Source organism: Gossypium arboreum, chromosome 12 (genome assembly GCF_025698485.1).
Source record: "Gossypium arboreum isolate Shixiya-1 chromosome 12, ASM2569848v2, whole genome shotgun sequence".
NCBI lineage: Eukaryota > Viridiplantae > Streptophyta > Magnoliopsida > Malvales > Malvaceae > Gossypium > Gossypium arboreum.
The window spans coordinates 53,182,793-53,326,971 of NC_069081.1; positions in this window are offsets into that span (position 1 = coordinate 53,182,793).

The window sequence follows — 144,179 nt, forward strand, 5'->3', positions numbered from 1 at the left end:
AAACTATCAAATCAAGCTCCAATTTCATGAAGGTAAAATTTTGAACTCTAATTAGAAATTGCTCGTGCTTTGATGCCGGTCCTGTTTAATATCGTGCACTGATTTGATTGATTAAGTATAAATTTTGAGCATTATTGATGTAGTTTCTGTTTATAGAAAAGAATAGTAGAAAAGGGTTACGAAAAACCACACATCTTAGGAACTATGAAAGCTTATTTTATCAGTTAATAGAAGTTCTTGGATCGAAATTGGAGGCTCTTCAAAACGACTAGACTTGGAAGACTAGATACTGCAAGTCTTACCATATGATTGGCAATCATGTTTTGGGATCTAGGAACATCGTGAATGCAAACCTTCCATTCACGATTAAGGATTCCATGAATCAAACGTAACTCCACCATTCTGTTATTGGCAAAACCACCAGCCGACAATGATTCCACTTGAAATGCATTATCACATTTAACCTCAATCTATCGCAATCCTTTCCCCATGCAACATGCAAACCCTCTAGCACAACTCTCGCTTCCACCTTGAAAATATTATCCTTGCCCATTCCTATAGAAAAACCTCATACCTAGTCTGTGAAAATAAAATAAAATAAAAATAAAATAAAAAACACAGATTTTATGTGGAAACCCTTTCGGGAAAAAATCACTGGTAGAGGAGAAGAAAATTCACTATGTCGAATTCGAATTGTTATAAGAGGAATAGACTATGTCTATTTATAGGCTTGTAAAGCCATATTCTAGTAAGACTGAAACACCTTATTCTAATCAATATCAAATAGATAGAATTTTAATAAGGTTTAAAAAAACCTTATTCTAAAATAAAATAAAAAGAAGTGTAATTCTATATAGATTCTTTTTTTATTTTATTTTACCACTATTTTTTATTTAAATAAGGACTCGGGTCACTTAATTCTAACAATCTCCACCTTGATACAAATTCTTAATGAACAAGTTCTTCATCGTGAACTCTCAACGAACAAGTTCTCTACCTCTTCAATAAAACCCCTTAAGGGTTTAACTTCAACAATGAACACCAACCAAGTCTAAGTAATGCACTTAGTCATCATATCTGCAGGATTTTCATGAGAACTAATTTTGCTCACAACAATATCACCAATAGCAATAATATCACGAACAAAATGATACCGAACATCAATGTGTTTTGTTCTCTCATGAAACATTTGATTTTTTGTAAGAAAGATGGCACTCTGACTGTCACAAAATACTGTGCTGATTTGAAAGTCTTCATTGAGCTCACTAAAGAGTCCCTTCAACCAAATAGCTTCTTTACAAGCCTCAGTACTCAGCTTCAGTGGTAGATAAAACGACTGTAGTTTGCAAAGTGGCTTTCTAACTAATTGCACAACCTCCGATTGTAAAGACATAACCTGTGAGAGATCTTCTTCTATCAAGGTCTCCAGCAAAATCAGCATCAACATACCCAATTACTCCATCTCTAGTTCTTCCAAACTGTAAGCAAACATCAGTAGTTCCTCGAAAGTATCTTAAAATCCACTGAACTACTTTCCAATGTTCTTTGCCGGGATTCACCATATATCTGCTAACTGCACTAACTGCATATGATAAATCTGGACGTGAACAAACCATAGCATACATGAGAGATCCCACTGCACTAGAGTATGGAACATGTGACATGTACTCAATCTCATCATCTGATTGTGGAGACAAAGTCGATGAAAGTCTGAAATGGGCTGCTAATAGAGTACTAACAGGCTTAGCACTCTGCATATTGAACCTGAAAAGAACTTTCTCAATGTACCCCTTCTGACTTAGGTACAATTTACTTGCGTTTCTATCTCTAAGAATCTCCATACCAAGTATCTTCTTTGCTGGTCCCAAATCTTTCATCTCAAATTCTTCACTTAGTTGGGCTTTGACCTTTCTTATCTCTCATTTATCTTTTGCTGTTATCAACATGTCATCAATATAAAGAAATAGATACACAAAAGAACCATCATTGTTTTTCTTAAAATAAACACAACTGTCAAAACTACTTCTTTTAAAATCATGAGAAGTCATAAAGGAATCAAACCTCTTGTACCACTTCCTTGGTGACTGCTTCAAACCGTAAAGGGACTTTTTCAGCAAGCAAACATAGTCCTCTTTTTCTGCGACTGTAAAGCCCTCTGGTTGTTGCATGTAAATATCTTCTTCAAGTTCTCCATGCAAAAATGTAGTTTTTACATCTAATTGCTCAAGCTCCAAATCATGCATGGCCACAATACCAAGCAAAGCTCGAACCGAACAATGCTTCACAACTGGGGAGAACACATCTGTGAAGTTCACTCTTGGAATTTGACTGTAACCCTTTGCAACAAGACTTACTTTATATCTAGGTCCTTCGAGTCCCTTCTTTCTTTTTAAACACCCATTTACAACGAACAGTCTTCTTACCTTTAGGAAGTTTCACAAGATCCCATGTTTTGTTTTTGTGAAGTGATTCTATCTCCTCTTGCATAGCAAACATCCATTTTTTGAGTCTTCACAGCTAACCGCCTCAAAATAATTAGATGGCTCTTGGTTTGCATCTATATCTTCAGCCACATTTAAAGCATAAGCAACTAAATCAGCTTCGGCATACTTCTTTGGAGATTTAATTTCTCTTCTAGTTCTGTTTTTGGCTATAGGGTATTGTGGTGAATAAGCAACTCTATTCTCAATTTTTGTAATGGCTTGAGGAGTTGACTCTGTATTAATCTGATGCTCCACCTGCTTTTTATTTTCTTTATTGGAAGAGTCTTTAAGAGATAAGTTAGGTAGCATAGCAGTTTCATCAAAAACAACATCTTTGCTAATCACAACTTTTCTATTTTCAGGAAACCATAACTTATACCCTTTTGTACCAGCTTTATAACCAAGAAAAATGCATTTAATGGATCTCGGTTCCAATTTTCCATTATCAACATGAGCATTTGCAAGACACCAAAAAATCTATAATCAGAATAATTAGCAGGATTACCAAACCATACCTCTTGTGGAGTCTTTTTCTCAATGGCAACGGGTGGAGATCGGTTGATAAAAAAACATGCAGTAGAGGCTTCTTCTGCCCAAAACGACTTTGGTAAGTTGGAATTTGACAACATACATCGAACCTTCTCCATGATTGTTCTGTTCATTCATTCTGCACGTCATTTTGCTGTAGAGTATGGCGAACTGTCAAGTGTCTCACGATCCCTTCTGACTTCCACAATCTATTAAACTCATCAGAATAGAACTTTAAGCCATTGTCTGTGCGGAGGTATTTTATTTGTTTTACCGTCTGTTTTTCAATCATAATTTTCCAAGACTTAAATGCGGAAAACACATCGATTTTCTGCTTCAGGAAGAATGCCCAAACATTTTTGGAAAAATCATCAATAAAGGTTAGCATATAATTAGCTCCACCTCTCGAAGGCACTCTGGATGGCCCCCACAGATCAGAATGAATATACTCCAACGTTCCCTTCGTGTTATGGATTCCTCTGGTGAATCGAACTCTCTTTTGCTTCCCAAAAACACAGTGCTCACAGAAATTTAGTTTGCAAATTCCTTGCCCATCAAAAACCCCTCTTTTGCTCAATTCTACCATGTCATTCTCACTCATATGCCCTAGGCGCATATGCCAACGTTTAGTAATATCATCATTTGACAAGGAAGAGGGAGCGACAGCTGCATCACCAGTAACAGTAGAACACTATAAAACATATAACTTGATAGTCTTTCTTTGCCCTTTCATCACAACAAGGGAACCTTTGCAAATCTTTAAAACCTCACTTTCAGCTGTGTATCTGTACCCTTTTGAATCAAGAGTACTCAATGATATTAAATTTCTCTTCAATTCTGGAACATGTCGCACGTCACTATGTTTTCTGACAACTCCATCAAACATCTTAACTTTAATTGTTCCAACATCTGTGATTTTACACGAAGCATTATTTCCCATCAAAATAACACTTTCAGACACTGTTTCGTAAGTTGTAAACCAATCTCGATTGGGACTCATGTGGAAGGTGCAGCCTGAATCAAGTATCCACTCTTCACTTACTTTAGAATTATTGACAGAGGTGACTAGAAGTTCACCATCGCTGTAGTCTTCTACAACATCAGCTTCACTGAAATTTTCTGGTTGTTTTCCCCTTTGATTCGCAGCCTCCCTTTTAATCTTGTTCTGTAGCTTATAGCACTCAGATTTAATGTGCCATTTCTTCTTGCAGAAGTTACAAGTTTTACCTCTATTTGAAGACTTTAATCTACCCTTAGATTTACTTTTAGGATTCCGTTCCTGTGTCCTTCCACGATTATCATCAGCATTCCGATCTTGTCTCCCATGAACAATGAGACCCTCTCCCTGAGAGTCGGGTTTAACCACAAGATGTTTCATCTTATCATACGAGGTTAAAGAATTATAAACCTTATTAACTATGAGAGACTCGCGGCTATATAGAATTGTGTCTCTAAAGGTTGAATAAGACGGGGGCAACGAACAAAGTAAAATCAGCCCTAAATCTTCCTTATCATATTGAATCTCCATGGCCTCCAAGTTTGAGAGAATTTCTTTAAACACTGTTAAGTGTTCATGTACAGACGCACCTTCCTCCAAACGATGAGCATAAAGACGCTGCTTCATATGTAACTTGCTTGTTAGAGTTTTGAACATACATATTTGTTCTAGCCTCTTCCATAATGCAGCGGCGGTCTTTTCTTTCATCACATCCTGTAAAATTTCATTGGACAAATGCAGATGTGATTGTGTTAACGCCTTTCAATCCTTACGCTTCTTCTCTTCATCTATAAATGTTGAAGACATATTATCTATCCCTAGCAGGGCATCCTCCAGATCCATCTGCACAAGAACTGCTTGCATCTTAATCTGCCGCAACGCAAATCTGGTGTTGCGATCCAACAGCGAAATTTCATACTTCAAAGACGCCATTATCGTGATCGAGATAAACAACCTGGAAGCTCGAATACCAATTTGTGAAAATAAAATAAAATAAAAAACACACAGATTTTACGTAGAAACCCTTTCGGGAAAAAACCACGGGCAGAGGAGAAGAAAATTTACTATATCGAATTCGAATTGTTACAAGAGGAATAGACTATGTCTGTTTATAGGCTTGTAAAGCCATATTCTAGTTTCTAATCAATATCAAATAGATAGAATTTAATAAGGTTTAAAAAAACCTTATTCTAAAATAAAATAAAAGAAGTGTAATTCTATATAGATTCTTCTTTTATTTTATTTTACCACTGTATTTTATTTAAATAAGGATTCGGGTCACTTAATTCTAACATAGTTCATATCTGCATCTCTAAAAGCACCCCCGATTGTTGCCTGTTAGTTAGTTAATTATACTACCCCATCAATGTTAAGTTTGAATCATCTACTCTCTTGTGGGGACCAATGAGGCATCGTCACCATAGGAATTGGCTGTAATACCAATAGCCTAGATATATCATAATCCCTTGCCTATGATAATCCTGTATCCAACATATCCTGCATACTAATATTGCCATCAGAGAAAACATAGCAGTTGCAATTCTTCCATGATAACTAACATAAAATTGTAAACAGAGTTTTTCAACCGACATGTTCTCTACTCAAATATACCACTCGTTGAAAGGCATAGAAAAGAAAAGGCTACACAGTTGGGTAGAAACCACTGATTTCCAAACCACTATAGATGAGGGACAATCTTGTATTGTGTGTACCCCAGATTCCAACTCATTACCACATATTGGGTAGTGACTTTCGTTAGACATATGCCTTCTAGTCTGTTCCTTATTAGTTAGCAACCTATTCTGCCACAATAACCAAACAAATACTTTGACCCTTTGCGATGTCTTAGCATTCCAAATCAGCTTCCAAATATTAGAAGATCCATCCTCTTAAAAATGATGCATATTTCTATAATTTTTAGAATTAGAGAAAGAATCCTTAATCATCTGCTTTCAAGATAACTGAACAAGCCTTACATTAGTAGATGGTGGCAATACAACAATAATAAACTCTATAATGTGATCAGGGACAAGTCTCCTTAACCTAAACCAATCCCAACCACCACTAACATCAACCATATCACAAACACGAAGCATATCATCTCGTTGACCAACATCGCAAAAGAAATTCTTAAGGGGACTGACTTGATGAATCCAAACATCGTTCCCAAAATATGTAAAATGACTGTCCTTTATAAACCAAAAAAAACTTCCTACAACATCATGCCATACCTTCTCTAATGATCACCAAATGAAGGAGCAATTACTCATCTTGATATTGTTCGACAATGTCCCATGAATATTGTACTTATTATTTACAGCAGTCCTCCCAAGATACCAACATCGACTTTCTTACATTTGGCTTAGAACCCCAAATGAAACTTCGTGCAAGCTTTTTTATTTCATTGCACATCTATAAAGGAACCCCAACAATAGACATGAAGTAATTAGGGATAGCAAACAACACTGACCTTACCAGAGTTATTCAACCTGCCAGTGATAGCTTCCTCGCATCCCATCCATTAGCTTGCTCCAAACCTTGTTGACAATGAAATCAAACGTACTAGTCATCAATAGCTTGTGAATCATCGACATACCAAGATAAAATCCAAATTCTTCCACCCTTACAAACCCATATCATTGCATATATTAGAAGCAATAGTCTCCGGAGTATTAGGAAAGAAAAAAATCAATGACTAACTTCTTGGCCAAAAGAATGAAAAAATATATTAAGAGAATATGTTGCTTGCTCCCTATTTGCTTCATAAAATAGAAAGAGATCATCCGTAAAGAAGAGTTGAGATAATGTCTGGCCTCTTCTTGACAAAAGAAAAACATTAGTCAACTCCCTCGAGCAACAGTTTCCTCAATAAGATAACCTAACCTCTTGAAGCAAAGTACAAATAAATAGGGTAATAACGAATCTCCTTTCCCAATCCCCTGCGAAGGTATGAAAGCTTCTGTTACCTCTCCATTCTAAAGCACCTGAAGCAAACTAAAGATACATAGTGTAAAATCACCAAAATCAGCAAAGGAAGAAAACCAACGTCCGACAACGTATCTTCTAAAAATCCCACCTTACTCTATTGTACACTTTCTCAAGATCAATTTTCAAAGCCATTCCATATATACTTCCTTTGAAATTATTCATAGAATGAATAGCTTATTGCACCACTATAATGTTATTCGCAATATTCCTACTAGTAATAAAGCTAGGTTGATTTTGTTGAGTCAACTTAACCATTAATGAGCGTATCGTATTAACAATAGTTTTTTGACGATTTTATACAAAACAAATGTAACACCCCTAACCCGTATCCATCGCCGAAATAGGGTTAAGTGGCATTAAAAAACATATCAAAACACTTCGCATTCATTTCACAAACATCATAGCATCATAGTCAAACATCAACATAAGTCCCTTTCTTAGGACAATGAGACCTTAAACATGCATTAGGAAGAGATCAGGACTAAATCGAACATGTTCACAACATTCAACACTTAGGAAATTTTTCTATTCTATTAAGGTCACACACCTGTGTGACCAGATCGTGTGCCTTTGTAATGCCCCCATGCCCGAAACCATCACCGGAATCAAGCTTGAGATGTTACTAAACTTATCTTACCTTTTAAACAACTCTAAACCACTTATTTTAATTTTCAGAATAAACTATTTTTCTGCGTCATGGTTGCTTAAAAATTCATTTCTAAAGTTTCAAAACTCAAAATTAAGATCCATAAATTTTTCCTAAAACTAGAATCATATATATATCTACTAATTTTTTTCTAGAATTTTTTACTTAGCCAATTAGTACAGTTTATTAGTTAAAGTTACCCTTGTTTCAGAATTCGACTGCACTGACCTCTACTTACTACGAACCACTTTTCTCCCTGTAAAACATTTATATGACTATACCATTTGTTTATATTAAAACTAGATTCAATAAGGATTCTAACCATATAAAGTACACCACCTAATTATTTTTGAAAAATTTATGGCGAATTTCCAAAGTTGGAACAGGGGATCCAGAAATCGCTCTGGCCTTATTTCACTAAAACTCATATATCTTATAAAATACAAAACCTTTACCTATTTTGCTTATTCCATATGAAAATTAGACACAATGAGATTTAATTTCATATATTATTCACCATCAAAACATGTCTCTACAATTTCTTGTGATTTTTCAAACTCCTGTTATTTCTGATACTTGAATCTGTTTTTAAGTTACTTTCACATTTTTCTTAGTTTTCATGTGATAGTTACTACTTAATCATACATACTATTAAATATGTATATCATCAGCCATTCTATCAGCCATTCTATTAAACATGTATTTACACATCATTCATTGATCATATCATATCAAAAGAAACCAAGTTCCTATACATGCCATACATAAAACGAAACGTCTAACTATACCAATGTGATTTCTTCGATAGTGTGATCGGTTTTCGACGTTTCCTTCGATCCCCGAGTGGCTTGATAAAAACTATAAGAAAAATAAAATAAAGAGAGTAAGCGCTAAGCTTAGTAAGCTTACAAGCAAATAAATTACAACATTCAACATAATGAATAATTATACATAATGTCACCAAGTCTCATAAACTTTCTTTACTTCTCATTTTCTACCTTCTTCTTTACTCACTTACCTTCTTTCTTACCTGACCTTTCACTATTCATAAATATAATCTACCTTCCCTTTTGCTGATAATTCACTGTAATTTAACGTGTACAATGACCCGTTGAACCACTCGGAATACTAAGGATACTAGGTCGTTCGCTCATCAATATCTCGCCAATGCCATGTCATCGACATGGACTTACATGAATTATTCTGTCTCCAATGCCATATATATATCTAATATGGGCTTACATGGCTCATTCCTGTCTCCAAAGCCATATATCCGATATGGACTTACATGGCTCATTTCGTCTGTCCGTCTGTCAACCCCAATATCCTAACATTCCTAAGGTTCAAATGGGGCTTCCTAATGCTTTTTCTCTGTCACTTCGCCTTTGATTCGACTTTAAATATTCTCAAAAAAATAAGTATATTAATGCTAGAAATTGACAATAATAATGTAAAATAAAAGAATATTGCATTTATTTATTGTAAACTTACCTCGACATTTAAATGTGACTAAACTTTACAATTTAGTCCTTTACTTTTTCTTTTCCCCGATCTACTCCCGAATTTCGTTCTTCTTGATCTATAATAGCAAATTTAACTTATTTCATATTCACATTTATCAAAACAGTCCTTGACCCAAACTTTGGAAAAATTACATTTTTGCCCCTAAACTTTCACATATTTGCACTTTTTCCCCAAGGCTCGTAATTTAAACTTCATCCTATTTTCTTATTTTTTATGACATGCTGATCATTTTTCCCTTCTATGACAACATCAAATTCACACTTTAACATGTACTTATGACCATTAGATATTTTTACCGATTAAGCCTTTTTACTCGTTTTCACTTAAAACCGAGTAGCATAAGTTGTCTAACATAATTTAAAATCTCATATTCTATCATAAAACATCAAAATAAACACTTTTCACCTATGGGTATTTTTCCAAATATGAACCCTAACTTAAATTATTGCTAGCATAAGCTTTATCGAGCTATCGGGACTCCGAAAACGTAAAGAACATTAAAAACGGGGCTTGGAATCACTTACTATGGAGCTTGAAAGCTTGAAACAAACCCTAGCTATGGAGAACCCTTGAAATTTCGTGCTAATGAAGAAGATGATGAATTTTGTGTTATTTTTCCCTTTTTATTTCATTTAATATCTAAATGACCAAAATGCCCTTCCTTATTAAACTTTCAAAAATTCCATCCATGTCTTATTTTGTCCATGAACTTAGAAATTGGTCAAATTGTTATTTAAACCCTCCTAATTAATATTCCAAAGCAATTTCATACTAAAAACTTCTAGAATGCAAGTTTTGCAAATTATTCGATATAGTCCCTAACCTCAACTTAAGCACTTTATGCATAGAATTTCATCACGAAATTTTCACACAATCATGCAATCATATCATGAACTTCAAAATAATAATAAAATAAATTTTTCTACCTCAGATTTGTGGTTTCACAACCACTGTTCCGTTTAGGCCCTATTTCGGGATGTTACAGCCTTACACGGGTATCAGACACACCCATGTGAACCAGCCGTGCCAAATCAGGGTAACCATACTGACTTTCACCTACGGCCAATAGGCACACCCGTGTGCTAAGGCCATGTGATATTTAGCTAGCTACTGACTTTAGCCCACGGCCATATGACACGTCCGTGTGTCAAGGCCGTGTGATTCTTGATAGAATACTATTTTTCTTACACGGCCACAAGGCACGCCCGTGTCCCATGATCGTGTGGCACAATGCAGGCTTGGTTTAAGCCATCTTACCACCCATTATGGGTCAACCTACAACAAGGAAACAAACATGTATGTACAACCCAATCAACCATTCTTTATTCTAAAACATACATCATTCATTATCATACCAAGAACTCATCAAACTTACCTTTTTCTTTATCCAATTAAGACATACCATAGATGCAAATTAACATCACATATCATAAACCATTATCAAATATGAGTTCAAACACAAATTAGCCAAATCTCAGGGCTAATTATATACATCAGAAAACATACTTCACAACTACTAGCCTATACATGCCATACTTCCAATATTTACATTTTCAAAAGTGCCAAAATGAGATCGATAGTGTGGTGACGATCCTCGACTATCCCCGAGCCTTCAGTAGCTACAATAACTGTAAAACAGTCAGTAATCACACAGAGTAAGCTTTCAAAATCTTAGTAAGCTCGTACTCAAAACATTCATAGTATATAAACATAAAATGATAACCTATGAGTATTTGCACAATTTCAATCCATATAACTATATCAACTCAATGATTCATATACATAACATCATCTACCACTTAGGCATTATACATACCTGAAGCTTCCCGTACTTATTCACTTTTGTACTTACCTTATGATGAATTTTATAAGACTTTCCATAAGTTATTCGTGTTTTACACATCAGCACACTTAGTGCTATAAGGTTAGCCCAAGCTAAATATTTCCGCACACTTAGTGCCATCTCGAATAACCAAGACTAAGTCGGTATCGTACACTTAGTGCCTCAAGTAGCCGAAGCTAGTTAAATCTCACACTTAGTGCCAAAGCTTCCGATTCATCACCATATTATCCAATTCAATTATATACAACTCATATAGAATAAAGGCATCAAAACTTACTTAACATCACATTTTAAGTACGAACTTACCTCGTACTCAGAATTTTTTGACTCAGACTATCTACTCGATAACCTTCGACTTTCCTCGATATAAGTCCGAATTCCTCCTTTCTTAATCTATAGGTTTTCAAAATTAACCCTTTTATTCATCAATAAATACAATTTTATCTACAAACACATGTTTAGGGCATTTTACAATTTAACCTTCATATTTTCATATTTTGACACTTTAGTCCCTAATTCACAAAATCACAAAATACATATAATTTGCATATACTTTTGCTTGGCCAAATTCTCCTAGTACTCATACTAGTCCACGCATTTCTTTTATTTCACATTTTAGTCCCTCAAAAAAATATTTTCACAAATTAGCCCAAATTTGCTCAAATCCAACTAAAATCCAAAGACAAAACATGTAAACTCAACATCAAGCTTTCATATTTCACCATTTAACAACACAAAACTCATCAAGTCATCCATGACACATTTTTAAATCATCAACAAAAATAAAAAATTGAGACGTGGGCTTTATAGTACACTTAACAACGATCACAAAAACATAGAAATTATAAAAAACCGAAGCAAAAACATACCCGATTTAAGCTTCCAACTAGCCGAACCCTAGAACTCTTGATCTTTTCTGTTTTTCTTCAATTTTTGGTACAAACAAGACATATAATGCCTACTTTCATGTTTTGTTATAACATATATTACTTTATTAAACATTTGACCATTATAACCTTTATTAAACCATTATAATTTCACCTAACACATGTCCTTTTATGTCCATTCAAACTTCCAATGGTCAAATAACCACATAAGGACCTTTACTCTAGAAAGCCAACTCAAATAAGCACTTAAACATCTAGCACACAACTTTTATATTTTATGCGATTAGGTCCTTTTTGCAAATTAAGCACATAAATAGTTAAATTTTCGCACAAAACTTTCACACATATCAATTTACGTATCATAGACACAGAAAATAATATTAAAATATTTTTTAGACTCAGATTTGTGGTCCTGAAACCACTATTTCGACTAGGGTCAAAATCGGACTGTTACAACAACACATAAGCTGATCGGTCAAAACTGTGTAATTCTTTCAAGACTAGCAACCTTGGGAATAGAACCAAAATTGTCCTTTTAACATTCGGGCCTAAATGACATCTTTCCAAAACCTGTCTAACAAAAGAACACACCAAACCACCCACCACATCCCACTACGATTAATAAAATTTCACATGGAAATTGTCAACCCCTAGAGCCTTCAAAGAAGCCATACTAAAAATTGCTTGCCGAATTTCATCATCCGGTGCCACTACCTGCATTACTTCCTTCTCACCATCAGATAGCATAGGAAAATTTCCTTTGGAAAAAAGTACCCCATCAACTTCATCCTTCCTAGTATAAAGATTTTTAGAAAACCCCACCACATGCTGCTTCAAGTCTTCTTCACCAAAGCACCACTCACCCCCTTCTATTATAAAGCCCTCAATTCATTTCTACGCCTTCTCATCGAAATTCGGCTATGAAAAAAATCTTGCGTCTCTATCTCTATTTGTTAACCATTCTAATCTATGCTTTTGAAAATACAATAATTCCTCATGCATTAAGACCTTTTTAACCTCCTTCCTTAGTTCCAGCTCACGTTCTCGTAGTCTTGTTGAAAATCTAAGTTCAGTAATGTTCTGTACCCGACTCAACTTATCCATCAACTTTAGCTTACGAGCAAAAATGTTACCAAAATCCCTTTTATTCCAAATCTCAACAACTCCCTAAAATTGCCTCAACGTTGTACTTACACCCTCATCATTAATCCAATTCTCCCTTACCAGTATTTTAAATTCAAGATGAAGCAGCCAATTAGCTAAGAAATAAAACAGTTGGCGTCCTCTTTTGCGCTACTAGCAAAATGACACCAGCAAAGGTCTATAGGCTGACTTGAGATGATGAAGATTACGTACAAAACAATTTGGTGCAAAAAAATCCCAAGCCGAGTTACACAGCACCCTATCCAATCTCTGAGATAAATTACCCTTACTCCCAGTAAATTGTGGCCCACTAGAACCTAAATCACGTAACCCATTATGGAATAAAAAGAACTGAAACCATTTGCAACCATGATGCATATTCTCTGTACCCCCACACGTTCAGATCCATTTAAAACAGAGTTAAAATCATAGACAACAATCCACAACTCATTAATCATAACAACAAAGGAGTTCAGCACAGACCATAGAGCACGCTTCGAAGATGATTGTGGACTTGCATAAACAACAAAACATAAAAAACTTGCCTCGCCATTGCCATCACAAACCTTCAAGTGCACCACTTGTGGATGACAATCCAAAATGTCCACTAAAAAAGACTTACTCCATATGATCTATATCCCCTTGGCAAATCCATTTGCTTCAACTCAAAACAAATTAGGTAATCCGATTTAGATATAATCCCATTTTCCCGAGATCCATTAATCCGAGTTTCGAAAAAGCATAGAATATCAGGTTTAAATTCCCTCTTATATTCAGACACAAATTTGTGGAACCGGGGATGACCAACTCTTTGATAATTCTATACAAGAAATTTTGTATCCATAAATTTAAGAATTTTAACAGAAACCATACCTGCAAAAAACATGTAGTTTGATGTAATGTGATGCATTAAGTCTAATTTTCTATAATTATATACATATTTCAATTTAATTTTAATTGAACTCTTATAGGTTGTTGACAATGTTGCAGACAACAGATCATTTTTAAAAAAGAATTAATTGCATAACCTTATGATTAATATATTTGTAATAGTTATTCTTTCAAAATATATGTATACCTGCTAGATGATAGTTTGGTGTAAAGATAGTTCTATGAAATCGATACTTAATATCATCACATAATAGCTCATGCTTGCTGCTATACGTGGGTCTGATGTTCATTGGTAGATGGTCTCTTTTTCTTCACTTACAGTTCATCTACCCTTTGATGAGTCTCAAGTGTTGCATTGGGGTCTTGATCTGGGCAAGGGATTGAGAGATTCATCTGTTAGCTGGTTTTATTTTTTAGATAATGTTTGGTTGTGGGGAAAGGAACCAGTTTATCGATTTGTTTTATTGTTTATTTATTTTGGTTGGTGAGTAGCATTGGGACATATACTTTGATTTTTCCACAAAGTTCTTTCTCCCCTGCTTTTAATACTAGCTGAAATATGGTATTCAAAACTTACCTCAAGTGAAGATTGACATGGTCAATTTGGTAGTGTAGGAGGATCAGTACTATCTATGAATCATCTTGTAACTTAGCTCAATGTTTTCATTTTCATTACTCTTTCTGCACTTTCTAGAGCAGTATTTTCATCACTTTTCTCTGCAATTTCTAGAATATGTGGTTACGCTCTTGATGTAGTAGTTTTATCAGTATTCTTTTCATACAATGGGAGAAATTCCTTCACTAGATCATCAAGATTAATCATTTCATTATGTTTCTATAACGCGGGGTTTGTGCAAGTGTACACAGTCGTTATCAAGTAATAAGTAAGTATAAGAGTTATTGTCTCCATAGGAACTGTATATGTTAATCAGCATTTTTGTAAAATTAATATTAACAATTTGTTAAAAAAAACACAATAATTTTGATTGGTTGATGTTAAGTAAAATAATTATTTAGATGCAAAATGATCCCTAATGCAAATTAATCCTAACTGTAATGTATGCAATAAAATGTAGATATGGATTTAGTAGCAAATTCACAAGCTTCAACAATAATAACATGAATAGGATAAAATAATCACATCAATTGACTTAATTCATTTTCATCATGTTTAATAATGTTCCGGAAAATATTCCATGGAAACTCGATCTTTCATGAACTTGAAACCAATATTAAGTAATTTCAGAATCTTCTACTTAGAAAAACAAGCATATTACCATGATTATATTTAACTAAGCGTTTCTTACAATTCATTTGAAGTAAAAGGAACTGGGTCGGTTTGAAACAATCTAATTGCATAAACGTAAAAGCTATGCAAGGTAATAGAGCTCGTTCAAGTTATTACGAACCTTAATTTATTCTGGATCGGATAAAAATTAAGCATGTACATTTAGATTATTTTGTCCATTAATCACCATCTAGTTCAAATTAAACAACTAATTCTAATGTATTCAATCACATTTTAATGAATGAAATACATGCATGATTTTAATTGAAAGCATAAACGATTGAGGCACATAAGATCATGAACATGAATCAAAAGAACTTCATCAAATTGATATAATCATTCTAGCTAAACAAAATTAAGCTACCATTGTTGATGGAAAAACTACAAAAAAAAATTGCAAACATGATTAATAAAAGTAAAACAAAGATAAGGAAGATTAAACTCTGCTTGATTTGACGGTCCTTTGGAAATCGATCGTAGTGGCTTCCTCCAATCCTTGTGTTTGCTCCTTCGCAAAGTGCTCCTCAAGCTGGCCGGCCAAGAGAGTTTCTCAAGGGATTGCTAGCTAAGGGAAAGGGAAAATAGGAAGTATTATGCGTGAAAAGGAGAGGAAAATGAAATGAGAGAAGAGAATATGAAGTGAAGAATCAGAGATGCTGGATGAGGGATGTAAAGGGTAGTATTTATAGTGGATGGATGGTTAAGAGGTTTACTAAAAATAGCTTTAAAATCCCTTAGGTTTCTCTTTCCCATGGCCGGCCATAAATTTTGGAGATGATTCATGCATAAAATCATGCTTGAATCAAGCAAGGTGGTGAACGGTTTCAAGAGTGAAAGTGGTGTGCTAATTTTTTTTATTGATTTTCAAGTGTAGGGACCTCTAAAAAGGTTATTTTGGGCTATTCATATGCCCTTGCTGAATTGGGCTTCTCTCCCTCTTTTTTGGATGGTTTTGTAACCCAATTAGTTTTTAAACTTGTCCTTCATTTAAACCATCTTTAATTGGATCAATGTGAGATCTTCATGACCCAAATTGCATGTTTTTGCCGTCCAACTAGAGTAGGAATAGTCTCATGTCCATGTAAAATTTAAAATGAGCTTCATACTTTATTAACTCTATGGCCCACTACCCATTAAAATAGAGGAAATTTATATGTATCATGAATTAATTAAATTATGCATAAATTTAATACATAAAAGCATAAAATTGTATACTTTATTAAATCATCCCTATTATCATAATATGAGTAAAATTCACCCAATTAACTATCATATTCTCGAGATTACAACTATAAAAACTAAATATAAAAACAATAAATCCAAAAATTTTGGGAGGCATATGAACAATAGTTGGAAGACTACAATGGTCAGACAACACATCTTGTGGTCATCAGTAATCACTTGAAGGAGTACGATTAATTATGTAAACTACAGAAATTATGGTTTCACCCCATAAGTAAGATGGAACATGTACTTCAATTTAAAAGGATTGCGTGACCTCCAAGAGCTTTCTATTTTTTCGTTCTACAATGTTGTTTTGCTATGATGAGTAAAGTCATGCCGTTTGATGAATCATGCCAACAGAGCCCATGAATTATTTTAGTTCTTGGTTCTGATATTCCCCTCCATTATATGATCTAAAAACCTTTATTGACATACCAAATTAAGCTAAAATCATCTAATGAAAAAGGTGAAGTATAGAACTTAAATCACTTTTCTTTTTCATTAGATAAATCCAAGTCATCTTAGCACAATCATCAACAAAAGAAATATACCATTTCATTCTATTAAGAGTTGAAATGGGTGTTGACCCTCAAGCATCGGAGTGAACCAAGGAAAATGACATGCTTGTTTTATTTTCACTTAAAGGAAAGTGAGCATGATGACCTTTTGTAAGGGCACAAGTTTTACAAGCAAAATTTGAAACACTAAAACCGACAAATAATGAAGGAAATAATCTTTTCAAATAGAAGAAAGATGGATGTCCCAAACATTTATGCCATAACCAGATCTTTTCTTCTACTTTTTTTCTTATCAACTGAATTCTCTTGTACCACATGAGCCTGCCCTTTGCTAAAATATTGAAACCATTTTCCAGATAGTATAATCCTCCCTTTTCTCTACCACTACCAATCTTCACCTTGGTGCAAAGGTCCAGAAAAATACAGTAAGTGGGAAAAAGTACAAGAAACATTATGAGATTTGGTTAATTTTTGTACTAAAATAAGGTTACAATTTAGTGATGGAACAAATAAAACATTTTTATATCAAAAGGAGATAATGAGACAGTACCAATACCAACAATTGGAGAAGAAACTCCATTAAAATTAGTGACAGTATTCATAAAACAATTAGATAATTGACTAAATTTTTGTCTATCACAAGTCATATGATCTGTTACATCTGAATCAACTATCCAATCACTATTACTAGTAAGGGTTGTACCTGATTGAGCAGCAAATCCAAAACTTGTGGCTAGATTAACCTTTGGATTGATGTTCTCTTCTTGGTTATTAGAGGATGCTTGAGCTACCTTCTTACTTTTTGGGTCCCAATCTGGATATCTATGTAACTAAAAGCATGTATCCACTGTATAACCTGTGCCATTACAATGCGTACATTTATGATCTTTTTTTAAAGAGGTCTTTTTGGTGATCATTGTAGCTCATTCTCCAATTGTCCCTCCAAGCATGGCTCCTTGTTGATTAGCTTCTGCACAGCCTACAACATACACACTTTGGATATTTGGGAGTGTTTTAGTAGTAAGTACTCAACCTCTTACCCCATCCAATTAAGAATCCAATCTAGCCAAAAAAATACACACCTTGTGTATTAACATTTTTAGTATATTTTGTGATGTCAGTTGCACACTCCATAGTACAATCATCAAAATCATCAATTTGTTGCCAAATATTTTGTAGTTTTCCAAGATAATAATACCATTTTTCCAAATAAACATCACTTCACAATGAAGTTGATATGCTTTTAAAGCATCTTGCTCGACATAATATGTTTGTTTTATAGTATCCCATATTTCTTTTGCCATGCCCAAGTGAAGGAATAATGATCTAATGTCATTTGTCATTGCATCAAGAAGCCATGATTTGACCAAGCAATTTTCTTTTTGACACGTTTCGTACTCATCTAAGAGTTCATCTTTTGGTGGCACTTTTGTACCTGAAATTAAACCCCAATGCTTTCTTCCACGAAACTTATTTTGGGCATTTAGATACCCCTCAATATAATTGGTTCCATCAAGGCATCTTAAGGTGATTAGAGAATTTTCTTGTATAAGGAAAACATTTGTAGGGTTGTTGTTTTTCTCATGAGAACCACTGCCACCCTTAGAATCAAACATAGTGAGCGTGGTATAAGCAAAAAGCTTAAAACGGAAACGTTAAAAAGAAATAATAGTTGTTTCTGTTTCAATTACAAAAGCAATTGAAGGAGGCTCTGGCACCATCTAAATCAACACTATTATGAAAGAATTTTTGTATATTTTCAACAATAGAAGAGTTATAGTATATATAACCAATAAACATGAAGCTTTATAGGGAAAGAGTTGAAGAATTCCTATAATCAAGGATTGACTCAATCCTAAATAAATAAATAAATAAAATCTCATCAAATTATAAGTAAGGATTGACTCCATCCTAAAGAAAGAAAAATAATAAAATCTCATCAAATTTGTCTCAATAAACTACTTGATTTCTATCACATACCTCTTTTCAGCAATAATTCTTTCATTGGTATCCTACTCAGTTTCACAAACCAAAGGAAACATTGAAATTTAGATAGGACTTTCATTTTCCATATGTTTCTTAATGGGTATCCATGTCTAAACCAACTATTGAACATAAGAGATAAGATAGTTTTTTTCACGGAAAAACAACCAAAGAATCATGTTTCTACACAAGTGAGTTGAATTTATAGGGCACCACAATCAACATCCACTATACTCAATTCTATTAATTTATTGATTTCCCTAACAAACAACCTTTTGGAGGAAAATTAATCATGATTGAGAGAGGAACTTATAACTCACCAACTATAGGGTGAATTTATATAATCATGCATATTAACCTACCATTTTATCGAGGCTTCAAAATTCTTTTAGTTACAACCCAAACCTATTCAATGTTAATGCATGAGGATAAAAAGTGAATTTATAAAAAATTAATGAAGGCTTCAGGAAATGTAATCATGCCACTATCTTTAAGGTTATATTCACTCCATCTATATTTTGATGTTCAAAAGAGCAATTGACAAATAAACCTCGAGGATACAATAAAGCCCAATAACTGTCGACTTTTTGCACTAACAAAAATAGGCCACATCAATTTCTATAAATAACTTCTATAGTAATTCTTTATAGAGTAATCTAGGAATATTAGAAAATAGAGGTGTAACACCCCACACCCGACCTAGACGTTATGGTTGGATTATGGAGATTACGATGCTTAAGAAAAAAGAAACAAATGCTTGATTTGAAGAAAACTAATTTCAATGGAATGAAAGTTCTATCGATTCACTTATAAAAAAACATATTAACTCTCTCCAAAATTCAAAGCTTACTTATGTTTCAAAATCCAAAACTAATTTATGTAACACAATCGCATACTAAAACATTATAGAGAAACTTACAATTAAGTTTGCAACGAAAAAACCTTTAAACTTATTGTTTGTAAAACAACAATCCAATTATAGTTGTCTTGGGTTAAATGTATTTAAGATAAAGTCGTTTGCGTAATAAAAACCAAAATAGTGCTTGTGGTCTAAGCAAACATAGAGTGTCAAAAAATAATCAAAACCCAAGAAAAAGTCCCAAAATGTCCAAAATAATAGTTAAAAAGTCCACAGTGCTTAAACCATAACAAAATATGAAACCCAAGCTCCAGTATCGCCATCCAATCCTAATTTAGAGAATTACTTAAAACCAAACAAACAAGGACGCGAGCTTAAAGCACAATGTGTGTTGTGGCCCACATTCTCAGTGCATATTAAAAAAAACATATAATAGAATATCAAATAGCTTATCTTTTCAAATATTTCATATCAAATTAGAAATTCTTACGGATCATGACTTTTCATATCGTAGCAAAACATGTCAAACGTATCATAACATATCCTATCAAATAGAATCATAATCATAATTATAACATATCATATCCTACCCCCATTCGCTACAGACCATCTTCGTCTAGCCAATCTTACAATATAGGACCACAGGGGCCTATCCATCCAATCACACTAATACGTGGTGGTGTGCCACTCACATATATTTGCAACTGAGCTACCATACATATAATTTCCGATCTAGCTGCCATATTTGCTATATGAACTGCCATATACACTTCCTCTATCATAACGTAACCCACCCCAAACATATGCATATCATACTCATAAACATAAAATGTATATACATATAGCATATATCACTTGGTAAGCTTACATACATAATTCATATTGATCATAACATGGCATATAGTTTAATTATAGCTTGTCCTACATATCATAACTTTTAAACCTACTCATACGAACTTACGTACTAAAACTTATGATTTTTTGGCCTCTTACGATGTCTTCGGACCCAAATTTTGAGTCCTTTAAATGACCCCTAATTGGGCCAAAAAATTGGCAAAAAGGGCCCACACAGCTCAATAGCCAACCCGTGTGGCCCACACAACCTACTACACGGTCTACAAAAATCCCACATGCTCGTGTGACACATACGATCTACAAAAGCACACATAGTTGTATGCACCACATGACCGTGTGGCAATAGACATTCAGTCACACGGCCTGCACCCACGATCGTGTGATGCTGGGTAGTTTCGAAAAATAACCTAGTTTTGCGATAAATCGAGTTTTTTTAACCAGTTTTTGTGTTGCATTCACACACCTAATCACATAGTCAACTAACTTTACTGTCGGGAACTTAGGAACTTACAATTATTCAAGACCTGCACTAATTAAACGCAATAAAATCATCCGAAATTCATGTCGATTAACCAAAAATTTCAAATCCTAAATAGCGATTCAATTACTCACCCTTTCAAAACTATTTTCAAAACTGAACCTACTCTGTTGGAAGGTCTTGATTCACCACCCTTTCACCTAAAAAAAACCACAGAATTACTACTCATCATACCATTTTGGAAAAATACCAAAACGTCATCACCTTATTAAAAAAACTAAAAGCAAGATATCAAGAGAAAAGAAAATATCTAAAGGATACTTACCCCACGAACGAACTATTAACCAAGAAATAACACCCCCACAAATGCAGCAAAATTTGATTGGAAGAAATCAAGAATCAATGAAGCAGGAAGCAAGCAAAATAAATAATAAAAAAAAGGAGGGAAAAAAGAAATAACAAGAAGAAAGAAAGTAAACTTACAAAAGAGTGGGAGGGTTGGACAGTTACTTTTAGGAGCAAATATAGAATATCTTTTTCTTTTTATTAAATCCAAAACAAATAAAAATTATAATAAGATATTTGCTAAAATCCTTTCCCAAAAATTCTATTAGATATAAGTGGAGTTTGAAAATAACTCAACCACTAACGCAGGTCAAGAAACGAAAACAATTCCCACAACGTAGCCCTCGAGATTCGAACAAAGGACCTTAGAGTAACAAAATGCTCAACCATTGAACCACTAGGCTCATCATTGTCACAACCCAACAAGGAAACTAATTTATGCCCTAAAGCTCAAGCTTAACTCAAAACCAAAATTAACAGAGAAACTTAATACAAGGGAATCAAACACGAGACTTAAAGAAAACATCCAAGGCACTTAACCAACACACCAAATCAAATTACTTGACAACCAAACACATTATAAAAAATCAAAAATTTGGGGCGTTAGAACTCTACCCTCTTAAAAAAAATTTTCGTCCTCGGAATTTACCTGATTCAAAGAGATAAGGATACTGCTAATGAATCAAATCCTCAGGCTCCCAAGTGGCTTCTTTGGAACCATGATTCTACTATAATACTTTAACTAGAAGAATGATCTTTCTTCTAAAAAATTTAACCACATGATCCAAAATTTATATCCACTCCTCCTCAAAGGACAAATCTGGCCTCAACTCAATCTCTTCCACTGGAACTACATGCGATGGATCAGATCAATAAGGTCTCAACATAAACACGTGAAAGATGTTATGGATGCAATACAACTCCAAAGGCAACTCAATCTGATAAGCAACAAGCCCAACACGCCTCAAAAATTTATACCTCCCAATGAAACAAGGGCTTAACTTGCCCTTATGACCAAACCTGAGAACCTTTTTCCATGAAGATAGCTTAAGAAAGACATGGTCCCCTACCTCATACTCAATCTCTCGCCTCTTAAGGTCCGCATAAGACTTTTGTCTATCAAAAATAACTATAATTCGATCTCGAACCAAATGGACTTTGTCCTCAGTCTCAGCCACCAGCCCAAGACCCAAAATTTTACTTTCTCCTAATTCAATCTAACAAAGTGGAGTGCGAAATTTCCTACCATGTAAAGCCTCATAGGGCACCATCTAAACACTAGACTGAAAATTGTTATTATAAGCGCATTTAGCCATAAAGAAAAACTCCTCCTAGCTACCCTGAAAATCAATTACACAACTCCGAAGCATCTCTAAAATCTAAATTACCCTATCTGATTGATCATTAGTCTGAGGATGAAATGCCATACTAAAGTCAAGTCAAGTACCTAAAGCCTCATGTAACTTTTGGCAAAAAAGAGAGGTAAATGAGGATCCCGATCTAAAATAATAGATACAGGAACCCACAAAGTTTGACAATCTTAGAAACATAAAGCTTTGCCAACTTCTGTAAAGAATAATTAGTCCTAACCAGGATGAAATGAGTAGACATAGTTAATCGATCCACAACAACCCAAATCAAGTTCTTCTTAGTAGGTGTCAAAGGTAACCTAATAACGAAATCCATGGTTACCAGTTCCCATTTCCATAACGGAATCTTAACAAGTTGAGGTAGTCTAGAAGGAAGTTGAAGCTCATCTTTAACCTGCTAGCATGTCAAACAATGAGACGCAAATTTAGTCACCTCATGCCTCAGCCCAAGCCACTAATACAAATCACAGAGATTGCAATACATCTTATTACCTCTGGGATGTATAGCATAAGAGCTACTATGCCCTTCCCACAAAATAGACTATCTCAAATCCATATACTTAGCACACAGATATGACCCTGAAAACATAGAATCCCATCATTATTAAACCAAAATTTGAAGTCTTACCCTTGTCCATCTGCTAAACCTGGCTAATTAGAGACTCATCCAAAAGTTGTTCACTCTTAATCTCATCTAACCAAGATGGCTTAACCTTTAGCTCAGCTGGAATTCCACCATTATCGAATAAACTTAGGCAAGCAAACATCGCCCTCAAATTAGACATAGATCTTTGACTAAAAGCATTGGCTACCACATTGGCCTTATTAGGATGGTACTCAATCAAAAAATCATGATCCTTAAGCAACTCGATTTAGTGATGTTGTCTAAGATTCAACTCTTTCTAAGTGAGGAGGTACTTCAGACTCTGATGATCAGTGTAGATGATGCATCTCTCACCATACAAGTAATGCCTCTAAATATTAAGTGCAAATACAACTGTAGCAAGCTCGAGGTCATGAGTCAGATGATTACCCTCGTGTTGCTTAAGTTTTCTAGACACGTAAGCAACCACTTTACCTTTCTACATCAAAACACACCCCAAACCAGTATGTGAAGCATTACTATAAACCACGAACTCTTTCCCAAGCTCAGGCTGAATCAAAATAGTTGCTTGAGTAAAAATCAACTTGAACTTCTCAAAGCTTAATTGTTGCTCAATAGCCCACACAAATGGAGTATTCTTGCATAGCAGCTTAGTCAAAGGTTCTGCTATCAAAGAAAACCCCTCAACAAACCTTCAATAGTGTCCCACCAAACCCAAAAGTCTCTGAAGCTCAGCCACATTTCGAGGTTGCTTTCAGTCCAAAATAACCTCTATCTTCTTAGGCTCCAATCGGATACCCTTGGCAGAAACCATGTGCCCAACGAACATAACCTCACCTAACCAGAACTTACATTTACTTAACTTGGCTTCTTTTTCCCGAAGAATTTGAAGAACCATACAAAAATGCTCATCATGTTACTCCTCAGACTTAGAATATATTAGAATGTCATCAATAAAATCAAAGATGAATTTATCCAAATATGGCTGAGAAACCCTATTCATGATCCACGAACGTTGCCAGAACATTTGTCAATCCTAAGGGCATAACAAGAAACTCATAATGTGCATAACGAGTCCTAAAGGCAGTCTTATGCACATCGACTTCCTTTACCTTCAACTAATGATACCTAAAATGAAAATCAATTTTTGAAAACACAGAAGCCCCACGGAACTGATTGAATAGATCATCAATCCTTAAAAGTGGGTACTTATCTTGTATCATCAATTTGTTCAACTGATGATAATCCACACACATCCTTATCGATCCATCATTATTCTTAACAAAAAGAATTGGTGCTTCTCATGGGTACACACTAAGCCGAATAAAACCTATGTCTAAAAGCTCTTGAAGTTGCAACTTAAGTTCCTTTAGCACATTTGGCACCATTCGATATGGAACGATGGACACCGGAGCAGAACCTAGTAGTAATTCAATGCCGAACTTGACTTATCTATCTGAAGGTAATCTCAGTAACTCATCGGGAAAGACATCCGAAAAGCCCCTCACCGTACAAATTACCCTATAGTCGAACTCACACTACTTATGTTATGCACACATGGAAAATATGCTTCACAACCTTTACAAATTAGCTTTTTACCAACTAAAGTAGAAATCAAACTACATAAATAATCTCGACGCTTCTCAACCATCACAACCTCCTCATCCTCATCAACCTTAAAGGTCACTCTTTTAGTCTTACAGTCCAACCCTGCTCGATGCTCCACCAACTAATCTATACCCAAGATCAAGTCGAACTCTCCAAATGGCAACTCCAATAAATTCATAGGGAATACATACCCCTGAACCTCAAGTGGACACCTCTTAAATTAACCTAGAGGACTAATCACAGAAAGTTAACAACTAGTGTCCTTCGCCACAATCCCCATATTTCCCACTACAGTACTAGATATATAGCAGTGCATAGAACCACAATCAATTAAACCAAAATAAGGCAAAGTATGGATAACGAACGTACTGACTATTACATCCGCCGTATCTCTATCCTCACAATCCCTTACCGTATAAACCAAAGCTGGCTACCTAGCCTCAGCTTTACCCACACCTCTATCCGGTACTCTTTGACCATAACCACCACCATTACCCCCATGTATCTGACCACGAACCCTAGTAGGTTGTGACCAACCCTCTGAGGTGAAACCTAACCCTGAATAGGAACCCACCCAAGCTCAACCATAAGGGGACATCACTAATCTTTTTCCCAACTATCCCACACTTAAAGCTTCCCCCAGTCCTCCTCCAACACTCACTTGGATGGCACATATTACAATACCCACATATCAAAACTTGCTCAACTCTGGTAGCTGGTTCTGCCTATGGAGGTCTATCAAATCTAGCCCGTTTAATGGCCTGCTGAGATGAACTAGAAGGACCTAAAACCCTCTTATTTTTATTTTGATTTTCTCTTACTCCCTCTTCTTGCGCTCGTTGCGTTTAACCTCTTCAAAAATCATGGCCTTATCCACCAAGGCCGTAAAAACCCACTCCCTCAGAGCAGCTGTCAAGACCTTGAGATCATACCTCAAGCCCTCCTCAAAACGCACGTTCTTCTCATAGTCATTAGCAACCAAACCTCTATCATACCTAATCAACCACAAAATTTAGCCTCATACTCGGCAATAAATTTGTCACTTTAAGTTAGCTCCATAAACTTGCGTTTATGGGCCTTAATATAACTTGCCCCAACGTACTTGCTCTGGAAGGCACCTCGGAAATAATCCTACATCAATTGTTCAGGTTGAGTGTCTTCCTCCACTATCAACCACCACTGATATGTTTTGTCACAAAGCAAAGATACTGCCCCTTCAGTTTCTGCACATGAGTATAGTCAGGGTCATTTATAATCCTTTCTATGGCCTGTAACCAATATTAAGCCACAGTCAAAGTGACCCCAGAAACACCCCTAAGTAATTAAGCTCCATTAGACTGGAGTCGTTCAGTAATTGACATTTGATTCCCTGATCCAGAATGGGTCCTAGCGACCCTTTCTAGAACATTCAACATTGACTGGGATAGTGCGTCGTCCCTAGCAGTCTGAGCTACAGACTCAATCTTGGTAGTCAAAGTTCCTACAGTCTCACTCGTAACCATTCGGGGCATACTACCAATTGAAGAAGACTCAACTTGAGCCACTCGACGGCGACCACTGCTTCCATATGTACCACGTCCACAAGAACCACAATGCTTATTATATTATTTACAATTTTCAAGAATTTTATGGAATCAGTTTAAGTCTTAAACCTTAATCTTAAAAGTTTTATCAAAATTCTTATCAATGTATAGAAAATGTTTTACTACACTACAGACTCTAAAGGTCATTCGTTATACTAGAGTATTGCATAAAAAATATTTCCAAAACATAACTAAAGTTTAGAGTTCTTACTTGGATCGGTGCCAAAGTCTCAGTTTCATTTATCAAACATTCGAAGATCATAAAAATTTAGTTTAAAACAGAGTTTATTCTTGAAAATAATTTGGACACAAAATTACACAGTCGAGTTTTGCAACCTGACTCTGGTACCACCAAATATAACACTCCAGACTCGGCCTAGACGTTATTGTCTGATTATGGAGATTACAACGCTTAAGCAAAAAAAGACAAATGCTTGATTTGAAAAAAAACCAATTTCGACGGAAAGAAAGTTTTATCAATTCACTTTTTTTAAAAAAACATATTAAGTCTCTCCAAAATTCAAAGCTTATTTGGGTTTCAAAATCCAAAAACATTTTAGAGAAGCTTAAAATTAAGTTTGTAACAGAAAAATCTTTAAACTTATTGTTTGTAAAACCACAGTCCAATTTTAGTTGTCTTGGGTTATGTGTACTTAAGATAAATTCGTTTGCGTAATAAAAATAGTCCTGATGGTCTAATAAATCATAGAGTGTCCAAACATAATCAAAACCCAAAGAAAAGTCCCAACATGTCCAAAATAATAGTTAAAAAGTCCATAGTGTTTAAACCATAACAAAATATGAAACCTGAGCTCCAGTGTTGGCGTCCAATCCTAATTTGAAGGATTACCTAAAACCAAACAAACAAAGACGTGACCTTAAAGCTGAGTGTGTGTTGTGGCCCAAATTCTCAGTGTATATTAAAATAACATATAATAGAATACCACATAGGTTATCTTTTCAAAATGTCCAAAATAACAGTTAAAAAGTCCATAGTGTTTATGTAACACCCTTTATCAGTATTCAAAGCCGGAACAGGATACGAGGCATTACCAGACTCACATCACAGGCAAACATACAATTCCGACTCATAAATTTGCATCCAAATTAAAATCATTGGCATTCAATCATAAAGTCCCTAATACGAGCCTTCAAGGCCCCAAACATGCTTTAGAAGTGGTGCGAGACTAAACAGACAACTTAGGAAATTTTACAAAACTTAGAAAGTTTTTGTTATGAACAGGGGTCACACGCCCGTGTGATTTGGGACATATACCCGTGTGAGCAAGCCGTGTGCTCACACACACCCGTATCCCTTTTGTAATGCATGAACAAATTGAGGTCACACGACCAAGTCACGTGCCTGTGTACTAGGTCGTATGGTTAATTTAATTTTCATAAAATAGATGCAGACTTTACATGGCCGGGACACACGCCCGTGCCTGAGGCCGTTTCCCTCACACGGCTGAGACACATGCCCGTGTGCTTAATTCTGAGCATTCTATTTCTTAAAATTAAATTGCAGCGGACACACAGCCAAAACACATGCCCATATAGACACATGCCCGTGTGTCTATTCGTGTGGACAAAATAAAGGCTACTTACCAAGCCATTTGCCACCCTCATTTACACTACACTTACACTTACACCAATTCAATGGCACAATTCATAGCATACTTAGGCAACCAAAGAATCCACAATCATGGTTAGATCATATCATTTCATTGTCAACATTGAACATACTTACAACATCATATTCCACCAAATGAAATCATACCAATCTCACAACTTCAAGTATCAACACCCACACCTTCTACGAGAAAAGTTTTGTATGAGTCTTCTAACATATCAAAATACTATTCCATAACAAAATCAAAGAGCCACATTCAACCATTTACCAAGAATTGAAAAACCATATCACCAATAAGGCATTAGCACATACATGCATATATATAACATATAAACTTACAACTAATTCAACCATAATGAGCCAAGTTACATGGCCAAAGGTGACATCAAACCATTGACAATTACAAGCCAATACATTTGGCCAAATTCATAATGACACATATAAAAAAATGACCAAGTCCCTATACATGCCATATACTCAAAATGCTAAATTTCATCAAGACTTAGAATGACAGTTTTGGTAGTGTGAGGTGAATCTCTGACGATCCCCAATCCGAGTTAGCTTGGCGACACTATGAAACATGGAAAACAAAACGGAGTAAGCTATATATCTTAGTAAGCTTTTATGAAAGAAATAATCTAACCTTACCATACAATAACATGCAAGTAATACATCATAAAGAAGTGTAATTTACCATATTCCCATGATCATAATTCATTCCATCACAACTTACCTCGAGATCATCATTTCGTGAATTTAATAAATCATAAGTTTTATGCACATACTTGTACCACTCATATGGTTTCATACTTATTCTCATCTTTGTCATACCCAATGAACCACTCGAAATAGTAAATTCAGGTACTCGGGAAGTACTCGGGAAGTACTCGGGAAGCCTTGCACATAAAGTGCCACATATGTAGCCATTGCTACCTTTATCTCTTATCACAATATGCTCGCTCTCGAGCCATTAACGGGTCTGCTCACACAAGCTGTCAGTCGAGACGTAGCTACAGGGTGCTGCTCACACAAGCTGTCAAGTAACCACAACATATGCCAGTATACTCAGCCACTGGCAAGACGTACGGGACTAGCACCTAGATCACATAACATAAAACCCTAGTGACATGTCACTTGTATCCTAATCTATTCTTAAGGTTCGATTGGGATTTCTCACTTGCCAAATTGTTGTCAAATATTTCATAAAGTCGATTTTCAAAATTCATGTAATTTTAAGAAATTAAAAATGCATTTAAAGTAAAGCTTATTTAACATACATACTTACATCAATTACAAAAATGACTATTAGTTCAATTTAGTCCACAACCTTATTCTTTCCCCAATCTAAACTTGAACTTCATTTTTCTTGATCTATAATATCAAATTTAACTTATTTAATCATCACATTATTCAATCCAACCCAATGACACACCATGGCAAAGTTTACATTTTTGCCCCTAAACTTTTGACATTTTACATTTTATTCCTTAGGCTCATAAAATGATTTTCAACCGATTTGTTCATTACCCAAGCCTAGCCGAACCTTTTTCATTCTCATGACAGCCCACATTTTCCATTTATTCACATTTTACAACCTTTTACAAATAGGTCTCTTTCTGACATTTTCATCAAAAATCACCTTGTAAATGTTGTTTAACTAGCAACAAACATGCATTTTCTACCATTAAACATCAAAATACATGTACATACAACATGGGTAAAATTTTAGACTTTGATTTTCTTTCAAATTAGTCCTTGAAATAGTTAAATCAAGTTACAATGATATGAAAAATGTAAAAATCATTAAAAATGGGACAAAGGCGGACTTACAATCAAGCTTGGAAGCTTGGCCAAACCTTAACTACGGTTTCCTCTTCAAATTCAGCTAAGAAGGAACTAAATTGAGAAGATGGACACTTTTATTTAGTTATTTTTGTCTTTATTTATTAGATTACCAAAATGCCCTTCACTTAAACTTTGAATTTTTTTCCTAGCCATGTCCATTTTTGTCCATACTATAGTATAATGGTCTAATTACCATTTAAGGACCTCTAATTTAGAATTTCATAACAATTTACTATCTTTAGCCTATAGAAATCAAATTTTGCACCTATTGCAATTTAGTCCTTCTAGTCAAATTGAGCACTCAATCGATAGAATTTCTTTATGAAATTTTCACGCAATTATTCTATCATGTTGTAGACCTTAAAGAAGCAATAAAATAAATATTTCTACTTCAGATTTATGGTTTCAAAACCATTGTTCCGATTTGACCCAAAAACGGGCTGTTACAACTCTCCCCTTTAGGGATTTTCGTCCCTGAAAATCTTACCAGAAAAGAGGTTAAGGCACTATTTTCTCATAGCTTCCTTAGGTTTCCACGTAGCCTCTTTGACCCCATATTGTTGCCACAAAACTTTCACTAGGGCTATGTTTTTATTTTTCAACTGTTTGACCTCTTGAGCTAAAATCTTGATCGGTTCTTCACCATAAGTCACATCGGGTTCAATATCAACCTCTGTTAGTGAAATTATGTGTGAAGGATCTGATCGATAACAGTGAAACATTGATACATGAAACACATTGTGGATCCTTTCTAACTCTGGTGGTAAAGCTAACCGATATGCCACCGGTCCTATTCTTTCTATAACCTCATACAGACCAATAAAAAGAGGACTCAGTTTACCCTTGCGACTAAATCTAAGAATTTTCTTCCACGGAGACACGTTCAGAAATACCTTATCACCAACTTGAAATTCAATTTCCTTTTGTTTTAGATCCGCGTACAATTTCTATCTATCCGAAGCTATTTTCAAACAATCACAAATTACTTTACTTTTTTTCGGTTTCTCTAACCAAATCAACCCCGCAATCTGTCTCTCACTAAGATCGGTCCAGTTCAACAGAGTTCGACACTTGCAGCCATACAATGCCTCATACGATGCCATCATTATACTCGATTGATAACTATTGTTATAAGCAAATTCAAGTAATGGTAGATATTTTTTCCAACTACCTTCAAACTCTAAAACACAACAGAGAAGCATATCTTCGATAATTTGAATCACTCTCTCAGATTGACCATCAGTTTGTGGATGGAATGCGGTACTAAAATTTAACTTTATACTCAACGTTTCTTGCAATTTCATCCAAAATCGCAACGTAAACCTCGGATCTCTATACGAAATAATAGAAATAGGCACCCAGTGCAATCTAATAATCTCAATAATGTACAATTCAACTAGCTTATCAAGTGAATAGTTGGTAGTATCGGAATAAAATGATCCGATTTCATCAATCTATCAACAATGACCCAAACAACATCTTTCTTCTTCGGAGTCAGAGGTTATCCAATTACGAAATCCATCATAATTCTGTCACATTTCCACTTGGGAATCATCACAGGCTAAAGTAAACCCGAAGGTACTTGATGTTCGGGCTTTACTTGTTGACAAATTAAACATCTCGATACGAATTCAGAAATATCTCGTTTCATACCCAACCACCAATATAATTTCTTCAAACCATTATACATCTAGGATGAACAGACAGACAACCACTGTGTGTTTCGTGAAGAATTTTCTGAATAAGCTTAGTGTCCCTCGGTACACAAATTGTAACATCCCGATTTTGGGCCTAGTTGGAACAGAGGTTTTGGGACCATAAATCTGAGGTCATAAAATTTATTTTAGTATTATTTTGAGGTTTACAGCATGATAATAGTATTGTGTAAAATTTTGTTAAGAAACTTTATCATTTGAATGCTTAATTTGTGAAAAAAGACTAAATTGCATAAAGTGCTAAAGTTGTGTTCTATTAGCTAAATGTGTTAAATAGATATAGAACTTAAAATTTGAGGACTTTAATGAGTAAATAGGCCATCATATGTGTGGCTATATATACATGGAGAAGAAAAGTAAAAAAGTCAAAGTTGGTAGGGTTGGTATTTGATGACAATAGCTAAATGAATAAAAAAAAGAAAAAAGGTCATCTTTCTTCTCCATCTTCTTCCATCAAAATTTTAAGGAGAAAAACCCCCATGGAAGCTTGAAATTTTCAGCATAATAAACCCTCTACATGTAAGTCATTTTGGCGTTAATTTTTAATGTTTTTGAGATCCTTGAAGCATGATATAACTATTTCTACCATTATTTTGAGCCAAGATTTATGTAAAAAAATTTATCCATGTGTGTCATGCATGTATTTTGATGATTAATGGAGGAATATGAAAGTTTGGTGATAGATGAATATCTTTTTCTAAGTAATTTTTCATGAAAACACCTAAAAGGACTTGTTTGTAAAACTTGTAAAAATAGGTGTTAAAAATGTGATTTGATGAAAAATTATTATTTGTTATACGAGGGAATATGAATCGGCTATGCTTGGGTAACAAAGAAATTGGCCGTATTTCATTTTACGAGCTTAGGGGCTAAATTATAATTATGTGAAAATTTAGGGGCAAAACTATAACTTTGAAAAAATATAATTTATTGGATGTTTTGAATAATGTGGTAATTAAATAAGTGAAATTTGCTATTATAGATCAAGAAAACGGAGTCTAGGCCTAGAACGAGGAAAGAGCAAGATCTTGGACTAAATCGAATTAATTGTCCATATTTTTTTACCGAGGTAAGTTTGTGTGTGATTGATACAACTTTTTATTATGCATTTAGTATTTAATGTTGTATGAATTGTATATTTATCTTCGTGAATATTATTGATGTTGTTCAATAAAGATTTGAGGTGATAAAAACTTGTTGAACCTTAAGAATACTTAGGGTACAAAAATTATGACATTTGGGTTGATGGGATCCCGTATAAGACCATATTTGGGATATGGCATCAGTATCAGTATGAGTTATCATGTAAGACCATATCTGGGATATGGTGTTGATATGGGATTTCGTGTAAGATCATATCTGGGACATGGCGTCGAAATGAGAATTCGTATAAGACCATATCTGAGATATGGCATTGATGTGAGATCTCATGTAAGACCATGTCTGAGACATGGAATTGGCATCATATTGCGTATGGTAATTCCGAGTGCCCTTAGTATTCCAAGTTGTTCAAGTGGTAGTCCATGGATTTGTCAAAGAAATGACGAGGTATGATCATGTTGAAAGAGTACAAGTATGTACGCCAAGCTAGTAGTTGTTAAGATTACGAAATGATAAAACTTCGGTAAGAGGAGAATAAAGAAATTATGATCTTGAATTCTATTGAATATTATGTAAATTGTATGAGGTAGGGTATGACTACAATGATTATTGAGAATGAGATGAGTCAAGTTATGTTATGTATGTGTATGAAAATGCATATTCTTATTGCTTATTAATTACATGCAAGCTTAATAAGCTTTATGCTTACCCCCCTCTTTTCCATTTTCTTATAGCATCACCAAGCTAGCTTGGGGATCAAACTACGTCAGAGGCACGTTCACACTATCAATTGGACTAATTTGGTACAGTTAGTCTCAGTATTTTGAGTATGGCATGTATAGAGACTTGGTCTTTTTGTTATATGTCATATTTGTCTAGCCAAATGTGTTGGCATATAATGGTAGTTGGTTCATTTTGTGTATGGCCATGAGATATGGCTCATAATGAATATTGGGTTGTAAACCTATTCATTTATGTATGTATGTGCCAATTCCATTATGATCTGGCCTATGGTTATTGATGATTGAATGTAGATGAATGTGTGTGTATAAGATGGTATGGAAATGCAAGCATGCAAGTCTAAGAAGTATTGCTTATTTGTATATGTGTGTTGGTAAGGTTTGATTTGTCATAATAGAGAGTCTTAAACAAGGATAATGTGAGAAGAAGTTGTCATGCATAAACTATGTTTATGAGTGTTAAGGTATCATTGAAGCCATATATGTGTTTGTATAAATAAAGGTGGCAATTGGCTTGGAAAATAGCCTTAAAGTTGCCCACACAGGTGTGTGTCTAGACCGTGTGTAACACACGGCTTGCCCTATGGGCGTGTGATCCAGCCATGTGTCCCCTGCACCCTAATTAATGAAAAATAGAATGCCCAGTAGTAAACACATGGGCAGAGACACGGCCTCAGAACACGGGCATGTTCCCAGGTCGTGTGAAGTCTGCACCTGATTTTGGAATTTAATTCGTCACAAGGCCTAAGGACATAGACGCGTGCCCTGGCCATGTTACCTTATTTGGTTGATGATGTGATAGTCAAAGAGTTACACGGGCGTGTCCCAAGCCACACGGGGGTGTGTGACCACACGGCCACCCACACGGGTATGTGACTCTCCAAAACATGAAAATTTTCTAAGTGTTGTAAAAGTTTTGGAAGTTCCAAGTTTAGTCCAAAATCTTTCTCGATGCATGTTTTGGGCCTCGTAGGCCCGTATAAGGGATGTTAATTATATGTTTAAATGAACTTAATTGGAACGAAATTTTATGGTCCGAATTTGTGTGTTTGATTGCGTTCAAGTACAATAATGCCTCTTACCCTGTTCCGGCGTTGAGTACGGGTAAGGGGTGTTACACAAATCCTACCTCGGAACATCAAACAATCATCAGCCCCAATCTGATAGTCTAAATCACTAGTCGATTCGTACTAAACTGTTTTAGCTTGAAGTTCTTTGTCACATTTCTGAGCTTCACAAATTTGCTGAAGAAATATCGGTCTAGCTTTTAACTTAGCCAGATTCGAACTATCATCAGATAAAGTTAGTCGCATATTCATTGCTCTCAAAAAAAAAAGATTTCCTATTTAAAGCGTCGGCGACTACATTCGCCTTTCCCTGATGATAATCGATTACCAACTCATAATATTTTAATAGCTCAAGCCATCTTTGTTGTCGCAGGTTCAAGTCTTTTTGAGTCACCAAGTACTCTAAGCTCATGTGATCGGTAAAGATGTGGTACTTTTCACTGAATAAATGGTGTCGCCAAATTTTTAAAGCAAACACAATGGCAGCCAATTCTAAGTTGTGCGTTGAATAGTTCTTTTCATACGGTATCAACTGTCTTGAGGCATAAGCTATCACTTTAGCCTTGTGCATTAATACACAACCAAGACCATTCAATGATGCATTACTGAAAATCACAAACTCTTTCCCCGACTCAGGTTGTACTAACATCGGTGCCTCAGTCAACAATGTTTTCAACTGTTCAAAACTCTTTTGACATTTCTTAGACCACTCAAATTTCACATCCTTTCGTAACAATTTGGTCATAGGTGTAGAAATCATTGAAAATCCCTTAACAAAGTGTCGATAATAACCAGCTCAGCCCAAAAAGTTTCTAATTCCGGATACAATCTTCGGTGGTTTCCAATCAATAACTGTTAAAATATTACTCAGGTCAACCCGTATACCTTCTGCTGAAACAATATGTCCCAGAAATCCAACTTCTCAGAGCCAAAACTCACTTTTACTGAACTTAGAAAAAAATTTCTTATCTCTTAAAGTCTGTAATACAATTCTTAAATGTTCGGAATGTTCTCGGGATTAAATCAAAATGTCATCAATAAACACAACCACAAACTTATCTAAATACGGTCAAAAAATTCAATTCATCAAGTCCATAAAAACTGTAGGAGCATTTGTTAATCCAAAAGGCATAACAAGAAATTCATAATGCCTGTACCTCGTTTTGAATACGATCTTCAGGACATCTAACTCTTTAACTCTCAACTGATAATTGCCGGATCTCAAATCTATCTTCGAGAACAATGTTGCCCCTTTCAACTGGTCAAACAAATAATAAATCCTTGGTAAAGGATACTTGTTCTTAATCGTAACCTTGTTAAGTTGACGATAATCAATACAAAGTCTTATGGATCCATCTTTCTTCTTAACGAATAACACTGGTGCACCCTAGGGAGAAAAACTCAGTCTTGTAAAACCCTTATCTGTCAACTCTTGCAATTAAGACTTCAATTCTTTCAATTTGGTCAGAGCCATTCTATACGAAGCTATCGATATCGGTAAAGTCCCCTGTACTAAATCGATAACAAACTCAACCTCTTTGATCGGTGGTAATCCAGGTAACTCTTTTGGAAACACATCCGAATATTCACAAACTATAGGCACAGATTCAATCTTCAATTCAGACACTTTCTTATTCAGTACATACTCAAGATAAGCTTCACAACCTTTTCTTAAATACCTCTGAGCTGACATCGACGAAATCATAATAGGCAACTCACCCGACTTATCTGGTTCAATCTGAAGAATTTCATTATTTTGACATTTCAATTCAATAATCTTTCATCTACAATTCACTACAATATCATGTAGAGTCAACCAATCCATTCCAAGAATTACACCAAACTCATCAAACGGTAAAAGCATTAAGTCAGCTGAAAAACAATGACCCCAAATCATTAAAGGACAACTCTTGCAAACTTTATCAACTAGAACATATTTACCTAAAGGGTTCGACACCTTAATCACATACTCAATAGACTCAACAGGCAAATTCTTTTTAGATACCACATTCATACAAATATAAGAATGAGTCGATCCAGGATCAATCAATGCAACTATATTAGCATCATAGAGAGAAAATGTACCAGTGATAACATCAGGGGATGACACATCTTCGCTAGCGCAAATAACGTAGGTTCTAGTAGGTGCTTTGACTTCTAATCTCGTAGTTAACTCTTTCATCACACCTCTGCTACCATCCCCACTTCCAGTATTTCTTGGTGGCCTCTCTCTAGTGGTAGTGTTACTCAGCCTTACATTCTGGAAATTATCTTTCTCAGTCATTTCAGGGCAATCTCGAATGAAGTGATCTTAGGACCCACATTTGAAGCAAGCCCGATTATTCATCCTACATTCACCGGGATGTCATCTATCACAGTGCTGATATTCAAGTCTATTAGACCTAGCATTACCAATGCTAGCTATTGACATAGTTTGGGCCTCAAAACCTGAGTACTGCTTCCCACGATCTCTGTTGGGATACCCAGCTGAAACATTCGAATGATTATACAAATCCCTCGATTTCTTTGACGAAATTGAAATGAATTATTCATCGATCTTTTTCTTGAGCTCTAGCCTCAAACTAAGCCTTTCTTTTTTCTTTGCTCAGCTCTTCAGCTTTGCAAGCTCAGTCGACTAGCACGACAAATTTTTTCAATTCTAAAATCCCAACTAGCAGTCTGATATCCTTATTCAGCCTATCTTCGAATCTCTTGCACATGATAGCCTCGATGGAAACACATTCCCGAGTATACTTACTGAGCCTAACAAACCCTCACTCATAGTCAGTCACGGACATACGGCCCTGTTTCAACTCTAAAATCTCTTCGCGCTTCTGATCAATGAACCTTTGACTGATATATTTCTTTTTGAACTCTTCTTGGAAGAAATCCCAGGTAACTCTTTCTTCCGGTACTACAGATACAAGAGTATTCCACCACTGCTATGCTGGGTCCCTCAGTAGTGATATAGCACATTTCAAGCACTCATCTAGTGTGCAAGAAAGCTCATTAAATACCCTGGTGGAGTTCTCAAGCCAAAACTCTGCGCTCTTGAGATCATTGTCAACATTGGATCTAAATTCTTCAGCCCCTTATTTTCGAATCTTATCAACTGGAGGCTTGTTTAGTCTAATCAATTCCACATTTTAGGGAGCTACGGGAATGAGTTGGGGGTTAGGTGGGGGTAGAGGATGTTGGCCAACTGGGTTTGTTCGAACAAACTCGACAAACCACTCATTCATCCTTTGGAAGAAGGCTTCCCTAGCCTCTCCGTTCTGACTAATCGTGACATGTCTACTTTCAGATGGCGCTATCCCTTGAACGGGAGCTGGCGCATTACTTTCAACATCGTTAACTACTTCTCGGTTGGCATCCATTTACTAGATGAAAACATAATTTAAATTGTCAAGAGTCGTCACACTATCACAATTTATATATGGCATGTATAGCTAGACTTTTACACGCGCTAGGTTAGTCTGAGAATTGAATAAACCATACCTCTAATACCACTAAATGTAACACCCCTTATCCGTATTCAAAGCCAAAACAAGATATGAGGCATTATCGGACTCAATCACAGGCGAACATACAATTCCAAGTCATAAATTTGCATCCAAATTAAAATCATTTGCATTCAATCATGAAGTCCCTAATATGAACCTACGATGCCCCAAACATGCTTTAGAATGGTGCGGGGCTAAACCAATAACTCGGGAAATTTTTACAAAACTTAGAAAATTTTTGCTATGAACAGGGGTCACACGCTCGTGTGGGCAAGCCATATGGTCACACACGCCTTTGTCCTTAACCCGTGTAACTCGCTATTTTGTAATGCATGAACAAATTGAGGTCACACGACCAAGTCACACGCCTGTGTGCTAGGCCATGTGGTTAATTCAATTTTCATAAAATAGATGCAGACTTCACACGGTCGGGGACTCACACCCATGCCTCAGGCCGTGTCCCTCATACGGCTGAGACACATGCCCGTGTCTCTACCCGTGTGCTCAATTCTGAGCATTCTATTTCTCAAAATTAAAGTGCAGGGGACACATGGCCAAAACACATGCCCATGGGACAAGCCGTGTGTCATACACGGCCTAGACACACGCCAATGTGTCTACCCGTATGGAAAAAATAAAGGCTATTTACCAACCCATTTGCCACCCTCATTTATACTTACACTTACACCAATTCAATGGCACAATTCATGGCATACTTAGGCAAACAAAACATCCACAATCATGGCTAGAGCATATCATTTCATTGTCAACACTTAACATACTTACAACATCATATTCCACCAAACGAAATCATACCAATCTCAAAGCCTCAAGTATCAACACCAACAACTTTTTCAAGCAAAGTTATGTATAAGTCTTCTAACATATCAAAATACCAACTTAACATTCCACAACAAAATCAAAGAGCCACATTCAACCATTTACCAAGCATTGAAAAACCATATCACCAACAAGGCATTGACACATACATGCATATATATAACATACAAGCTAACAACCAATTCAACTAAAATGAGCCAAGTTACATGGCCAAAGGCCACATCAAACCTTTGGCAATTACAAGCCTATACATTTGGCCAAATTCATAATGGCACATATAACAAAATGACCAAGTCCCTATACATTCCATAACCAAAATGCTAAATTTCATCAATACCCAAAATGATAGTTTTGATAGTGTGAGGCGAATCTCCGATGATCCCCAATCTGACCTAGCTTGGCTACACTATAAAACATGGAAAACAATATCTTAGTGCTAATGAAAGAAATAAACTAACCTTACCATACATTAACATGTAAGTAATACATCATAAGGAAGTGTAATTTACCATATTCTCATGATCATAATTCATTCCATCACAACTTACCTCAAGTTCATCCTTTTTTGAATTTAATAAATCATAAGTTTTGTGCACATACCTGTACCACTCATATGGTTTCATACTCATTCTCATCTTTGTCATACCCAATGAACCACTCAGAATAATAAATTTGGATACTCGGGAAACCTTGCACATAAGGTGCCACATATGTAGCGATTGCTACCTCTATCTCATATCACATATATGCTCATTCTGAGGCATTAACGGGTCCGCTCACACAAGCTATCCGTTAAGACGTAGCTACACGGTGCTGCTCACACAAGCTATCAAGTAACCGCAACATATGCCAGTATACTCAGCCACCGGTAGGACGTATGGGACCAGCACCCGGATCACATAACATAAAACCCTAGTGACATGTGACTTGTACCCTAATCTATTCCTAAGGTTTGATTGGGATTTCTCGCTTGCCAAATTGTCATCAAATATTTCCGTAAGGTCAATTTTCACAATTCATGCATAAGTTAAAGAAATTAAAAATACATTTAAAGCAAAGCTTATTTAACATACGAACTTACCTCAGTTACAAAAACGAGTTTTAGTTCAATTTAGTCCACAACCTTGTTCTTTCCACGATTTAAACTCGAACTTCATTTTTCTTGATCTATAATATCGAATTTAACTTATTCAATCATCACATTATTCAATTCAACCCAAAGACAACTATGGAAAAAATTACATTTTTGCCCCTAAACTTTTGACATTTTACATTTTAGTCCCTAAGTTCATAAAATGATTTTCATCCAATTTCTTCATTACCCAAGCCTAGCCGCACCTTTTTCATGCTCATGACAGCCCACATTTTCCATTTATTCACATTTTACCATACATTTTACAACCTTTTACACATAGGTCCCTTTTTGACATTTTCATCAAAAATCACATTGTAAATGTTGTTTAACTAACAACAAACATGCACTTTCTACCATTAAACATCATAATACATGCACATCCAACATGGGTAAAATTTTAGACTTTGATTTTCTTTCAAATTAGTCCTTGAAATAATTAAAGAAAGTTACAACGATTTCAAAAATGTAAAAATCGTTAAAAACGGGACAAGGACGGACTTATAGTCAAGCTTGGAAGCAACCCTAGCTATGGTTTCTTCTTCAACTTCGGCTAAGTGGGGACTAAATTGAGAACATGGACACTTTTATTTGCTTATTTTTGTCTTTATTTACTAGATTACCAAAATGCCCTTCACTTAAAATTTGACATTTTTTCCTAGCCAGTCCTTTTTTTTCTATACTGTAGTATAATGGTCTAATTACCATTTAAGGACCTCTAATTTAGAATTTCATAACAATTTACTACCTTTAGCCTATAGAACTCAAATTTTACACCTATTGCAATTTAGTCATTCTAGTCAAATTGAGCACTCAATTGTAAAATTTCTGAACGAAATTTTCACACAATTATTCTATCAATCTGTAGACCTTAAAGAAATAATAAAATAAATATTTCTACTTCGAATTTGTGTTCTCAAAATCACTATTTTGATTTGTCCCTAAAACGAGTTGTTATAGTTTAAACTAGAATAAAATATGAAACCCGAGCTCCAGTATCACCGTCCAATCCTAATATGGAGGATTACCTAAAACCAAACAAACAAAGATGTGAGCTTAAAGCCCAATGTGTGTTGTGGCCCACTTTCTCAATGCATATTAAAAGAAACATATAACAAAATATCACATAACTTATCTTTTCAAATATTTCATATTGTATCATAAATTCATACAGATCATGACTTTTCATATCAGAGCAAAACATGAAGAACATATCATAACATATCATATCTAATCGAATCATAATCATAACATATATCCTACCCCCATCCACTACACACCATCTCCTTCCAGCCAATCTCACCATATAAGACCACAAGGGCCTATCTATCCAATCGCATCAATAAGTGGTGATATGCCACTTAAATATATTTGTAGTTGAGCTTTCATACATATAACCTGCAAACTACCCACTATATTTGCAGTAGGAACTGCCATATACACTTCCTCCATTATAATATAACCTACCCCAAACATATTCATATCATACTCATAAACATAAAACGTACATACATATAGCATATATCACATGATATGCTTACATACATAATTCATAATGTTCATAATATAACATATAATTTAATTATAGCTTGTCATACTTACATACCTTTTAAACCTACTCATACGAACTTACATACTAAAACTTATGATTTTTCAACCCCTTATGATATCTTTGGACCCAAATTTTGAGTCCCTTAAACGACCCCTAATTGGGCCTAAAATTTGGCCAAAAGATCCCACACGACCTGCCACACGGTTTTTAAAATCTCACACGCCTATGTGACACACACGACTTCAAAAATACTCACGATTGTGTGACAACACACAGTCAATCACACAGCCTGCACACACAGACGCTTGACATTGGCTAATTTTGAAAAATAGCCAAGTTTGGCGATAAATCAAGTTTTTTAACGAGTTTTTGTGTTGAATTCACACACCTGATCGCATAGTCGACTAACTCCACTATTGGGAACTCATGAATCTACAATTATTCAACCCTCGCACTAATTAAACGCAAGAAAATCATCTAAAATTCAAGTCAATTAACCCAAAATTTCAGATCTTAAATAGCAATTCACTTACTCACCTCTTTGAACTAGTGTTCAAAATGAACCTACTCTACTAGAGGGTTTTGATTCACCACCCTTTCGCCTAGCAAAAATAACGGAATTACTAATCATCATACCATTCAAGAAAAATACCAAAATATCATCATCTTATTAAAACAACTAAAACAAAGCTCTCATGAGAAAAGAAAATATCTAAAGGATACTAACCCCATGGGTGAACTATTAACTAAGTAAGCAAAAGAAATAATAAAGCAACAGGGAGGGAAAAAAGAAAGAACAAAAAGAAATAATAAAGAAACAGGGAGGGAAAAAAGAAAGAAAAAAAAGAGTGGGAGGGTTGGACGGTTACTTTTGGGAGCAAAGATAGGAATATATTTTTTTTTTATTAAATCCACAACAAATAAAAAATATAATAAGATATTTTCCAAAATCCTTTCTCATAAAATTCTATCAGATATAATTTGAGTTTGAAAATAACTCAACCACTAATACAGGTCAAGAAACAAAAATGTTTCCCACAACGTAACCCCTAAGATTCAAACATAGGACCTTGGAGTAATGAAATGCCCAACCATTAAACCACTAGGCTCATCATTGTCACAACCTAACAAGGAAATTAATTTAAGCCCTAAAGCTCAAGCTTAACTCAAAACCAAAATTAATAGAAAAACTCAAAATAAGGGAATCGAACACGAGACCTAAAGCAAACATCCAAGGCACTTAACCAACACACCAAATCAAATTACTTGATTACCAAACACAATAAAAAAAATTGGGGTGTTACAAGAAGAGAATAGAAAGAAACTTTTTTTTTTTAGTTTTTATATGTCTTAGTATTTCTTTTAAAAGAAATTTGTCTCATATTTATAAGAGTTCTCAGGTCTTTTATAAAAACATAACTATCTAAATAGATAGTGACATCTTTTAGCAATAAACATAATTTTTCAATAGATATCCACTGAAAAATTATGACTCTTTGTTAATAATGAAGTAACATAACTTTCAATAGCAAGAGACATAACTCATCACTATGAATTATGAGATATCTTGTTTAATAACCAAGTAACATAACTTTTGATTACTTATAACTTTTATGAGGAAAGGCCTTATTACATTCCGGACTGAATTAACTTAAAATACTAGAAATTATATGTTTAGGAAAACAAGTCCAAGTTGACTTGCTAGCTGGCCACCTCGGAGTCCCTCCTACCGTCGAACCACATACTGAGGATCACCTGAGAAAAATAAAAGAGGGGGTGAGTTTTCAAAAGCTCAGTGGATACAACACTTGGCAAATAGGAAAGCATGCAATAGCAAGTCTTTTTGGGCCTGAGCCCAATTCAATATCAGAACAGAAGTAAAGCAATCAAATATGCACGAATCCCACCCATCCAACCTCTACACAGCATCTTCATCCTTCGATACACTCCATGTGGGGATATAAATATCGACCCACCCATTCGATACACTCCAATGGTAGCCCAGTTGCGGTACTACCTAACGATGTAGCAAAGCTGCTAATCATATATTGGGCTTAAAAAGCCATCGGTGGATCCACAGTCGTCAGCAACCATGTGATCCTCATATACTTCCTCTGTTCCATAATTCCCAACCCATATGCAACCTAAATAGAATATCACATGAATGCAGCAGGTACACATGCAACATCCATAAATCTTACATTCAACACATAGGGGTATTTTAGTCATTCTCACCCTTAGGGGCATTTCGATAATTTCTCTTTATTATGGGTTTATTACTTACCTTGGCCTGTTAACAAGTCCTCATTGGCTAAAATGAACAAATACTATGCACCAGGTAGGATTCCAGAGAAGAGGAGGTGAGTCATCAAGACCGCTTAAGTACCAAGCTCTCCGTAGATCAAATCCTAGACATGCATATACCCACTACCACACCTTAACCTTATGACTCGTCCACGGTCGCAATTGATTAATCATTTAATTTTTATGTCTCGTTGAGTAGTTACCAAAAACTGGGTCCACAACCCCTTACTAAACACTAATAGATCCATACTTATTCATTTGGCCCCTTTAGGCCCAATCTCATTCATATGACCCATCGTGCCCAATCACAGTCATATGGCTCATCAGGCCCAATAACTTTCATATAACCCTTCAGGCCCAATCACACTTATAGTCATGCAATCATATGATTTTTCATCACATAGTATCAAATTTCCAATTTTCCCTATTATGGGCCCTACAGCCCATCTGTCCCATTTCGCCCATTCTGGCTCCGATGGCCAATACATAGCCCAAGTCCATGGAATCGCTCATGGGGTGTGACAGCCCTAAAGTGACCCTAGTCGAAAAGAGGTTTCGGGACCGCTAAACTGAGTCACCAAATTATTTGGATGTGATATTTATGGTCTAAAATATGTGAATATGAATGTGCGAAAATTTTAAGCTTCGATTTAGTAAATTGCATGTGAATTTAGTCAAAAGGACTTGTGTGACACTTTTGAAATGTGATAGGCTAATCTACAAGGATCTAATAGTGCATGTAGTCAAAAGGGAGGACTTGCATGTCAATATCCCCCCCCCAATAGTAGTGGCCGGCCATGACAAGGTGGATAGACAAATTGTGATGGGAAAAAAACATATTATGAAAAGTTTATGACAACATGTTGTGTTAAGAACAATAAAATATGTGGGGAGTGGGAGGAGAAACCAAAGTTGTTTCATCCTTGCTCCCCCATTTTGCCGAAACTAGAAGAGAAAAAAAAGGCTTCATTCTTTGTTCTTCTTGACAAAAAAAATGAAAGAAAGAAGAAATATGTTTTGAGGATTTCGGCAAGATAGCAAGCTAAAAATTTGAGGTATGTGCATTCGGTCTTAGAGAAAATTTTGTTCTTCTTGATAAAAAAAAATGAAAGAAAGAAGAAATATGTTTTGAGGATTTCGGCAAGATAGCAAGCTAAAAATTTGAGGTATGTGCATTCGGTCATAGAGAAAATTGAATCAAAAGTTTGGTTGCCTTGATTTTTGGCTTAGAAGATGGCTAGAATGAGGTATGTATTGAATGATTCTTGAAAATCTATGCATGTTTGAGATGATTAGTTCAAGTTCTAATCAACCAATGGCTTGTTTATTTTGTTAAGTTCGGTTTTAAGGTTTGAACAAATTGTGGTTATATTTGACATAGTTGGTTTATTTTGTTATGCTTGTTATATGATAGGTATGATTTGTGTTTGGGTGATGTGTATGTGATATTGATTATATGATTGAAAATGAGATTTGTTAATGATGAAATATAATCGGCCTTGGAAGTAGCTCATTTTGGAAGTATGATTTATGGTATAATTTGTGTGATGGAATGGTCTTGAGAGTTGGCTTGATTAAATGGATAAAATGCTAAGTGTTTTAAAGATGATGTAATGGTTATTTCGGTTTATGTTAAGTAAATATAGATGATGGATATAAGCTGTTTTATGATTTGATAATGGTGATTAAATCTTGTAGTTAAGTGTTTAGATATATATATATATATATATATATATTAATAATGAATTTAGTTGTACTTGCTATGTGAGAAATGTGCAATGCTATAGGTATTTGATTATTAGATATGGTTATTTTAAGTTGATTTGTGATGGTATGATTGCATTGATGAAATGGTGGGAAGAATTAGCTATTATGCTTGATACTAATGCCGAATATGAGAATGTTGTACTTGAAAAATGTAGGTGAACGTGACAAGTGTATTCGGCTTAGGGCCTAAAGGATATGAAATTTGGTATTTATTTTTGATTGTGTGTGTATGACCATGAATAATTGGCTGCACAAATATTATGAATACATAATGTATGATAAGTTTATTAAGTTACAAAACATTATACATGATCGGCCAATGTAAATTATTTGAGTAAAGTATATCTTGATGGTACATTTCGGCTAGTATAAAATGTATATGGATGTCGTATGACTATGTTTAATTTGGGAAGTAAATTGTTTGATCTAGCTCAAGAGCCTAGAGGATCAAAGTTGGATAAGGGAAAGAAAGAGGTGATCGAATAGCCGTCGTAATCGTTCGGCAACTTCTGAGGTAAGTTTTAAGTGATTAAATGTTGAGTAAATTCAACTATAATAGGATATAATGAGTTGATTTAATAAGATATGATGTGGCCATGATATGTCTTAGACCCAAATGGTAAGTTCATAAGTGTTTGGACTTGGAAATTTAAGAGCGAATTGTAATAAATTACTTGGACAGCAGCAGTAATGTGATTTTAGAAAATCACTATAAATTGTTGGTGTGGAATTATAGGCTGAATAAAATATGTAATTAAAGCTTAGTTGGTCTAGTTTCTTATAAAGGAGACCGTGGAAGCAAAGAAATTTCCTATAAAGAGATATTTAAATTTGTGCGGGACAGTGTCGGAATGACTCCGAAATCCCCTGTTCGGTTTTAAGAAAATCACTATAATTTGTAAAAACATGGTTACAAGATAAAATTTATATGCTTAGACTCCTTAATTAGTCTAGTTTCAAATGAAATCAAGTAAAACATACTTTGAATTCTGTACAATGAGAATTTTGATTTGTAGTGAAGACTGGTCAGGTTAGTCAAACAGTGAAACAGGGGAAACTTTAAGAAAAATCTGGTATTGATTGGCCACACCTAAAATTCTAAAAATTTTATGGATGAAAGATACATGAATCTACATTCGGGGGAAATTAACGGTAATTGATTTTGAGTTTTGTAGCTCCAGTTATAAACAATTTAGTGACTGTTGCTCAGGAAAACTGTTTGTAGTGAATATGTGATTTTGTTGTAAACTTTGATGAAAATATTTGAGTTGCTTATAAGCTATTGCTGAAATGGATGTACAAGAAAAATATGAAACATGTATGAGATATATATATGTGATAAGGCCTAATGGCCGATGTGATGAATGTGAAAGTGTATGTATATATGTGATAAGGCCTAATGGCCTATGTCATGAATGTGAAAGTGTATGTATATATGTGATATGGCCTAATGGCCGATGTGATGAATGTGAAAGTGTATATATATGTGATAAGGCCTAATGGCCGATGTGATGAATGTGAAAGTGTATATATATGTGATAAGGCCTAATGGCCGATGTGATGAATGTGAAATATATGTGTGATGTGTATATGTGGTAAAGCCGAATGGCTAATGTGAATGTTGTAATATGTGATTAAATGTACATGAAACTTGGAAATATGTTCCGGGTGAGACCCGATGACTACGTGTGGAGATTATGTCCGGGTAAGACCCGATGACTACATGTGGAGATTATGTTCGGGTAAGACTTCGTAATAAGAATTGCTTATAAATATACGCAATGCGAAAGGTTAAACAGGTATGTACTCCAAGTTTATATATGATGCATACGAGAGCAATCTATGGGACTATTCCTATGATTATGTGACATCGGATTAGTGTGAGAGTTTATCGCCTATTGCATATGATGAGATGTGCATATTCGGTAAAGGGATGGTATGCCGAAGGAAGAGTGAAATAAAATACGAACAACTATGTTATAATTTGATTGTTATCTGTTGACCTTGCTTAAAACTTACTAAGCATTGTAATGCTTACTCCGTTTATTCTGTTTCCTCGTCTTATAGGTCTCATTCTTGAAGCTCTGGCTCGGGGATCGTCAGCAACTAGTCACACTATCACTATCCACTGTTTGGTACTGCTATGTTTTGGAATATCTTATGGCATGTATAGAATAGACTAGTAGTGAGAGGATATTTTGGTTAATGTATAGGACTACCCCTTTTGTTGTGGGTCATGGACCCTTTGGATTTGTATAATTTTGGGTAGCCATGCGAAAATGGCTTATAAATGTTTTGAGCATAATGTTATAATCATTCGGTATGTATATGCTCATTAAGAGGCATGGAAATGTTTGGCAACGATCAGCTATTAGAATGGTTCATCATGATTATATTTTGGACTATATATGCAAGAGGGTTAGTTGAATCATAGAAACTATGTGTTAGATAAAGTCCACCCTAAAAATAGATGCTGGCAGCAGTAGTGATGTGGATGTGAAAAATCACTAAAAATAGTATAGATGGAATTAAATAGTGAATAAATTATGTAAATGAACCTTGATGAATATAGTTTCATATGGAAGAAACGAAACGGTCATATGAGTTGTATGTTAAGAGATATTTAGGTTTTCGTGAAACAGGGCCAGAACGGTTTCTGGATTCCCTGTTCTGACTTTGGAAATTCATTGTAAATTAACCAGAGATAATTGGGAGTCATTCCATATATGTATAGATTCCTATTTGAGTCTAGTTTCTATAGAAACAAACGGAATCAGTATTTAAGCCCTATACAGGGAGATATCCAGGTCGTAATGCATGAAGATCAGTGTAGTCGCACCCTATAACAGTGGAGACTTTAACTAATAAACTGTACTAATTGGCCAGACCAAAAATTCTAGAAAAATATATGTAGATAGACATATGAGTCTAGTTTCGGGGAAAAATTTCGAATATGATTTTAGAGTTGTGGAACTCAAGCTTTGATTTTTAAGGTGACAGTGACGCAGTTAGCCAACTGCCTGGAAAATTTTTAATTGGACTGTGAGAGTAAATGAATTAGTCGGTTAGCACCTCGTGTTCGACTCCGGTAACGGTCTCGGGTACGGGGTGTTACATGGGGCCTTTGATAACCTATCGGTTTCCCCCTTACGAGTGTTCGCGCACTCGCAAGACTATTGTAGCCAAACTTCCGGCTTTTCGGCAATTCAGCAATTCAGCATTTCGGCTTTTCGGCATTTTGGGATTTACCGATCTTCTGTGTGTGTGCAGTGTATGTACATAGCTGGTACTAAACGTGCTGCGATCTCCTTAGCCATGAACCTACAAATGATATCACTCAATGATTAATCACACACTTATCAAATGCAATCACCAAAAGTCAAAAATCTCACATTTGCCTTACCTTGAATGACAAGCCTTACAGACCTTCCTTGATCACTAATCACGAGTACTCCTTAAATCTGCATCAATCTTAATCATTAAGAACTAACCAACAAGTGACTTGCAATCATCTTAAGTCACTCTTAAAACATCCATGACCATTCGGCCATCCTTAACCAATAAAAGAGGAACACTTACCCAAACCCCAAAATGCCTAAGAAGTAATTCGGCATAGATCTGAAATTTGAGATTCGAAACTAATCCCTTACCAAAACTAATTTAGAAAGAGTGAGGGAGAGAAGAAGTCAGTACCAGGAAAACTACTGAAAGAGCAAAGCACTTACACAAGAATCGAGCGAAGTAGAGGGAGTAGTAGTGGCATAGAGGGTCTTCAGCCAAAGAGGTATTCGGCTTTTGAGATTGTATGGTGAAAGGGGTTATTTGGTACAAATAAAAAGAAGAGAAGAAGGAATCGGCTAAAACCAAAGGTGAATCAAAAGAGAATTTGAGAAGAGAAAGAATGGAAAATCGGCAAGCAATGAACAATGAATTCAGCTTTTGAGCACTTAAAGAGAAAAGTGTTTCGGCAACACAAAAAATGAGGAATATGGCTAAAAGAAGAGAAGCAATTTCGGCATTACCCTAGAATCCCCAAAATCGACACTTATATATACTATAGTCAAATTTACCTATCCCCAAATTCCCTATTCGGCTCCACTTATCTGCACCCCTCATCTCCTAACTTTTCTCCTTGATAACTCCTTAATCCGTTCCTTAAATTTCTCCACTGATCACTCCCTTCAGAGTTTACATCCAACGCCACTACTGGCCATTTATTGAACAAAAATAAATCCGTCTTTTGAGCAAGGAGGGATTCGAACCCCAAGCCTCCTTGCCATGCATGTGACGCCACCTCTAAGCCCCACATGTGACGTTACTTGCCACTCCAACATAAGGCTCCTTGTGTCCAATTCCTCCTACATTTATTTAAAACCCAAACTACTTGCCATCAAGGTTCTTTTAATTATTAAACTATAATTTCCTTCACCCCAAAGTTCGAACTCTAAACTTAACCAAGGCCTATTATCACATAAATAACACTTGACTAGGAATATTAAGCACACTTTTTATTAAAACCACCATAAAAAGAAAGTTTGGGATTTTTGGGGCGTTACAATTGGAACATTGTATATTTTGAAACTATTCCAACAATCTCCTTCCATTTTCAAAAAATTTCTAAATTTGAATAATTTGGGAAACCAATTGCATAATTGAAAGTATTTTACGATTCAATCGTCACTTAGTGAAAACATATTAAATTCAATCAAATTTGCGTGGTAGAATATGAATTGATCCAACTATTTCATTTGATTAACTGAACACATCTCACATAATGATTCAACATTAGTCAATGCACAATATCTAAGGGCACTAGTATGGCCATGTGCTTGTAACCTATTTTCATGAACGTTGTTAGAGCTAAGCCCTTAAGCTCTTAAAAGTGGATGCACTTCACACTCACATTGGTAGATACCATCAAGATTGTTCTCGGAATTACAACACTCCAACATATTTATGTTATGGGTCTTTTAAGAGTATAATGCTCATCATTTCCTCTATCATTACGAGTACCTAACACTTTTTAAACTGGAATGATACATTATAGACTATTTTTGTAATGCCCTTACTTGACTCGATCGTCGAGTTCATGTATAAAATGTCACAATTGAACACATTTTGTCTAACACTATAATCAGGAAATTCGCCAAACGACTCTACTACATTATTTCAATTATTTCTTACAATAATAGTCTTAAGCCAAATGTAATTTGGCAACCTTGAAAGTTTAAATTCTAATAAACTACTTATTTAAAACATATCTAACCTCAAGACGAAGCCTCTAAAGGTACCCCCTTTCTATGTGCATGATACCTTACTGACACTGATCATTGATCTAACATGGTCTGGCTTGGTCCCTCCGCAAGCTCTTTACTCTCACAACGAGTCCTGCAATCATAAGCCAAATTCATGTAAGTTCAAAAGAACTTAGTGACTTTCTTACTACACTACTAAAAGATAGACCCCATCTTGTTCGGGCAGTAAATGAAAAGAACTAAACATGTTTAACTCCCTAATCATTTTGGGATGATTTCTCTTAATTTGAGATGGTGAAATCTAATTCATTTTCTGAGTTTATTTATTGACAGATAGATCATTAAGTGATCTTCCCTTGGTCGATCCTATAGCCATCTGACTTGTTTTGGTGGTTTCACATACATTCTTTCCTTCATCCATCCCCTGTTCAGGATGTCTATCTACTCATAACTTTTATGTTTAATCCTTAATTACACAGTTTGATGGTTGGTTACCAGTATGGTTCATCCTTTTCACCTCATAAGGTTTTCCTCCTAAACTTCCATCTTAAGGACCCTTTGGTTATGTCCTCGTTGGCGAACATTCCGAATTTGACTAGTCCTTGGCGAACTCCCTTTTGTTACTATATTCCTGGAGGACTTGCTAACATCCCATCTGTGAGGTTAACTTGAGGACCCACGCCACTCTAGCAAACTTAATCTCATTTCACCTTATACTCAGGTTGAAAAGTTGTTTGGATTAATTCCTCATAATCTGCCCTATTTGCTTTTAAGATGTAACATGCCCGTCTATTGTAGACCGCTTTGGCCTTCAGTATCAGTAGATTGTTATCTGAGTGGCCATTCACATTTATGATTTCGCTTATATAATGGTTGTAATGTCCTTACTCGACCCGATCACTAAGTTCAGAGATGGAACGTCACAATTGAATCAGTTTAAACTAATACCTTAATCAGAAAATTCGCCGAATGAGTTTATTTCGAATGTTTCTTACAAAAGGAATCTTAAACAAAATTTAATTTGACTACCTTGAAAAAATATTCTATATTTTAGGAAAGCCACTTAATTTAAATATATCTAACCGCAAGGAGAAGCCTTTAAAGGTACCCTTTTCTATGTGCATGACACCCTACTGATGATGATCCTCAATCTAACATTGTCTAGTTTGGTCCCCCCTAAGATACTTAATCACCTAATGAGTTCTGCAAACATAAGCCAAAATTCTATAAGTTCAAAAGAACTTATTGAGCTTTTTTATTGCATTACTAAAAAAATAGACCCTATTGTGCAGGGGTAGTAAAATTAAAAGAAACTAAACATGTTTAACTCTCTGATCATTTTATGAAAATATTTATTAATCTTGGATGGCATACTCTGATTCTGTAACACCCCGTACCCGAGACCGTTTCCGGAGTCGAACACGAGGTATTTACGGACTTATTTCATTTATTTTCACAGTCCATTTTAAAATTTCGAGACAAAGTGGCTAAGCTGCGTCCTTTGTTACCTTAAAAATCATATCTTGAGTTCCAAAATTGAAAACCAGTTTCGTAAATTTTACCTGAAACTAGACTCATATATCCATCTACAATTTTTTTCTAGAATTTTTGGTCTAGCCAATTAGTACAGTTTATTAGTTAAAGTCTCCCCTATTTGGGTTTGACTGCTTTGACCTTCATGCATTACGACTTATATATCTTCCTGTACAAGGCTTCATTACTTATACCGTTTGTTTCTAACGAAACTAGACTCAAAATGGAATCTATACATATATGGCATGACCTCTAATTATCTCTGGTTAATTTATAGTGAATTTTCAAAGTTAGATCAGGGGATCCAGAAATCACTCTGGCCCTGTTCCACGAAAACTTAAATACCTCTCAAAATACGACTCATATGATCATTTCGTTTCTTCCATATGAAATTAGATTCATCAAGGTTCGATTACATAATTTATTCACTATTTAATTCCATTCCTAATATTTTTAGTGATTTTCAAATCCACACCACTGCTCTTTGTCAACATCTGTTTTTAAGGTAAACTTTACCTATTTCATGGTTTTCCATGAATCAACTAGAATTTGTCATACAAAGCACCAAAATGATCATGATTAACCATTCCAATGGCTAATCGTTACCAAACGTTTCCATACCTCTCAAAGAACAACATACACAACGATTATAATGCTATGCTCAAAGTATATATATAAGCCATTTTCGCATGGCTATCCAAATTTATACAAAACCAAAGGGTACATGACCAACAACAAAAAGGGTAGTCCTATACATGCCATTTTCCGAGTTCAACCAAAAGTGTACCAAAACAGCTTTGATAGTGTGGACGACTTCGACTTTGACAATCCCGAGTCCAATAGCTGACGAACCAAAATCTATAAAATAGAAAATCAGAGAAACGGAGTAAGCATTTAATGCTTAGTAAGTTTTGAGCAATGAAATTAGGCACAATTGAAGTATAGCATTCATATGACTAAACGGATAATTTCATATACACACATTCTCAAAATCATACCTACTTCACATTACCAACCCTTATATTCATACGTAAGAGATCAACTTAACCAAAAGACGGAAGCTCATTAATCGACTGAGCGAATACTATTTAAAAGGAATCAACTAATCCAATGCATATACGAAACATACCTCATCGTTGGGATTTTACGAGCATATTAATTGAAATTATTACAGAAAGATCGCTCATTCCCAAAACAAGTACCTTGGGCTTTAACCGGATATAGCCACTCACTCAAATGCCTTGGGACTTAGCAGGATATAGTAGTTCGCACAAATGTCTTGGGACTTAGCAGGATATAGTAACTTGCACAAATGCCTTGGGACTTAGCCGGATATAGTAACTCGCACAAATGCCTTGGGACTTAGCCCGAATTAGTCACTAGCACAAATGCCTTGGGACTTAGCAGGAATTAGTCACTAGCACAAATGCCTTGGGACTTAGCCGGAATTATCATTCGAATATTCATGCACATATCAAGAAATCATGATACATCTTTATTTCATTTTCATAACTAGAATTCAAACACAAGTCAATTATTAAGCATTCCCATTTTGGCTCAATAGCCACATACAAACAGCATGATTTGGTTTGCTTTATGACATGATCTCTATGCACATACGGCTACCCATCATACGTATAGACTAATTAACTCAACATATAATTCAAGTAGAGTCATTATATCACCGTATATTTGTTATGATCATACGTCATGACTTAATCAAATTGTAAACTAAGTTTCATTACTCGAAAACTTACCTCGGATGTTGTCGAACGATTTCGACGGCTATTCGATCACTTTTTCCTTCCCTTTATCGGATTTAGTTCCCCTTTTCTCTTGAGCTTAATTTAACAAATAAATTGATTTAATCATTTGAACATCAAAAAGAGAAACTCAAGGTACTTAACCCATATATACATTAGACATTAGGGTCACATATATACGAAATCATGAATCAACTCAACATTTTAGCCCACACTCTCTTTTAGCCGATTATCTAAGCCAAGATAAAAGCATCAATATGCTTGCCTCTAACCGAATACATGCAACACATCTACCTCATGCGGCCGAATATGCATGTCCATGTTGAGGCCGATTATATGCTTAATACTTCCTACAAATATGGTTACTTGTATTGACTACATACCATTTTGTTTCAAGTTCAAAACTCGGCTAATACACATATATACACTAGTAATCAAATACTAACATTTGCACTTCACCTTACTACCAATTCTCATCTACTTCCTACCATGGCCGAATGCATCAAGACACCATACCATTTCAATTTTGGTCATGGGTTAAACAAAGAACTTAATGTCTAACTCAAAATGCTAAAAAGAAAATCCAAGAGTCATCAATCACCATTACATGTATCACTACAAAGCTTCACACTTAGCATGCAAATGACATCAACACGAGTCCACCTTAGCCGAAACTTAGCTCATCTTCATGCCTCATCACCACAACATCAAACACCAACCAAGAAGACAACACCCATGGCCGAATATCATCTCCATCTCATAGCAAAGATTTAAACCATGGGCTAGGTAAAACTCAAGCTAACAACTAAAACTATGCATGAATCTCATGGAACAACATCAACATACCTTAGTCTAGTGAACCACCATAGCCGATTTTCTCCAAGCTCTTTCCCTTCTTTTTCTTTCTTCTATTCGGCCAAGTTCAACAACATGAGAACTTTTTCTTTTTTTTTTTCTTCATCATTTTCCTTTTCATTATTTTATTACCATGCTCCTTATTTTATCATTTCTAACATAAAGCATTAACACAACATGTTTATGACATGTTTTACCCATCACATTTTGTCCACCCTTATTGTCATGGCCGGCCACTACTAATTAAATGGGGAAATTGACATGCAAGTCCACCCCTTTGATTACATGCACTAATAGATCCTTATAGATTAACCTATCACATTTCAAAAGTGTCACACATAAGTCGTATTGACTAAATTCACATGCAATTAACTAAATCGAAGCGTAAAACTTTTACACATTCATATTCACATATTTTAGACAATAATTATCATATTCAAATAATTTGGTGACTAGGTTTAGCGGTCCCGAAACTGCTTTCCGACTAGGGTCACTTTAGGGCTGTCACAGATTCATTTTTCGAGCCTGTCTATTGGTAGATAGATCGATAAGCGATATTCCTTAGGTCGATCCTATAGCCATCCGACTAGTTTTCATGATTTTTCAAATGTCTCGCAATAACTTCAGACTCTGTCATTCCTTCACTTACACTATTTATTTTGCCATATACTTATAAAGTTTTCTTCTTAAACTTCTGTCCTAAGGACCCTTTGGTTATGTCTTCCTTGGCATATATTCCAAATCTGACTTTCTTACTATAGTCTTGAAGGACTTTCTTGTTGGATCTAGTGTCCTGTGTGTAGTATATTCATTTGTGAACCTGTAATTTTTCTGAACAGATTGATTAATAAAAATATTCATGAATTAAATTATATACTTTGTATTATCATTCTTTTTGTTTTTGCACACAACGCAAAATTGAAGTAAAAGTTACTCATTAGTTGTCAAATGTTTAACAAATACCAAGCAGTATTAGGTTGTTGGATACGGGCCTAAACATTTCCTTAGACTAATCAAATTGGGAAAATTGATTGAAAGACTAATTTGTCATCTATCAAGTCTAATTGGGGAGATGTCTTGTCTTGGGAATCGGAGCAGATAACTCTCAAAAGATAGAGACATAGATTGTAACACCCCAAACCCGGCCCAGACGTTATGGCCGGATCTGACATGCCACATCGAAGCATTCAAAACATTTTAGTATTGTTGATCTAGAAAAACTTACTTACTGTTTTAAAAGATAATTTCATTGCAGGTTAAAGAGAATGGAAGCTGTGCACCAGGTAGAAAACCGAAAAAAAGGAGGTGAGTCCATCGGATTGCTTAAGTACCAAGCTCCCTTCAGATCCAATCCTAGACATGCACACCGCCATTGCCACACCTTAACGTCATGTATATTTCCAGGAAACCAATTTGATTAAGTCCTTTTTAGGAAAAGTGATTAATTTTGGAAAATATTTTCATTGCGGAAGCTTTGTTTGTTGTCATGTTATTTTGAAATCAATTACTGTTTTTGAAAACACATCCTAAAGCTATCCAATTCCAATAGTTAAATATAAGTAATACCTACCTTAATAAAACATATTAAAAACATAAAAAAAATAATTAAGCGGCCTTATTACATTTTAAAAAACCCAAAACCTTAGATGTAAATAAAAGGATGTCCAGTTCACCAGAAGAAAATCAACTTGCAGAACGTGTGGCCACTCCGAATCCCTCACGACTCCAAGCCCACTATGGTTGGGGATTACTGCGTGGATGAAAATAAAAGGGTGAGTTTGGGAAACTCGATGTGCAAATTAACCCAACCATAGCCTATATCGGTTCAAACCACGAAAAATGAATAAGTTAGCCTTCGCCCGAGCGTAATTGAATAAAGCCCATAGGCCCATAACAGAACAGAACAGATGTTACATGTTTATGCAAAACCCAACCCATATCCAACCACATGCACTCCATACCAACCATTCACCATGTGGGGAGACTACTCGACCCACCCAACAGCTACACGCCCCAAAAATATGCAGCATGGCTGCCAGAATAGATAATGTAACAGAGTCACCAGATACAAATAATCGTGGCAGAGTCACCAGAACAGATATATATGGCAGAGCCACTAGATCAGATAATTGTGGCGTAGCCACCAGGACGCTTCCTCCATAATATAACCCATGTCCCCATGCAACAGATATACAATCATGGCGTACATCATACAGAATCAGATCGTCATGCTTTTCAGTCAAAAGTAACCCTAGGGGTATAATGGTAATTTTGCACTTAGGGGTATATCAGTAATTTCCATACATAGGGGTATTCAAGTAATTTCACTATTCTTAAGGTTTTCATGCATAGCATAGCCATTTACGTATGGCCAGAAACACTTACTGCGTTTTCTTACAGAATTGGGCCCGTTGGCCCACTATCCTGATTTTGGCCCATTAAGCCCAAAAACATCGAAATGCACGGAATCGTGCACTTTGCAATCTTATCACTTTAATTTACCACATACATAAAACTATTAATCTCACGAGCATTCGCACACTCGCAAGTTCTCAAAATACCGACTTTTCGGCATTTCGGCTTTTCGGCTTTTGCCGATCTAGTCTATAAGAGGGTGTCAGTTACACACCTGTTTGTGACGATATGCTGACGAGATCCACACATGAAGTGCCTACAATTGGATTACTAACACGTTAATCTAACTATCGAAAACGAACTACGTATTAACCTCTTACCACATTCGGCCAAAAGCACCTTAGGCATTAGCGATCCTACCTTTGCCGAAGTTAGCGATTATGTCTAGATCCAGTCGCTCCATTTGTTCAAGCCTTTGATCAGCAGCCTCTAGATCCCACTATTATCAAAATAAAATAGTTATAACAACCCTTAGAGCTACAAGCCTAAATCAACAGCCTCCCTAACCTTTAGGGGTTTCGGCTTTTCTAAAACCCGAAATAAAGATTAAGTTCAAAAACTTACCACCGGTTCCTTCAGTCAATGATTCCAATTAACTCCTACTCGATTCTGATGCAGATCTAACCCCTCAAATGATAACAAAGGTCGAGCCTTTAGTGATCTTAAAATTCGGCTATGTTCCTATGGCTATGCGTTTTCGGCTTTTTTTGTAACAGTGAAGAAAATATAAGGGTTTTTTAGTGGCTTTGTCAATAGAAACTTGGAGTTTAGAGGACTAGGGAATCGGTCAAGAAAATGAGGGAAAATAAGAGGGTTTTGACTAGAAGAAAACGAAACAAAAGAAATCAGGCTTTCGGGATTTTGGCTTTTTGAGGTAATCGACTATAGGCTTAAAAACAACTGATAAAAATGAAGATGAGCAGAATGGTAGAGAGATTCGGCAGACAAGAAGAAGAAAAGAAGTTGATGAAGAGAGAAAAAAGAAGAAAAAAGAAAGAGGAAGAATGGTCAGGAAACGGCACAACTTACCCCTAATGACGAACTTATACTTGGCATTTGACCTAGCCGAAACTTGCCCCCTAAAGAAAACCCTTGGCCGGCCAACTCTTGCTCCTCAAGAGTCCACCATTCGGCCAACATTGCTCTCCCTAATCAGCTCCTAAATCCTCTCCCTTATCCCCTCCTTACTCAATCCCCTGAGCAACTCAAACTCCTCTTGACAGTCTTTTACTTGAGTTCCATTACTTACCCTTTCTAAACATAAAAATAATTCCCTTAATATGCTCCCATTTTGACTTGAACCTTGGTTCTCCCTAGCATCCACACGCCACTTTTATAGCCTTCCCAGTGGCATCACATGCCACTTTGCCACCTGCTTCTTTGTGTTTTATTTTGCCCAATTAATACTTAAAAGCCTAGTTAACCAGAACCCCTTTTTTTCTTATGGAACTAAAGTTAACTAAAATTACCGAGTTTTAACCTAAGCTTGGGCCTTTCTAGAGGCCCACTAACATAATTAAACCTACACCAAATAGACAGAACACAGAAATTTTAAAATTTTGCCAACATACACAGAATTCTCAAAAATTAGGGCGTTACAACTCTACCCTCTTTAAAGAAATTTCGTCCTCGAAATTTACCTGACCCAAACCTATGAGGGTATTGCTATTGCATCACCTCTTCTGACTCCCAAGTGGCTTCCTCTCTGCTATGATTATGCCAAAGCACTTTCACTAACGGGACAGATTTCCTTCTGAGAACCTTAACATCTCGAGCCAATATCTACACAGGCTCTTCCTCAAAGGTCAAATCGATCGAACTTCAATTTCTGAATCGGCACAACATGAGCGGTCGAATGATAACGCTTAACATGGAGCGTGAAAACATCGTGAATCTGTCTAACTCTGGAGGCAATTCCAATTGATAAGCTACTGGGCCTACTCGCTTCAAAACCCAATAAGGCCCAATGAACCGCGGACTCAACTTGCCCTTCTTACCAAACCTTAATATCTTCTTCCAAGGAGAAACCTTTAAGAAGACCATATCACCTATTGAGTACTCAATCTCCTTACACTTCAAATCTGCATGCGACTTTTGCCTATCAGATGCTTCTTTTAACCTATCCCTAATTATTCTGACGTTATCCTCAATATCAGCTACCAACTCTAGTCCAAGAACTTGTCACTCTCCTAGCTTCGTCCAACAACTAGGTGTACGAGTCCATACAGTGCTTCATACGGTGCCATTTGAATACTCACTTGGTAACTATTATTGTACGCAAATTCTGCCAACGGCAAGTACTCCTCCCAACTACCTCGAAAGTCCATTACATATCCCCTCAACATGTCCTCCGGAATCTAAATAACCCTTTCCGACTGACCATCAGTTTGGGGATGGAAAGCCGTACTAAAGTTCAATCGCGTCCCCTGTAACACCCCTTACCCGTACCCAAGGCCGGGATAAGGTGCGAGGCATTACCAGACAAACATACAAACATTAAACTAAAATACAGGCCATAAAATTTCATTCATATTTCAAAACGTTCATTCACTTACACATAGTCCCTTATTTGAGTCTACGGAGCCCAAAACATACTTTAGAAAGGGTTCGGGACTAAATAGAGAACTTACGAAAATCTTGGAAATTTCATGCTCTAAGGTTCTACACGCCCGTGTCCCAAAGTCGTGTTCCATACACGGCTGAGACACATGGCCGTGTCTCTGCCTGTGTGGAATATACCTAGGCTATGTTCCAAGCTTTGGTCAACCTTAATCTCTTACACACTTATACATTTATACCAAGATTATCATCTTACCAAATATCTTCAGCTTAATCATCAAGCATTCATATTTAAAGCTAGATCATATCTTTATAAAATACCACAATTCAGATGTGAGAATAACATGTTTGCTGAAATATTTCAATTCAACTCCATACCCAACAAGCATTACATTGAGACTAGTCATATATATATATATATATATATATATATATATATATATATATACATGTCATGATACATATCATTCTCTTTGTTTTCTCATAAACACATATCATTTATTTCATTATATCAATATTTCATATACCATAGTTTCCATGTATTCCACATATATTTATTTTCCTCCTCCTCTCCATTCCACATCCTTAATGTATATAGCATTCTTGTAAGTACGATTTCACAATTTACTAATAAATGCTCACAACAAACTATCCACATGAGTCATAGTCACTTACTTATTTATAATTAGACCTACAAAGCTCCAAATTAAGATCCGTAAATTTCCCTAAAACTAGACTCACATATCTTTCCACCATAAAATTTTCATAATTTTGGTTTAGCCAATTAGTACAGTTTATTCATTAAATTTTCCCTATTTCACTTTTCGATAGTTTTGACCTCTCTTCACTAAAATTAATTATCTCACGATCTGAACTCGAGATAATGTTCTTGTTGATTTATCTTGAAACTAGACTCATTAGGGATTTTAAAATATAATTTTAGCCTCTAATTATTTTTTTCCAAATTTTGTGATTTTCCAAAGTCGAGCAGGGGATCACGTAATCATTACGAACCAGTCTCACAAAAACATAAATATCTCAAAATATAGAACTCCTTTTCTTGATCTGTTTCTTTTATATGAAAATAGACTCATTAAGTTTTAATTTATCTCATTTAGTCTCTGATTCAATTTATACTATTTTTTATGATTTTTATAAATCACGTCACTGCTACTATCCAAAACAGTTTTATTGCTAATTCACTCTTTCACACTTTCTTTGTATTATCCTCATTTTAACATACATATCACAAATCATTTTCACCACATGAAACATCACAAGTATAGGCCCATGATTACAAGGTCACCATAAAATCATCCTCACGTATAATTTACTTTTTTATAACCTTACCACATCTCGGTCACTTAATGTACACATCATTCACATACCAAGTTCCTGCACTTATTCATCACAAAACTCACAAAGCAATACATAGAGAGTCTCCCGTTGAACACTTCGGATCAATCCTCGATACTTGGTGGTTTCAGCACATACCTCCACCCATCATATAGTTCGGCTCTCTTGTACACATGGTGAACACTTAGTACCACCCATGTGACCTAGCCAGTTTATCTTGTAGCTCTCTTGTCTACATGGTGTCCTTCACCTGGAACCACGCATGCGACCTAGCTACATATATCCCGTAGCTCTCTTGTCAACATGGTGTACACATAGTATAACCCATGCGACCTAGCTACATCATAATGTCTTGTAGCTCTCTTGTACACATGATGTGCACTCAGCACCATACATGTGACCTAGCTACATACCATCTGTATCATCCAATCTTTCCGAAGGTTCAACCGGGATTTCTCTCTCTTTTCCAACAATTTCACCAATCAAGTAATTATCAACAAACATATTTCCAACATTATTATAAAATATCATAATACAAGTAAAATTGATGTATTACTTACATACAAACTTACATCTCATTTAATATCAAGGTAATAACATTAAATTACACATTGCCTTATTAAAATCATATGAACTTACAATTTCTCATAATATCCATAATCATAGAAATCACATTTATGTATGATAATTCAATGCACTTCATGTACCATAGACATATTTTTAAATCAATTCATAAATTGGGCACCATAAACATTTAATTTAACATAATTCAATTAATTCACTAAATTTAACTTTCAAATATAAATTCTGACATTATTGTTGTATTATTATCACACCAACTTACATACTTTCAACACCTCAGCAATCATAGTAAATATATTAATTTTACTTTGAAACATGCATAAATTAATGCTTTTATACATATGAACTTACCTCGATACTAAAACGGCCATTTTACCAACTTTCCCAATTTTCTATTTTTCCCTCATTCTAGGTTCAAATCTCATTTTTCGAGATCTAAAACATCATATTTTATTTATTTAATTAGTGTACTATTCAAATCAGTCCTTAACTCAAACTTTGGAAAAATTACAATTTTGCCCCTAAACTTTTGCATATTTACACTTTTGCCCCTAGGCTCGAGAATTAAACTTCATCCCTTATTCTTATGTTTTATGACATGCTGATCACTTTTACCTCCTATGGAAACATCAAATTCTCACTCTAACATATACTTATGACTATTAGGTATTTTTACCGATTAAGCCATTTTACTCGTTTTCACTCAAAACCGAGTAGCACAAGTTGTCTAACATAATTTAAAACCTCATATTCTATCATAAAACATCAAAATAAACACATTTCACCTATGGGTATTTTTCCAAATATGAACCCTAGCTTAAATTATTGCTAGAATAAGCTTAATCAAATTACTGGGATTCCAAAAACGTAAAGAACTTGAAAAACGGGGTTAGAACGGACTTACTATTGAGCTTGGAAAGCTTGAAAACCCTAGCCATGGCTTCCCCGATGCTAATTTCGGCTTCCATGAAAAAGATAAGTCAATTTTGGCTTTATTTTCCCTTTTTATTTCTTTTAATTACCAAATGACCAAAATGCCCTTCCTTACTAAACTTTCAAAAATTCCATCCATGTCCAATTTTTGTCCATAACTTAGAAATTGGTCAAATTTCTATTTAAGACCTCCTAATTAATATTTCAAAGCAATTTCATACTAGAAACTTCTAGAATGCAAGTTTTGCAACTTATTCAATTTAGTCCCTAACTTCAAATTGAGCACTTTATGCATAGAATTTCTTCACGAAATTTTCACAAAATCATGAAATCATATCATAGACCTCAAAATAATCATAAAATAATTATTTCTATCTCGGATTTTGTGGTCCCAAAACCTCTATTCCAACTAGACCCAATTTTGGGCTATTACATCCCCAACGCCTCATGCAACTTTTGCCAAAACCGAGATGTGAATCTGGGATCCCGGTCAGAGATAATCGAAACTGGGACTCCATGAAGTCGCACAATCTCCGTCACATACAACTTGGTTAACTTTTGAAGTGAAAAGTCAGTACGTACAGGTATGAAATGGGCTGATTTGGTCAACCTATCCACAATCACCCATACCGAGTCTTTCTTCGATGGTGTTAAGGGCAACCCACTCACAAAGTCCATGGTTACCCTCTCCCACTTCCAAAGTGGTATCTTCACTGGCTGCAACAATCCAGAAGGTAATTGATGCTTAGCTTTCACTTGCTGGCATATCAGACATTTCCCTACAATCTCCGTTACTTCTCGTTTAAGTCCAGGCCACCAGTACAATTCTCGCAAGTCGTGATACAACTTGTTCCCTCCAGGATGCATGGCACAATGTCCCTCATGAGCTTCCTTCAATATTGTCTGCCTTAAATCAGAGTCCTTCGGAACACAAATTCTTCCTCGAAAGCACAGAACTCCATCGCCATTTAACCCAAACTCAGAAGTTTCCCCTTCCTTAACTTGTTGAAAATGAGCGACCAAATACTCATCGTTCAGTTGCTTTTCCTTAATCTGATCCACCCAGGTTGGCCTCACTTGCAACTCAGCCAACAAACTTCCATCATCATACAGACTCAGACGAGCAAACATTGCTACAGTTCTACGACTTAGAGCATCGGCTACCACATTAGCCTTGCCCGGGTGATACTCGATCGAATAGTCATAATCCTTAAACAACTCAATCCATCTCCTTTGCCTAAGGTTCAGCTCCTTCTGAGTCAAAAAATACTTAAGACTCTTATGGTTTGTGAATATAATACACCTTTATCCGTACAAGTAATGTCTCCAAATCTTAAGTGCAAATATCACTGCTGCCAACTCCAAATCATGAGTAGGATAGTTCCTCTTGTGAGGCTTAAGCTGTCGTGATGCATATACAACCACCTTACCCTCTTGCATTAACACGCAGCCCAAACCTACATGTGATGCGTCACTGTGCACAGTAAAATCCTTCCCAGACTCCGACTGAATTAACACAGGTGTTTCAGTCAGAACTTTCTTCAACTTCTCAAAAGCTTCCTGTTGCTTCTCAGTCTATACAAACGATGTTCCTTTCCTTATGAGTTTTTTCAGAGGTGCTGCCATCACAGAGAAACCTTCCACAAACCTTCTGTAGTATCCTGCCAATCCTAGGAAACTCCGTATTTCTGACACTGACCTAGATGGCTTCCACTCCAAAATTGCTTCAATTTTTTGAGGGTCCACCCTAATCCCCTTAGCAGAGACCATATGACCTAAGAAGGTTACCTCCCTCAACCAAAATTCACACTTGCTGAACTTTGCATAAAGTTCCTTCTCCCTTAACACTTGCAGCACTATATGGAGATGCTCATCATGCTTCGCTTCTGTTTCAGAATATACCAGGATATCTTCAATAAAGACGACTATGAACTGATCCAAAAATGCTTGGAACACACGATTCATCAGATCCATAAACACTGCAGGAGCGTTCGTCAGTCAAATGGCATAACCAGAAACTCGAAATGACCATATCGAGTCCTGAAAGCCGTCTTATGGATATCTGCCTCCTTGACCCTTAACTGATGATATCCAGATCGAAGGTCAATCTTGGAAAATACAGAAGCTCCTCTAAGCTGGTCGAATAGATCGTCAATCCTTGGCAGTGGATACTTATTGTAATAGCCCAAAATTGGGTCTAGTTGGAACAGAGGTTTCGGGACCACAAAATTTGAGATAGAAATAATTATTTTATGATTATTTTGAGGTCTATGATATGATTTCATGATTGTGTGAAAATTTCGTGAAGAAATTCTATGCATAAAGTGCTCAATTTGAAGTTAAGGACTAAATTGAATAAGTTGCAAAACTTGCATTCTAGAAGTTTCTAGTATGAAATTGCTTTGAAATATTAGTTAGGAGGTCTTAAATAGAAATTTGACCAATTTCTAAGTGATGGACAAAAATTGGACATGGATGGAATTTTTGAAAGTTTAGTAAGGAAGGCCATTTTGGTCATTTGGTAATTAAAAGAAATAAAAAGGGAAAATAAAGCCAAAATTGACTCATCTTTTTCATGGAGGCTGAAATTAGCATGGGGGAAGCCAGGGATAGGGTTTTCAAGCTTTCCAAGCTCAATAGTAAGTCCGTTCTAATCCCGTTTTTCAAGTTCTTTACGTTTTTAGAATCCCGGTAATTTGATTAAGCTTATTCTAGCAACAATTTAAGGTAGGGTTCATATTTGGAAAAATATCCATAGGTGAAATGTGTTTATTTTTTTATTTTATGATAGAATATGAGGTTTTAAATTATGTCAAACAACTTGTGCTACTTGGTTTTGAGTGAAAACAAGTAAAACGGCTTAATCAGTAAAAATACCTAATAGTCATAAGTATATGTTAGAGTGAGAATTTGATGTTTCCATAGAAGGGAAAAGTGATCAGCATGTCATAAAACATAAGAATAAGGAATGAAGTTTAATTCCCGAGCATAGGGGCAAAAGTGTAAATATGCAAAAGTTTAGGGGCAAAATTGTAATTTTTCCAAAGTTTGAGTTAAGGACTGTTTTGAATAGTAAATTAATTAATTAAGTAAAATATAATGTTTTAGATCCCAGAAAATGAGATTTGAACCTAGAATGAGAGAAAAATCGAAAATTTGAAAAAGTTGGTAAAATGATCGTTTTAGTATCGAGGTAAGTTCATATGTATAATAAGCATTAATTTATGCATGTTTCAATGTAAAATTGATATATTTATTATAATTTCGAGGTGTTGAAAGTATGTAAGTTGGTATGATAATAATATAGCAATAATGTTGTAATTTATATTTGAAAGTTAAATTTAGTGAATTAATTGAATTATGTTAAATTAAATGATTATGGTGCCAAGTTTATGAATTGATTTAAAAATATGTCTATGGTACATGAAGTGCATTGAATTATCATACATAAATGTGATTTCTATGATTATGGATATTATGGGAAATTGTAAATTCATATGATTTTTAATAAGGCAATGTGTAATTTAATGTTATTGCCTTGATATTAAATGAGATGTAAGTTTATATGTAAGTAATACATCAATATTACTTGTATTATGATATTTTATAATAATATTGGAAATATGTTTGCGGATAATTACTTGATTGGTGAAATTTTTGGAAAAGAGAGAGAAATCCCGATTGAACCTTCGGAAAGATTGGATGATATAGATAGTGTGTAGCTAGGTCACATGTATGGTGCTGAGTGCACATCATGTGTACAAGAGAGCTACAAGACATTATGATGTAGCTAGGTCGCATGGGTGATACTATGCGTACACCATGTAGACAAAAGAGCTACGGGATATATGTAGCTAGGTCACATGCGTGGTTCCAGGTGAAGGACACCATGTAGACAAGAGAGCTACGAGATAAATTGGCTAAGTCACATGGGTGGTACTGAGTGTTCACCATGTGTACAAGAGAGCCGTACTATATGGTGGGTGGAGCTATGTGCTGAAACCACCAAGTATCGAGGATTGATCCGAAGTGTTCAACGGGAGACTCTCTATGTATTGCTTTATGAGTTTTGTGATGAATAAGTGCATGAACTTAGTTATGTGAATGATGTGTTCATTAAGTGACCAGGATGTGGTAAGGTTATAAACAAGTAAGTTATACATGAGGATGATTTTATGGTGACCTTGTGATCATGGGCCTATACTTGTGATGTATGAAATATGGTGAAAATGATTTGTGATATGTATGTTAAAATGAGGTTAATACAAAGAAAGTGTGAAAGAGTGAATTAGCAATAAAACTGTTTTGGACAGTAGCAGTGACGTGATTTTGAAAAATCACAAAAAATAGTAGAAATTGAATCAGAGACTGAATGAGATATCAAATTAAATCTTAATGAGTCTATTTTCATATAAAAGAAACATATAAAGAAAATAAGTTGTATATTTTTAGATATTTAAGTTTTTTTGAGACTGGTTCAGAATGATTACGTAATCCCCTATTCTGACTTTGGAAAATCACAAAAATTTGGATAAAACTAATTATAGGCTTAAACTTATATTTTTAAAATCCGTAATGAGTCTATTTTCAATATAAATCAACAATAACATTATCTGATATCTGTATTTTGAGATAATTAATTTTTAGTGAAGAGAGGTCAGAACTGTCAGAATGTAAAATAGAGGAAATTTTAATGAATACACTGTACTAATTGGCTAAACCAAAAATTATGAAAATTTTATGGTGGAAAGATATGTGAGTCTAGTTTCAGGGGAAATTTACGGATCTTAATTTGGAGCTTTGTAGCTGGAATTATAAATAAGTAAGTGACTATGCCTCGTGTGGACAGTTTGATTTGAGCATTTATTAGTAAATTGTGAAATCGTACTTACAGGAATGCTATATACATTAAGGATGTGGAATAGAGAGGAGGAGGAGGAAAATAAATATATGTGGAATACATGGAAACTATGGTATATGAAATATTGATATAATGAAATAAATGATATGTGTTTATAAGAAAACAGTATGTTAGACAACTTGTGCTACTTGTTTTGAGTGAAAACGAATAAAACGGCTTAATCGGTAAAAATACCCAATAGTCATAAGTATATGTTAGAGTGAGAATTTGATGTTACCATAGAAGGGAATAGTGATCAGCATGTCATAAAACATAAGAATAAGGGATGAAGTTTAATTCCTGAGCATAGGGGCAAAAGTGTAAATATGCAAAAGTTTAGGGGCAAAATTGTAATTTTACCAAAGTTTGAATTAAGGACTGTTTTGAATAGAAAATTAATTAATTAAGTAAAATATAATGTTTTAGATCCCAAAAAATGAGATTTGAACCTAGAATGAGAGAAAAATAGAAAATTGGGAAAGTTGGTTAAATGATCGTTTTAGTATCGAGGTAAGTTCATATGTATAATAAGCATTAATTTATGCATGTTTCAATGTAAAATTGATATATTTATTATAATTTCCGAGGTGTTGAAAGTATGTAAGTTGGTATGATAATAATAGAGCAATAATGCTATAATTTATATTTGAAATTTAAATTTAGTGAATTAATTGAATTATGTTAAATTAAATGATTATGGTGCCAATTTTATGAATTGATTTAAAAATATGTCTATGGTACATGAAGTGCATTGAATTATCATACATAAATGTGATTTCTATGATTATGGATATTATGGGAAATTGTAAGTTCATATGATTTTAATAAGGCAATGTGTAATTTAATGTTATTGCCTTGATATTAAATGAGATGTAAGTTTATATGTAAGTAATACATCAATATTACTTGTATTATGATATTTTATAATAATATTGGAAATATGTTTGTGGATAATTACTTGATTGGTGAAATTGTTGGAAAAGAGAGAAATCCGATTGAACCTTGGAAAGATTGGATGATCTGAGATAGTGTGTAGCTAGGTCACATGTATGGTCCTGAGTGCAAATCATGTGTACAAGAGAGCTACAAGACAATATGATGTAGCTAGGTCGCATGGGTGATACTATGTGTACACCATGTAGACAAGAGAGCTACGGGATATATGTAGCTAGGTCGCATGCATGGTTCCAGGTGAAGGACACCATGTAGACAAGAGAGCTACGAGATAAATTGGCTAGGTCACATGGGTGGTACTGAGTGTTCACCATGTGTACAAGAGAGTCGTACTATATGATGGGTGGAGCTATGTGCTGAAACCACCAAGTATCGAGGATTGATCCGAAGTGTTCAACGAGAGACTCTCTATGTATTGCTTTGTGAGTTTTGTGATGAATAAGTGCATGAACTTGGTTATGTGAATGATGTGTTCATTAAGTGACCAGGATGTGGTAAGGTTATAAACAAGTAAGTTATACATGAGGATGATTTTATGGTGACCTTGTGATCATGGGCCTATACTTGTGATGTATGAAATGTGGTGTGATGTATGAAATGTGGTGAAAATGATTTGTGATATGTATGTTAAAATGAGGTTAATACAAAGAAAGTGTGAAAGAGTGAATTAGTAATAAAATTGTTTTGGACAGTAGCAGTGACGTGATTTTGAAAAATCACAAAAAATAGTAGAAATTGAATCAGAGACTGAATGAGATATCAAATTAAATCTTAATGAGTCTATTTTCATATAAAAGAAACAGAGAAAGAAAATAAGTTCTATATTTTTATATATTTATGTTTTTTTGGGACTAGTTCAGAATGATTACGGGATCCCCTGTTTTGAATTTGGAAAATCACAAAAATTTGGCTAAAACTAATTATAGTCTTAAACTTATATTTTTAAAATCCCTAATGAGTCTATTTTCAATATAAATCAACAACAACATTATCCGATATCTGTATTGTGAGATAATTAATTTTTAGTGAAGAGAGGTCAGAACTGTTAGAATGTAAAATAGTGGAAATTTTAATGAATACACTGTACTAATTGGCTAAACCAAAAATTATGAAAATTTATGGTGAAAATATATGTGAGTCTAGTTTCAGGGGAAATTTACGGATCTTAATTTGGAGCTCTGTAGCTCGAATTATAAATAAGTAAGTGACTGTGACGCGTGTGGACAGTTTGATGTGAGCATTTATTAGTAAATTCTGAAATCGTACTTACAAGAATGCTATATACATTAAGGATGTGGAATGGAGAGGGGGAGGAGGAAAAGAAATATATGTGGAATACATGGAAACTATGGTATATGAAATATTGATATAATGAAATAAATGATATGTGTTTATAAGAAAACAGAAAGAGAATGATATGTATCATGACTTGTATATATCTATATGACTAGTCTCAATGTAATGCTTGTTGGGTATGGAGTTGAATTGAAATGTTTCAGGAAAACATGTTATTTTGCGCATCTGAATTGTGGTATTTTATAAAGATATGATCTAGTTTTAAATATGAATGCTTGATGATTAAGCTGAAGATATTTGGTAAGATGATAATCTTGGTATAAATGTATAAGTGGTACTATAATAAACAAGGTAAAATGAGTATGAGATACACATGTATGATGACATACAAATGCTATGTTTGTGGTTTAATTGAGAATATTTAATCATTAAATGAATACCATGTTATATGCTTTTGATTTTGTATAAGTGTGTAAGAGATTAAGGTTGACCAAAGCTTGGAAAATAGCCTAGGTATATTCCATGCAGGTAGAGACACGACCATGTGTCTCAGCCGTGTATGGAACACGACTTTGGGACATGGGCTTGTGGAGCCTTAAAGCATGAAATTTCCAAGATTTTTGTAAGTTCTCGGTTTAGTTCCGAACCCTTTCTAAAGTATGTTTTGGGCTTCGTAGACTCAAATAAGGGACTATGTGAAAGTGAATGAATGTTTTGAAATATGAATGAAATTTTATGGCCCGTATTTTAGTTTAATGTTTGTATGTTTGTCCGGTAACGCCTCGTACCTTATCCCGGCCTCGGTTACGGGTAAGGGGTGTTACATTTAGTGGTATCAGAGCAGGTTTAGTAGATTCTCAGACTAACATAGCAAGTGTGAGAGTTTAGTTATACATGCCACAAATATGTGATAGTGTAATGTCGCCCGACACTAATGAGGACCATTTTATTTAAAATGAAGTATTCACCAACTGAGCTACATCTGACCATTTAATAGTAATATTGAAGTATTTGAATAAAGTGTAGCTATGATGTGTTAAACTCGGGAAGGTATGAATAAGAATTTGTGATATATGTATATGTGATAATATGTGAGATGAAAGTTTATAGAGTGATATATTTATTCATATTTGTTTGGCCTACATATGTTATTGCATGCTTGACTAAATTAATTAGTAAATGTGATGACTAAAGTTATTCAAAATTCGTAGAATGTATGAGTGAGTGCACTTGTTTGAAATGAGATAATTGGAAATTTTATGTAAGACAGATATGAATAATAAATTGTTTGAAGTGGATAGTATGATTATAATGACATATGTGGATAATGAAAAAAATGTGTCATATAGATATATGTCAGAATCGAGTTAGATACTGTACGACCTCACCCCCTTACTGATGAGGTGTATATAACGAAAATTCATGAGAATCATGTTGACTAAGTTCCTAAGTATGGAATCAAAGAGTTCAATGATTAAATAATTATAGATATGACTAGAGACTGAGAATGGTTGACAAGTGAAGGATAGAGTTAGAGAAATATCAGAGTTGATTGAGTTATATTGGGATTCAAGTTGATGACAGAGTGTTTCTGAAAGTATCGTCTTGAAAACAATTAGCTAGTAATGCTGGAAATTATGAGAAAGATACTAAACTTCACTCCGGTAAGATTTTCGAAGACGAAAATCTCTAAAGGGGGGAGAGTTGTAATAGCCCAAAATTGGGTCTAGTTGGAATAGAGGTTCCGGGACCACAAAATTCGAGATAGAAATAATTATTTTATGATTATTTTGAGGTATATGATATGATTGCATGATTGTGTGAAAATTTCGTGAAGAAATTCTATGCATAAAGTGCTCAATTTGAAGTTAGGGACTAAATTGAATAACTTACAAAACTTGCATTCTAGAAGTTTCTAGTATGAAATTGCTTTGAAATATTAGTTAGGAGGTCTTAAATAGAAATTTGACCAATTTCTAAGTGATGGACAAAATTGGACATGGATGGAATTTTGAAAGTTTAGTAAGGAAGGGCATTTTGGTCATTTGGTAATTAAAAGAAATAAAAAGGGAAAATAAAGCCAAAATTGACTCATCTTTTTCATGGAGGCTGAAATTAGCATGGGGGAAGCCATGGATAGGGTTTTCAAGCTTTCCAAGCTCAATAGTAAGTCCGTTCTAATCCCGGTTTTCAAGTTCTTTACGTTTTGGAATCCATTAATTTGATTAAGCTTATTCTAGCAATAATTTAAGGTAGGGTTCATATTTGGAAAAATATCCATAAGTTAAATGTGTTTATTTTTCTATTTTATGATAGAATATGAGGTTTTAAATTATGTTAGACAACTTGTGCTACTCGGTTTTGAGTGAAAACGAGTAAAATGGCTTAATCGGTAAAAATACCTAATAGTCATAAGTATATGTTAGAGTGAGAATTTGATGTTTCCATAGAAGGGAAAAGTGATTAGCATGTCATAAAACATAAGAATAAGGGATGAAGTTTAATTCCCATGCCTAGGGGCAAAAGTGTAAATATGCAAAAGTTTAGGGGCAAAATTGTAATTTTACCAAAGTTTGAGTTAAGGATTGTTTTGAATAGTAAATTAATTAATTAAGTAAAATATAATGTTTTAAATCCCAGAAAATGAGATTTGAACCTAGAATGAGAGAAAAATCGAAAATTGGGAAAGTTGGTAAAATGATCGTTTTAGTATCGAGATAAGTTCATATGTATAATAAGAATTAATTTATGCATGTTTCAATGTAAAATTGATATATTTATTATAATTTCCGAGGTGTTGAAAGTATGTAAGTTGGTATGATAATAATAGAGCAATAATGCTGTAATTTATATTTGAAAGTTAAATTTAGTGAATTAATTGAATTATGTTAAATTAAATGATTATGGTGCCAAGTTTATGAATTGATTTAAAAATATGTCTATGGTACATGAAGTGCATTGAATTATCATACATAAATGTGATTTCTATGATTATGGATATTATGGGAAATTGTAAGTTCATATGATTTTAATAAGACAATGTGTAATTTAATATTATTGCCTTGATATTAAATGAGATGTAAGTTTATATGTAAGTAATACATCAATATTACTTGTATTATGATATTTTATAATAATATTGGAAATATGTTTGTGGATAATTACTTGATTGGTGAAATTGTTGGAAAAGAGAGAAATCCGATTGAACCTTGGAAAGATTGGATGATCTGAGATAGTGTGTAGCTAGGTCACATGTATGGTCTTGAGTGCACATCATGTGTACAAGAGAGCTACAAGACATTATGATGTAGCTAGGTCGCATGGGTGATACTATGTGTACACCATGTAGAGAAGAGAGCTACGAGATATATGTAGCTAGGTCGCATGCGTGGTTCCAGGTGAAGGACACCATGTAGACAAGAGAGCTACGAGATAAATTGGCTAGGTCACATGGGTGGTACTGAGTGTTCACCTTGTGTACAAGAGAGCCGTACTATATGATGGGTGGAGCTATGTGCTGAAACCACCAAGTATCGAGGATTGATCCGAAGTGTTCAACGGGAGACTCTCTATGTATTGCTTTGTGAGTTTTGTGATGAATAAGTGCATAAACTTGGTTATGTGAATGATGTGTTCATTAAGTGACCAGGATGTGGTAAGGTTATAAACAAGTAAGTTATACATGAGGATGATTTTATGGTGACCTTGTGATCATGGGCCTATACTTGTGATGTATGAAATGTGGTGAAAATGATTTTTGATATGTATGTTAAAATGAGGTTAATACAAAGAAAGTGTGAAAGAGTGAATTAGCAATAAAACTGTTTTGGACAGTAGCAGTGATGTGATTTTGAAAAATCACAAAAAAATAGTAGAAATTGAATCAGAGACTGAATGAGATATCAAATTAAATCTTAATGAGTCTATTTTCATATAAAAGAAACAGAGAAAGAAAATAAGTTCATTATTTTTAGATATTTATGTTTTATTGAGACTGGTTTAGAATGATTATGTGATCCCCTGTTCTGACTTTGGAAAATCACAAAAATTTGGATAAAACTAATTATAGGCTTAAACTTATATTTTTAAAATCCCTAATGAGTCTATTTTCAATATAAATCAACAAGAACATTATCCGATATCTGTATTGTGAGATAATTAATTTTTAGTGAAGAGAGGTCAGAACTGTCAGAATGTAAAATAGAGGAAATTTTAATGAATACACTGTACTAATTGGCTAAACCAAAAATTATGAAAATTTATGGTGAAAATATATGTGAGTCTAGTTTCAGGGGAAATTTACGGATCTTAATTTGGAGCTCTGTAGCTCGAATTATAAATAAGTAAGTGACTATGACGCGTGTGGACAGTTTGATGTGAGCATTTATTAGTAAATTCTGAAATCGTACTTACAAGAATGCTATATACATTAAGGATGTGGAATGGAGAGGAGGAGGAGGAAAAGAAATATATGTGGAATACATGGAAACTATGGTATATGAAATATTGATATAATGAAATAAATGATATGTGTTTATAAGAAAACAGAAAGAGAATGATATGTATCATGACTTGTATATATCTATATGACTAGTCTCAATGTAATGCTTGTTGGGTATGGAGTTGAATTGAAATGTTTCAGGAAAACATGTTATTTTACGCATCTGAATTGTGGGATTTTATAAAGATGTGATCTAGTTTTAAATATGAATGCTTGATGATTAAGCTGAAGATATTTGGTAAGATGATAATCTTGGTATAAATGTATAAGTGGTACTATAATAAACAAGGTAAAATGAGTATGAGATACACATGTATGATGACATACAAATGCTATGTTTGTGGTTTAATTGAGAATATTTAATCATTAAATGAATACCATGTTATATGCTTTTAATTTTGTATGAGTGTGTAAGAGATTAAGGTTGACCAAATCTTGGAAAATAGCCTAGGTATATTCCATACAGGTAGAGACACGACCATGTGTCTCAGCCGTGTATAGAACACGAATTTGGGACACGGGTGTGTGGAACCTAAAGCATGAAATTTCCAAGATTTTTTTAAGTTCTCGGTTTAGTCCCGAACCCTTTCTAAAGTATGTTTTGGGCTTCGTAGACTCAAATAGGGGACTATGTGTAAGTGAATGAACGTTTTGAAATATGAATGAAATTTTATGGCCCGTGTTTTAGTTTAATGTTTGTATGTTTGTCCGGTAACGCCTCGTACCTTATCCCGGCCTCGGGTACGGGTAAGGGGTGTTACACTTATTCTTAATCGTCAGTTTGTTCAAATGGCGGTAATCAATGCACATCCGCATCATACCATCCTTTTTTTTCACGAATAGCACCGGTGCTCCCCATGGAGACACGCTTGGCCTAATGAAGCCCCTATCCAACAACTCTTGAATTTGTGCCTTTAACTCCACTAACTCCTTCAGTTCCATCCTATACGGTGCGATGGACACGGGCGCCGTTCCAAGCAACAAGTCGATTCCAAACTTAACTTCTCGGTTTGAAGGCAATCCTGGAAGATCCTCCGAAAAAACATCTTGGAACTCCTTTACGGTCTTAACCTTATCCACTGTCAGACCCTCCTCTTCCGACTGACTTACAAATGCCAAATAGGCCTCACAACCTTTCCGAATCCACTTTTCGGCTCTCAATACCGACACCACATTGGACAAATAATCCCTTCGCTAACCTATCACCATAACCTCCTCATCCTCTGTGGTCCTTAACACCATTCGTTTAGCAGCACAATCCAAAGTCGTCTTATGCTTAACAAGCCAGTCTATTCCCAGAATGAGATCAAACTCTTTGAACGGTAACTCCATCAGATCTCCAGGGAAAATCCTACCTTGAGTTTCTATGGGTACATCCCTATACAGTTTGTTTACCCTAATCGTGTAATATCCTGATTTTGGGCCTAGTTGGAATGGTGGTTTCGAGACCACAAATCTGAGATATAAATAATTATTTTATAATTATTTTGAGGTCTATGATATGATTTCATGATTGTGTGAAAATTTCGTGAAGAAATTCTATGCATAAAGTGCTTAATTTGAAATTAGGGACTAAATTGAATAAATTGCAAAACTTGTGTTCTAGAAGCATTTTGCATAAAATTGAATTATATTATTAATTATAGGTCCTTAGAGAGTAATTTTACCAATTTCTAAAAACAATTTGGACAAAAATGGGCTTGGAAGGGTAAAAATTTAAAGAATAGTAAAAAGGGCATTTTGGTCATTTAGGGGTAAAATGAATTAAAAGACAAATTTTAAAACCCAAATGTGTCCATCTTCAACCCCATGGCCGAATATAGCAAGGAGAAACCATGGATAGGGTTTTTCAAGCTTCCAAGCTCAATTGTAAGTCCGTTCTAGCCTCGTTTTTAATGTTTTTTACGTTTTTGGAGTCCTAGTAACTTGATTTAGCTTATGCTAACAATAATTTAACCTAGGGTTTATATTTGGAAAAATAACCATAGGTGAAATTTGTGTATTTTGTTGTTTTATGATAGAATATGAGGTTTTAAATTATGTTAAACAACTTGTGCTACTCGGTTTTAAGTGAAAACGAGCAAAAGGGCTTAATCGATAAAAATACCTAATAGTCATAAGTACATGTTAGAGTGAGAATTTGATGTTGCCATAGAAGGTAAAAATGATCATCATGTCATAAAACATAAGAAAATAGGTTGAAGTTTAATTTACGAGCTTTGGGGAAAAAGTGTAAATATGCAAAAGTTAGGGGCAAAACTATAATTTTGCTAAAATATGATTTTGGGTCAATTTTAATAATGTGAGCCCTAATTAAACTATATTTTAAATGATAGAGCAAGGAAAACTGAAATTCAGGCTAAAATGGGAAAAATACCAAGTTGTGGACGAAATGGTAAAAGTAGCCATTTTCGCATACGAGGTAAGTTCATATGTAAATGTTGGTAACATAGTTATTATTTTAAATGTTTTAATGTTATTTAAATGATATGATAATTATTATGAAATATTATACTTGTGATAATTGTTTCATAATATGTCAAATTATGTGATATACTTGGAAAATGTGAAATACTATCGAGTATCAGTATCGGCATTCCGTAGAAGATGGTTGAGACACATGACTGGGAAAAAGGTCCCGTTGAGCCTTAGGAATGGATTAGGATACAAGCGACATGTCACTAGGATATTTGGGCATCCGAACTCGTTGAGTTGAGTCTGAGTTCACTTATGGATGCGAATGTCCGAACTCGTTGAGTTGAGTCCGAGTTCACTTATGGATGCAAATGCCCGAGCTCATTGAGTTGAGTCCGAGTTCACTTATGGGCGGGTTACATGGTAGCTTGGCTACATATATGGCACTTATGTGCATACTTTCCATGTATCCAAATTATATTCCGATGTGTTCAACGGGTAAAATCCTAGTCAAATGGAGGAATACTCGAGATGAAAGGGACGCATTGGTAAGCATTGTGAAATGGATACTTTAAACAGGTATGTACTTAACCCTTGGGTTGAAAACTCGATATAACAACAATATGGTAAGATGATAAATGAAAATGTGATATGAGTATCTCGGTGATGATTATGCAAATGATGTTTTATGTTTGCTTATATAGTTGTGTTACTTGCTATTTGCATGTGAACTTACTAAGCACTTATGCTTACTCCCTCCTTTTCATTCCTTGTAGTTTTGACAAACTAGCTCGGAAATCGGGAACAGTCGGAGGCTCGCTCACACTATCCGTGTATCATCTTGGCATAATGGCTTGTATATTTTGAGCATGGCATGTATAGCATTATAATCATTTTGTGTATATGGTCTTATGATATGGTTATTGAGTGGTATGGAAATGCTTGGTAATGATTAGCCATTGGAATGGCTAATCATGATCATATTTGGTGTTATGTATGCTAAATTGCTAGCTAATCCATGGAAACCATGAAATAGGTAAATTTTACCATAAAATAGATTCGAATGACAGCAGATAACGTGAGTTTGAAAAATCATTAAAATAGTAGAGATATAATTAGGTGATTAATAAAATATGGAATTGAATAATTATGAGTCTATTTTCATATGGATGAAACAAAACAGGAATATGAGTTATGTTTTATGAGATGCTTAAATTTTTGTGAAACAGGGCCAGAGCGATTTATGGATCCCCTGTTCTGACTTTAAAAATTCATCATAAATTTTACAAAAATAATTAGAAGTCATTCTTTATATTTACAGATTCTTAATTGAGTCAGTTTTATTAGAAACAAACAGCATAGTCATTGAAACTCATGCAGGAAGATATCGATTAAGTAATATACAGAGGTCGAGCGGTCAAACCACGAAGCAGGGAGACTTTAACTAATAAACTGTACTAATTGGCTTGACCAAAAATTCTAGAAAAAAATTAGTAAATATATATATGAGTCTAGTTTCAGGAAAATTTTACAGAATTGGATTTTGAGTTTCAGAACTCAAGATATGAATTTTTAGTAAACTATGATGCAGATTGCTAGCTTGACTGGAAATTTTAAAAATAAATTGTTTGAGCTATTTATGTAATGAATTAAGTCTGTTAACACCTCATTTTCGACTCCGGTGACGGTCTCGGGTACAGGGCGTTATAAACCGAGTGACCCAAAGGACTTAGCACAGATACCTCACTCACAATCTTCTCAGAGTGCACACCCAACGATCCAGATATGGCACATTCAACATAGGAATGAGTAGATCCAATATCCACCAAAGCAGTATACGGCATGCTAGAAACCAAAAACGTACCAGTTATGACGTCAGGTGCGTCGCCCTCTTCTCGACAATGAGCTGCATACACCAACGCTGACTGTCGAGCTTCAGCATTTCTGGCACCCCTGCCAGGTGCCCCTCGACCTCGACCATTACCATTTCCGCCCCTACCTTGTCCACGTCCTCTCGGTGGTTGTGGTCCACCTCTCATGGGTTGAGTAACCCTCTGTACAGCAACTTGAGCCTGATCAGCTCTCTGAGGATAGTCCTTAACTCTAGGCTCCGTAGATCCACATCAGAAACAAGCACCGGAACGTTTCCTACACTCGCCCAAATGTTCCTTACCACAATCTCCACAGATTGGTGGTCTAACCACATTTATCGGCACTGCTCGAACTGGTTCCTCCACTCTTGCTCTCTTAACATTTCTATTAGCACCACCCGGGGTCCTGAATCCCTCCGAAAATGGTTTCGATACTTCTCCTGATTCTGCTTTTCAGCACGCTTAACCTCCTCAGCTATCTTCGCCTTCTCCACCAAGACCGCAAAGTCCAGCTCCCTCTGCGGAGCAATCAACACCCTAAGGTGATCTCTAAGACCATCCTCGAAGCGCACACTTCTCTCATATTCCGTAGCTACTATCCCCACGGCATATCGGCTCAGCCTTAGAAACTCGGCCTCGTACTCAGTAACTATTTTACCTCCTTGCACCAAATTCAAGAATTCCTTTCTGCGGGCGTCCACATAACTCGCCCCAACATACTTCCCTTTAATGGCTGTCTTAAACAGTTCCCAAGTTACCCTATCAGCTGGGGTCCCTTCTCTCATAGTGAGCCACCATCGATAGGCCTCGTTCAGAAAGCAACGATACGGCTCCCTTCAACTTCTGCTCCACAGAGCGGTCCAAGTAAATCCATAATCCGTTCGTGGCCTCCAACCAATATTCCGCCACATTCGGGCTGCACCGACACGCCTTAAAGATCTCCGCTCAGTTAGTCAAGTCGTTCGAAATAGATCCCGAATTTCGTTGCCGCATTTGCCCGCAACCCTTTCCAAAACACGAAGCATTGCTGCGACAGGCATCATCCCCACTGCATGATCATGAGACTCCACCTCAGTTGTCGGTGGTACCGATGCATCCGCCACTGGCATATGTCCCGAAGACGAAGATCTGGCTCAAGCACTTCCTCGGCCCCGTCCACAGCCTCTTCCACGAGCAGCTCTTGTACTCATATCGTATTATCTGATTACGAATTTTTATGCATTAATTCAATATTCCAGTGTTTAGTACAGATGTTTTATGAATCAGATAGTAATTCAAAGTTTGCTTTCGCAGAATCGAAGTCTATCTATAGTTTCAATCAAATTTCCCTATGGTTTCCGTATCATCCTATCTAGAGTATCCTAGAAGGGTTTCAGTACAGACAGATAATTCAGGGAAATATTCAGAAAAGTTTAGAGGAATACTTAGAGGCTTGGGCTGGAGATTCAGAATGCCACCTTCTAAAGATCTAAATTTTGAAAACCGCATTTTTTTTCGAAAATCTTTGTTTTTGTAAACCCATTCCATAGCCGAGTTGTTGCAACTTGGCTTTGATACCACTAAATGTAACACCCCAAACCTGGCCCAGACATTATGGCCGGATCCGACATGCCACATCGAAGCGTTCAAAACATTTTAGTATTGTTGATCTAGAAGAACTTACTTATTGTTTTAAAAGATAATTTCATTGCAGGTTAAAGTGAATGGAAGCTGTGCACCAGGTAGGAAACCGGGAAAGAGGAGGTGAGTCCATCAGACTGCTTAAGTACCAAGCTCCCTTCGGATCCAATCCTAGACATGCACACCTCCATTGCCACACCTTAACGTCATGTATATTTCTAGGAAACTAATTTGATTAAGTCCTTTTTAGGAAAAGTGATTAATTTTGGAAAATATTTTCATTGCGGAAGCTTTGCTTGTTGTCATGTTATTTTGAAATCAATTACTATTTTTGAAAACACGCCCTAAAGCTATCCAATTCCAACAGTTAAATATAAGTAATACCTACCTTAATAAAACATATTAAAACCATAAAAAAAATAATTAAGCAGCCTTATTACATTTTAAAAAACCCAAAACCTTAGACGTAAATAAAAGGATGTCCAGTTCACCAGAAGAAAATCAACTTGCAGAACATGTGGCCACTCCGAATCCCTCACAGCTCCAAGCCCACTATGGTTGGGGATTACCTGCGTGGATGAAAATAAAAGGGTGAGTTTGGGGAAACTCAGTGTGCAAATTAACCCAACCATAGCCTATATCGGTTCAAACCACAGAAAATAGAATAAGTTGGCCTTAGCCCAGAACAAAATTCAGAATAAAGCCCATAGGCCAATAACAGAACAGAACAGATGTTACATGTTTATGCAAAACCCAACCCATATCCAACCACATGCACCCCCATACCAACCTTTCACCATGTGGGGAGACTACTCGACCCACCCAACCGCTACACGCCCCAGAAATATGCAAAGCATGGTCGCAGAGCGAATAATGTGACAGAGTCACCAGATCTGAATAATCGTGGCGAGCCACCGTATCAGATATATGTGGCGAGCCACCAGATCATATAATTGTGTATGAGCCACCAGACGCTTCCTCCATAATATAACCCATTTCCCATGCAATGATATACAATCATGGCATACTTCATACAGAATCAGATCGTCATGCTTTTCAGTCAAAAGTAACCCTAGGGGTATAATGGTAATTTTGCACTTAGGGGTATATCAGTAATTTCCATACATAGGGGTATTCAAGTAATTTCACTATTCTTAAGTTTTTCATGCATAGCATAGCCATTTACATACAACCAGAAACACTTACCGCGTTTTCTTACCGAATTGGGCTCGTTGGCCCACTATCCCGATTTTGGCCCATTAAGCCCAAAAACATCGAAATGCACGGAATCGTGCACTTTGCAATCTTATCACTTTAATTTACCACATACATCAAACTATTAATCTCACGAGCATTCGCACACTCGCAAGTTCTCAAAATACTGGCTTTTCAGCATTTCGGCTTTTCAGCTTTTGCCGATCTAGTCTATAAGAGGGTGTCAGTTACACACCTGTTTACGACGATATGTTGACGAGATCCACACAAGAACTGCCTACAATTGGATTACTAACACGTTAATCTAACTATCGAAAATGAACTACGTATTAACCCCTTACCACATTCGGCCAAAAGCACCTTAGGCACTAGCGATCCTACCTTTGCCGAAGTTAGCGATTATGTCTAGATCCAGTCGTTCCATTTCTCCAAGCCTTCGATCAACAGCCTCTAGATCCCACTATTATCAAAATAAAATAGTTATAACAACCCTTAGAGCTACAAGCCCAAATCGACAACCTCCCTAACCTTTAGGGGTTTTGGCTTTTCTAAAACCCGAAATAAAGATTAAGTTCAAAAACTTACCACCGGTTCCTTCAGTCAATGATTCCAATTAACTCCTACTCAATTTTGATACAGATCTAACCCCTCAAATGATAACAAAATTCGAGCCTTTAGTGATCTTAAAATTCGGCTATGTTCCTATGGCTATGCGTTTTCGGCTTTTTTTGCAACAATGAAGAAAAGATGAGGGTTTTGTAGTGGCTTTGTCGATAGAAACTTGGGGTTCAGAGGACTAGAGAATCGGTCAAGAAGATGAGGGAAAAGAAGAGGGTTTTGACTAGAAGAAAACAGCACAAAAGAAATCAAGCTTTCGGGATTTTGACTTTTTGAGGTAATCAACTATAGGCTTAAAAACAACTGATAAAAATGAAGATGAGCAGAATGGTAGAGAGATTCGGCAGACAAGAAGAAGAAAAAAAGTTGATGAAGAGAGAAAAAAGAAGAAAAAAGAAAGAGGAAGAATGGTCAGGAAACGACACAACTTACCCCTAATGCCAAACTTATACTTGGCATTTGACCTAGTCGAAACTTGCCCCCTAAAGAAAACCCTTGGCCGGCAAACTCTTGCTCCTCAAGAGTCCACCATTCGGCCAACACTGCTCTCCCTAATCAGCTCCTAAATCCTCTCCCTTATCCCCTCCTTACTCAATCCCCTGAGCAACTCAAACTCCTCCTGACAGTCTTTTACTTGAGTTCCATTACTTACCCTTTCCAAACATAAAAATAATTCCCTTAATATGCTCCCATTGTGACTTGAACCTTGGTTCTCCCTAGCATCCACACGCCACTTTTATAGCCTTCCCAGTGGCGCCACATGCCACTTTTCCACTTGCTTCTTTGTGTTTTATTTTGCCCAAGTAATACTTAAAAGCCTAGTTAACTAGAACCCCTTTTTTCTTATGGAACTAAAGTTAACTAAAATTACCAAGTTTTAACCTAAGCTTGGTCCTTCTAGAGGCCTACTAACATAATTAAACCTACACCAAATAGATAGAACACAAAAATTTTAAATTTTTGCCAACATACACAGAATTCCCGAAAATTGAGGCGTTACATAGATGTGATTGACTAAATTGACAGTACATCAGACAAGACCCAAGAATAATAGATCCTAAATCCAATTATGGATTTATTCACTTGTGATGTTCCTAGTGTGACATACCTAAATCCTTAGTGGATGGCAGAGTATCTACGCGTGACTCATACACTTTGATATAAGTAAAAGCCTGAGTTCAAAAAAATAAGGAACTGAAAGCTGGTGCGTTGGGTGTACAACTTCTATAGTATCTAGTGTCATTAACAAAATGGAGTTCATAGCCCAAAACATGGGTAAATGATATCCTCTCATTGGCATCACATGGTTGATGAAAAGTAAATATTGCCACTAGCCATTCGTCTTTGTGATAGATGACTTGATCACTATTTGGATAGTGATTGACTTTTCATGAAAGAAGATGTAATGGTTACCATGAGATAAAATAGGATCATATTGGGAGAACAAATAATATATTAAAGAGATCAAGGATATCCTATGAGGGTAGCACACTTATGACAAGGTTATTGGACGAGCACTGAGTAATTACTTTTTTAATGGTATGTCGTTGGGGAGAGCTTAGTCCCGATACTATAGTGGAATGAATTCATGACTAAATGAGTTTATGATTAATATGGAAAATGCCAAAACTTAAGTATAAATCATTTTAGCCTCAACTAAATATGTCTAATTGATCCCTTCGCTAGCTCGTTGAAACTAAAAATGAATTGTGTGTTTGAATAGAAATGAACAGAATGAATAGAACAAGAGAAATGAGAAGCATTCAGGGATTATTATGTTTTTTTTCCAAAATGGAGAAAAAGAATCATTTGGAAATGTATGTAGGTTTCCAAAAATGAAAACATAAATGAAAATAAAAATGGAAACTTGCAATCCTATATAGGATTACTTAAAAAATGATGGAAGAATGAGTTTATATTTTTGGATTGTTTTGAAGCCCAAAAATGAAAATAAATCATTTGGTCATAATAAACATGTTGAGTTGTGACATATTGAATGAATTTTCTTGAAATTTTACAGGCGGTAAAATTATCAAAATTTTATCGGGGTAAAATTGGGGTGAGAAAATTATTTAATATGTAGATATTAAAGTTTATTTTGGGAAATAAAAAAATTGAATCAGATTAGATCACATTACAGATTACTAGGTCAGATTTGAAATAAACTTTACAAGGGTTCTACCTTCTCTTCATATAAATATATGACACCAGTAAAGCTATTAACACCACTTTTGAGATATTGTTATTCTACCGAAGAATGGAGAGAATTTATTTTCAAATTTGCAATATAATTTTTTCAGAATAAGAATTTTTGTTTTCACCCAAAAAAGAGAACTTTTTCTAGTTCTGTGTTTTGGTTCAATTGGTTTGAGCCCACTAACTGCCTCCGGATGCACCAACGTCTAAAGTAGAAATCCTATACAAAATATATGAAAGGTGGTATCTGCAAGTATACGGGTTAGGTTGTAATCTAGTTAAAACGGAGTAGGTGAGTACTCCAAGAATCGTACTCAAGGGAGGCGAGCACTAAATTAATTCTAATATAAACAAAAATAGATTTAATTACTACCTTAAATGGATTATCTTACGATGAATAAAACGAAAGGTTTTAGAGATCTATACTAATAATAACAATAATAGAAAGAAAAGAAAATAAATAAATAAATCACGAGAAATCAAATAGTAAAATATATATCAAATCTAAGCTTGGGTGATTAGCTCGCTTCAGTAATATAAACCAATTGTTGTTTCGGGTTTTCTTGTTTAATCAACTAGACAATACACAGTAGGATCTTCTGGTCTTCCAATGAAATACTAAGTCAGCAAGAACTACTTATCTCTCGACCTCCTAGTCCATACCAGTTTAGGGTTAAGATGTTCACGGATAGGCCATAACAAATTTGGGTTAATTCCCACCTTGATGACATCCTAGGGTTGTCAAGCCTAGGTTTTAGGTTCTTCCTTTCCTGAACAGTTGATCCACAAAAATTTCCTACAAAATATTTAATTAATCATACCTCCACTTGCTAATCCCCCATAGCAGGATTAGTTCCTCGTGGCTCTAATAAATAATATAAACTTGATAGAAATAATAGACATGGAGAATAATTCAAAAGTATAAAGTTTTAGAAGAAGTCTGATTTGTATTTAGAATTGATTGCAACATCCTCACAGAGTTTGATTGTGTTTTAAAAATATGATTTCTCCTTACAAAGGTAAATAACAAGAACTTAAATAAACATAAAGCCTAAGAAAGACAAAAACTAAAAGCTAAATCTAAGAAAAAAATAGTACAATATGAAAGTTGTCCATAACATGTGTTAAATGGGCCTAGTTATAGACTTTAAACTGATTGTCGTCCTTAACCCTAGGTCAGCGGCCATCCTCATGCTAAACATTTGATTGTGTGGACCAAAACACCCCTAGCTCATAATTATTTCTTGTACAAAGGTGATGTCGAGACACACTAGGTCCTTTTTCGCGACATTAAGGGCAGTATGCTCATCTTCAGTGTAATAGCCCGATTTAGACATTAGTCGGGAAAGTGGTTTTGAGACCACAAATTTGATTCAGAAAAATATTTTAATATTATTATCTGTGTTTACAGCATTATGTGTGATATGTGTGAAAATTTCGTGTGAAAATTTTATCATTTGTGTGCTTGATTTTATAAAATGACTTAATCGCGTAAAATGAAAACGTAGCATGCTTTGTGTTAAAGTGCTATATTGCTATGGATTTTATAATGTAGGGTCCTTATGTTGAAATTTGACCATTGAATAATAGCATGGACGGTATTGGGCTTATAATTGATGATTTTATAATGTTTAATTAATGGACAAAATGGTAAATGATATATTATTACGAATTAAATAAACAAAACATAAAATAGCCATGCATTCTCATCTTTTTGGGCTGAAATTGATGGAAAAAGAAACCATGGTTTCTTAAATAGTTTGGCACACTGGGAAGCTTGAATTAGGTATGTGGTTTGCTCGATTTTTGATAATTTTTACATTTTTGAGATCGCTGCTTCGAATACTAGCTAGCCCATGCTTGAATTTTTGAATTTGATCATGATTTTGAGATTTTCCATTGTTGGTAGCTTGATGATTTTTGTGTTTGATGATGAAAAATAAATATATGTTGTTAGATTGTCAAGTTTAATTAAGTGATTTTTAGTAAAAATGCCTAATTAGGATTAAATTGTGAATTTTGTAAATTGAGGGGTCAAAATGTGAAATAAATGAAAGAAATGGGCTGTTGGAACCTTAGTGAAGTTCGGCCAAGTACGAGTGTGGTGAAATTTTGAATATTTTGTGTTTTATGAAATAGTGACTAAATTGTGAAAATGCGAAATGTTAGGGGAAAAAGTGTAATTTGCCCATTTATGTGTTTTTGGATGAATTTGAATGAATCTATGTTAAATAAGTCAAATTTGTATTAATTTAGATCAAGAAAAGAGGAAATCAGAATTGGATCAGGGGAAATTTAAAGTTGTCGAATAGTCACTCTAGTCCGTTTGTCTTTGTCCGAGGTAAGTTCGTAAGTGAATAAATGATGTTAAATTGAATGTATTTATTATGTACATAGCCAAATTGAATAATATGTATGTATAACTACATTGTAAAATTGAGTTTAGCATGGAATAATTTATTATGAGCATGAATCGACCAAATTATGGCCTCCGAAAGCTCTGTACGAACCATAGGAATAGTTAGGATACATATGTCATGAAATAGGATTCTGATATGAAATTTCGTGTAAGACCACGTCTAGGACTTTGGAAAAATTTGAGATTTACGTGTAAGACCATGTCCGGGACATTGGCATCATATATGATTTCGTGTAAGACCCTGTCTAGGGTTGTGGCATCAATATTTGATTATATATAAGACAACATCTTGGACGTTGGCATTGTACGAACTTTATGAGCTATTCGAGTATCCTTATTGATTCCGAATGGTTCAACGGCCAATGACAAGTAGTGACTGGTTATGAAATTGAACTAAGTGAATCAAGTATGTGTGAAGTTTATGTGTTTATGAAAAGTAAAGGTAAGTAAAGTACTTAATGTGATTATACAAATTTACAAATATGATGAAAGTATATGCTGTTGAGATTTGTTAAATTCGGCCTAGTTGAATTGAATTATAAATATTATTAAAATGATTTATTTGCTTATGGCTTACTAAGTTTTTCAAGCTTACTCTGTGTTTTTATTCAGAGTTTTATAGATTTTGGAAGCTAGCTACGAGCTCAGGGATCGTCTTGGAACATCGTCACACTATCGACTATCATTCGGTACTTTTGAAGTTTGAAACTATGAAAATATTTCATGTATAGACTAGTTTTAATGTGTTTGATTTGAATTTGTATATATTGATAGCCATGCGAAAATGGCTTGATTATAATGTTAAAGTTTGTGTGTATGCGGCTATGACTTATGTTGAAACCATTTTTAAATCGAGTTTTGGAAAATGGGAATCGACTTTAAGAAAAACGAAAACGGGAGTCGCCACTAATCTTTTTAGGTGTGATTGGATCACCTTATAAAATGTTTTGTTTTAAAACATTAATTTTGGTCTACGAAAGTCGAGAAAATGGATTCGGGAGTCGGTTACGTACGAGGAAGGGTTAACACCCTCGTAATGCCCAAAAATTGGTACCTAATTGATTATCAAGTGTTTTTAATGTCAAAAATTTGAAAGTTTTAAAATGCAAACCTCTTTTAATTAGAAGGTCTCAATTTTGAAAATTAAGGCTCAATTATTTCAAATGAATCAAAACATCAAATCCAGTAAGTTAGGACGCAACATTTTAAAACCTTCGAAACTAAGCTCGTCTTTTGAAAATTTCTATCTCGAAACAACAAAACGCCATATCCAGTAAGTTAGGACACTATGTTTTGAAATCTCGAAATAATTGTTTAAGTTTTGAAAACTCAAAATCACTTAGAAGGGTGCTTGACTATTCGAATTCAATGAGAAAAGTCGCAACCCAGTAAGTTAGGGCACTACCTTTCTCGAAGTTTCCAAACATCAAGCATTGCCTTTTATTTTTTAAAAAAATAAACCTTGGAATATTATTTTAAATGACGTTTTAGGATGACATATTAATGCATCATGAAGCATAGATGTACAAAATATTCTAACATTTCCATACAAGCATAAATAATATCATTAAGACAAAACTAAATAACATGAACATACGTTTAATGAAAAAAAATCATACTAGGTAAATATAAGATAATAAACAAATAAAAACATGAGTAAACTAAAAGAAAAACACAATACATGCAAAAATTATACAACAATATATATCATAAAATAGCACATAAAAGAAATAATTAAACATGGCATATAAAAAAAATGAAACTATGCACAAATAAGATAAATTACATACACTAAAAATGAATAAATAGAACATTTACAAATTATAAAAATATAATGCAATAGTTCAAAATACATGAAATGATAATATAATATATATACATGCATAGAAAATATATATTTGAAAATAAACTATATAAAAGGTTAAATATTATAATATATAAAATACATAATCAAATGTATAAAAGATAGGAATAAGTATACATATTTGAAAAATGAAGAAATTAAAATAAAAAGGTTGAAAAACTAAGATAGAGCGAAGAATAAAATAAGAACAAACCACGAGAGTAAGAACGCAAGAGGAGAGAAATTTGAGTGAATGCTCTCAAGAATTCTTATTGCTTCCTAAAACTCAAGTGATTTACAATGAAGGGAGAGGCCTCTATTTATAGTTGAGCCTCCCCAAATCCAACGGTACAGATCAATTACATCAACGGTTAAGATTAAAGGATATCTACAAATTAAATCTCTAAGATTACAAGATCATATCTTCAAGATTGCATATCATATCTAAGATTGCATATCATATCTAAGATTGCATATCATATCTAATATTGCATATCATATCTAAGATTGCATATCCTTAAAGATTATATTTCCAAATGAGTCAAGCTCATAGATGGACCTTCAATCTTTTCAAGTAATGGGCCATTTCGATTGGGCCTAATTATATGTTTGTAATTTTGTACTGGACTTGGACTTTTTTTTTTAACTTGTTTCTGGGCCCGGGCAAAATTGAGTGTCTACAACTTAAACTCATTTTGGAAGTATATTTCATGGTGTATATATGTGTGGTATTAAATTATATGGATTGGGTTGATTAATGAGTTAGTTGATGGTTGAATATATGTGGTGTTGCTTATGTGCATTCGGTTATGCTTAAGACTTATTATGGGAATTATGTTTCATGGTATACTTGTGATGTTTTGATATATGATTCGGTAGTGGGTAATGAAAAGAATGATGAATAACTAGCCATGAAATTAGCTTATTTGGAAGTGTATTTTATGGTATAATGATGTGGAAGATGGATGTGTTTTTTAGTGTGCTTTCAATCATGGAAGTTGGATATGCAAATGAGTTTATTTTGTGAATTGATAAATGGAAAGTGATGTTTACTTTTAATCTTGTATATTAGCAAATTTGGTATAGACATGAATATGATTATTTAGTTAAATGTTAATGTCATGTGTGTGTATAATTGCTTTGGTTATTTTGTGAGTCAAATTAGGTTATAATGCATGTTCATATTCAGCTAATCTTAAGTAAAAAAAAAATGTATATACCTTTGATATGATCAATTGTGGTTTGATTAATTAGATTCGGCTTATGATGGTAAATATGCTTATATATTATGCTTGAATGTTTGATCATACAGCTTCGGTTTTATATGGTTTTCTGGATAGTTGAAAGTTTTATGTTTGGACATAATTTATAGCAAGCAAAATAGGCATGATGTGTTTAATATTAGTATTCGTAAATGGTTCAAATAGATATGGTCATATACGCATAAACCTGGGATGAAATGAGATTAGGTATATTTGGTTTTGAAATGATGTTTATTATTGAGTGTATATATATAAATGTCAAGTATCCCATGTGGATAATTTAACTTAGTTTAATATGCATAACATGTACATTTGTATAATTATGAATTAAGTAATCGAATGGGATTTTATTGATTTGGTAAAGTCACTTTATGTTAGTACGTGTTTGAATTTATTTAAAGTTTACAAATGTTATGAATGTAATGAAGGTTTGTTTTGGGCTGTGTTATGACCAATAATGCCTAGTAACCCTATTCCGGCAACGGATGGGCGTTAGAGGTGTTACATTTGATTGGTATCATAGCTATGGTTCAGTCAATTTTAGGACTAACGTAGTGCGTGTGAGTCTAGCTATACATGCCATATTGATATACTTCAATAGTCTGATGATTCCTGACAATTAAAATGTGTTTTTGTATAGTAAATGGATCCCGATCGAGCCGTAGTAGATGACGTGGAAAGTAATGCACTCACTCCCGCTCAAGGGGCAGTGCAATCTGATTCTAGACCTATTACGAGTAGCCACAAGGGAGAAGCTAAACAAGCCTTCTTCTAGATGATGAACGAATGGTTCACACAATATATTCGTACAAATCCGGCTGCTCAACAACCTCTACCCCAGCCTAATCATCCTCAGATACCTGTAATACCTCAAGTTATTGATCCGATGAGATTAAATAAGCCCCGGTTGATAAAATCAGAAAACATAAGGCTGAAGAATTCAGAACCACTATTGATGATGATGCTGAGCGAACTGAATTCTAGCTTGATAATACTATCCTTGTGTTTGATGAGCTATCATGTACCCCTGACCAGTGTATTAAATGTGCTCTATCTTTGCTTCGAGATTCTGCATATCACTAGATGAATACAATAGTATTGGTGTTTCCAAAAGAACGAGTTACCTAGGATTTTTTTCAGACTGAATTCCATAAGAAATACATCAGTCAGAGATTCATTGATCAAAAACGCAAAGAATTCCTCGAGTTGAAACAGGGTTGTATGACCGTAACAGAATATGAAAGGGAATTTGTGAGACACAACAGATATGCCCGAGAATGTGTTTCGACTGAAGTAATAATGTGTAAAAGATTCAAAGACAGGTTGAATAAAGATATTAAGCTGTTAGTCGAGATTCTTGAAATAAAAGAGTTAGTGGTACTAGTCGAGCGAGCATGCAAAGCTGAAGAGATCGGGAAAGAGAAAAGAATGGTTGACTTTAAAGCTAGAGATTCACGAAAAATATCATTGAGTAAGTTATTTCAATCGGCATCAAAGAAATTTTGAGATGACTTTAGCCGTTCAAAGGCTACTGCGGGCTATTTTAGACGTGATCGAGACAGACCACCTATGAGCTCGAGAGCTATCTTAGTAGCTAGTGTTGGTAACATCCGACAGAACCAACCTGAGTGAAAACATTATGATAAACGAAATCCAGGCAATTGTAGATTGAATGATCGGGCTTGTTTTAAATGTGGATCAATGGATCACTTCATTCGTGAATGCCCTAAGTTAGTTGAGCAAAACATAGTGCAGAATATGAAACTGAGCAACATGTCAGCTCAAGGTAGACCACCCAGAAACAGGGGTAATGTGAGTAGCAGCTAGAGGGGAACTAAAGACACAGCTATTAGATCTGAGGCTCTCGCATCTGTCAAAGCTTATGCTATTCGTGCTCGCGAAGAGGCTTCGTCTCTAGATGTTATTACCGGTACTTTCACTCCCTATGATACTAGTGTTATTGCATTGATAGATCCTGGATCGACTCATTCTTATGTATGTGAGACTTTAGTTTCCAGTAAAACTTTGCCTATAGATTCTACTGAATTTGTGATTAGAGTATCAAACCCCTTAGGCCGATATGTCTTGATTGATAAAGTATGTAAAAATTGGCCGTTAATGATTCGAGATTCATGTTTTTTGGCTGATTTGATGTTGTTTCCATTCGATGAATTTGATATAATTTTGGGTATGGATTAGCTAACGTTGTATGATGCTATTGTGAACTGCAAATGGAAGACCAGAATGATGAAATAATTCGGATTGAGTCTAATGATCTGAATAGTTTATCGGCAGTGATTTCTTTGATGTTAGCTCAGAAATATGTGAGAAAGGGTTATGAAGCTTACTTTGCCTATGTACTCGATTCTAAAGTGACCAAAAAGAAGATTGAATCAGTAACAGTTGTGTGCGAGTATCTGAATTTCCTGAAGAACTATCAAGTTTGCCACCGATCCTAGAGGTAGAGTTTGGCATTGAGTTAGTACCGGGGACAACTCCAATTTTGATAGCTCCGTACAGAATGACATTGACCAAATTAAAAGAGTTGAAAGCCCAGTAGCAAGAATTGATAGATAGAGGTTTCACACGATCGAATTTTTCTCCCTAGGGTACACCGGTTTTGTTTGTGAAAAAGAAAGACAAAACTATGAGAATATGCATCGATTATCGACAACTCAATAAAGTGACCATAAATAATAAATATCCTTTGCCATGAAACGACATTTGTTCGATCAGTTGAAAGGGGTTACAGTGTTTTCAAAGATTTACTTGAGATCGAGTTACCATTAGATGCGGGTAAAAGACTCCGATGTGCCGAAAATTGCTTTTCGAACAAGGTATGGACACTATGAGTTTCTAGTTATGCCTTTTGGACTTACTAATGTACCTGCTGCTTTTATGGATCTGATGAATCAGATCTTCAGACTCTATTTGGATCGATTTGTGGTTGTGTTTATAGATGACATCTTGATTTATTCCCATGATGAATTTGAGCATGCCGAACATCTAAGAATAGTGCTACAGACTTTGCATGATAAGCGGTTGTATGCGAAGTTCAGTACATGTGAGTTTTGGTTACAAGAAGTCAGTTTTCTAGGACATATTGTATCAACATCGGGTATTCGAGTTGATTCGAGCAAGATTTCGACTATACTAGATTAGAAGCCTTCAGGAAATGTATCTGAAGTCTAAATTTTACTAGGACTCGCTGGTTATTATAAACGATTCATAAAAGGTTTCTCAATGATTGGAACCCCAATGACGAGACTACTACAGAAAGATGTTAAGCTCGAATGGTCAGAAAAGTGCCAGAAAAGTTTTGATCAGTTGAAAGTTTTGTTAACAAAGCTCCAGTACTAGTTCAACCAGAGTCAGGTAAAGAATTTTTCATTTATAGTGATGCATCTTTGAATGGTCTGGGCTGTATTTTGATGCAAGAAGGAAAACTCATAGGTTATGCCTCAAGACAGTTAAAGCCGGACGAAAAGAACTATCTGACACACGATCTGGATTTGGCAGCTATTGTGTTTGCGTTGAAGATATGGCGCCATTATCTGTTCGGTGAGAAATGTTACATTTATTCCGATCACAAAAGCTTAAAATACTTGATGACTCAGACAGATTTGAATTTGCGACAACAGAGATAGTTGGAATTGTTAAAAGATTACGAGTTAGTGGTTAACGACCATCTGAGAAAGACCAATGTTGTTGTTGATGCTTTAAGCTGAAAATCTCTGTTTGCTCTTTGTGCGATGAATATGCATATGGCTCTATCTGATGACGGGTCGATTGTAGTTGAGTTGAAAATGAGACCACTATTTATGCAACAGATTTGCGACGCTCAGAAAGTTGATAATGAATTGCTAGCAAAATGGACTCAATGTGATTTGAATAATGATTCAGAGTTTTGAATTGATGTTGAGGGTTGTTTGAGGTTCAATGGCCGAATATGTGTTCCGAGAAATTCAGAATTGATTCAGATGATTTTAAATGAAGTTCATAGTAGTCGGTTATCTATTCACCCAGAAAGTACGAAAATGTATAACGATCTAAAACAACTTTACTGGTGGCCTGGTATGAAGCGTGATATCTCAAAATTGGTTTCGAAATGTCTAATCTATCAAAGCTGAACATTAGGTACAATCTGGGTTAGTAGTTTCGGGCTTGCCTCTATCACCGAGTAAGAAAGATGCAGTCTGGATAGTAGTTGATAGACTAACTAAATCGGCTCATTTCAGTCCAGTACGCACGGATTATTCACTTGAAAGCTTCCTGAGTTGTATACCTCCGAGGTTGTGAGATTACACGGAGTACCTATTTCTATTGTTTCTGATAGAGATCTGAGGTTTACATCGCAGTTTTGGAAGAAACTGCAAAATGCATTAGGTACAAAGCTACACTTTAGTACTGCCTTCCATCTGTAGATAGACGATCAATCTGAGCGGATTATTCGGATACTCAAGGATATGTTGAATGTTGTATTCCCTTGGGATTGAATTTGGCTAGGGCGCCCTCGTAAGGCGTAGGGTAGGGATTTGAAACCTGAGGCCTCTCCTCATCTAGTTCTTGAGTTCGAAGGTACGTGGGAATGATACTTACAATTGATTGAATTTGCATATAATAATAGCTTTCAATTGAGTATAAAAATGGCACCTTATGAAGTTTTGTATGGTCGCAAGTGCCGAACACCTCTGTATTGGACTAAGCTCAGTGAGAACAAGATACATGGGGTCGATTTGATCAAAGAGACTGAACAAAAAGTAACAGTGCTTCGTGAAAGTCTAAAGACAGCGTTAGATTGTTAGAAATCGTACTCAGACTTGAAACGAAAAGATGATGAGTTTCAGATCGGGGATAAAGTGATTTTGAAAGTATCTCCGTGGAAGAAAATACTCTGATTCAGTTGTAAAGGCAAATTAAGTCCGAGATTCATTGGGCCGTATGAGATTATTAAGCGTATCGGGCTAGTTGCTTACGAATTGTTGTTGCCACCTGAATTAGAAAAGAATCACAATGTATTTCACGTATCGATGCTTAGATGATATCGATCCAACCCATCGCATGTGATTTCCCTGTCTGAGATTGAGATTTGATCCGGTATGGCATATGAAGAAGAATTGATCCGAGTTTTAGATCGCGAGGTTAAAGAATTGAGAAATAAGAAAATCTCTTTAGTGAAAGTCTTATGGCACTGACACGGGGTTGAAGAAGCTACGTGGGAGCCCGAGGATGCTATGAGAGAACGTTACCCAAACCTATTCGCTGGTAAGATTTTCGGAGACGAAAATCCCTAAGGGGGGAAAGTTATAACAACCCGATTTATACCTTAGTCGAAACAATGGTTTCGGGACCACAAATTTGTGTCAAAAATATATTAATATTATTTTCTATGTTTACAGCATGATATGTGATATGTGTGAAAATTTCGTGTGAAAATTTTATCATTTGTGTGCTCGATTTTATAGGACTTAATCGCGTAAAATGAAAAAGTAGCATGCTTTTTGTTAAAGCACTATATTGCTATGGCTTTTATAATGTAGGGTCCTTATGTTGAAATTTGACCATTGAATAATAGCATGGACGGTATTGGGCTTATAATTGATGATTTTATAATGTTTAATTAATGGACAAAATGGTAAATGATATATTATTACGAATTAAATAAACAAAACACAAAATAGCCATGCATTCTCATCTTTTTTGGCCGAAATTTGAAGGAAAAAGGAATCATGGTTGCTTAAATAGTTCGGCACACTGGGAAGCTTGAATTAGGTATGTGGTTTGCTCGATTTTTGATAATTTTTACATTTTTGAGATCGTTGCTTTGAATACTAGCTAGCCCATGCTTGAATTTATGAATTTTATGATGATTTTGAGATTTTCCATTGTTGATAACTTGATTATTTTTGTGTTTGATGATGAAAAATAAATATATGTTGTTAGATTGTCAAGTTTAATTAAGTGATTTTTAGTAAAAATGCCTACATAGGATTAAATTGTGAATTTTGTAAATTGAGGGGTCAAAATGTGAAATAAATGAAAGAAATGGGCTGCAAGGGACCTTAGTGAAATTCGACCAAGCATGAGTGTGGTAAAATTTTGAATATTTTTTATTTTGTGAAATAGAGACTAAATTGTGAAAATTGTGAAATGTTAGGGCCAAAAGTGTTATTTGCCCATTTATGTGTTTTTGGATGAATTTGAATGAATATATGATTAAATAAGTCAAACTTATATTAATTTAGATCAAGAAAAGAGGAAATCAGATTTGGATCGGGGGAAATCTAAAGTTGTCGAATAGTCGCTCCGGTCCGTTCGTCTTTGTCTGAGGTAAGTTCGTAAGTGAATAAATGATTTTAAATTGAATGTATTTATTATGTACATTGTCGAATTGAATTTATCATGGAATGATTTATTACGAGCATGAATCAATCGAATTATGGTGTCCGAAAGCCCCGTACTAGTTAGGATGCATATGTCATGACATAGGATTCCGATATGAAATTTTGTGTAAGACCATGTCTGGGACGTTGGCAATGATTTGAGATTTACGTTTAAGACCATGTCTGGGACATTGGCATCATATATGATTTCGTGTAAGATCCTGTCATGGACAGTGGCATCGATATTTGATTACATGGAAGACCACGTCTGGGACGTTGGCATTGTACGAGCTTTATGAGCTATCTGAGTATCCTTATTGATTCCGAATGGTTGAACGGCAATGACAAGTAGTGACCGGTTGTGAAAATAAACTAAGTGAATCAGGTATGTGTGAAGTTTATGTGTTTATGAAAAGTAAAGGTAAGTATAGTACTTAGTGTGATTATAGGAATTTACAAATATGATGAAAGTATATGCGGTTGATATTTGTTAAATTCGGCCTAGTTGAATTGAATTATAAATATTATTAAAATGATTTTTTTGTGTAACAGCTTGATTTAGACCCTATTTGGAACGGTGGTTTCGGGACCACGAATCCAAGTCAAAAAAATATTTAAAAATTCTTTTTGGTGTTTATTATGTGTGAATTTATATGTGTGAAATTTTCGTAACTTAATTTTGTCGTTTGAGTGCCCGATTAAATAAAATGGCTTAATCGCGTAAAATGAAAATTTGATGGTTTAATGTTTTATGACCAAATTGAATGTGTTTTTATAATTTGAAGCAGTTATGTTGCAATTATGCCATTGAATAAGTGATGGACGGTAAAAACCATGAATTATAATGGTTTTATATTTTAATATAAAGGTTATATATGTAATTTGGTTAATAAATTATATTAGTATAAAACATTAAATTAAAAGCCATAGCTTATATTTTTCTTCCATGACTGAATATCAAAATAAGAAAGAAAAGAATAAGGTTTCAAAGGTTCAACCACCTTCCAAGCTTGATTCAAGATCAAGAACCAAAGAAATCGAATTAGGATTGGGGAAAACTAAAGTAATCGACTAGTCGTCCCATTCCATTTTACATCGTTCGAGGTAAGTTTATAAGCAAATAAGTGTTAATAATTTTGAATATATATATGTTTTAAATGCTGAATTGAGTTTTATGATTTTATATACTTAATGACCGAATGTGTATATGCTTGAGAATTAAGTTTATGAGTTTGATTCGATCGAGTTACGATGTCCGAAAGCCCCGTATGAACCTTAGGAATAGCTAGGATACATATGTCATGACATAGGATTCCGATATGTGATGTGCGAGTAAGACTATGGCATCGATATGTGATTTCGATAAATGTGTACGTAAGACCACGTTTCATACATTGGCATCGATATGTGATTCCGATATGTGTTTACGAGTAAAACCCTGTCTGGGACAGTGGCATCGATATATGATTACATGTAAGACCACATCTGAGACATTAGCATTGTAGGATATATGTCATTATCCAAGTATCCTATCCAATTCTGAATGGTTCAATGGATAATGATATGTTGTGAATGAAGGTGTAAATCGAGATAAAACGATCAGGTATGAGTTAGATAATTAGCTATTTGAAAATAATGTAAGTTGGCCATTTAATATGTGATTCAAATAATACAAGTTACTAGTGTAACATATGTGCATTTGGTGGTATATTTGGCCATTTGATATAAATATATATGTGATTGTTATACTTTGACTTACGAGAATATGTATATAAGTGTATATGTATTTGGTATGATAAAGATATTTTGGCTTAGGAATTGAATGATAGTTTGTTAATGTGTATATATATATATTCATTCGATCATTGCTATGTTTATGCATATGAAACTATATTTTGATTTATGAGTATATTTATATGTGTATACATGTACATGGTCACATAAAGATAATGAGCTTTGAAATTGAAAGATACTTTGATAATATATATATATATATATATATATATATTCCGCCATAAATAAGTTTGTAAGTGAAAGTATATGATAAATGTTAAATCATAAGATTGAGGTTTAATTTGATTATGATAGTATAGTTGGCATAGTTTAAATGCATCGATTATGTCTTTGAATTGTTTATTTGCTTATGACTTACTAAGCTATGATAGCTTACTGTGTGTGTTTATGTTTTGCCTCTATTTTATAGATTTTGGATTCAAGTTATGAGCTCCGGGATCGTTAGAGAAGTTTATCATACTATCGACTGTTTTTGGTACTTTATAAGTTGAATTTCGAACTTATGGCATGTATAGGCTAGCTTATATTTGGATATGAATATTTTTGTATTTAAATATATAAACCATGCGAAAATGGCTTGTTAAAATTTTTAAGTTCGATTTCAATGTTTGGTTGAATCATGGTTATGTTTGGCTGTGGTTTAGTGATTTAGCTATGGTTTATACATAGATAAATATATGTGAACTTGTTGTTATGTTTGGTCATGGTGTTATTAAGTAATTAGGTATTAAGGTAAATTCAGTGATGACATTTAGAAGAAGTGAAGATGATATGTTTATTAATATTGAGGTTTATTAAGTTGATCATAGATGAGTTTATTTTGGCAAAAAAGTTAAAGATATATGTGTATTTGATAAATATTTGTTTGACTATGAAATTTGACTATCTATGTTAGGTTATGATAGTTAGAAATGATGTCTAAGGTTAGGTGATTTCGATGATGATATATATTTTTTCATAAGTATATTTAGTTGATTCCGCTTTGGTAATTACATAGATAAAATATGTGTAAAGTTGGTTGTTGTGTTTGGTTAAGGTACTATAAATAGCTTATGATTAATTCATCTCTGCTAAGTTTTGTGTGTGATATGCTATGTCTTTGAGAATGCATTTTATAAATTAGTTAGAAAAGGAATGAAATAACAATTATATGTTTGACTATGTATTGGATATTTTGGTTTAGTTTGTCAATGCAATGTATGCGCTTAGGTTGTTTTTAAATGGTTGGTGGAAGTAAATGATGTAATGTTAACCATAATATTATATGTTAACGAATATTATGCTATTTGATATGGTTGAATTTTGAATCATGGTTTGTATATGCAATATGATTATTAGTGCATTTTTATTTTAATTGGTTATGTGTTTTTTTACAAACGAACTTGATTTGTATGAATAAGAGGATGGTTATTAATTTGAGTATGGAAAAATTTTGTAGAGGAAAATCTATCACTTTTGCATGAGTAGTAATTAATGACTGTTCAAAACTATGTTTTGATTGGTAATGCCTCGTAACCCTAATCTGGCGACGAATACGGGTTAAGGGTGTTACAATTTGCTTATGGCTTACTAAGCTTTTCAAGCTTACTTTGTTTGCTTATTCAGTGTTTTATAGATTTTGGAAGCAAGCTACGAGCTTGGGGATCATCTTGGAACATCGTCACACTATCGACTATCATTCGGAACTTCTGAAGTTTGAAACTACGAACATATGGCATGCATAGACTAGTTTTAATGTGTTTGATTTGAATTTGTATATATTGATAGCAATGCGAAAGTGACTTGATTATAATGTTAAAGTTTGTGTGTATGCAGCTATGACTTAAACTCATTTTGAAAGTATATTTCATGGTGTATATATGTGTGGTATTAGGTTATATGGATTGGTTTTATTAATGAGTTAATTGATGATTGAATATATGTGGTATTGCTTATGTGCAGACTTATTGTAGGAATTATGTTTCATGGTATACTTGTGATGTTTTGATATATGATTCGATAGTGAGTAATGAAAAGAATGATGAATAATTAGCCATGAAATTAGCTTATTTGGAAGTGTATTTTATGGTATAATGATGTGGAAGATGGATGTGTTTTTAAATGTGATTTCAATCATGAAAGTTGGTTATGCAAATGAGTTTATTTTGTGAATTGATAAATGGAAAGTGATGTTTACTTTTAATCTTGTATATCGGCAAATTTGGTATAGACATAAATATGATTATTTAGTTAAATGTTAATGTCATGTGTGTGTAAGAGTGTGTATAATTGCTTTGGTTATTTCGTAAGTCAAATTAGGTTATAATGCATGTTTATATTCGGCTAATCTTAAGTAAAATAAATAAATAAATGTATATGCCTTTGATATGATCAATTGTGGTTTGGTTGATTAGATTCGGCTTATGATGGTAAATATGCTTATATATTAAGCTTGAATGTTTGATCATACAGGTTCAATTTTATATGGTTCTTTGGATGGTTGAAAGTTTTATGTTTGGACATAATTTATAGCAAGCGAAATAGGCATGATGTGTTTAATATTGGTATTCATAAATGGTTCAAATAGATATGGTCATATGCGCATAAACTTGGGATGAAGTGAGAGTAGTATATTTGGTTTTGAAATGATGTTTATTATTGAGTATATATATATGTCAAGTATGCCATGTGGATAATTTAACTTAGTTTAATGTGTATAACATGTGCATTTGTATAATTATGAATTAGGTAATCGAATGGGATTTTATTGATTTGATAAAGTCACTTTATGTTAGTAAATCTTTGAATTTATTTAAAGGTTACAAATGCTATGAATGTAATGAAGGTTTGTTTTGAGCTAAGTTATGACCAGTAATGCCTCGTAACCCTATTCTGGTGACGGATGTGGGTAGGGGTGTTACATTTAGGGTATCTTTAGGAGTATGAGTGACATCCTCAGGTTGTGTCGTGACACCGAAGGTAGACTTGGAAATCTTCTATTTTGCTCCCTATGTTGCGACATCCAATGCTCCGTGTTGTAACATAACAACCAGTATCAAGTTAGTATGCCTTCTGATGGTCTCTTGCACACTCAAAAAGTATATTAGATCACCTTTAGGCCTCATTCGGCCCTTAAGGTCAATAAAAGACTCAAATTACAAAATTTGTTGAATTGAACTAAACTTATGAAAACGTAATTAAAACTTAACAAAAATTTTTATGTTCAAGCTCCTAAAATGCGAAAACTAGTTTAATATGCTATATCTAATTATTGTAGATCAAACTCCCTCACACTTAAGTCATTGCTGGTCCTCAAGAAAAACAAACGAAAACAGTAAAAGAAAAGACGACCCTTAAACAAGTATGGTACAAGTGTTAGCCTTCGAGTACATGGATAAGCATTTCATAACCTTAGCATGGTATATAGTTGACTTACCACTTCTGTTATCAAACATCTAAGTTCAGTATATTACAAAGCATATAAGCATTAAGGGTCTCAAATATAAGAATTCATCAATAAATTATACAAGTAATTTGATTATCCTAGCAGAACACAAACAATCATAAATGCAATTATTTAATATAATTTCAAATTGTAAATAAGTCTACCTAAATTATATATGGCTTTTTAGCTTGTAACGCTCTGAGGCTTAAGACAGGTATAGATTTCAAGAATAGTAAGCATCAAATAGTTTCAAGCACATAAATAATTTGGCACATCATATTGTCCCCTATTCTCCCCCTTAGTGACCCTTTCTCGCTCTCCGCCTTATTTCTCTTTCTCTCACCTTCTTTTTATCTCATTTTAGGAAATCTCAGTATCATATAGTAATTATGACTAGCTCGCGAGTTTTTGTTACATTGATGAATGAGTTTTTCTATTTTTGAGACTTTGTGACTTTTCTTTTTTTTTTCATAATACCTTACTCACAAATGCCTTCACTTTTTTCACATACTTTTTTTTACTTGTGTAATTTTCCTTTTTGACTTTTTTTTTCTTTTGCACTTTTTAGGCTATCTTGTAATCACTATACTCTACTAATCTTTTCTATTGCTTTGTTTTTACAAAACCATCATAATATATCTACTTAACCCTCAATATGTATGGCCAAATGTCTATGATCATGCAATTCAGGACCAAAGAAAAGGATAAGCACAAATTATTATTTTTAGCTCTTGTTTTGATAAAGGTTCATCAAGAAGGGTTTTCTAGATCAAAATAGGTACTAAAGATGAATAAATAGGGTTAGCTATTTGGCTCTAGTTTTATAGCGAACAATGCCTTAGGTCATCCTAAGGTATCTCAATATTCACAAATTTAGTCTGCTAAACCATCACAAATCCAACAATTTATCAATCATACTGGCATGCTTGTTTCTTTGTATTCTCTATATCATTTGGTACATTCAATTTCTTAATGCCTATAATATATAGAACTTAATAGTCTAATAATAAAAGATTTAAAATCACCAATCATCATGCCATATTTACCATAAATACAATCAACTTATGTACATGCACCTAACCAATCACTTGTATTTCTACAAGCTCAAGCACACAAATGACAAGAAAAATCAAAGAAAAACATAAAAATTTGACACAAATTTTCTCTGTTAACGCCACACTTTTTATAACACATTGTCCTCAATGTGTATCTTTGTAAAAGATAAGGAAAGAATGAATCGATTGATCGTGATAGTGTCATAGGCAATTGGTGTGTGCTTCCTCCTTTTATCATTGAAAGCTTGAAATCATTGTGTTTCTTCCATATGGGGTTCCGACAAAGAAAATTTAAACACAAAACCACTACTAATATACTATTACTCCTACTTCTAACAAAATAAATTGAAAATCATCCCAAATTTAATATAATCTTTAAAAATAAAAAATTAAAAGTTTAGTCATCCTCCTCAAAATCCATCTCATCATCTTCCTCCCCCTTCTCAATTCCTTCTTCTTCTTCTTTTTCACTCTCCTTCGCATCTTCTACTTGCTCTAGATGTATTGACCCAAACATATCCGATGTATAATTAGTCACCCTAATATTGTTTTGTTGCGTGAATTTCTGAAAAATCAGGTTTGACTCCTACATCCATTGTATCATCAAATCTAGCTTGGGATAACTACTCTCACCAATTTATGGTTGAGTAGTCGATTTTTCTCTCTATTATAATAAAGACAAAGAAACCATCATCTATTGCTGGTGTTTATTCCACTTCTTAATTTGTTTAGCCCAAAGCTTAGTGTATTGTGTAAATAGAGTGTCACCAATTATTCTTCAAGATGGCTTCATTGATTGCTTCGTAGATGCCATCAGAATGCTTGCTCTTTTGCATAAGGTCGTTACTAAGTGGGGAAAGAAGACTCCCACTCTTTGGCTACTAACGCATCACTTCATATATTGGTATATCCATGTTCTGATGCATACCTATTTTTTCTGCAAAATAGCATAAAGCAAAACCACTCGAAAAGTATTGACATTAGAAACATTGAATGTAACACCCCTTACCAGTATCCGACGCCTGGACGGGGTTCAATGCATTATCGAACTTAAACGTAAACCAACATACAAAATCGAGCCAGAAAATTTCATCCAAATTTAAAACTTTTCAATCACATGCAAATTGTCCCTTATAAAGGCCTACAAGGCCCAAAATATACACCGGGAGCGGTTTGGGACTAAACCGAGAACTTTCAAAACCTTCCTTGACACTTAGAAAATTTTCTTGTTTTGGAGAGTCACATGCCGGTGGGGGTAGGCCGTGTGGTCACACACACCCGTGTGGCTTGGGGCACGCCCGTGTCCTCAGCCCGTGTAACTCTCTGACTATGACATCATTAGCAAAATGAGGTCACGTAGCCACAGCATACGCTCGTGTGCTTAGGCCGTGTGGCGAATTAAATTCTCGAATTTAAGTGCAGACTTCGCACGGCCTAGGTACATGCCCATGCACTAAGGCCGTGTCCTCCACACGGGTGAGACACATGGCCATGTCTCTGCCTGTGTGTTTACTACTGGGCATTCTATTTTGCATTAATTAGGGTGCAGGGGACACACAGCTGGATCACACGCCCATGGAATAGGCCGTGTGTGACTAGACACATGCCTATGTGTCTAACCGTGTGGACAATTTCTAGGCTATTTTCCAAGCCATTTGCCACCCTTGAACACTCACCTACTTGCACTATCTTCATGGCATGCAACATGGCACCTTTAGTTACTCAAGCATTCACATACATGGTTAATTTATAACTTGGTAGTGTCAACATATCACATACTTAAACCATTAGGCTTTCATATGACATTCCACACCAATTTCATATCTATTCATCATTATACCACATATATTGCCATACTCATTAATCAGATTTCATACATTAAATATACATGTCATCCATCACACTCACTTAACATAATCAACCACAAGCAACCACATCAAGCATAACACATTTTGTATGCACGCACAAATGATTTGGGTTACAACCCAAATAATTAATATGAGCCACTTCTCATGGCCATATACAAAATGAATCATAACATCATCATGAGCCAACACACTTGGCTAATCAATATGACATATAACAAAAATACCAAGTCCCTATACATGCCATATTCAAAATGTTGAGACTAACTATACCCAATAATCAATTGATAGTGTGATCAAAATCTCCGATGTCCTCCGATCCCCGAGCTAGCTTGGCGACACTATAGAAAGAAAGGAAGGGGTGTAGGCTTTAAAGCTTAGTAAGTTCACATGCAAATAATAAACAACATAACTCATACAATTAACATAAGGCAAGGTTTCAAAAATGTCATCAAGTCTCTTAAGCATAACTTTCATATATGCATTCTTTCCACATGTTCATAGCATACCGAGATCTTTAATCATGAGTTTATGTAGATACCTATACCAACTTGCATATAAGACTTACTTTCACATCTTTGACATGTTCATTAAAATTACCCATGGAACTTCTTTGAACTACCTGTTGAACACTTGGAATACTATCGGATACATCGGAATCTCGCACCTAAGTGCCCCATATGTAGCCAACGCTACCTTATATCACATATCACATGTTTCTAGCTTTTGAGCTACTCATGAGTCTGCTCTCTCAAGCTGAAGGCCATGATGTAGCTACATGGGCTGCTCACACAAACTGTCAGGTATCCGCAACATATGCCGGACTATCCAACCACCGGTAGAACATACAAGACCAATACCCAGAACGCCAAGACATGTGTAACATATATCATGAACTCAGACCACAACTCATGAGCTCAGATCACATAGTTCCTAGTGACATGTCACTTGTATCCTAAACTATTCCTCAGGTTTAAGCAGGATTCTTTGATACCATATTTCTATTGAGCTTTCTCGTAGTGTCGATTTCAATATCCATAGCACCAATCACATGCTCATGTGTATTAAGCACGCAAGCTGCTAATTCTTTGCAAATCATTTTCCATTGTTCAACAATGATGTCAAGGTTATTAGCAAGCTCATTAACGTCACCAACAATTAACTTGATTTTCTCCAACAGCTATAAGAAATGCATAAATCATATTGTTATCATCTCTAGCACTTATCAATTTAAGTTTGATATTAGATACACCAAATAAGGATATTCTATTGCTGACCATTCTGAAAGCTTTAACAATCTCATATGTTAATCAAACATCTCCTTGAATCCAAGGATAATAGTTGCATCAACATCAACATTAGTATTTTTAATTTAAATTTGTATTTTATTTTCTATTCATAGCTATACAATTGAGCAAAATTTAGTCTTTCCCTTATAGGTTGAACCAATGATTCAGTAATTTTGACAACTTATTTTGTAAACAAACGAACTTGATCTATTGCTCATAAACTAATCAACTTTGGCACCTACAAATGTGAAGTAAAATAATGACTATTATAATCAAATATTGTGCCTAATTTTTTTAGCTATTCTACCTCTTTTAAACTTTAAAGGAGTATCCATAAGTGGTGCCATTCTACTTTGGGGAAAATGTACCCTACCTTCTCAACAGCACAAAGAGAAGGTTAGTTAATTACTATTCCAAGAATATATTAACTATTTCATCAAACCACATGCATGGTTTGAAATTTTTACTAGTGCAAGTTGGACTATTAAAGTTGAATGCTTCAGTATACTTCCCTAACATAAAATTAAATTAAAAAAGCAATAAATATTCATTATCACTAAAAATCAATAAATAGATAGATAAAAAAAACCTTCAAAAGTACTTGAAATTATGCTTAAATCATTCTTTTCCTTCATTATCACTAGTAATAGCATCTACACCTATGAGTACTCATTTCAATTATTTGCTTCTATTCATTGTAGATTAAAGATTATATCTTAAAAATTATCCTAAAATTCTACTTATAGAACTTAAATTATGCATCAATTTGTCTAGTAAAATGAATTACTCTGTTTATAGTTGTTTGTATATAATGATGCCAATATTAATTTTATACAAGACTTATCTCACATGTAACTCAAGATTGATTTTAGCTAACTTAAGTATTCTGAAGAAAATCTACCTAGTTTACCAAATTAAAAAGCTAATAAATTTAAAGGCAATTCAAATGAATAAATACTTAATTATGTTATCCATTAACATAAACTATATAGATACATAGTAGACACAAAATTCAAATATAAAGCATTCATTAAGTTAGTTATAAACAAATCAAGAAGATCATGTAAAGGAAATGTTTAAGTCGCATAGGTTTTCTAGGCTTGTAACTTTTTGATGCTTAGAACGGTTTGAATTCAAAGGAAATAATAGCTCACAATGATTCAAGCACTAGAAACAGTAAAACACACGACATTGTTCCCTTTTCTTCCCTGATTTTGACCGTTATTCTCACCTCCTTATCTCTCCTTCTCTCACCTCCCTTTTATATCCACACTATGCAAGACACGGTTTAATATTAGTAGGTACAAAAGCTAGGAAGTGTAAGTGCATTATGAAAGTAAAAAAGACTTTTCAAGCTCGAAGGTATTTCATCATTTGAGCACATTCTAATAAATCTCATCTTTCACTCATAATACCTTTAACACATTTTATGCTTTTATTCCATTCACTATGCTTTTTACCCTTACATTGCTTTTACTCACTCGCAAATTTTTCATTAGAGCACATTTTGGCAAGAGTTTATACTGACCATATTGAACCATTTCCTCACTTTTTCACTCAAATATACATTTTTTAAACCACCATCACATATCTACCTAACCCTCAATATCCATGGCCCAACATCCATTTCATACTATAAATCAAATATAGGATATGAAAAGGTTGAGTTTCAAACTCAATTTGAGTGCAAGGTTTAGTATAAAAGTTCGCCAAGAAAGGATAATTAAAGGCTCAACATGGAAACTAAGGATACATAGCATAAATGTTTGTTACTTAAGCGCTTGGCTATTCAAACAATGCCTTCAGTCATCCCTAAACGTTTCACAATACATAATTTCTTTCATGCATATATTTACACAAACAAATGTCAATTGATTCACGCACCATCCATCTAGAGAATCTATACAACTTATCTATCATTTGGCACAAAAATCAAACATATTTAAAATAATTAATTACCTTTATTCTATTATGCAATTTAACAAAGTGAACTAACTAATCTACCTTTAAAAGAACCAAATAATCTAACATCAATCAAAATTTTCATGCTTGAAAGTCAACAATACATAATTCAATATCAACAACCAATAATCCAAATGTCAACATACTTCAAGCACCATACATGAAAATAAAAAACAAAAGAAAAAAAATTATAGATTTATGAAAAAATTTAAACAGAACATAAAATAAGCAAAAAAAAACACAGAAATTAAAAATTTTATGTACACCCTTACATTTAAGTTTACACATGGTCCTCAATGTGTCCCCTACGAAAGATTAGTTTGAGAAAAACTCTCTTGATTTAAGATTATGTTCAGCAACATGGTGGAGTAGTCCTCAAACTTTGTTAAAAATCTCAATGTAGTGTAGCTTTCGGTGGGTAGACCTACATAGAAAAACAAACCAACATAAACACAAACAAAATATTCAATTCAAAGGAAAATAAGAACAAAAAATGTAATTAATAATAATCATTTAAATCCTTCATAATTGGGGCAATCCATGTCATCACCGAAAAAGAATTTCCATCCTGTTCTTAACACTTTGCATCTTCATTTGTTCCACGGTCGAGAAATATGAACTAGACTTGTTAATCAAACACATTTTCATTTTCTTATCTTCGACCGACGCGACATCCACGCCATAAGCCATTTCTCTCCTAAACCTAGCCAACTCTATAACTTATTCGGAGGTACTATAGCCTCGAGCATCACAAACTTGATCTCACAAGAAGTCATAGATACCCAGGCTTCACTTCCCTCTTCAAACTAGAAATAGATTATGTTTATTAAGTCCGTCAGTTGGATCCTCTACAACAATGATTGGAAAATGTATTGGCTCCTCCACACCTTCACTTAGTTCGGGTTGAAGATCATGGTCAATATCTAACTCTACTTCTACTTCTATGTCAATCAGATTGAAGACACCATCTTTTTTCTCATGACCTCATCATAGTCTCCAAGTCTGAACTCTTCTTGAACAACCATATTCTACGTGTCATTTCAATTATGGTACGATAGACCTCCTTATCAAGTTTGAGAATATCATGCTTGACCTCTTCTACCAGATTGCTCATTTCAACTTGGCATTGGATGGCTTCCAATAATTTCTCCAATGCATTGGACATGGAGGACATAGTAGCCTAGCATGAAGACATGTTATCCTCCAATATTTCAACCCGTGTAGCAAAGGATGAGTCTTCAGTATACACTTCATTATCCATATTACTTTCCAAATAGTAATATGGAAAATATGAATCATATGTCAGATAATTACCTGACCACCCATAATTGTAGCTACCCATCTCGTTGCATATCCATATGAATCATAAGGATGTTTGTGTGAATACTCTTGCCTTCCAAAAATTGCAATTGAAACTCTAATGGCCCCTCGAATATCTGTGCATTGAACTGAACCTCTCTTTATATCCGTATTGGTCTTCCAGCTACCTATAACCATTATTATTAAACATGATTAAATGGAGTCTTGAACAAGGTAAATAAATAAAATAACAAACAGAAAACACAAAACATGAAAAGTAATGCACTACTAAAACAACTAACTTAACAACACATTTACATTGTTACAATCTCGACAATGATACCAACAATTTGACCGTGCCACGACATACGAATGCCAACTAGAGAAACAACACAAAATTATCAAAGATGAAAGCGGCTTGGCTACAGGAGTGACAAGTCAGTTGCAATATATTTGTGTTACAATGGAATACAAAATATTCTAAGGATTGAACCTAAAATAGATTACGCGATAAGGTAACTAAAAATGATAACACATGCAACTAAGAAGCCTAACTTGCTAACCACTAAGCATTATTGTAACACCCCTAACCCATATCCATTGTCAGAATAGGGTTACAAAGCATTACCAAAATTTTTTAACTTAAAACATTCAATTACAATCATTCATAAAACACGTCATATTTCATTCAAACACATGCATAACGTCCCTTTTTTGGGCCTCGAGGCATTAGAAACACTTTAGAAATGATTCGGGGATAAATAAAAAAACATTTAAAACTTCATGGAAAAATACAAAAAAATTCATACTATAGGGGTCACATGGCCATGTGGCCAGGCCGTGTGACTCAGACGGGTGAGACACACGCCCGTGTCTCAGGCCGTGTGGACATTCAAAATAGGGACACACAGCCATGTTCCAGCCTGTGTCCATGCCCGTGTAACTCTCTAACTTGGGTTACATGGCCAAGCCACAAGCTCATGTGCCAAGCTATTTACCTCTCGAAATGGCCTCACATGCCCGTGTGCCAAGCTGTGTACTAGGCCGTGTAACTGCCTGACTTGCAACCCTTTGAAACCTACAAGGGACACATGGTCGTGTCGCATAGCCATGTGTCATACACGGCTAAGACACATGCCCATGTCTTAGGCTGTGTGGATGAAAAATAGGCCATTTTGAAGTCATTTTCCTTACCCAAAACTTGGTCACTTATACAAGCCAAATGCACCTATTTTCATGCATCCAAATTGTACCTAACACATACATATTCAAGCTAGATCATCATAATATTTAATCATACAACCAATATGCCTAAAAGGCAGCTCAATCACCACAATTAAACTTGATTATACATTTGTTAAGTTTAGCCATAAATCAACCAACCATTGGAACTAATTCTATACCAACATTTACCATAATGTTCATATACCAATCATACTCAAATATACCAATTTGACCATTCAACAACTATCATCACTAAACCTTAGTAAACTTGGCCATATGCCAACCACATCCAAACTTACCAAATTAGTTGTTTGTCTACTCAATACTCACTACCTATTTCCATATCAAACCATACCTCAATAACAACCTTCAAGCATATCAAAACAACATTTCATAGCATGCATTTAACTTACCAATCCATCATTCACCATTTAAGCACCAAAATGCCAAAATGTCAACAATTATAACATCACATTTACATGCCAACATAAAAACCTATTCATCAATCAAAGTCCCAACTTTACAAGTCATATATATAATGACCATTTCATCAAACACAAAACACCTATACAAGTCATTATAACCATGACTCAAAATCATCAAAATCTACCAATGTAGCCGATGAATAGTGTGATGGATCTCTGACTAGCTTCCAACTCGATCTAGCTTCCGATAATCTCTAAGATAAAAGAGAAACTACGTAAGTAATGAATGTTTAGTAAGCTCATGTAAGCTTTAAGCATTATATTTCATTTCAATAATAAACTTTATAGAATTAATATAAATCTATGCCAATACTATAAGATTCATAAATCGATATGATCATCAACTCACAAATGAATAAGTTTATTAATGTCACATATTTATTGACCATTCATAACATGATAGGATTTCATGAGACATAATATATATTATCATCAACCTTTTATAAGACTATATATCTTTCTATTTACTTACTTTCCATTTAGCCCCCAATGTTTATCATAAGCCTAAACAACATTACTAACTCTCAATTTAGTGTATTTATCCATGACATAGGTGTACTCATTCAAAGCATAAGCAATTTTCTCACATATAAGATAACCCAATTACATACTTATAGTTCCATTTCCTTTCTTACCCATTTCATATGCATAGTACAAGCATAATCATAAACATCAATCATATCCACAAGCTTGACATAAGCCTTAGCACATCAACAACACACGTTAGTTCATTTAAACATGATTCATATGAAGTTGACATGGATAAACATTATACTTGAGTATGATTCAATTGGATTTATCATCCATCACAACATATCATGTTTTTCCATGTATCACCATTCCATTGAGTTTCATATAAACATGTCTTACTTCTTATTGAACACTTACCATTCATTTTTATACACATAAGACATAAACATAACATTTACCATAGCCACAAGCTAGTGATTAAACACATAACTTAGTAATATCATCACATGGTAAGACATGGTACATAACATAGCATCATTTATATTATACGTTTCATAAACATGAATATTCATACTTTGATCATTGGTATATCATACCTTTTCATATTTTTCATAGTGAATCAATTGAAATCCTTACTGGAGCTCACATAAAGTGTGTTAAACGATGGTTGTAACTATCCCTTTTCATATTTGATGGTCGAAATCATCCCTTTTCATTAATCGATGGTTGTCACCATCCCTTTCCATAGTTGATGGTCGTCACCATCCCTTTTCATAATCAATAGCCGAAGCTATCCTTTTTCATTTTCGATAGTCAAAGCTACCCCTTTTCATATTCAATGGTCATCACCATCCCTTTTCATATTTGATGGTCATCACCATCCCTTTTCATAGTTGATGGTTGTCACCATCACTTTTCATAATCGATAGCCGAAGCTATCCCTTTTCATATTCGATGATCGCTAATACACTGTTGGATTTTTCCGCCGAGACATTATTGGATATTATAAAATGACAGCATTTAAAACATAATTTAAAATTCTAATTAAACTTACAAACTTACCTGGCTAAATTGTAGAAATGTCAAAGTATAAGGGCATTTTGATAATTTTCCATTATCCTCTATTTTCCACCCAATCTTGAACTAAATTAATAATTTCATTCAATCTATTAATTTAGACAGTAAAACAATGTACTTTATGTAATTTAGTCATCTTCCACATTTTTAAAAAATTGCCCCTAAAATTTTACGTTTATTCAATTTAGCCCCTAAGCCTAAAACATGCAAAATAACCATTTTTAATGCCAATTCACATCATCCGAATATTCATGGCACACAAAACAGCCCACATTTGTAACAACTTCACATCAAATCCTTGTATATTTACTATTTCAATAGTTTAGTCCCTAACCGAAAAATTCATCAAAATCAGTTAACAAAATACTTTTAAATAACAACTAATATTTCAAATTCATGATTTAACATAAAAAATCACTAGATTCATCAATGGAAACATTCAAAATCTTTAACAATTTCAAAATCGAAGGTACGGGTAAAAATTACGAAAAAACAATAAATAAATCACTTACATGCATCAATTTTTATTTGACGAAACCTTAAACTATTTTAATGGAGGTTTTTCACTTCAACATTTCGGTGTTAAAGAATAATGAAGATGATGTCTTTTGATTTTATTATTTTTAACTTATTTTGTTATTAAATCAACATTATATTTAAAATAACTTTTTACCTAATTGCACATACAACTATCCACTCTTCACTTAAAAAGGTCTAATTACCTTTTAAATCCTCCAACAATCTTTAATTATGCATTTCAGCTCATAATAATCAATAGTGATTAACTTTAACGTCTTTTACGATTTAGTCCTTTTTCATTAATTAACTATCGAAATGTTAAATTTTTTCAACAAAATTTTAATACCACCTTAATACCACTTTGTAAATATTTATAAAAATATTTACGGCTCAATTTATAGAAACGAGGTCATGATACCTTCTTTTCTAAGACCACTTAACCTTAAGGTCTTACCACTTAAACTTAATAAATTGCTTAAATAACATAAATTATCAAATCAAAAGCATTTTCAAAGTCACATTTGACTTGTAAATATTAAATAATAATATTCACGAACTTACTCGTCAGATTTGGTGGCCCCAAAACCACTATTTTCGACACCACTGAAAAATGTGCTATTACAACTCTCCCCTCTTATGAAAATTTCATCCTCGAAATTTCTCACTTGATAAAAGCTATCAAGGCTTGTATTTCCAACATCTTCTTAATGGTAATCCATAGATAGATCATTTATAACTGACCTTAATTCAGAACTCGCATCAGAACTCATATTTAAACTTGATACTATATCTAAACTTAACTGAGCAGCTATGATGTTCTTCTGTCATCCTTCTATCATTAGTGGTATATCTACCGAGAAAATTCCCAGTAATCATCTATCGAATCATAACCAAGAAACCCAAATTATCAAACTTTGATTGATGCTTCTGACATGTTTGCATCTGTAACTTTCTACTGATATTTGTTCCTCTTTTACAAAAAGTTTCAAACAATAACATCTGAGTACAAGTGTAATAACTATTACTATCATGATGGTTTAAACCCATAGTGACATTTTTCGATTATAACTAATCTGATAGATATATTTCTGTATCATGTCTTCTAGAATATGAATTCTTCATTCAAACTGTCCGTCTATTTACCCGTGAATTCGCAAAATTTATTCTCGAATCGAGAAATAAGCTTGAATATAATCAACTTATCTAACTTTTCAAATGAATAACCCATTTTTGAATAACACAATTGAGTCGATTTATCAACTGAATAATAACATTTTAGAATAGGTATTTCTTCTTGTTGTCAAGAAAATCCAGATATACCATTTATCATAATTCCCTCATAATATCAATCAAGGATCTCTACAAACTTCATTAACTCAAACGAAACATAACATCTCATTTTAACTCATTGACATAAATCAGGATTACCTGAGGAGTGAGAACCAATATACAAGTTTAAGCTTAATCTTCCACCGTCTATACTTTTTAACATTACCTATCCCTTTCATGAAATCTAGAAATGGGATATATTTTCAAACAATTTCAATTATTAACATCGAAACTTCGAACCATACCGAAACCATAACCATCAGATGAATTAAAACCATAACGCTATAATATGACCGACGTTTCAACCGTGTAGACAGAATAATACCTCAAATATCAATAGTATAACCCGAGACAAAAGAGAAAATCAAATGTAGTCCCAATAACAACCAGTGCAGTAATACAACCCCTATAATTTGAGATCTATATCATCGTGCTCTCATGATCGAAACATGAATTATAACTATAATAGATGCAATTACCTCCGGCCAATGCATATTCCTTACAGTTAAACCATGTTTAATAGATTAAACAATAAGAATGGAAAGAAAAATGAGATAATGAAATCCATAATATAAAGCTCTACTAAATTTCTAAGAACACAACCCATATTGAATGATAGAGAGATCGATGATACCCCAGAGAAAATCTTGAAGAAGAATATCGCTCATACGCACTGGAAACAGTTGTGATAAAGACAACACAAATTGCATATATAATTCAAAGCATCGATCAGTAGAAGAAATAAAATAATATCATATGAATCTTATTGTTGAATCTTATTAAATCAACCAAACTAACAATTCTTCTGTCTAACATTATGATTAGCTAGCATTCTCTTATGATAAGAATCACATCTGAGGATGAACAATTTGCATATACCTCCGAAGATAAAAGAACATATAGAATACCCAGAAGAGATCTCCGTAAGATACTCGACTATAACCGCTGCATTCAAATATATTTCCAATTCAATCACTAACTCACTGACTACTAAAGTCATCGAGGATCCCACATTGTCCCATTCATTAAAGAAATAAATTTAGAAGAAATTCTAGTTAATCCTTTCTTTAGATACCATACCTGAATAAGTCGATTACCTGTGAATAACGTCTTCTTTAATAGCGACATTGCATACCCCGAATGATCTTCATAAAAATCTGACATCTCTTCTAGAACCATCTTTACATGCTAACCAATTCTCGACTTTGACCACATCATTTCTAATTCAATCATTGAATTCTTTAGCGTCACTTTTACCAACTTAATCAACATAATTCTTGTAAATTCCATTGTATAAGACTTTGAGGGTGAGGGGATGGAGATCGTAAAGCCTCTAAATTTATTCTCATATATACACATAACATAACATTCATCATTAACATAACATTGTAAACATTTATTCATACCTTCATGAGTTTCTACTCATCCTTAGCAACTATTTACTCATATACATGAATATCACTTCCATTATTATCGGGATTAGCTTGGTTGGAAAACATCTTTGTCTATAATTAAAACAAATCTCATCAGATTCAAGAGACATCACACTATCACAGGTTATATAATGGCATGTATTTCTAGACTTCATACATGCTACATTCAGTCCAAGAATCAACTAAACCGTAGCTATGATACCACTAAATATAACACCCCTTGTAACACCCCTTACCCGAGTCCGAGGCCGGGACAAGGTACGAGGCATTACCAGACTTAAATGAACACAACTAAGTAAAACTGGGCCATAAAAAAATTTCGTTCAAATAAAAAAATTCATTCATATTCATAATGTCCTTTATATGGGCTTACGAGGCCCAAAACATATATCGAGGGTGGTTTGGGACTAAACCGAGAACTTACAAACTTTTTACAACACTTAGAAAATTTTCTAATTTTAGAGAGTCACACGCCCATGTGGGTAGGCCGTGTGGTCATAGACCCCCGTGTGGCTCACACACACCCGTGTCCTTAGCCTGTGTAACTCTCTGTTTATGACGTTAGCAATATTTTAAAGTCACACGGCCAAGACACACACCCGTGTGCTAGGCCGTGTGGCCAACACTTAGGCTGTTTTCTAAGCCTTGGTCAACCTTAATTCCTCACACACTTATACAACATCAAAGGCATAGAACATGGTATCCAATTAAATATTAAACATCCTCAATTAAGTTACAAACATAACATTAGCATGTCATCATAGTTGTGCTTCTCATACTCATTTGGCCTTGTCTATTATAATACCACTTATAGTTTTATACCACGATTATTATCATACTAATTAACTTCAACTTAATTATAGAAAACAAGTATAACCAAATCACACAAGATCTCGGTACATATAAGTACATGATCACATTTCAAGGTGTTAGCACATTGCACATGGATAAATAGGTTTACAAACCCATAACCAATATAAGCCACATCTCATGGCTATACAATTGAATCATTATAAGCCAATATATTTGGCCAAACTATTAAACACATAACACAAAGGACTAATTCTTTATACATGCCACTCACTTGAAAGCATTTAAGGTTTATCGACACTCCAAAATTGATAATTTGATAGTATGATGCTACCTCCGACGATCTCCAACCCTGAGCTAACCTGGCAACACTAAAGAAATGAAAAGGAGGGGAGTAAGCTATATATAGCTTAGTAAGTCTGTATGAAAATGATAAGCAATTTATTAACATGCTTCAACCAATTCTCACATCATGATCTCAAAGTAAAACAATCATAATTGCACTTTTTACTTATGTTCATGTCAAGCTATTTACTCGCGTCATAGACACTAAATTATTAATATATTGAGCTACAGTATTCTAAATTAAGATCCATTAAAAGAATTTGAAACTAGACTCATATATTGTTTCACCATAATATTTTCAGAATTTATGGATTAGTCAATAAGTACAGTTTATTCTTCAAAGTTACCCCTATTCTGCTGTTTGACAGCTTTGACCTTTCTTTACTTAAAATTAATTATCTCTTTGTACGGAATTTGGATGATGTTCACATATATTTCTCTCGAAAATAGACTCATTAATAATTTTATTCATATGAATTCTAACCAATAATTATTTTCATAAAATTTTTAATAATTTTCCATTGTTAAGATAGGGGAGCCCGAAATCACTCTGACCCTGTCTCACAACAATTCAAATATCTCATAATATGAAATTCTTTTTCTTAAACCATTTCCTCTATGTGAAATTAGACTCAATAAGCTTTAATTTAATATTTTATTCAACCTCCAACTCAATTTCTAAAATTTTTGGTGGATTTTCAAAGTCGGACTGCTGCTGCTGTCCAAAACTATTTTAGTATAAAGTGATGATACTAAGTTTATAACACCTTTACAAATCATTTCCACCATCATGGTAAAAAAATATACATTTTTTTTTACATCACAAGCCTAAACCCATAATCACAAGGTCATCACAATTTCAATCTCATAAGCATGACTTACTTATTTGCATCCTTACCAAAGGTGCATCATAAACCGAAATTATTTCTCATGAGTTTTGTGTACATACTTGTATCACTTCGTAATGTAATCATACATTATCACAACTTTGATATTATCTTTTAATTACCCGTTGAACCACTTGGAATACTAAAGGATACTCAGAAATCTCATACACATGAAAAGATGCCAATGCCATGTCCCAAACGTGGTCTTACACGGGATCTCACATCGATGCCAACAACCCAGCTATGGTCTTACACGAAGTCTTATAACGGTGCTGATTCCATGTCCCAAACATGGTCTTATACGGGACTTCATATCGATGCCAATGCCATATCCCAGATATGGTCTCACATGAGATCTCATACTGATGTTGATGCCATATCCCAGATATGGTCTTATACAAGATCTCTTATCGATGTTGATGCCATATCCCAGATATGGTCTTACACGGGATCTCAATACTCACATGTCGCGATATTAGTATCTTAGCTATTCCTAGGGTTCAACCGGGATTTCTGAGACACCAAGTTTTGTCAAGTAGTTATTGAGACATCATGAATCAATATCATAAAGAAAAATACATATACATATACATTTCATGCAATATTTAAGCATTAAACATATAATAATAACATGTTGCATTATTTTCATACAAACTTACCTCGACCCCAAAATGAAAAAAAGGTACCTAACTGTCAATTTCTCGCGAACCTCGTTTTCTTTTATCTATAATATCACATTTAGTCTATTTATTAGTCACATTAGTCAATGTGATCCAAAAATCATTTTCATAACTATAGTAGCCCACAATTTTCACTAAATCACACCTTTGTGACAAATTTTATAACTTTTACAAATTAGTCCTTTTTAGCTTTTTCACTGAAAACTACTTAGTAAAAGTCATTTAACACACAACAAACATTCATATTCCTCCCTTAAACATCAAAATACATACATGTAGCACATGGGTAAATTTTTAAACATCAACCCTAGCACAAATAAATGGTAGAGATAAATAGATCTTGTTACGGGGATTGCAAAAATGTAAAAATCATTAAAAATGGGGCTGGAACGAACTTACAATCAAGCTTGGAAGCTTGAAAAACCTAGCCATGGTTTCTTCATGCAAGTTTCGACCATAGCTTGAAGATGGACAAAAATTCGCTTTTAATTTTGTTTTTAATTCATTTTAATTACTAAATGACCAAAATGGCCCTAACTTAAAAATATTATATTTCACCTATTTCATGTTCATTTTTGTCCAAAAAATTAACTAATGGTCTAATTACCATATAAGGACATCCAATTTAAAATTTCATAACAATTGGGCACATCTAAATATAGAACTCAACTTTTTCACTGTTTACGATTTAGTCCTTTTGACTAAATTGAGTGCCCAAACGTCAAAATTTTCAAACGAAATTTTCACAAAATTATTTCATGAAATCGTAGACCATAAAAATATAATAAAAATAAATTTTCTTACGTCGAATTTTTGGTCTCGAAACCACTATTCTGACTAGGCCCAAAATCGAGCTATTACACCCTAACTCATATTCGTCGTCGAAATAAGGTTATGGAGCATTACCAAAAACTTTTAACTTAAAACATTTGATTACAGTCATTTATAAAACGCGTCATATTCCATTCAACACATGCATAACGTCCGTTTTTCGAACCCTCGAGGCCTTAGAAACAGTTTAGAAATGATTCGAGACTAAATAAAAAACGTTTAGAACTTCATGGAAAAAGATAGAAAAATTCATACTACAGGGATCACGTGGCTGTGTGTCCAAGCGGCCTTGTGACTCACATAGCCAATAAATACTCCCGTGTCTCAGGCCGTGTGGACATTCGAAATAGGGACACACGGCCGTGTTCCAACCCGTGTTTGTGCTCGTGTAACTCTTTGACTTGGGTTACACGGCCAAGCAAAAAGCTCGTGTGCCAAGCCGTGTACCTCTCGAAATGGCCTCACACGCCCGTGTTCCAGGGCATGTACTAGGTCGTGTAACTACCTGACTTGTAACCCTTTGAACATATAAGGGACACACAGCTGTGTCGCATAGCCGTGTGTCACACACGACTGAGACACACACCCGCGTCTTAGGCCGTGTGGACAAAAAATAGGCCATTTTCAAGCCATTTTTCTCACCCAAAACTTGGTCACTTGTACAAGCCAAATGCACCTATTTTCATGCATTTAAATTGTATCTAACACATGCATATTCAATCTAGATCATCATACTATTTAATCATACAACCAATATGCCTAAAAGGCACCTCAATCACCACAATTAAACTTGATTATACATTTGCTAAGTTTAGACATAAATCATCCAACCACTGGAACTAATTCTATACCAACATTTACCACAATGTTCACATGCCAATCATACTCAAATATATCAATTTAACCATTCAACAAATATCATCACTAAACGTTCGTACACTTGGCCATATGCCAACCGCATCCAAACTTGCCAAATTAGTCATTTGTCTACTCAATACTCACTACCTATTTCCATATCAAACCATACCTCAATAAAAACCTTCAAGCATATCAAAACAACATTTCATAGCATGCATTTAACTTACCAATCCATCATTCACCATTTAAGCACCAAAATGCCAAAATGTCAACAATTATAACATCACATTTGTAACAGCCCATTTTTGGGTCAAATCGAAACAGTGGTTTTGGGAACACAAATCTAAAGTAGAAATATCTATTTTGTTATTATATAGAATAATTGTGTGAAAATTTCGTTAGGAAATTTTATCGTTTGAGTGCTCAATTTAGCTAGAAGGACTAAATTGCAACAGGTACAAAACTTGAGTTCTCTATGTTAAAGGTGCCTAATTTCTATGAATTCTTAAATTAGAGGTCCTTAAATGGTAATTAGACCATTATATTTCAGTATGGACAAAAATGGACGTGGCTAGGCAAAATTTTAAAGTTTTTCATTAAGGGCATTTTAGTCATTTAGTAAATAAAGAGAAAAATTAACAAATAAAAGTGTCCATCTTCTTCAATTTAGTCCCCCTAGCCGAATTTTACAAGGAGAAGCCATAGCTAGGGTTTGACGAACTTCCATACTCGATTGTAAGTCCATTTTTCTCTCGTTTTTAATGATTTTTATATTTTTCAGATCGTTGTAACTTGATTTAGCTATTTCAAGGACTAATTTGAAAGAAAGGTGAAGTTTAAAATTTTAGTCATGTTGAACATGTATGTATTTTGATGTTTGATGGTAGAAAATGCATGTTTGTTGTTAAACGACTTTTGTAAAGTGATTTTCGGTAAAAATGATAAATAGGGACTTATTTGTAAAACTCTATAAAATGAGTAGAAAAATGTGAATAAATGAAAAATGTGGGCTATCATAAGCATGAAAAAGGTTCGGCTAGACTTGGGTTGTAAGAAAATTGAAAGAAATTCATTTTATGAGCCTAGGGACCAAAATGTAAAATGTCAAAAGTTTAGGGGGAAAATGTAATTTTTGTTATAGTGTGTTTTTGGGCTGATTTGAATAATGTGATGATTAAATAAGTTAAATTTGATATTATAGATCAAAAAAAATGAAGTTTGAGTCTAGACCGGAGAAAGAATAAGGTTGTAGACTAAATTGAACTAATAGCCGTTTTTGTAACTGAGGTAAGTTCGTATGTTAAATAAGCTTCAATATAATTGTATTTAAATGCTTTAATATTGCATGAACTATATGATTGATTGTGTTGACGAGTTTAACTCTACAGACGAGTTCGACGACGGTTTGATAAGCAAGAAATCCCGTTGAACCTTAGGAATAGATTAGGATACAAGTGACATGTTACTAGGGTTACCATGTGTTATGAGATTATGTGATCCGATGCTAGTCTCGTATGTCCTACTAGTGGCTGAGTATACCGGCATATGTTGTGGTTATTTAACAGCTTGTGTGAGCAGCACCGAGTAGCTACGTCTTGACTGATAGTTTGTGTGAGCAGACCCGTTGATTAGCTCAAGAGCGAGAAATTATGAGATGTGAGATTGAGGTAGCATTGGCTACATATTGGCACTTAGTGTGCAAGATCCCCAAGCATCCGACATTACTATTCCGAGTGGTTCACAGATATGTCAAAGATGAGAATAAGTGTAAATTTGTTACGATATGGTACAGGTATGTACTCGAAGCTTAAGACTATTAATTCGTTAAATGACGATTTTAAGGTAAGTTGTGTTAGAAGTGAATTATGATCATGAGAATATGGTAAATCATGTCACCTTATGTTATACTACTTGAATGATTAATGTATGGTAAGGTTGCTTATTTCTTCATATGAGCTTACTAAGCTATATAGCTTACTCCTTTTTATTTTCAATGTTTTATAGTGTCACCAAGCTAGCCGGGATTGGAGATCGTCAGAAGTCGCATCATACTATCAAACTGTCTTTTGGGTATCGATGATTTTAAAACATTTTGAGAGTATGACATGTATAGGGACTTCATTATTTTTTTATATGTGTCATTTGATTTGGCCTGTAACACCCCGAACCAGAGACCATCGCCGGTGTCGGACACGAGGGGTTAGCAAGCCAAGTTCACTTGTTTTGCCCATCCATTGGACATTTCCAGTCAGGCTGGAAAAACTGCGTCACTGTCGCCTTAAAAATCATATCTCGAGTTTCAAAACTCGGAAACTGGTTTTGTAAATTTTCCCTGAATTTAGACTCATATATCCATCCATGGATTTATTTCTAGAATTTTTGGTCAGGCCAATTGGTACAGTTTATTAGTTAAAGTCACCCATGTTACAGGGATCGACTGCTCTGACCTTCGCGCGGTATAACTTGAATATCTCTCTGTACAGGGATTTAATGCTGGTGCCGTTTGTTTCTAATGAAACTAGACTCAAAATGGAATCTGTACATATAAGGTATGTCTCCTAATTCTTTCTGGATAATTTATAGTAAATTTTAAAGTTGCGACAGGAACCCAGAAACCGTTCTGGCCCTGTCTTACAATAGCTTTAATATCTCTTAACATGTAACTCCTATGACCATTTCGTTTCTTCCATATGAAAATAGACTCATCAATGTTCATTTACATAGCTGATTCACTATTTAATACCATTCCTACAAATTTTGGTGATTTTTCACATTCACGTTACTGCAGCTGGCAGCATCTGTTTTAAGGTAGGTCTTACCTATTTTGTAGTCTCCATGAACCAACTAGTCTTGCCTTACATAGGTCCACATATGATCATTTTAACCATGCCAATGGCTGATCATGTGACCAAAATTCCCATTTCCAATTCATAGTCACATCATGACACCATATATATATATACAAACCGCAAATAGTTTAAGTTGATACTTCACTATTACGAGCCATTTTCGCATGGCCGTACACATATACATCATAACATATTTAAACCAACAAGGGGTAGTCCTATACATGCCATTTCAAGTTCTACCAAGAATTTATACCAAAATGGGGGCTTGATAGTGTGGATGACTTCGACTTCAACGATCCCGAATCCGATTGCTATCGAGCGAAATCTAGAAAACTGAGAGCCAAAGCAGCAGAGTAAGCATTTTTATGCTTAGTAAGTCTCAAGGAATATAATCAACTCTAATTACAGCAATACATTCACATAGTTAAATGCATCATTTCATTAATGCACATTCACATAATCATACTTACTTCACCATCCAAACTCTTATGTTCATACACAAATAACGGCTTCATTAAGGCCGATAACTCGTTCCATCATAGGAGCGGATATTCACACGCTCTTACTCCTAGCGCAAGCAGCACACACCGCACTTACCTTGTCATTGGGAAATTTTACAAGTGCATTAGCTGAAATTTTCCAGCAAGCTTATAATTTTCAAATCACATACCTTCGAGTTTAACCGGATGTCGCTACTCGATCAATCGCCTTGGGACATAGCCCGGTTATGGTAACCCGCACCAAGGCCTACGGACTTAACCCGGATATCACGATTTGCACAAATGCCTTGGTCTTAGCCCGGGTAGAATGACTCGCACGAATGCCTTGGTCTTAGCCCGGATATAGCCACTAGCACAATTGCCTTGGTCTTAACCGGATATAATTTCCAGCATAATTGTCTTGGGCTTAGCCCGGATATCATTCAATTTCTCATGCACACATACATCAATAATCATTGGACATACATATTTATTTTCGTTACTAAGGCTCAAACACAATTATAATCACTAACATAATCGCCTTGGGACTTAGCCCGGGTATCATTCAATACTCATACACACATAAATCAATAATCAATACATCCATATTTCATTCCACATAATTCAAGTAAGGTCACTTCTTGAGGACTTACCTCGGATGTTGTCGAACGGCTTTTACGGCTATTCGATTACTTTTTCCTTCCCCTTGTCCAATTGTGGCCCTCTTAGCTCTTGAGCTAATTCAAACAAATTCAATTTATCAAAACCTCATTGTGCTAGCTTATGGCCGAATATGACAAGGAATTTAAATGGTCATATGGCCACCCTTTAGCTTGAATACACAATGGTCATGCACATTTTATACTACATCAAGCAATTCAATACAATTTATTCGAGCATCAAGGAAAAGCTAAGGCCTTCAATAGGCTACCCAAGGTCGAATATACTTGTCCATGTTGAGGCCAATTATGCACTTAATACCACACAAAAACAGCATGCATTTTACTAGTTAATGCTTTGCATATTGTAGCTCAAAACTTACAATATAGCATCAAGCACTCATATGTGTGCTAGGCATAATGTGCTTACAATTTCACAATTATTCTTCAACATCTTCTTCTTTAAACAAACTTATTCATCACTTCCTTCATAACCAAAACATCATGTGCAAACATATATATACATATATGAGCATGGCGAATTTCAAGGTGTCCATAGCCATCCAAAACACAAATTTTAACTAACATGCAAGAAGCATGAACCATGCTCATGAATGCATCATGGCGAATATGACAATCATGCTCCTTTTCAACTTCAATCATGATAAAACAAAAGAAAGCTCAAAATCTTACTCAAGAGTAGACAATCCATCATTGCATGCATCATCATCAAGCTTCACACTTAGCATGCAATGGCTTTATCACCATAACAACTTTGGCCAAATACCATTTCCATGGCTTAACAAAGATTTGAGCCATGGCTAACATGCACATCAAGTTAGCAACCAAAACATGCATGAAACTCCTAACACAACCTCATACATACCTTAATCTTGATGCAAACTTAGCCAAATCTCCTTCTAGATCTCTTCCAAACCAAGCATGAAGCAAAAATCCTCCTTCTTCCTTAGTTTTGGCTCAAAGAAAGGATTAACAAAATTTTTTTCTTTCCTTCTTTACAACTCACGGCAATGGGGGGGGATTACCACACTCACACACATTTTTTTTTCATTTTTTTATCACCCATACACCTTTGTTTATTATTTCACCCTAATGCACCAACAAAACATGTTTCATGACATGTTTAGCCCATCCTCCTTGTCATGGCCGCCACCACCTATAAAGGGGAATTTGACATGCAAGTCCATTATTTTGCATGCATGCTTTAATTAGTCATCACACATTTCCTATCATACTTTCAAAGTTCATTACTAAGTCCTTTCTTGTGGAATTCACCCTTATAACACTAAATCAATCATCATAAAATGTCATACATGAGCACACACATATTATAGGCATCAAAATAAATTTTAATTATTTTTATGCCTCGGTTTTGTGGTCCCGAGACCACCTTCCGACTAGGGTCAATTTTGGGCTGTCACAACTCTCCCCACTTAAGAAATTTTCGTCCCGAAAATCTTACCGTAAATAGGTTTGGATATCGCTCTTTCATAGAGTTCTCGGTCTCCCAAGTAGCTTCTTCTATCCCGTGCTTGAGCCATAACACTTTTACTAGCGGAACCCGCTTATTTCACAACTCTTTCACTTCTCGTGATAGGATACGAATCGGTTCTTCCTCATAACTCATATTAGCTTGAATTTCAATTTCGATGGACTAATCACGTGCGATGGATTGGATCTATAGCGTCAAGCATCAAACGTGAAAGACATCGTGAACCTTTTCGAGTTCGGGGCAAAATCAAACGATATGCCACCGGATCGACTCGCCGGATATCTCATATGGCCCAACGAACCTCGGGCTCAACTTGTCCTTACGGCCGAATCGAGTATCTTTTCCAAGGCGATACCTTGAGAAACACTTTATCACCCACCGATACTCGATATCCTTACGCCGGTCCGTGACAACTTCTAACGATCGGAGGCTATCTTCGACTTTCACGGATTACTTTCACTTTCTGCTCAAGCATCCCTAATCAAATCCACCGAAAATCTTGCTTTCACCGAGCTCGGTCCAAAACAATGGTGTACGGCATTTACGACCGTACAAGGCCTCGTAGGGTGCCATCTTAATACTTGATTGAAAGTGTTGTTGTAAGCGAATTCAATCAACGGCAAATACCGTTCCCATAAACCACTAAACTCGAGGACGCAACATCTTAACATATCCTCAAGTATCTGAATTATCCGCCGGATTGACCATCGGTTTGGGGGTGAAAGGCGGTTGAAATGCAACTTGGTACCCAAAGCTTCTTGCAACTTTTTCCAAAATCGCGAGGTAAATCTCGGATCTCTATCCGACACGATGGAAATAGGCACCCGTGTAATCTCACAATCGAGAAACGTACAATTCAGCTAATTTGTCAATTGAAAATCCATACGTCACGGGGACAAAGTGGGCCGACTTAGTCAATCGATCTACCACGACCCAAACCGCATCCTTCTTACTTGTCGACAATGGCGGTCCGGATACAAAGTCCATTGTGACTCGATCCCATTTCCACTCGGGTATCGTGATTGGCTGAAGTAATCCTGAAGGCACCGATGCTCCGCTTTCACTTGTTGACATATTAAACATCCGAAACAAAGTCGGAGATGTCTCGCTTCATACCATGCCACCAAAACCGACGTTTCAAATCATTGTACATCTTCGTACTCCCCGGGTGGATTGCCATTCGGCTACAATGGGCTTCATTCAGAATTATCGAAATGAGTTCCGAATTCTTTGGAACACACAGACGACTTTTGAACCTCAAACAATCGTCATCATCGATTTGAAACTCGAATCCTTGTTTGGAACACACTCGGCCCGTTTTGCGACCAACTCGTCGTCGACTTTCCGAGCTTCTCGAATTTGATGTATCAATAGTGGTTTGGCTTTCAATTTAGCTACTAACACACTATCGGATCGAGCAGACAAGTGCACGTTCATCGTCGTAAAGCGAATAATGATTTACGACTCAAGGCATCCGCAACCACATTCGCCTTTCCGGGTGATAGTCAATGACCAGCTCGTAATCCTTTAACACTCGATCCAACGTCTTTGTCGCAGATTTAAGTCTCTTTGGATCATCAAATATTTGAGACTTTTGTGATCCGAGTATACATGGCACCTTTCACCAAATAAGTAATGTCACCAAATCTTTAAAGGCGAATACGATGGCGGCCAATTCGAGATCATGAGTCGGATAATTTTTCTCATGTGGCTTTAATTGCCTCGACGCATAGGCCACAACTCGACCTTCTTGCATTAATACGCAACCTAACCCAAGTAGAGAGGCGTCGCTATAGATGACAAGCTCTTTGCCGGACTCGGGTTGCACTAGAATTGGGGCTTCAGTCAAATAAGTTTTCATTGATCGAAACTTTTTGGCATTTCTCCGTCCATTCGAACTTAACATCCTTTTGGAGTAAGCCGTCATCGGCGTGGCTATCGTTGAGAAGCCTTTACAAATCGTCGTTAATAACCGGCAAGCCCCAAAAGCTCGAACCTCGTAATATTTCTGAGGCTTCCAATTAAGTATGGCTGAAATTTTATTCGGTCGACTCGAATACCCGATGCGATACCACATGACCCAAGAAGCTAACCTCTCTTAACCGAACTCACACTTGCTGAACTTAGCATATAATTGCTTATCCGTAAAATTTGCAGCACTAACCGCAGTGTTCAAGATGTTCGGTCTCATTTCTTGAATAGACCAAGATGTCATCAATGAACACGACTACGAATCGATCCAAATATGGTCTAAAGATCCGATTCATTAAATCCATAAATACCGTAGGGCATTAGTGAGCCCAAACGGCATCACTAGGAACTCATAGTGACCATATCTCGCTCAAGGCAGTCTTGGGTACGTCCGAATCTCGGATTCGCAATTGATAATAGCCCGATCTCAAATCTATTTTCGAGAACACTGAGGCTCCCTTTAGTTGATCGAACAAGTCATCGATACGTGGCAACGGATATTTGTTCTTTATTGTCGCTTTATTAAGCTGACGATAATCGATGCACAGCCGCATGGTTCCATCCTTCTTTTTCACGAACAACACTGGCGCACCCCAAGGCGAAAAACTCGAGCAAAACCTCTATCCACCAATTCTTGCAACCGAGCTTCCAACTCCTTTAATTACGTTGGTGCCATACGATACGGAGCTATCGAAATTGGAGTGGTACCGGTACCAATTCGATGCCAAATTCTATTTCCGAACAGTGGTAAACCGGCAATTCTTGAGGAAAACATCCGGTATTCACAAACCACGGGCACAGATTCGGGTTTCTTTTCTGATTCCTTGTCATCGAGCACGTACGCAAGGTACGCTTCGCACTCTTTTCTTACATATTTTCGGGCCAACATTGCTGATATTACAGCTGGCAACCCCTTTATGTCCGTAGACTTAACCCGAATTATCTCGTTATTCGCGCACCTCAAATCGATAGTCTTGCTTTTGCAATTTACGACCGCATCGTGCATGGTCAACCCATTCAAACCAAGAATAACGTCGAATTCATCGAACGGCAAAAGCATCAAGTCCGCCGGGAAACAAGAACCTCGGAACACTAGGGGACTTTTCTTGCACACTTGTTGACAAGCACGTAATGACCCAAGGGGTTTGACACCCGAATTACAAACTCAGTAGACTCAATAGGCAAAGTCTTACTGGATGCTAAGGTTTCACATATATAAGATTGAGTAGAACCAGGGTCAATCAAAGCAATCACATTAGTATTGAAAAGAGTGAAAGCACCGGTAATGACATCTGGAGAGGCAGCATCCTCGCGTGCGCGTATGGCATAAGTCCTCGCAGGAGCACGAGCCTCAGATCTGATGGTAGCATCTCTAGATCCTCTCTGACCGCCACTGACATTGCCCATATTTCTAGGTGGCCTACCTCGAGCAGTGGTAGCACCCGAGTTTCCACTCTGACTCACATTCTGTTCAAGCATCCTCGGGCAATCCTTCCTAAAGTGGTCGGCCGATCCACACTTATAGCAGGAGCGATCACGAAACCAACAGCTCCCCGAATGCCATTTGCCACAATGTTGACACTCCGCCCTCTCTCGGCGATCATTTCCACCATCAGCGATCAAGTGACTCGTGTGGTCACAGGGGTCGATCGCGTCCTCGTCTAGAAAAGCCCAAAGCGCCTCTAGACCGGTTCACATCATCTCGAAATCTCTTGATTGCTGTTGAAGAGACTTTCCGAGGACCTCTTTCGAATTCTCCGGTTCCCACATCACTTTTGTTTCTCCTTTCTAAGCTCTTCGACTTTACAAGCTCGCTCAACAAGTACTACGATCTCTCGTATTTCGAGAATGCCAACAAACATCCTTATATCATCATTCAGCCCATCCTCAAGCGTTTACACATAATAGCTTGGACGAAATGCATTCTCGCGTGTATCGGCTAAGCCTCACAAATTTTCGTTCATAGTCGGTAACCCACATAGAACCTTGCTTAAGATCAAGAAATTCCTTCGCTTTTGGTCGATGAATCTCGATGATATACTTTTTTTTTTTTTTTTTGGAAATTGGTTTGAAAGAATTCCCAAGTCACTTGCTCTCTAGGTACCACGAAGTCGAGTACTCCACCAATAGTAGGTGGAATCACGTAGCAAGGAGATGGTACACTTTAAGCACTCATCGGGTGTACAAGATAGCTCATCGAGCACCGGATAGTGTTGTCCAACCAAAATTCAGCTCGTTCGCATCATCATCATCCGTAGCTTTAAATTCAGTGGCCCCATGTTTTCGAATCCTATCGATCGGGGCTTACTTGACCTTATTTGGTCGATTACGAGGTATTGTAGGTGCGGGGTTGCATTTGTCGGGAATGGAGGTTGTGGGACAGCCGTGTTAGTTCGAATGTATTGATTAAACCATTCGTTCATCACACTATAAAAGGCTTGCCTAGCCTCATCATTCGGATTGCTGGCCATAGGTTGAGAGTCCGGCGCTGTCCCTTGTGCGGGAGCAGCGCCACACTCTCCACATCATCAGCTATTGCTCGGTTGGGATCGGGATCCATTGCTATAAACAAACTCAAAGTCAAATTGTCGAAATCACCACACTATCGATTCATCATTTAATGGCATGTATAGCTAGACCCCAAACACCTCACGGTAGTCCTAGAATCGACTAAACCGTGGCTCGATACCAATAAAATTGTAACACCCCAAACCCGAGACCATCGCCGTGTCGGACACGAGGGGTTAGCAAGCCAAGTTCACTTGTTTTGCCCATCCATTGGACATTTCCAGTCAGGCTGGAAAAACTGCGTCACTGTCGCCTTAAAATCATATCTCGAGTTTCAAAACTCGGAAACTGGTTTCGTAACTTTTCCTGAATTTAGACTCATATATCCACCCATGGATTTATTTCTAGAATTTTGGTCGGGCCAATTGGTACAGTTTATTAGTTAAAGTCACCCATGTTACAGGGATCGACTGCTCTGACCTTCGTGCGGTATAACTTGAATATCTCTCTGTACAGGGCTTTAATTCTGGTGCCATTTGTTTCTAATGAAACTAGACTCAAAATGGAATCTGTACATATAAGGTATGTCTCCTAATTCTTTCTGGATAATTTATAGTAAATTTTAAAGTTGAGACAGGGAACCCAGAAACCGTTCTGGCCCTGTCTTACAATAGCTTTAATATCTCTTAACATGTAACTCCTATGACCATTTCGTTTCTTCCATATGAAAATAGACTCATCAATGTTCATTTACATAGCTGATTCACTATTTAATACCATTCCTACAAATTTTGGTGATTTTTCACATTCACGTTACTGCAGCTGGCAGCATCTGTTTTTAAGGTAGGTCTTACCTATTTTGTAGTCTCCATGAACCAACTAGTCTTGCCTTACATAGGTCCACATATGATCATTTTAACCATGCCAATGGCTGATCATGTGACCAACATTCCCATTTCCAATTCATAGTCACATCATGACACCATATATATATATACAAACCGCAAATAGTTTAAGTTGATACTTCACTATTACGAGCCATTTTCGCATGGCCGTACACATATACATCATAACATATTTAAACCAACAAGGGTAGTCCTATACATGCCATTTCAAGTTCTACCAAGAATTTATACCAAAATGGGGGCTTGATAGTGTGGATGACTTCGACTTCAACGATCCCGAATCCGATTGCTATCGGCGAAATCTAGAAAAGCGAGAGAGCCAAAGCGGAGTAAGCATTTTATGCTTAGTAAGTCTCAAGGAATATAATCAACTCTAATTACAGCAATACATTCACATAGTTAAATGCATCATTTCATTAATGCACATTCACATAATCATACTTACTTCACCATCCAAACTCTTATGTTCATACACAAATAACGGCTTCATTAAGGCCGATAACTCGTTCCATCATAGGAGCGGATATTCACACGCTCTTACTCCTAGCGCATAAAGCACACACCGCACTTACCTTGTCATTGGGAAATTTTACAAGTGCATTAGCTGAAATTTTCCAGCAAGCTTATAATTTTCAAATCACATACCTTGAGTTTAACCGGATGTCGCTACTCGATCAATCGCCTTGGGACATAGCCGGTTATGGTAACCCGCACCAAGGCCTCACGGACTTAACCCGGATATCACGATTTGCACAAATGCCTTGGTCTTAGCCGGATAGAATGACTCGCACGAATGCCTTGGTCTTAGCCGGATATAGCCACTAGCACAATTGCCTTGGTCTTAACCGGATATAATTTCCAGCATAATTGTCTTGGGCTTAGCCCGGATATCATTCAATTTCTCATGCACATATACATCAATAATCATTGGACATACATATTTATTTTCGTTACTAAGGCTCAAACACAATTATAATCACTAACATAATCGCCTTGGGACTTAGCCGGGTATCATTCAATACTCATACACACATAAATCAATAATCAATACATCCATATTTCATTCCACATAATTCAAGTAAGGTCACTTCTTGAGGACTTACCTCGGATGTTGTCGAACGGCTTTTACGGCTATTCGATTACTTTTTCCTTCCCCTTGTCCAATTGTGGCCCTCTTAGCTCTTGAGCTAATTCAAACAAATTCAATTTATCAAAACCTCATTGTGCTAGCTTATGGCCGAATATGACAAGGAATTTAAATGGTCATATGGCCACCCTTTAGCTTGAATACACAATGGTCATGCACATTTTATACTACATCAAGCAATTCAATACAATTTATTCGAGCATCAAGGAAAAGCTAAGGCCTTCAATAGGCTACCCAAGGCCGAATATACTTGTCCATGTTGAGGCCAATTATGCACTTAATACCACACAAAAACAGCATGCATTTTACTAGTTAATGCTTTGCATATTGTAGCTCAAAACTTACAATATAGCATCAAGCACTCATATGTGTGCTAGGCGAATGTGCTTACAATTTCACAATTATTCTTCAACATCTTCTTCTTTAAACAAACTTATTCATCACTTCCTTCATAACCAAAACATCATGTGCAAACATATATATACATATATGAGCATGGCGAATTTCAAGGTGTCCATAGCCATCCAAAACACAAATTTTAACTAACATGCAAGAAGCATGAACCATGCTCATGAATGCATCATGGCGAATATGACAATCATGCTCCTTTTCAACTTCAATCATGATAAAACAAAAGAAAGCTCAAAATCTTACTCAAGAGTAGACAATCCATCATTGCATGCATCATCATCAAGCTTCACACTTAGCATGCAATGGCTTTATCACCATAACAACTTTGGCCAAATACCATTTCCATGGCTTAACAAAGATTTGAGCCATGGCTAACATGCACATCAAGTTAGCAACCAAAACATGCATGAAACTCCTAACACAACCTCATACATACCTTAATCTTGATGCAAACTTAGCCAAATCTCCTTCTAGATCTCTTCCAAACCAAGCATGAAGCAAAATCCTCCTTCTTCCTTAGTTTTGGCTCAAAGAAAGGATGAACAAAATTTTTTCTTTCCTTCTCTACAACTCACGGCAATGGGGGATTACCACACTCACACACATTTTTTTTCATTTTTTATCACCCATACACCTTTGTTTATTATTTCACCCTAATGCACCAACAAAACATGTTTCATGACATGTTTAGCCCATCCTCCCTTGTCATGGCCGGCCACCACCTATAAAGGGGGAATTTGACATGCAAGTCCATTATTTTGCATGCATGCTTTAATTAGTCATCACACATTTCCTATCATACTTTCAAAGTTCATTACTAAGTCCTTTCTTGTGGAATTCACCCTTATAACACTAAATCAATCATCATAAAATGTCATACATGAGCACACACATATTATAGGCATCAAAATAAATTTTTAATTATTTTTATGCCTCGGTTTTGTGGTCCCGAGACCACCTTCCGACTAGGGTCAATTTTGGGCTGTCACATGGCCAAATGTATTGGCTTATATATTTGTTTAAGGTGATTTGGTATTTAGCCATGTAATTGGCTTATTTTGGCTAAAATGATTGTAAGCCCATTTATATAAGTATATGTGTTAATGCCTTCTTGTTTTTATGTTTTGTAATGGGTTACTATGTGTTTATTATCGTTAAATGACTTGTTGTGGAATGGATGAGATGTGTCCTTTGGTGTGCTAGGAAATCTAAGTAGAATTATGCATGATGAAAGTATTTATGTTGATACTTGTGAATGTGAGGTAAATTATGCTATAGTAAATATGTTAAGTGTTGGTAATGAATGATATGATTTAGCCTTGATTATGGATGTTTTGGTTGCTTAAACATACCATGGATTATGCCATTGAAATTGTGTGTTTGTAGGTGTAAATAAGGGTGACAAATGGCTTGGTAGATAGCCTTTATTTTGTCAACACGGGTAGACACACGAGCGTGTGTCTAAGCCATGTGTGACATACAGTCTGCCCCATGGGCATGTGTTCTAGCAGTGTGTCCCCTGCACCATAATTTTGAGAAACAAAATGCTCAAAATTGAGCACACAGGCACAGACACAAGCGTGTGTCTCAGCCATGTGAGGGACACAGCCTCAGGCACGAGCATGTGTCCCGACCGTGTGAAGCCTGCACCTATTTTATGAAAATATAATTTACCACACGGCCTGGCACACAGGCTTGTGACTTGTCCGTATGGCATCAATTTTTTCATGCATTGGAAAATCGAGAGTTATACGAGTTAGGGAAACGGGAGGGTGTGACCACATGGCCTGCCCACACAGGTGTGTCCCAAACCACACAGGCATATAACAACCCGATTTTGGGCCTAGTCGAAACAGTGGTTTTGGGGCCACAAATCCGATGAGGAAAAAATTATTTTTATTATATTTTTATGGTCTACAATTTCACGAAATGATATCATGAAAATTTCGTTCGAAAATTTTGACGCTTGGGCACTCAATTTAGTCAAAAGGACTAAATTGTAAAAAGTGCAAAAGTTGAGTTCTACATGTTAGAGTGTCCAATTATTATGAAACTTTTAATTGGAGGTTCTTAAATGGTAATTAGACCATTGGTTAATTTTTTGGAAAAAAATGGACATGAAATAGGGGAATAGAATATTTTTAAGTTAGGGGCATTTTGGTCATTTAGTAATTAAAATGAATTAAAAACAAAATTAAAAGCCAATTTTAGTCCATCTTCAACCCCATGGCCGAATTTCACAAGGGGAAATCATGGCTAGGGTTTTTCAAGCTTTCAAGCTCGATTGTAAGTCCGTTCTTGCCCCGTTTTTAATGATTTTTACGTTTTTTAAATCCTCGTAACAAGATCTACCTATTTCTACCATTTATTTGAGTTATAATGAAGGTATAGGGTTTGAACCATGTTATAAATTTGTGCATTTTGATGTTTAATGGTAGATTATGCATGTTTATGGTTGGAGAAACAACTTTTGCTAAGTGATTTTCGGTGAAAATACTTAAAAGGAATAAATTGTAAAAGTTATAAAATATGTAGTAAAAGTGTGTTCTAGTGAAAATTGTGGGTTGTTATAGTTATGAAAATGGTTCGGCTAGGCTTAAATTACAAAGAAATTGAATAAATTTCATTTTACGAGCCTAGGGGAAAAAAGTAAATATGATAAAGTTTAGGGGCAAAAATGTAATTTTTTCATAATATTATTTTTGGGTCACAATGGATAATGTGACTAATAAATAAGCTAAATATGATGTTATAGATTAAAGAAAACGAGGTTCAGACCTAGAACGGGGGAAATGAGTAATTGACTATTAGGTCCCTCTTTGCTATTTTTGGTGTCTAGATAAGTTCATGTGTAAGTAATGCAATGTTGGATCATGTTTTAATACTTTATTAATGTATGAATTTATATGTTTAATAATTATGATGAGTGAATGAATGACATAATGGTCAATGAGAACGTGTAACACCCCAAACCCGTGACCGTCACCGGATTTGAACACGTGGTGTTACCGGGCTTACTTCCCTTTTTTCTCTCTTGACAATAATTGATTTCAGTTCCAGGCAGGCTAGCTAACTGCATCACTGTCACCTTAAAAATCATATCTCGAGTTCCAGAACTCGAAAATCAGTTCCGTAAATTTTCCCTGAAACTAGACTCATATATCCATCCCTGGATTTATTTCTAGAATTTTTGGTTGGGCCAATTGGTACAGTTTATTAGTTAAAGTCACCCATGTTACAGGGGTTGACTACACTGACCTTTGCACGTTACAACTTGAATATCTCTCTGTACAGGGCTTTAATACTGGTACCATTTGTTTCTAAAGAAACTAGACTCAAAATGGAATCTGCACATATAAGGCATGACTTCTAATTCTTTCTGGATAATTTATAGTAAATTTTCAAAGTCGCAACAGGGGACCCAGAAACCGTTCTGGCCCTGTCTCACAAGAACTCTAATATCTCTCAGTATACTGCTCATATGGTCATTTCGTTTCATCCATATAAAAATAGATTCATCAAGGTTAAATTTCATAATTTATTCACTATTTAGTTCTACTTCTACTATTTTTAGTGATTTTTCAATCTTATCTCACTGCTGCTGTCAGCAACAATTACTGCAGTAGACTATGCCAATTTCATGAATCTTTCCTTGGCCTTACTAATCATCCATCATACATGACACAATTTATGGCCACCTTATCAAAATTAAAGTTTCTAAGACTCGTGGCTATAGGTTTTAGCATCCCACTCGACGACCACATAGGTCATTTTCACATGGCTTAAAGTTTACAACCCACAATTCAACAAAACATAATAGCCTATACATGCCAATTGTTCTCCTAGTTCAACTACGAAGACAATACCAAAAGGTTTCCAGCCGGTGTGATGACTTCAACGACGGTTCCGAGCACGCGACAATACGAGTCCAAGAGACCTAAAATGGGTGACAAGAAAACACCGAGTGAGTTTATAACTCAGTAAGTCATAAGCATTCATCAACCATCCATTAATAAAGTTTTCGCAACATCAAACAATAAACGAGGCTAGGTACTTCATCCATATCGAAACTATACCATAATTCCTCGGACCTTTCGGTTCAATCTCATACCAAGTCATACATCCACATTTCATATTCTATACAATAAGATATTTGAGGCATTTTTACACACCAACTCTGTAACACCCCTTACCCGTTACCGTCGCCGGAACAGGATACAAGGTATTACCAGAACATAACACATACCATTAAACATAACCGAAATATAAATATGTCATCCAATTTGATAGTGCATCGTATAATATATGTCTTGAACAATATTAGCCAACTTTAATGGCTTGTACAAATTAGCTGGTCGAGTACTGTAACTAATATTTTAAACCTAGACAAATATGACACGTAACAAAATAATTAAGCCTACTATACATGCCATAATTCAAAACGTTTAGTTCAAATACCCTAAAGTATGATAGTGCGGATAGATCTTCACGATCCTTAACTCCTGAGCAAGCCGAAGAACACTATAAGACAAAAGAGAGAAACAAAGTAAGCTTATAGCTTAGTAAGTAAGTATGTAAATACTAATTAAAAAAAATCTAACATGTTTACACAACAATTCAAGTATATCTACTTTAACTTCACTATTCATTCCACTTTGATTAAGCTGTCTCTGCTGCGTCATATTCACTAAATAAATCATAACTCGAGTTACAAAACTCGAAATTCAAATCCGTAAAATTTCCCTGAATCTAGACTCATAAAGCTTTTTGGTAATTTTTTTCTATAATTTTTGGTTCAGCTTATTAGTACAGTTTATTAGTTAAAGTTTCCCCTGTTACACAGCTCGACTGATCTGACCTCTGTTCACTACAAATTGAATTTCTCTCAGTACACAATTCAAACAACCCTGAAGTCTGTTTCATTTAAAACTAGTCTCAATAAGGAATTTAGGCATGTAAACTATATTTCTTAATTTGCTTTGTACAATTTTTAATGATTTTTCAAATTTGGAACAGGGGATCACGTATTCATCCTGAGCAAGTCACATACAATTGTAAATATCTCAAAATATAGAATTCCTTTGCTTGCTCTGTTTCTTTTATATGAAAGTAGACTCATTAAACTTTAATTCACATCTCATTCAACCTCTAATTATATTCCTCCTATTTTTGGTGATTTTTCAAAATCACGTCACTGCTACCATCTAAAAACAGTTTTAATGCTAATTTCACTCTTTCACACATTCTTTATGCTAACCTCATTTTATCTTATATATGTATATACCACAATCATTTTCACCACATTTCATTCACCATAAGTGTAGGTCCAAACCACAATATCACCACAAAACCATCCCGTTGAACAATTCGGATCAATCCTCGATATTTAATGGTTTCAAAGACACATTTCACCATCATACTTCGTTTAGTTCGGCTCTCTTGTACACATGGTGAACACTTAGTACCACTCATGCGACCCAACCGATTTGTCTCGTAGCTCTCTTGTCTACATGGTGTCCTTCACTTGGAATCACGCATGCGACCTAGCTACATTTATCTTTCACGTAGCTCTCTTGTCTACATGGTGTCCTTCACTTGGAATCACGCATGCGACCTAGCTACATTTATCTTTCACGTAGCTCTCTTGTCTACATGGGATACATCTCGTATCACACATGTGACCTAGCTACTACAGGTGTCTCGTAGCTTTCTTGTACACATGATGTGCACTCAGCATCATACATGTGACCTAGCTACGCCCTCTATTTCATTCGATCTCCGAATGTTCAACCGGATCTCTCTCTCTATATTTATTTCCATTCTTCCAATAGTCGATTTATATTTTAACATCAGCTAGTATATTTATATAATAGGCTGAAATATAAGAATGTACATGAAATTATTGTAATATTTACATACAAACTTACCTTGGTGCAAAATGTGGAAATTTTGCAATTTAGTCCAAAACTTTTTCCTTCCCCGCTCGAGATCAATTCGCGTCTTTCTTGATCTATAATAACACATTTAGCTCATTTAATACTCATACTATTTATTTTAATCCAAAATCACATCATGGAAAAATTACATTTTTGCCCCTAACTTTTCAAAATTACAATTTTGCCCCTAGGCTCGGAATTTAATTTCAGCCCTTATTCTTATATTTTATGATATGCTGAACATTTTCTCTTCTACAACAACATCAAATTCTCACTCTATCATATAGTTATGAACAATAGGTATTTTTACCGATTATCTTGCTTTTACTCGTTTTCACTTAAAACCGAGTAGCACAAGTTATTTAACATAATTTAAAACCTCATATTCTATCATAAAACATCAAAATACACAAATTTCACCTATGGGTATTTTTCCAAATGTGAACCCTAGGTTAAATTATTACTAGCATAAGCTTAATCGAGCTTCCGGATTCCAAAACGTAAAGAACATTAAAAACGGGCTTGGAATCACTTACTATGGAGCTTGAAAATTGAAGAAACCCTAGCTATGGAGAGAGGGAGAATTCGGCAGCAACTAAGGAGGATGATGATCAATTTTGTGTTATTTTTCCCATTTTATTTCATTTAATATCCAAATGACCAAAATGCCCTCCTTACTAAACTTTCAAAAATTCCTTCCATGTCCTAATTTTGTCCATGAACTTAAAATTGGTCAAATTGCTATTTAAGACCTCCTAATTAATATTCCAAAACAATTTCATACTAAAAACTTCTGGGATGCAAATTTTGCAACTTATTCGATTTAGTCCCTACTTTCAATTTAAGTACTTTAGGCATAGAATTTCATCACGAAATTTTCACACAATCATGCAATCATATCATAAACCCCAAAATAATTATAAAACAATTATTTCTATCTCGGATTTGTGGTCACGAAACCACTATTCCGATTAGGCCCTAATTCGGGTTGTCACAAACTCATTCGCACCACAATCATACAATTGCAATCATCACATAGATTTCAAGCTTACCAAGCTCAACCCCGAGCATGAATGTATTGCCTATTCGTCATGAGCTCAAGGTACTTACCCGATCCGCTGTCCGGATTAACTCGATAATGTCGCACACTCGATTGCCAATTGTAATACAAGAGCATATAGTGAATCCGCACACTTAGTGCTATATATTTTCAGCTCACACACTTAGTGCTATATAATTTTCAGCTCGCACACTTAGTGCTATATATTTTCAGCTCGCACACTTAGTGCTATATAATCAAACTCGCACACTTAGTGCTGTACAATTTAAACCCGCACACTTAGTGCCAATCTTGTCACCGTGTCCATTTATACCCGCACACTTAGTGCCGAGACCAATACCTTATGCATGTTGCTGCCTTTATACATTCAACCATGGCATCATTCCATACACATACATTTTCATTTACACATCAACTCATTTAAACACAATTGCGTATATATTATGGTCATTTACATCAACACCAAATATATGCTTAATGACTTACCTTGTGTTGGGTAAAACAGTCCAAGTCGGCTACTCGATGACCTTCGTCTTTCCCTTGCTTGATTCTCCTTCTTTAACTCCTTGAGCTTAATCAATAAATCAACTAGTTTAACCATCTTGCTAAACATTCATAATTCAACTACACATGCATATGTATGCTTGTATATTCGCAACCATTTTTTACTAATCACCCATTTGGTCGATTATACACATCACCAAATATGCACCAAAACTTGATTCAACATCACTTACATACTCACCCAATGGCCGAATATACTTGAAATTTTACAAACATTCTCCAACAATTTATTTTTTTAAACAAACACATTTATCATTTACTTCATAACCAAAACATCATGTGCAAACATATATCCACACATAGGTACAAGGCCGAATTTTAAGGTGTCCATAACCATTCAAAACACAAATTTTTTTAATATCATGCAAGAAGCATAAACCATGCTCATGAGCATACCATGGCCGAATACCTCACACACCATGCCCCTTTTAAAATTTTTTTGTCATGGTTAAACAAAGGACTCAATGCCCTACTCAAGAATACTAAAAGAAATTTCAAGAGTAGTTAATCCATCATTACATGCATCAATAGCAAGCTTCACATTTAGCATGCAATAGTTTCAACACAATATCAACCTTGGCTAAATACCATTTTCATGGCAAAACAAGGATTTGAACCATGGCTAACATGCACATCAAGTAAGCAACCAAAACAAGCATGAATCTCATGACACCACCTCAAACATACCTTAATATTGATGCAAGTATAGCCAAATCTCCTTCTAGTTCTCTTCTAAACCAAGCATGAAGCAAAAATCCTCCCCCTTTTTCCTTAGTATTTTCGCCAAGAAGCGAAAATGGATGAACAAAAATTTCTCCTTTCTTTTTCCTCTACTCACGGCAACAAGGGGGCATCCATGCTCATCTTTCTTTTTTTTTTTGTTCATTTTTTATGCTAATTTTATTATATTCCTTCATACATAACTCACTAACCAAACATGTTGGAAACATGTTTTCCTTGCCCATCATACCCACCTTGGCCGGCCACTATAGTCAAATTTGGGAAATTTGACATGCAAGGACAACATTTCCTAGTATGCAGCAATAGGCCACTTCAACATTTGCCTATCTCATTTCTAAGTTTTCTCACACAAGTCCTTTCTAGTGAAATTCACCTTTATAACACTAAATCAAATCATCAAAAATGTCACACACAATTTAGCACATATCATAGGCATCACAATAAATTTTAAATTATTTTTATGCCTCGATTTTGTGGTCCCGAAACCACTTCCCGTCTAGGATCAATTTTGGGCTGTCACAGAACGACTTTGTGAACGAGTTCCACAAAGATGTGACATCGAGAAAATCCCGTTTGAAACGTAGGAATAGTTTAGGATACGAGTGACATGTCACTAGGAACTATGCGATTATGAGCTCATGAGATTATGTGTATACGTGATTATGTGAATCCAGGTGCTAATCTTGTACGTTCTACCGGTGATTGGGTAGCCCGGCATGTGTTGCGGGTACCTGTCAGCTTGTGTGAGCAGCCCGAGTAGTTACGTCCTGACTGTCAACTTGTGTGATCAGGCCCATGATTAGCTTGAGAGTGAGCAATATGTGATATGTGACATGAGGTAGCTTTAGTTACAAATGTGGCACTTATGTGCTAGCTTTCCGTGTATCCAATAGTATTCCAAGTGTTCAACGGGTAAATCAATGAGTTATTTGACAACTAAGTCAATGATGAGGAAATATGAGAATGTGCTACGTGTTAGTACAGGTATGTACTTATAACTCATGATTAAAGGATTCGATATGCTATGAAAATGTGGTAAGAATGCATACGAGAAAGCATGTGACTATATTACGTGAGGTACAGGTATGTACACGAACACGTTATGCTTGTGAAACATTGATAACCTTGTGACTAATGATCTACATTTATAATGAATGGATGCATGATAAGATTTGATAATAATCATGTGATAGGCATATGAGCTTAATCGAATTATGTAGTACGATGTGTATACTTAAGCTGTGATTCAATAGATGCATGAAAGATTGTTAAGCTATATGTAGAAATTATGATTACTCATAAATAATGTGCATGTTGTTAAGAGAGTTGAAATAACTTGTTAAATAATGTGATTTGCTATAATGAGGAGATCATGGTTGTTAATTTAATGCCAAGACATTCAACTAGTGTTTGTAAGATAAAGAGTAAGCATTATGAATAAGTGGAAATCATGAGATTTAATGCAAATTGTATTAATAACATTCTTATGAATGGGTAAATAAATGAATGTTAATAGTTGTTTATTATTTGCATATAAACTTACTAAGCTGTATAGCTTACCCTTTTTTTTCTTTCCCATCTCTCATAGGTTTATTCAGCTAGCTCAAGTTGGAGATCAGTGGAGATTCTATCTCACTATCAAGTTATCATTTGGGGTATAAGTGAATGTAAGTATGTTGAGTCTATGGCATGTATAGGGACTTAGTCATTTGGTGTATGAGTCATTATCAAATGGCCAAATGTATTGGCTTGTAATGAATAAGGATTTGATTTGGCATGTAGCCATATAAATTGGCTTATATTGGCTAATGGGTTACAAGTATATTAATTACTCATATGCCTATGCCAATGTAATTCGGTGATGTGGTTTATAATGGTATGTTAATGAAAGTACAAGGGAAATCATGAAAGAGTAAAATTAGCATTAAAATAGTTTTGGACAGCAGCAGTAGTATAAGTTTGAAAAATCACCAAAAATTGTGGAAATCAAATTATAGGTTGAATAAAATATGAAAAATTAAAGCATATTGAGTCTAGTTTTACATAGAAGAAATGATGTATGCAAAAGAATTTCATTTTATGAGATATTTGAATTTTTATGAGACAAGGTCAGAATGATTTCGGGTTCTCCTGTTCTGACTTTGGAAAATCATTAAAAATTTTATAAAAATACTTTAGGGTTATAATTTATATTCTTAAAATCATTAATGAGTCTAGTTTTAAGCAAACAGGAATCATCCAAATCGCGCATGAGGAGATAATTAATTTTTAGTGAAGAGAGGTCGGAACTATCGGATAGCGAAAGAGGGGAGACTTTAAAGAATAAACTGTACTTATTGGCTAGACCAAAAATTCTGAAAATTTTATGATAAAAAAAATGTGAGTCTAGTTTCAGGGAAAATTAGTGGATCTTAATTTAGAGTTCTGTAGCTCAAGATATAAATAACTTAATGGCTATGACTCAAATGGAAAGTTTTGTTATGAACAGTAAATAATTGTTTGATATGTTTAAACCTTGATTATGGTTGTGTTGGTAGCTTAATTGTGCCATGTTAAGTGTCATTGAAAGTGTGTATGTGAGTGTGCAAATGAGGGTGGAAAATGGCTTGGTAAATAGCCATTTTCTTGGCCACACAGGCAGAGACACGGCCGTGTGTCTCAGTCGTGTGAAAGACACGGCCCTGGGACATGGGTGTGCGACTTGGCCGTGTGACCCCGAATTGTGCATGACATCATAAACAGAGAGTTCTTGGGCTGAAGACACGCGCGTGTCCCAAGCCACACGGGCGTGTGTGACCACAAAACCTATCCACACAGGTGTGTGATTCCTGTTTTGAGGAGAAATTTTCTAAGAGATATGACAGTTCTGAAAGTTCTCGGTTTAGTCTCGAACCACATCCAAGGTATGTTTTGAGCATGGAGGACCCATATAAGGGGCGATATGCATGTTTATGAAAATTTTTAAATTTGAGTGGAAATTTATGTCACAGTTTTGAATGTTTAATTGAGTTTAAGCCGAGTAATGCATCGTGCCCTATTCCGACGTCGGATACGGGTAAGGGGTGTTACAGGGCATGTGACCCCTATTCATAGCAAAAATTTCCTAAGTTTTGTAAAATTTCCTAAATGCTCGGTTTAATCCCGAACCACTTCAAAAGCATGTTTTAAGCCTCGTAGGCTTGTATTAAGGACTCGTTGATTGAATGCAAATGGT